General features: G+C 40.9%; 1 protein-coding gene and 1 long non-coding RNA gene across 3 annotated transcripts; one reads left to right on the forward strand and one right to left on the reverse strand.

Annotated features, from left to right (window-relative positions):
- Positions 1–1,989: 1,989 nt before the first annotated feature.
- LOC142660524 (uncharacterized) lies at positions 1,990–32,574 on the forward strand. Of its 2 annotated transcripts, XR_012850509.1 has the most exons (4): positions 1,990–2,078; positions 28,192–28,236; positions 28,404–28,585; positions 32,237–32,574. It is a non-coding gene; the product is annotated as an uncharacterized LOC142660524 (long non-coding RNA). The 2 variants fall into 2 exon arrangements; XR_012850508.1 differs by lacking the exon at positions 1,990–2,078 and having other exon boundaries at positions 27,782–28,236.
- A 9,612-nt stretch (positions 32,575–42,186) lies between these two features.
- Positions 42,187–110,443, reverse strand: ADAMTS18 (ADAM metallopeptidase with thrombospondin type 1 motif 18). Its single transcript, XM_075837141.1, has 23 exons — positions 110,270–110,443; positions 110,094–110,172; positions 101,124–101,440; positions 71,731–71,959; positions 71,023–71,213; positions 70,751–70,834; positions 68,897–69,056; positions 67,972–68,077; positions 66,138–66,275; positions 64,221–64,374; positions 62,600–62,695; positions 62,204–62,352; positions 61,932–62,104; positions 60,634–60,764; positions 59,331–59,454; positions 58,791–59,035; positions 50,544–50,682; positions 49,908–50,034; positions 49,111–49,315; positions 47,735–47,926; positions 46,554–46,766; positions 46,270–46,417; positions 42,187–42,329 (listed from the first exon to the last, which is right to left on the reverse strand). Exons 1-23 carry the CDS (start codon positions 110,441–110,443, stop codon positions 42,196–42,198), a joined length of 3,708 nt encoding a protein of 1,235 aa, XP_075693256.1. The 3' UTR covers positions 42,187–42,195.
- Between the last annotated feature and the right edge of the window lie 33,736 nt (positions 110,444–144,179).

Below are 144,179 nucleotides of genomic sequence, written 5' to 3' on the forward strand. Positions count from 1 at the left end.
ACCCCAGATCAGATCCCTAAATTGATCCAAACCCCAGACCCTTAAATTAATCCAGACCCCTTAATTAATCCAGACCCCTATATTAATCTAGACCCCAGACCAGACCTCTAAATTCATCCAGGACCCTTATTAAAATCAGACCCAGACCAGACCCCTAAATTAGTCCAGAGCCCAGACCCCTAAATTAGTTTATACGCAAGACCAGACCCCTAAATCCAGACCAGACAAGAAAAAATATTCAGGCCCCAGACCGGACTCCATAAACTTACCCTTCTGGCTCCACGGCTCCTCTACAGGTCGAGACGCCACCTCACATAGAGTCCATCGCCAACAGTGGCGTCTGGAGATGAAGAGGAACCCAGGAGCATGGAGGGTATGTATTATCAGCCGTCATCTGTTAGATTAATCCAATGGATAACATCTGATAGAAAAAATGCAGTGGCGGTTTATAATATAGGCACTTTGAGTGGCCATGGGTCCCCCGGGAGACTCGGGCCCCGGTAGCCACCTAAAAAGTTTTTATAATAGTCCGCCCTTGCTTTTTAGCAGGTCACTTATACTGTATATTCAAGTATTTGCCAGAACATAACCTACATTTTAAATTTTATGTCCTAAAGCAACAATTACTAAAGATTTGAACTTGGTTTATTCTTTTATTTCTGTTTCTATCAGCCTTTTGTAACAATCAATTTGGTCATTTGAAATATGGCTCGCTATGTGAGGTAGACATAACTAGCTCTGTACTATCAATGAGCTAGATTTGTGCCTCGCACATTTCAGCCATTTCTGCGTTATTTTAGTAAACAAAACTGGAAACTGATGCAGGACCATAAGTCTCACCCATTGCCTTACCGTAGGTGTTGTCAGTCAACTTTCTTCAAACCCTAAATGGAATATGTATCATGATCAATTACATTCCTCCTCAACCTCTCTCATATTGTTTTTCCTGGTGTCAGTCTTTACTACACTTCTGGCATTCTATTCATGGAGTTGAAGCCTTATAACATAAATAGAATTTACATGGTGAGGTGAATGTTTATCATGAGCAGACAATGCTGCACAGAATGGGAACTGCAAACTACGGGGTCTCCTGAAATAGTAATAATAAGTGTCTCCTGCAAGAGTCTATGGATTATACTACAAGCCAGGTCCTGGATTAGAATTACGAAGAACCTGTCACTGCATATACATATTTGTGGTATGCCAAAGAAATTATTACTAGGCAAATGTTATGATAATTTTTGTGATCCTGGGGGCCGCGAATATCTGCAGTGGTCTATACATGATGATAAGAACAAAAAAGGAGAATATATTGCTGTGGAAATGAATGATCATGGAGAAAAAGACCTTGGAAGGAACGTCTCCCCCTCCAAAAAAGAAGCACATTGAATATACCAAGTTTAGTTATATGGAATATTTCACATAATAAGAGTATATAGTAGTAAAACTTCAGCTCAAACTAATAGGACAGTCGCTGCCATTAAAAATTTTTATTACATTAATGATTTCTCCAGTTTAATATTATGTTGTAATAGGGTTCTCAGTTTTATTTGTTTGATAGTTTTTATGCCCATAATAATCATTTACCACCTATCCACAGGATTAGGGGAAAAAAAATGTTTTTTATTATATCCTTCGATCACTTTTTTACATCCAAACAAAATCAAAGACAAGCAAAAATATTATAAAGCCCCAGTTAATACTTAAAAGAAACAAAGAACATAAGACTTGCCTAATATTCCCTATTTGTCTACCTTTTAAATGTGTATTAATGAATGAGCGGGATACGAGGACCCTCTAAATAAGGGTCAAGCAAATCCCCAGCAAATGCAGGTATGAAAAGTTCATTATTTCCTTAATAAAGTCTCCTAATTGAGCTTCTTCCGGAACGAAATCCAAAAGACTCTCTATAAAGCTGATAGTTTAATAGCACGGCTGACCTCTCCCTTCAGGATGCGCTGACCCAGATGTCGTGTACTGTCCGCTCTACTGATGAGCCTTTGAAAATATGAAGCCTGTAAGCAAAGATGAAAAACACTAATAGAAAAGTATTTTACTTCTCCAAGATCAGAGGTGACGTAAGTAATGAACATTTATACCCACTCCTGCATATTATCACTTCAAAGGGAGGCTGTGTATTTGCCTTGAAAATGTTTGACAACAGGACATTAAAAAAAAGTATAAATGAGCAGAAGTATTTATACAATAGATACAACATTCAAGTACTAAGGGAGTAGTATACACATCTATGTACCAACATATAATACTTATACTCAGTGGTGTGAAGTTTTGAGTTAAAGTTGCCTAGCAACCAACTGTCTTCCTCTCTGGGTGACCACTATTCCAGTTCATGTACCTACAGGAAGTTTTTATTTTTTGCTGTACAAGTGACTGCCTCTCCATGCTACACAGACTTGTTGTTGGTTCCTCAGGTAGCAAGGAGTATAGCACAAAAAAATGGTGCAATGTGTGCAATGTGCAGGAATATGAAGTGTTACAGTATGTGTTGACTGAGAGGGAGGTCTAGGGGGGGACATTGTATAGAAATGGATACGGCTTTAATGTACACACTAAGCTCATAAACATGTGTGTCTATGTACTGCTTTTCCTCACATACAGCTATGATTAAGGTAGGACCCCAGGGGTTCAAAACGCGCAAGCCTGGTCCCGAGATTTTCATTTTAACCGTTCTGTTTTTAAAATGACTGAATAAAACCATAGGTTTTTTTTACCAGAGTGCTGGATACACCAATTTTTTTTTGTCCACTTCCATTGTACTGTATGATAATGTTTTATATCAGAGGTGGACTGATACTGGCATGGCCTTTGGCTGGAGCTAGTGACATCACTGAACAGGGAGCGATGACATCATTGCAGCATATGTATTTACCTACTCCCTGGCAGCTCCTAATAATCACAATGAACCATTGAAGACCTATTGTGTGTCCATCAAGTGCCAGACTATCAGGAATATTTCTAAACCGGCATGAGACTAGTGACACGCCAGATTATCAGGATTTATGAAAAGCCCAGAAGAAATCATGGTAACATTGGGATTTGAACTCAGGACCCCAGCGCTACAAGGCAACATTGTGAACTACACAGTGACCACATCTTACATAATAACCACTGAGAACAAAAACTTGACTTTCTCTTTTATGTAACCCTTACTAAACCGTCTCTTTAGAAGAAAGACTTTTACCACGGTTCATATTTTTCAATACCTTTACACATTATTATAATAGATGGTAAAATATAAACACACTTCTTCCATACAGCAAACAAATCAGTCTCCCAGTGCCCCCAACAGGTCACATTTAAAAACGATCATTAACCACTTTTGTATTCTCCATTGCTATCTACACAGCACCAGCTTCGGACTAGGATTCCTTGGGCCCACCAGAGAAGATGATTCTGAGGGCCCACCCTCCATCTATATAGAACATATACATGTCCACTTCAATTCATCATGATCCTTGTTGTTATCATTGAACACATAGGAAATATAATCAATAAGATCTTATAGGTCATTTGTGAATCATCCCATATGAAATAGAAACTAGTAGTAAGTGATTGGCCCCAAAGAGCTCCAAACGGGCTTGTTTTCTGCTGGACCTTTAAGGACCATTATTGTGTTAGAGCCTGGAGCCATCGGAGAATCCTCTGGTTCAATGGTGGGCCAGTCCAACCCTGCACAGCACCCAATAAGCGAGGTGTAAGTGACAGAGGATATGGCAGTATTAATAATTGCTTGATGTCTCAAATAAACTTATGCCAACTGCCTTTAAACTAATGTGCCCCATAATGGCGGAATTGGAACTGTTAACTATTGTCTAAATGATTATTCAGCCGACTGCTGTGACTGCCTTCAAAGGGTGTCCTGAGGATAACCCCTTTTTTAGTTGAAGGTGGTCCAAAATCAGCTTATCGCTGCAGGTCCTACTTTAGAAACCCACCCCCGGTTATCCACTATTATAGCTAGGGGAAGCTGTAGTTGTTCATACCTTTCTCCTGGTAGGAAATATCCGACCATGGGATACATGGACTGGCTGTATAGGAAGAGCCACCGCTCTAACTAATAGGGTACCAAGTGGGCAACGCCGTACCATGACATTCATATACCCTAACAAGGCATATGGAAATGGGTTGTCTACATGAGACAACCCCCTATATGTGTCCCTTTAAATACATGTGCAATCTGGCAGTAAATAGATGTTCTTATCAATGTCCTGGGGCACACTGTTTTTAGACATATGATGTATTAAATAGTCAAGATGGCAACCATACTAGTTCCTATACTGACATGCTACTGTATCTCATACTGTGCAACATTCATACTCCCTTAAAGTGTCCCTCCACTTGTATTCTCCCGCTAAATCGGACATTGAGGGTAGGCTTGCAATGGCAATCATATGACGCCCGGAGGGTATTGTGCCCGAGTATCAACCAGAATTGGACGCATTCGCAATGCTCTCTGAGCATCAAAAGGTTGATCTCTAAATGTCCAAAGTCAGTTCGGTGGCAGAGTATGACTGGATGGACACTTTAACTGTTTCGGTATGCCCACATTTCGGTGAGACAACTCCCCTCCCAAGGAGGCTCCACCTGGTCCTACAAAAGTTATTACATTTGTCAGTCCTGATCCTGATGCAGTGTACACGTTCCAATATTCCTCTTAAAACACATAAAATAAATATTTTTAAATATATTTTCCGTGTAAATTTATGTTTAGAAAAATCTGATTAATAAAACCACGACATACAATTGATAGGATATTACTGTGTTCAATCTGCTTTTCCGCTTTAATGTTCTTAGCACAGACTAAGGCTACATTCACACGAACGTGGCCAACCTCGGACGTGAAAAACTGCAGGTGCACATGTTTGGGACGCGTTATCACACGTCCCCCATAGACTAGAGTCTATGGAAGGATGCGTGAAGCGCAAAAAAATAGGACATGTCCTATTTTTCCAGGGACCCTTCACACGCTCCATTGAAACAACGGTTGTGTGAATGGTGCCATTAAAATACATGAGCCCATGTGACAACCGTTGTTTTAATGGCCGTCACACAGACATGATACACGCACGTCTGAATGAGCCCTAAAGAAGTTTGAACAGCTTGTTTGCTAGGGATACTCTTCCTAAGGGCTCATTCGGACGAGCGTGTTCCGCCAGATAGTCACTGACTGTAAAAAATTGACAAGAAGTCTTATAAGCACCAATATAAAAATTTTCTGTCTCTTACTGTTTTTTAATCAGATTTTTGTAAGGATAACGTTAGGTGGAGAAACTGATATGTGAGAAATAGTCATGTGACCATCACACACTTACAGGACAAAATGACAAATATTCGCGTATTTCACATTTACAATGTATTTCTATTGGAGCGTGACACTAAGGGAAGCAGATTTGTGGCTAGGGGCAGGATTGACCATGTAGGAATGAGGGCAGTGACCGACGACCCAGCTCTTTAGACAGTTGCAGCACTTCTTAAAGGGATATTCCAAGAGTAGAACTTTATGACATATCCTTAGGATATGTCCTATATGTAGGCGGGGTCTCATGGCTGGGTATTTTACCTATGGGGTGCCTTGGAGCCCTTCAGACCCCAGATGTAAAGGAGTGGAGAGATTTCTCCATTATCCGTTATAATGCGTTTAATTAACCCAACCCAAGTGTATCATGACTCTATTATATGAAGGTGTAAGAGTGACGTACATAGGCAGTGAGGCCCCTATGGGACAACTGGAGTATGGCGGCCTAGCCAAGTAGGCCTCATTCCCTTATTTAATAGGTAGTGACCGCCGGTGCAGATTTCCCTTCTCTAAGGTCCCATGCACACGACCGTAAAAAACCTCCGTTATTGCGGACCGCAATTGCGGTCCGCAAAAACGGAGCCATTCACTTTCATTGAACACTGACACCTTTCCGTAGCACTGCGGAAGGGTGTCCGTGCCGTGGAAATGTTGCGGGAATTATGGAATATGTCCGTTCTTTCGCATTTTGCGGGACGTGCTCCCATACTTTGTATGGGAGCACGGCCCGAAAATGCGGCTGTCAGTCAGCGGCCGGCCGTGCCCGCAATCGCAGGCCGTGATTGCGGGCACGGTTGTGTGCATGGGGCCTAAGGCTTTATTCAGCAGAACGTAGAATACGTCCGTGTAACGGTTGTTAAAACAACGGCCGTCACATGGACGCATGTATCTCAATGGGGCTGTTCACTCGGCCGTTGTTTCAACGGACCGTGTGAAGGGTCCGTTGAAAAATAGAACACGTCCTATTTTGTTCTGTTTTCACTGATCCCTCCATAGTCGCAAGTCTATGGGGATCCGTGAAGACGGGACCCGCACGGGGGGCAACACGGATGTGAAAAACTGAAGTTTTTCACCTCCAAGTTTCCCCACAGTCGTCTGAATTTGGCCTATGCATGTGAAAAGCGAATCCAAGGATCATAGAAAGGAGATGGGTGGGGGGACAAGCATCAACTCTTCCTATCTCAGGTGATTGGGGGTGTCAACCAGCACCAGAAGGGGGCCTCATTTTTATTTCTGCTATGCCCCTGGTGATAAGCTTATAAAATGTAAAGACTGGGTGCCAAGACCACTCTCATTCTGCCCCTATTTGCGGCAGAAATTTACCCAAATTCCCCACCGTCATATTAATTACACAAAATTTACGTGGAGCTCCCCTTTAAGACACACAAACCCAATACTTCCCCACTAAATGGAATATTTCCGGCGCACACAAAGAATAGAAGTCGTTTTGCTTATCTTTTCCGCATATGTAAAAAACATTCACAATTGAATTCTACGGAAAGCCGTGCGTCGAATGATTAAAATCTGCGCATAGTTAACCCTCTAGTTACCACTGTGCCCCCAGGCATTGATAAACAGTGTCAAGCATTCCAGCCCCAAAGAGGTTAATCCTTCAGCTCGCTCCATAGGAGCCGGATTATAGAGCGTCTAAGAACTCCGCACTTCAGGAAATGTGGATAAAGTCCCCCTCATTGTCCAGCCGCAGATTTTACCGATGATTAATAACAATACGCAAGAGATTTTTTTCCCTAAAGAAAAGCTAATACATTTTGTTAGAGAGATGGAGAATCAAAAGGATGGAGGAAAAAAAGGGACACAACGGCAGCTACTGCAATTTATGGATTTTCTGGCTTAAAAGCTTATATTTATATCTGTCGCTTTGGCACCTAACGACAAGTAAATCCCTTTCTTTGCAGCTCCTTTCGCTTCCACAAAGAGGTAAAAGCTTGGAGTCACACCAGTTCACCGTATGAGTTTATTACTTTGTATTTCATTCCTTGAAATAGTAACTTAGCCTGCGTTGTGCTGATCAGAGCGGCTCAATACCCGGCTCCTAAAAATGGTTCTATCAGGCGTTTTTCATATTGAAATGTATCATATGCAAATCACCTGCCGACTTAACCCCTTCACTTCAAAGCAATCAAAACAGGGCAGGGGGGGTAATAATCACAGTTATTAGAACAAGTGACGCAGTAAGATGACGTTAATGATTGACGCCATCGCTTTAACCCTATATATTGTCGTAAAGTATATCTTATGAAGTATAATTATAGTGCTATATTAAGTATATCCTTTGTTTGGCTTCATTCTTATGCTCTTACATGAGGAATATATAATTTTGCATTATAATAACACATGTCTTAATGTTTTAGATGACAATTTTCAAGCTTGAGGTTTTTAGCATGTACAATATTGCCCCCTCCTGGACAGTTTTGTCACTGCGGCCAATTGTTCTTCAATGCGGTATGTTTGAATAAAGGGCTTTGTTATGGAGGGACATGTAAACTTTGTTGTCGACCTATGAGTTCCCTGTGAAAATACAGCCTTTTATTGAACAATACTTGTGTTTGAACTCGCAAGTAAACGTATTTTGACTTCTATTAGCCATGCACTATATGCCAATGAGGCTGGTCCTACAGTGTCACCTTAGGGATAGCAGGGTAAGGTAGAAAATTAACCAATTTAGAAGCTTAAGTTTGGTGCTAGGTAAGTATACTGTGATGACGGGTGGATCAAATTGGCAATGATATGACAATTGGGTCACCAGTGGCCCTGAGGGTTTAACATCATAAATAGGGCCTGACATAATAGGCAGTGGCGTAACTACCGCCGTAGCAGCAGTAGCGGCTGCTACGGGGCCCGCGGCATGAGGGGGCCCGTGTCGCCCGCCGGCACGGGCCCCCACCATGGCCGGAGGCTCCGCTAGCAGCCGCTATGGCTGCTACAGCGGGACGCCACTGAACAGTACGGCAGAGCAGGGAGGTATCTCCCTGCTCTGCCATTAAGCAAAAGACATGTATCCCCTATCCACAGGACAGGGGATACATGTGTGATCGCTGGCAGCGATAGGGAGAACAGGGGACTGAAAGTCCCCTGAAGTTCTCCATCACAAACCTCGGACATCCGGGGTCTGTGTCGGCAGCTCCGTAGAAATGAATGGAACGCCGGTGCCGCTTGTGCGCATGCGTGACCAGCGCTCCATTCATTTCTACAGAGCTGCGCAGACGCCGGAAGTCAGAGGTTAGTCATGGAGAACTTCAGGGGGACTTTCGGTCCCCCGTTCTCCCTATCGCTGCCAGCGATCACACATGTATCCCCTCTCCTGTGGATAGGGGATACATGTCTTTTATTAGGACACACTGTAGGTCGCATTTTTTTAGGAGGGGGGATGCTGTATGGCGTTCCCTACAGGGGGGGGAACGCTGTATGGCATTCCCTACAGGGGGGGGGGACGCTGTATGGCGTTCCCTACAGGGGGGACGACGCTGTATGGCGTTCCCTACAGGGGGGGGACGCTGTATGGCGTTCCCTACAGGGGGGGGGGACGCTGTATGGCGTTCCCTCCAGGGGGGGGACGCTGTATGGCGTTCCCTACAGGGGGGGGACGCTGTATGGCGTTCCCTACAGGGGGGCTGTATGGCGTTCCCTACAGGGGGGCTGTATGGCGTTCCCTACAGACCCCCCCTGTAGGGAACGCCATACAGACTCCCTGTAGGTAACGCCATACAGTCCCCCCTGTAGATAACGCCAGACAGCCCCCTCTGTAGGGAACGACATACAGCCCCCCCGTAGATAACGCCATACAGTCCCCCCTCTAGATAACGCCATACAGCCCCCTCTGTAGATAGCGCCATAGAGTTCCCCCTGTAGATAGCGCCTTTCAGTCCCCCTGTAGATAGCGCCATACAGCCCCCCTGTAGATAGTGCCATACAGCCCCCCTGTAGATAGCGCCATACAGCCCCCCCTGTAGATAGCGCCATACAGCCCCCCCATGTAGATAGCGCCATACAGCCCCCCCTGTAGATAGCGCCATACAGCCCCCCTGTAGATAGCGCCATACAGCCCCCCCCTGTAGATAATGCCATACAGCCCCCCTGTAGGGAACGCCATACAGTCCCCCCTGTAGGGAACGCCATACAGTCCCCCCTGTAGGGAACGCCATACAGTCCCCCCGTAGATAACGCCATACAGTCCCCCCGTGGATAACGCCATACAGCCCCCTCTGTAGATATCTACAAAGGGCTGTATGGCGTTATCTACAGAGGGGGCTGTATGGCGTTATCTACAGAGAGGGCTGTATGGCGTTATCTACAGGGGGGCTGTATGGCGTTATCTACAGGGGGGCTGTATGGCGTTATCTACAGGGGGGCTGTATGGCGTTCTCTGCGGGGGGCTGTATGGCGTTGTCTACAGGGGGTCAGTATGGCGTTATCAAAAGGGGGGGGGTTTGTAAAAAAGGCACTATCTACAAGGGGGGGGGTTGTGTGACACCCAGGGGAGGGGGGGCCCCAGTCAAAAGTTTGCTATGGGGCCCAGTCTTTCCTAGTTACGCCCCTGATAATAGGGTTCATAAGGTCAAGAGAGACACAACCCAGTCTGAAGCTAGGTTTGGAGAAGATCATTTACATCTGGGTAACTTTCATTTTAAAGAGGCTCTGTCACCAGATTTTGCAGCCCCTATCTGCTATTGCAGCAGATCGGCGCTGCAATGTAGATTACAGTAACGTTTTTATTTTTAAAAAACGAGCATTTTTGGCCAAGTTATGACCATTTTTGTATTTATGCAAATGAGGCTTGTAAAAGTACAACTGGGCGTGTTGAAAAGTAAAAGTACAACTGGGCGTGTATTATGTGCGTACATCGGGGCGTGTTTACTACTTTTACTAGCTGGGCGTTCTGACGAGATGTATCATCCACTTCTCTTCAGAACGCCCAGCTTCTGGCAGTGCAGACAGCGTGTTCTCGAGAGATCACGCTGTGTCGTCACTCACAGGTCCTGCATCGTGTCAGACGAGCGAGGACACATCGGCACCAGAGGCTACAGTTGATTCTGCAGCAGCATCGGCGTTTGCAGGTAAGTAGCTACATCGACTTACCAGCTAACGCCGATGCTGCTGCAGAATCAACTGTAGCCTCTGGTGTCGATGTGTCCTCGCTCGTCTGACACGATGCAGGACCTGTGAGTGACGTCATAGCGTGATCTCTGGAGAACACGGCTGTGTCTGCACTGCCAGAAGCTGGGCGTTCTGAAGAGAAGTGGATGATACTTCTATACACAACGCCCAGCTAGTAAAAGAAGTAAACACGCCCCGATGTACGCACATAATACACGCCCAGTTGGACTTTTACTTTTCAACACGCCCAGTTGTACTTTTGCAAGCCTCATTTGCATAAATACAAAAATGGTCATAACTTGGCCAAAAATGCTCGTTTTTTAAAAATAAAAACGTTACTGTAATCTACATTGCAGCACCGATCTACTGCAATAGCAGATAGGGGTTGCAAAATCTGGTGACAGAGCCTCTTTAAGTGAATGTCTATCTTTTAACGCCTTGTTATTTTCAGGTCCAACATTCTGTGCTGATGAATTTCTTAATATGTAATTCCAGAGGTCAGAGCTGTGTTTTTATAATATAGAGCTCCAAATCTGACGCATGAACATGAAGTAAAGTGATAAAATTATGGATGCTTGCAGCCACCACTTGAGGGAGATAAGAAAGTTACTGCATATTGGTCATACTTTGTAAACCCCTATGCTCCCCCTAGTGGTGACTGCAGGCTGCTAGAATTCCATCAATGAGCTCTATATTTGGGGGATTTGATCTCTATATAAGAAAAATGGGATTCTAACTTAAAGAAATATAAAATTCTGTGCTGATATCTGTTTGGAATTTAACAAAAACGGTGTTCGAGGGTAAATATTCATTTTAACTCACAAACAACTTATTAGTTCATGTATGATATAACTTGTGTGTAGTAATAATAATAGCAGATTAAGGCTGGGTTCACACTGAGTTTTTTTTACGAGTTTTCTGGCGCGGAAACCGCTCCGCAAAACTGGCCAAAAAACGTCCGAAAATGCCTCCCATTGATTTCAATGGGAGGCGGGGGCGGTTTTCTCCTGCGAGCGGTAAAACCGGCTCGCAAGAGAAAGAAGGGACATGCCCTATCTTCACGCGATTACACCTCTGACCTCCCATTGACATCAATGGGAGGCAGAGAAAGCGTATTTCGCGGCGTTTTATGCCTGCGGTGCTCAATGGCCGTGGGCAAAAAAGCCACCAAAAACGCAGCGAAATTCGGTGTGCAGGCAGAGGAAAATCTGCCTCAAACTTCCAAATGGAATTTTGAGGCAGATTTTCCGCCTGCAAAAAACTCTGTGTGAACCCAGACTAAATGTTGCATTGAAAAATGCCCTTGATCTTTTTAGCTGGAGGTTAAACATTCAGTGATTTCTTCTGGTGGACCCGAGGTATCTGAGACAAACACTGGAGCCAAGTCTAGGGAGACAATGATCAAATCTTGGGAAATACGTTGGAAAATCTCCTTGCCATGACTAATCCATGACTTTTTCATAACAATGGAAATTGTAGTGCATGGGACGTCTGTTAAACTTCTCTCAATATCTTATCACAGAAGAAGAAAGCAACAAGTGTCGGAGCTTCTTTTAAAATATTTCAGTAGAAGATGAAAAAAAGTTATTTTTCTTTTAAAGGGTTGGGTTCACCTTAAAAGATCATTTTAGGTGTCACTGAAAAGAGGTCATAAGCAAGTGACCCAGTTTCCTAAGGATTCATTCATGTCTCACCTCTCCAGAAGAAATCTGACGGTGCACTGGAACAACACTTTGTTCACGGTCCTGTAAGGATCGGCCTGGGTGGTGTGCCGCCCCAGTCAATTTCCCCACCTGCCACAGTCCTCAGAGTTTGCCCTTCTGCTCAACGGGAGGTTTATGTCCTCCATGAGCTCGTCTTAGGAAACCTCTGTTACGGTTTGACAGGTGTACCGCCCTAGTCAAATTCCCCGATACCTGCCTGTCACCCGCAACATACTCCAAGTGCCCGCCATATTACAGCGGCTCCAGCAGCTCTTCCACAATGACTCGATCACAGCAGATCTCTCTATCTCTCTCTATCTCTCTCTCTCTCTCTCTCTATCTGCAATCGCCAGGTTCCTCCTCTCTTCTACCCGAACTGAACACTTACTGGCAGGAACAGCAGCATAGTGACGTTCTGGCGCTGTTATGGAACGGTAATACAGACCTATGGCGTCTGGGCTGTACATCCCGAAGCCGAACAATTTAGAGCAGCCAGCGAGCCCTGTCATAAAATGTCAAAACATTACAGTGTAATAACATCAGCACAACATAACATGTCTTAAAGTGATATCACCACCAGGGTGGGGGGGACACAGTCAAAGTCATATCATATATACAAGCGCCATTATTGGCCACCTAAGTAAGTACACAGGCCGGGCTGATCACTCTTCCTGTGGAATGCCAGCTTGCGGAATAAAAACAGCAGCAGTAACAGCACATGTTAAAGGCACAGTGCACCCATAAAAAAATCCGAACTGGCATATACAGTATACGAACTAGGCAGCAGAGTCCCCTTTAAGGGACAGGGAATTTCCCTCACTCCCTTACAGCCCTAGACCTCCAGGAACTTTACCATTAACCCCTTCACTGCCCTACATCACCAGGTAATATCATAACTATTTAGGCATCATATGGCAGTTTTATTTGGACATAGAATGGCACCATTATATGGGAAATAAATAGCAGTATTATTTGGGCACTATATGGTAGTATTTTTTGGATACCATATGGTGGAATTATTTGGGAGCTAAATGGCTGTATTCTGTTCGGGCATTGTATGTCAGTTTTATTTGGCATTGTATGGCAGTCTTGTTTAGCATTGTATGATAGTATTATTTTTCATTGTATTTTAGTATTATTTAGCCTTGTATTTTAGTATTATTTAGCCTTGTGTTTTAGTATTATTTGGCATTGGATGATAGTATTATTTGGCATTGTATTATAGTATTATTTGGCATTGGATGGCAGTATTATTTGGCATTGTATTATAGTATTATTTGGCATTGTATGGTATTATTATTTGACATTATTCACAGTACTTGTATTATTTGGCATTGTATGGTATTATTCAGTGAGTGCTACATTGCTTGTTGCTCAGGGCCTCATTTCCTATCAAATTAACCCCCAGTCATAGGTGGGGGTCTGTACCATGTGATACCCCATCAATCTCTAGAAGACGTTTTGAGGTGCACCTTCGCTTAAAATGACGCATTTCAGATGATAGTCCAATATCATCATTTCTCTTTATGTCATGATAAAGTTCTCACCCTAAAAAACTTCATTTAAGAAAGAAAATAACTACTATAAGATGGATATATTCTCAGTTTGTAAGAAAAAACATCAAATCCCATTTCTTCTGTGATACTATTGTATCGTCTATGGGATTACCTGACCTGGTCCAAGTAACAAACAGGAAACGGGCGGCAGTCACTACATATAAAGATATATTGGTTGTGTCTACACTTCTACTTCTGAAAGGTGTGCTAGGTGCTTGTTATAGAGATTGGTACATATCAGAAGCGACCGGGCGGTGGTCACAAAAAATAAAAAATAAATCCCGTTGCAAGTGGGCAAATGATACTTTTTTAAATGATTGATCTGGGTTTGTTGGGCATATGGGCATCAGAGAGGGGATCGCCCGCTTATCATTGTGATAAATGTTAAAAATTAGAAAGCATCTGACTTATTTTCTTACACTTTACATGATAGTTTTCTGTAAGAGACAATGCACTTTTAAGTCAAGGTGTCGGCAGAAATAACCAGAACAGCTGCAGGTGTTATTGGAAATCCAAATCCCCTCTAACTGGTTAAATTGGTCCTCAGGTTCATGATTATTTGCATTGGACATACCGAAAGGAGGCCTTAAAATATGAGCAGATGGCACCTCCATTGTACACTATTCATTGTACTCCACAATCTGCTGCTGTTCAGTCTTACAAATCATCAAGCACTAATATGAATTGTGTATGGTATTAGCACCTATATTTAGTGCAGCTGTTGTGCCTTAATAATGTATTGCCAACTCTTTAATGTGGTCTTACTGGCACAGATGCCCAATCGGAGGACATTGAAATATCACCAAGTTACCAGACATAGCACTTCTACCTAGCAAAGCATTCAGAATGAGAACATAGAGCAATGCTGACATCTAGTGGTCAAATAAGGAAAGTATAGGTTCAAACCATGCAGGTAAAGCCTCATATTCATACATGCCTACTATTTTCTGCCTCTCCAATCCAGGGGCAAGCACAGGATTCCTGAAGAGGGATTTCTAATTTAATGCTTTTTAAACCAAGCTAAATTTGCTGCGTTCCCGCTACCCTCTGTTTTTTACACTACGAGTATTGGTCTGCATGTATCCACCACCCTTCTTATTACAAGCTCTTATATAAAGACCTAAGCTAGTGGATATGTGCAGACTACTAGTTGTAACCTAAAAATCATCATAGATAGTGCCACTCACAGTGCCCTCTGTAGATAGTGCCACAGTACACATATAGATAGTGCCACAGTGCCCGCTGTAGATAGTGCCACAGTACACATATAGATAGTGCCACAGTGCCCCCTGTAGATAGTGCCACAGTACGCATATAGATAGTGCCACAGTGCCCCCTGTAGATAGTGCCACAGTACACATATAGATAGTGCCACAGTGCCCCCTGTAGATAGTGCCACTGTACATATATAGATAGTGCCACAGTGCCTCCTGTAGATAGTGCCACAGATGTAGATAGTACCCCAGTGCCCCCTGTAGATAGTGCCACAGTACACATATAGATAGTGCCACAGTGCCCTCTGTAGATAGTGCCACAGTACACATATAGATAGTGCCACAGTGCCCCCTGTAGATAGTGCCACTGTACATATATAGATAGTGCCACAGTGCCTCCTGTAGATAGTGCCACAGATGTAGATAGTACCCCAGTGCCCCCTGTAGATTGTGCCACAGTACACATATAAATAGTACCCCAGTGCCCCCTGTAGATAGTGCCACAGTACACATATAGATAGTGCCACAGTGCCCCCTGTGGATAGTGCCACAGTACACATATAGATAGTGCCACAGTGCCCCCTGTAGATAGTGCCACAGTACACATATAGATAGTGCCACAGTGCCTCCTGTAGATAGTGCCACAGATGTAGATAGTACCCCAGTGCCCCCTGTAGATTGTGTTCCACGCCACAACAAGCACACTCACCTGTCCCCGCTCCCACGTCATTCTCCAGACTCAGGCGGCGTGATGAAATCATCACCTGCTTCACAGCGCCGGAAACCTTAAGAACGCTGATACATTTGATTCCAAGGGAGATAGTGGAGCTTGAGCTCTGAGAACTCTAGTGACAAGCTAGGCCCTGGTCACATGGGTTTTCCCAGGCACCTGGACCCCCCTCCCCCGCCTAAGCCCCACACCCCTACACAAATACTAGTCATTTGCCAGCTAGACTACATCCTCTGTGCCCATGGCTGGTTTAGAGAGAGGGCATAAGGGGCAAATACTTAGGAGTCTCCACCAGACTCTCTAGAATGGTTCACAGCTGGGGTAACTACTAGTATCTGGTGCTCTCTTATCTGGGCGTTCTATGGCACTAGTTTGTAGGCATTGTGAGCTGGTATTATTGGGGCACTATATTGCATTATTATTTAGGCATTACTGTATATCATTCTGAATTTTTCAGTCTGGTTTTCCTAAACTAGTTGTACTTTCCAAAATGATTGAGAGGCCCCCATGCAATGTTTTAACCAGGGGCCTTCACATACCTTATAAAATGACCTATGACACCCCTTTCCTCGTAACTGTTGTTCCCTCTAAACGCCTCCTCCCAACATTTACATCTTGTATCCACCTATTTTTCCTTGTAGATTTAGGGTATGTTCACATGGGTCGGATTTGCAGCGTAAAATTCTGCCTTAAATCTGACCAAAATTATGCAAGGAATTGTTGCCAAAATTTCGCACCAAATCGTTCTTGATTTGGTGCAAATTTGCTATTGGATCTTCCACTGTGGAAAAGAACAGGGGAGAAGAGAGAATTTAAAAAAAAAAAACATTCTCACATCCCCTAGCGTTACCATAGTGACCCATCCCTGCTCCCCCGTCTGGTTTGTGCTGAGCCGGCCTACTGAGATGACATTGGGTCCCATGTAATCACTGCAACCTGCGATCGATCACTTGGGATGAATCGTCATACCAAGAGGTCGGCAGCACTGGGACCAGACGGGGGAGCAGGGACTGGTCGCCATGGTGACACTAGGGGAGGTGAGAATGGGCTTTTTTATTTTCCTTCTTGCGATTTTGCTGCGGATTCACAGCTCCGCAGCCAAAATTCCAACAGTTGGTTTTTGCTTCCCCATCTAACTCAATAGGGAAAATTTGCAACAAACACGCAACGCATCCATGCAGAAATTGACCTGCAGTGTGGATTTTTTTAATCCGCAGCATGCAAATTAATGTTGCAGATTAAAAAATCTGCACTGTGGTCAATTTCTGCATGAACATTTTCTGCAGTGCCGTACGTTGGTAAAAAAATAACACTTTCCTGTGGATAGCTCATCAGTTCTCCGTGCCTGGACAACCTCTTTAATATATTAGGCACATTTCTGGCCGTCCGTGCTCCAGAAAGTCAAATCTACTCTGGAGTAGATTTGCCCTATAATTTAAAATTTTTGGTGTAAATTATTGTCAATTTTTCTGGCCGTGGAAGGCCACGCCCCTTCCCCTATGCCCTGCTCACTTTTTGGAAGGTGGCATGAGTGGTGCAACGGCCTCAAAAGTTTAAATTTTAAGGCATTTGTGACTTTTTTACACCATAAAACTGACATAAAACTAATAATAAATTCCCCCCATAGTGTTTTTTTTTTGCATCAATATTTTTACAGCTCCTATTGAGTTCAATAGTATCTGTATAAATCTAAATGCAGTGAGCTCCCCCTAGTGGTGGTTACAGGCAGCCAAATTATCATTCAGTTCTATGACTAGGAGCAGGGGATTTGTAACTTTTTGGGCATGACCACACGTGGCGGATTTCCTCCGCAACTGTCCGCATCAATGCCGCACAGAATCTGCGTTGCAGATTCTGCTGCGGATCTGCACAAAATGTGCAGTAAATTGATGCGGACTAGCTGCTGCGGACTGCGGGAAAAGTGCTTCCCTTCTCCCTATTCAGTGCAGGATAGAGAGAAGGGACAGCACTTTCCCTAGTGAAAGTAAACAAATTTTATACTTACCGGCCGTTGTCTTGGTGACGCGTCCCTCTTTCGGCATCCAGCCCGACCTCCCTGGATGACGCGCCAGTCCATGTGACCGCTGCAGCCTGTGCTTGGCCTGTGATTGGCTGCAGCCGTCACTTAGACTGAAACGTCATCCTGGGAGGCCGGACTGGAGACAGAAGCAGGGAGTTCTCGGTAAGTATGAACTTATATTTTTTTACAGGTTGCTGTATATTGGGATCGGTAGTCACTGTCCAGGGTGCAGAAACAGTTACTGCCGATCACTTAACTCTTTCAGCACCCTGGACAGTGACTATTTACAGACGTCTCCTAGCAACGCTCCCGTCATTACGGGAGCCCCATTGACTTCCTCAGTCTGGCTGTAGACCTAGAAATACATAGGTCCAGCCAGAATGAAGAAATGTCATGTCAAAAAAGCAAGACGCATCCGCAGCACACATAACATGTGCATGACAGCTGCGGACTTCATTGCGGAATTTAGAATCTCCATTGAAGTCAATGGAGAAATTCCGCCATGAGTCCGCCACTGCTCCGCAACAGACAGAGCATGCTGCGGACACCAAATTCCGCTCCGCAGCCTATGCTCCGCAGCGGAATGTTACGCATCGTCTAAACGAACACTTCTAAATAGAAGTGGAAGTCAATGCAGAAACGGCTCCGCTGCGGATTAACGCTGCGGAGTGTCCGCAGCGGAATTTAAGTGAAATTCCGCCACGTGTGAACCCAGCCTTTGAGTGATCAATTACGATAGTCCACTTGTTGGAGCTCCCAGCGGGGTGCGGCAAACTCAGATTTTTTGCTATGAGCCCTATTTCTGTGCTCCTGCCTTTAGTAAGCAATTTTTTGCTCCTATGAGTCAAGCCCTATTCTAAGGATTAAACTTGTCTGGTTGCCATGGGCAACAGTACAGACTAATATTTGTTTTTTGGAGTCTCTCCCTATTTTCCTATTTTTAAGATGCTGGAAGGAACCAATATCAGACCTGTACTCAGTCATTTCATTGTTACAATTGAAAGCAAAGCCAGATCTTAAGGTACTGAGAGGAGGAATGTGCAGTTGTACAAATAGGAGGAAACAGAGCATGAAACGAAACAAAATAAAGTTGTGTTTACCAATGTCGTTTTGCTTTATCTCTGAACAAAAAATCACTTCAATGCACCATAAAACTGGACTCTCACGGGGACTTCATCAGTATATTCCCCCCCCCCCCCCCCCCCGGCTAATGGACTTCAAAAAAAAATCAAGGCAAGGGCCATTAATTGCATGTGAATTATTGAGCAGCGGCTATTGTGAAGCATCGCAGCATTACACAGTTCTGATAAACCAATTATTTTAACGGTGAACTTTTCTTAATTAGAATATCACAGAAAGAAGAAGAGAGAATACGAGGTCCACAAACTGTTCCCTAAGAAAATACCAACTTATTCTATATGTTATCTTCCGCCAGATAGTGAAATATATCTACTTCTTATGATTGGCACATGGTTGGTGGGGCCATCTTATGAATTACGCCTCTGTTGTAACCTACATATTTGGGGTCTATTCTCTTCCGCTGGTTTCTTTAACCCCTTCCCGCCGCAGCCCTTTTTCAGATTTTAATTTTAGTTTTTTCCTCCCCACCTTCCAAAAGCCATAACTTCTTTATTTCTCCGTCGATATAGTCCTATGAGGGCTTGATTTTTGCAGGACGGGTTGTAGTTTTTCGTAGCACCATTTAAAAAAATTAAGAAAATGAAAAAAACTGCGATTCCTCCATGGTTTTTTGCGCGCTGTTTTTACAGAATACATTGTGCAATTAAAACAACGTGTTAACTTTATTCTGTTGGTCAATACGATTACGGCGATACCAAATATATATCGTTTTTTCTATATTTTACTACTTTTACAAGTAAAAACCTAAGTGTAAAAAATAAAATTTATTTTGTGTCACCAAATTCCGAGAGCCATAAGGGTATGTGCACACACACTAATTACGTCCGTAATTGACGGACGTATTTCGGCCGCAAGTCCCGGACCGAACACAGTGCAGGGAGCCGGGCTCCTAGCATCATAGTTATGTACGATGCTAGGAGTCCCTGCCTCGCTGCAGGACCACTGTCACGTACTGAAAACATGATTACAGTACGAGACAGTTGTCCTGCAGAGAGGCAGGGACTCCTAGCGTCGTACATAAGTATGATGCTAGGAGCCCGGCTCCCTGCACTGTGTTCGGTCCGGGACTTGCGGCCGAAATACGTCCGTCTATTACGGACGTAATTAGTGTGTGTGCACATACCCTAACTTTCTTATTTTTCTGTCGATTAAGTGGTATGAGGGCTTATGTTTTGCGGGAAAAGCTGTAGATTTTAATAATACCATTATGGGGTACATGCGACATTTTGATCACTTTTTATTTCATTTTTTGTGGGAGATGAGGTGACCAAAAAATAGAGATTCTGGTGTTTACAATTTTTATTTTTTTGCGGCGTTCACCGTGCGGGTTAAATAATGATATATTGTAATAGTTCAGACTTTTACGGACGCGGCGATACCAATTATATTTATTTATTTTTGTTCTATGCTCTAGGAGGAAATGGGAAAAGGGGGGTTTTTTGAACTTTTAAAAAAAAAAACCTCTATTTAACTAATTTTAACTTTTTTTATTAGTCCCCCTAGGGGACTTCAACCAGCGATCGTTAGATCGCTTGCACGATATACTGCAATACTAAGGGCTTGTTCACATCACCTTTCGCTTTCCGTTCCGGGGTTCCGTCTGAGGTTTCCATCGGGTGAACCGCGCAACCGAAAGTGAAAGTGAAAGCACAACTTCCATTTCAGTCACCATTGATTTCAATGGTGACGGAAACATCACTAATGGTTTCCGTTCGTCACCATTCTGGCAGGTTTCTGTTTTAACGACCGTCCGTGTGTGACGGAGCCGTTGCCTAGCAACGGCTGGGCGGGCAGAGGTACACATAGAGACCGATATTGCACTGCACTAATCGGCAGCCCCTTCTCTTTATCAGCACTGATAGAGAGAAGAGGCTGCTAATCAGTGCTGGAACGCAGCGATAGAAAGAAAAATAAGTTCATACGTACCCCGGCCGTTATCTTGGTGACGTGTCCCTCTTCTGACATCCAGTCCGACCTCCCTGTGATTGGCTGCAGCGGTCACATGGTCTGAAACGTCATCTCAGGAGGCTGGACTTGAGGAAGAAGCAGGGAAGCAGGGAGTTCTGGGTAAGTAGTAACTTTTTTTTGTTGCTGGTCTTTTTTAAAGAAACATTAATAATCTATATTGTGAGCGCCGCGCATGATACTCACTGTCCAGGGTTAGTCTCGGTCCAGGAGCTGCACTGATCGGCAGTAACTCATTCAGCACCCTGGACAGTGAGTACCGCTGGACAGTGAATACCATATGCGGCTCTCACAATATCGTGTACATAGTGTGAATGGGAACAGTTTCCTCTCGGAAACTGAAACACAGAAGTGATCCAATCAAGGACACACGGATCTGTGAAAAACGGCCGTAAAAACGGTGATGGAAGTTTACACGAGGCCTTAAGGGAGGCCATGCTGCCGTTCTCTGCACAGTGGGTGGCCGGGAAGCTGCGCTGTGCAGGGAAAACTATAAAAAGGGGATGCAGCACTAAACCATCAATGCAGTCCCTTCATTTTTAGGATCGTTGGAGGTCTACTTTTTTAAAAAAAACACATATATTTTTAGTAAACATTGAAAAAATACACATTGGAGTAGCGGACCATAAGGTCATACATTGGATCATACAAAATAGAAATGTAAGATGTGCAGCAAGAAATAACAATTGCGAGATAAAGCTTTACATCCAAACACATCAGAAAGCATTCATACACAGGCCACATTTTATATTCCTATGCACATGGAAATGTGCAAACAACAACTAAAACATTGCTTACATATATTATAGAAATAAAATGAAACACGAAAATAAATCAAACAGAACAGAAGCTACTGTAGATGATACAAGAAAAAATCAAGTAATAAAATCAAAGAAGGTCAAGTATGAAGAGAATCCATAGAATACTTAGAAGATTGCCATTCGTCCCAAATCAAGTTTTGAGAGAATCGATTAACCCTGAACAAAAGAAATAGTTCTTTCCATAATGCAGTTCTTATTAACATATTGAATTACTTCAGATAAAGGAGGAGTGGAAGTTTTTTTCTAATACTAAGGCCTCATGCACACGAACGTGCTTTTGCGGCCGCAATTCCCCCGAAAATCCACTGGAGAATTGCTGCCCCATTCATTTTTATGGGGCCATGCACACGACTGTGGTTTTCATTGAAAATAATAGCCGCGGCCATGTGCACGGTCCGCGATTTGTGGACGGCTCGCAGCTGTCACTCCGTGGCCGGACGACCCGGAAATCACGGCCATGCACATGGCTACGGTCGTGTGCATGAAGCTTTAGCTACTAGAATTTTTGGAGAAGTTAAAATATCAAAAATAATTGTTTAATCATGAAAGTGAAAATCTGCAACACCCACATCAAGTAAGGCCAGTTCTGGACTGCAAGTGAATGGATGTTGTAGCACAGTAGTCAATAGTTTGTCTATTTTATACCAAAAAAGCTTCATGAGAAAGCAATCCCAAAATATATGTCTGAGAGTACCCACAGAAATAGAACATCTCCAACATATATTGGGAGAATTTGGGAATATCAAAGACAAATGATGAGGTGTGAAATACAATCTATACAACTATTTCCTAGTAGCTTCCAAGTGTTGAGTGGATCTAGACAACTTAGGTGCCAGAAGGAAAGTCCCAATCTATAGAGCCTGGGGTCAGGTTTAAATCTTTTTCCCAATGGGATAGGCATGATATAACTTTATTCTGCAGAATCTCCGAAATGGCTAAATACGCCTTAGAAACTCCCTCTGCAGTTCTGCAATAATGATGAAAATACAATTCATAAGGCGTTTTAGGAGGATTAGCACCAATATTAGTATTAAGCAAAAAGTGTCGAATTCTCAGATATGTATAAAAATCTACTTGTGTTATGGAGTATTTACTTGTGATCTCTGCAAAGGCAGACAACAAACCTCCACTCCGAATATCAGCCAGATTTCCAATACCTTGCTTTTCCAAATTAGATAGGTCGAAATCAGGAATCAAATGCATAATGGTTTTTATCGACATGTCAAACACTCTCATTGGAAAGAGAACTTTTTTGACCACTATCAATTTCCAAGCCAACAAAGCAGCTTTAATGGTCAATAAAGAGGGGGAAGGGGTCTGCAACTTAAGGGCAGAAGCCCAGAAAACTATAGTGTCCACAATAGCGTTCTATATTCACCCAATGTTTTGAATGCCGAGGATTTAACCATTGCCTAATTTGGTCCAAAATGGAAGCATGATGGTACGCTACAATATTAGGGAAACCCAGTCCGCCTTTCGCTATAGGAAGGTATAAAATGTGATTAGCAACCCTGGCTCTATTCTTTTTCCAAACATATTTCGCTAGTGTGCTTTGTAATCTAGTCATATAAGAGACCGGTATCGGATAGGAAGATTTCTTAAAGCATACAGAATCTTAGGCAAGATTAACATTTTTATAGCTGCGATACGGCCAACCCAAGCAACCTCAAATCTAAGATAGTCATCAAGTTCTCGTACCAATTGAGTAAGTCACGGGGGATAATTAAAGGTATATAAACACGACACAGGGTACATCAATTTAATTCCCAAATAAGAGAGGCCCTAGGAAGACCACGTGAATGAATATTTATTCTGCAAAGTTTGTACAGTTTCCGGTATCAAGCCCATGTTCATAATCTGAGATTTATTAACATTGATTTGTAATAAGATATAGCACTAACATGGTCTAAAAATTTTATAGCTTGAGGAAGGGATTCACTTGGGTCAGATACCATTATAAGCACATCATCCGCAAATAATCCTATTTTATGTATGGTGGTACCAATAGTAATTCCCGTATTTGTGGTGAAGAATGAATAGCCTCTGCTAAGGGCTCCATAATAAGAGTCAAAATTAACGGCAAGAGAGGGCAACCCTGGCGAGTACCATTGGATATTGTAAAAGGTGTAAAAGGTGTAGATTGATACCCTGAAGTCAATACAGTAGCCGAGGTTTTAGTACATAACGCCATAATTGGAGGTCTCCATTTAATGGAGTTGGGCTATGGAGGGGAAATGAAAACCACTGAGGTGGGCCTGAGAGACCATTAGGAGAATACAGACCACCATTTCTGGAGCCTATATTCTGACTATAGTAAAGAAGGCTGTTTCTGATGGGTAACAGAGAAGCTGAGCAATTCCAACAACAGGGGTATATTAGGGAATTGTCCTATATGCAATTCCCCAACCATTGAACGTAAATATATTAATATATATAGGGAATATTCAGAATGGTCAACATAATATAAAGCATTGAGGTTATGTAATACATTGATGCTTCGGACTTCGTCTTATTCAGAAATGTTTTGCATTACAAGGCAAAGACCCTGCCAAAACAATTACCAATGAATAAAATGATAGCTGCAAGAATGAATCCTCATCATGATATGAAGGTGTCTCCTCCGCAGCACCGCGAGGAACCGCAGCGAATATTCATGTCACTGAAATAATACTGGTTCAAAGTACCGCAGATTTTAGGGTCCATTTCACAGACAAGAAATGCTAAAACGGCATTTTAACCTATATATGGCCCCCGTGTGCCTACTTCTTATGGAATTCATTCTTTTTTAGTGCTCATATGCGTTCCCCACATGAGCTTCACATTAACTGCTCACTGATCAGCATTAAATTTGATGGTTAAGCAGGAAAGATAATTTAGCTCTGCTGTAAGTGTGTCTGACATCCTTCAGTGTCTACAAAACCCAAGGCAACGTGCCAACTATTCTCTTTTACTGTATAAAAAAATACTGTAATGCAAAATATGAACCTGCCTAATGCGATAAGCGTTAATAGAATATTTTTTACAAATATTTCTATTGAGAATTAAAAGAAAAAAGATTTAAGATGGGAGAATCGACGTGTCCAATCTGCTAAATCACCCATTCTAATAATTTGTCTGCTTATGGTATACATTGACCAAATACTTGGCTGCTTATTATCTTTGACTTACCTTGAGAATCACAACCATCTAATGTATCCTTATGGATGGTGAATAATGAATCACTAATTGGCGAAACTGAAAAGTTATGTACACCTTTGAAACCTTGTTTTATTTGTTTGTTTTTAATAAAAATGTCAGTCAGTGTTATTGGTGCAACTTTCAAAATACTTTTTATTAAAAATTATTTTTACTTTTTCGCATACAGCTGCTTTGTATCCTGTATACAGAGCAGCTGTATCATGCACTAAGACCTCAATCCGTCAGATCCGCAGTTATGAACTTAGATGTGATCGGTAACAACTCGATCTTGCGTGTCAGAGACACGCAGGACCGGCTGTCACTAAACCCGTCAGTCCCACTGACCTAACGGATACAGGTTTCAGCGCACGATACAGCTGCTCTGTATACAGAATACAAAGCAGCTGTATCTCAGAAAGTAAAAATTATTTTGAATAAAAATTGTTTTGAAAGTTGCACCAATCACACTGACAAACATTTATGTATGTGTATATATATATATATATATATATATATATATATATATATAAACTATTTGAAAGGTGTACATACATTTTAAGTTGAAAAGATCAATTTGCTCTTCTCTATAACTGATCTGTATTAGCAGTGTGAAATGTGCATATATGTTGAAATACACACGTGTGTATAAGCGACAGTTCTGGACAGCCACTATGGACACTTCTGTTCTGGCTATTTGAGGTGGATCCAGAATGGTGATCCACTCTCTGAAATGCTATTCCCATTTTATAAAGTACTGGTATATCGCTAGGATATCCAACCCCTAGGACCCCCATGATCCCTGTGTTTGCTCAAATGGGGCTGTGCTGGAGTGACCGGGCCGCTGCTGTGAAGGGTTTGCAGCGCTAAATCAGAGCTGCGGTACCTTGATTCTCAGCTCGGTGAGAGTCCCAGTGGTCTGACCCCCACCGATCATAAAGTGATAGCATATCCTAGTGAAATGTTATCACTTCATAAGATAGGAATACCCCTTCAATTCAGAACCTCCAAGTGACCTTATTCCCTAAACCAGGCAACCCCTATAATACAACCTCCTGTTAAATTATATGCAGATAATCCTATACTGAGTGGTTTTCCAAATTACACATCTACTTCCAGAACCTTTTGTTTTCTTCTGAACCTACTGATCATACTTTACATTGATATGTTATCAATCCTTATAGTGTGGAAACCCCTTTAGGCCTATATCTGGCCATACACATGAGATAGCAATGCAATACTTATTGCTGTATTGCTATAAAGCTGTGTATACAGTGCCAAGAACGGGATCCTTTTAGATCGGGAAATACTTTCCCAAAGCAGTCCTTGGAGATTTATATATAATTCCTGTGCAATGTCTTAAAGCAACAGTGCAATAAGTATGGCATGACTATTCATTAACGTTTTTTTGTGGGGAAAAAATGTACACTTATTAGCATATCCATGTGCACTTGTATTATCATATTGTTTCGTTGCTATTCTACCTTATAGCTAAAGATAATCATTTATAAGATCAATAAACATTGAGATGCTATTCCCATTAAAGCCAGCAGATGTCAGCATAGAGACACAATAAAAGCCATTTTCTCCATATAAAGCCATTCACTCGCTGCACTGCTGGAAACTTTGCTTGCCCTTTGATACTTTGGCAATATTATTAGTTCTAGAGTTGCAAACATTTGAATGATAAATAATTGTTAAATACCTGAAGCTGATGATGATATCCATGTGATTTTTTTTTAATGTATTATTAGCAGTAATAATAACACTATTTTATTCAGAAGATCCTTCACCAGACACAATGTTGATGGTAAAGCTTTCAATTTGTTTTTGCTTGAACATGCTGGAGGAATGATACTTTTTCCATTCATTTCTTAGCATCTAATTAAAAAATTGCAACCAACATTACTGCACTTCTATTGTCACTTTTACAAAAATGGTGGCCACAACTGAATAGAACAAATGAATATCTCTTTAGGTAAAACAGATAAATTCATCAAACTTTGGCTTTCGTTCTGACTTGGAGTTTACTGACAATATAGTCATTTTTACATTTAAGGTGGAAATCTTTAATTTAATTTTTCAAAGATCTGATTAACAAAACATCAAGAATAGTGAATTGCGCAGTTTAAGTCATCCCAGGCCTCCTTGTTTCTTCTATGTCCACAGCTCAATGATAGTTCAAGCTGTAGCTGAATTCTTGAGTAATCGGAGAATAACTGGCTAATAGGGATATGTTGCCTGACAACACATATACAAGACTTTAGTTGTCAGTCAGTGTATTCCTAGCAACCAGTCTGTCCCAAATAACTCAACTGTTCAGCTAAAAGCTGGACTGGCACTGTAGGGGGTGCAGAGACTTTGCAGTCGCACCCAAGTACCGATGCCTGAGGGGCCCAGCGGAGTCTCTGCCACAAAAGACGACACCAGTATTATAAATGGCACATGATAGGTGGGGCCCTATTACAAATTTGCTGTGGGGCCAAGGAGCTTCAAGGGCACCTCTGGGCACTGAGCTGACAGTAGAAAAGGTGAGGGGCACTTTGGCAGCAGTCAGGCGATGGCATTCGTCATCCCAGCCTGTGTCATTAACCCCAATTTTTCTCCAATTAAATCTAGGAGGAGAAACTCTTTATAGATTTGAAAAGGTTAGCAAAGCCCCATAACAAAGCCAGCCTGCAACAGTGCCCCAAAAACAGAACCAGACTTGCATCAGGGCTCTCAAAAAATGAACCAAACTCGCAACATTTCCCCATAACAGAACCAGCCTAAAGCATTCCCCCTATAACAGAGCCAGCCTGCACGAGTGCCCGTAAAGTAGAAGCAGGCATGCAATAGTACCCCCATAACAAAGCCAGCGTGAAAAAGTGCACCTGTAACAGAGCAAGCCCGAAACATTACCCCTATAACAAAGACAGCCTATAATAGTGCCCTTAAAGCAGAAACAAGCATGCAACAGTACCCCCATAACAGAGCCAGCCTGAAACTGTGCCCAGATAACAGTGTGAGCCTGAAACATTGTACCAATTACAGAGCCAGCCTTGCAAGAGTGCCTCTAAAGCAAAATCAGGTATGCCACAGTGCCTCCTTAATAGAGCCAGCTTGAAACATTGGACCTATACCAAATCCAGCCTGGACTATACCTATAGCAGTCCATAGTGTGCAACAGTGACCCCATAACGGCAGCATGATGCAACAATTGAAGAGGAAGGAATACGTCTGTGACAGAAGCACGCCAGGGGTCTGTACATGGACCCCCTACAGCTGTGCTGCCTTATCCCCTAGGGTACATGTACTACAAGTTGAGAAACTAGATACTACTACTACTGTAACATTCCTTTGCTGCTATGAATAAACACTACTAATTGTAGCAAGTGTCTTATCTACTAACATTTTCTTAAATTTGATCTTATTTCTACTCGGATACCAAACCAAGCGAGGCAAGATGAACGAGAGCATCCAGTACATAAATAATCTACAGGTACGTGAAGACTGCGGATATGTAAAAACTCGCTTGTATTACAGAATAGAACATTACAGCTGAGAGATAGAAGACTCTGAGATTAATGTGAGCAACACCAAAGAGCCGCAGCAAAGAAATATTGACCTCAATTTCTTAATATGTTCACATTATTCTCCTCCATTCAGTATAAAAGTGAACTGTCTCCACTCAGTGACGAAAACAAATCTGACCCCAGCAAAGTTTCCATAGCTTGTGCCTAGAGATGTAGAAGTGGAACAATTACTGTATTGATGAGATGTCTGGTGAGGACTAGAGAAGAAGACACATCATTACCTCCAAGACGTAACGGTGCCCACAGGTAGCCCAGGTGTGCACCATCAATAGAGATCTTTCTGTTTTATACTGAGGATTATTGCTACCGCTGCTTTTTATAATCATTAAGCATGACAATACAAATATGCCGGGAACGACCTAAGAGTAACCACATAGTCCTACCACATCCTTTCTGGGCCTACAATGCTTGTTGTGAATGGGCGGTGGGGCTGATGAGCTAAAGAAGACTCTTCTTTATTAATTTGCTTAACCTCTCCTATCCCACTGAAAGAGAGGGGGACCCATAGCAAAGATCAAATAAGGCCCCCCTTTTATGCTGCCGGGTTTTTCCCACTTAGGACCAAAGGGCTTGGCCTTTTTTTTTTCCCAAGTCCTTTTTTATGACCCTTGGGCCCATTTCCACTCCTTTTTGTTTGCTTTTAATGCAGTTTGGAAATGGGAGTCCTGCACAGGTTCTTGCCACCCAATAGCAAAGGGATGGAAATAACTAATATAAGGCCATATTTAAAGGATTTTTCCTTCCAGATTTATGTAATTAAAGCATAGTCATTGTATAATACAAAGTCCACAACTTTCTAATATTTATTGGTTCAGTTACTCACTATTTTTAAATTATCTTCTTACTGTCAGTGAATGAAAGCATTCTTGTGAACATCCAGAGGCTGAAAACCTTCCAAATGATACAGGTACAGGACTTTCTACAGGAAAGAGCGTGGATATACTGTAACAAGCCTTCATCTGTGTCAGTTGGACAATAGCGATAGCGAGATATTGAACATAAAGTACATTAGAAAGTTGCAAAACTTTTCATTATACAGTAAATAAGATTTAGTTACATAAATCCCCTCTTTAAGTAGAAGCTGCTCCTGCTCTTGCTGACCTGGCTCATTCATGTATTTCATGGTCAGTCATTAATTTTAGTAGCCAGCTTGAAATACTTCTACATAATGTATGTCTAAAGAAATCCTCCAGGAGCCGGACCTGCCGTTATCAGCTATTGTCCAGTGCATCTGTCTTTAGAGAAGACGTTGTCTTCAGGGTTGACCTTAGGTCGGATGGTGCCCTGTCGACTGTCACCTCCATTATTATTGTACCACATAGTGTCCAAATAATACATTTATACAGTGTACAAATAATGCCATAATGTGTACAAATAATACATTCATACAGTGTACAAATAATGCCATAATGTGTCCAAATAATACAGTCATACAGTGTACAAATAATGCCATAATGTGTACAAATAATACAGTCATACAGTGTACAAATAATGCCATAATGTGTACAAATAATACAGTCATACAGTGCACAAATAATGCCATAATGTGTACAAATAATACAGTCATACAGTGTACAAATAATGCCATAATGTGTACAAATAACACAGTTATACAGTGTACAAATAATGCCATAATGTGTACAAATAATACAGTCATACAGTGTACAAATAATGCCATAATGTGTACAAATAACAGTCATACAGTATACAAATAATGCCATAATGTGTACAAATAATACAGTCATACAGTGTACAAATAATACCATAATGTGTCCAAATAATACAGTCATACAGTGCACAAATAATGCCATAATGTGTCCAAATAATACAGTCATACAGTGTACAAATAATGTCATAATGTGTACAAATAACACAGTTATACAGTGTACAAATAATACCATAATGTGTACAAATAATACATTCATACAGTGTACAAATAATGCCATAATGTGTACAAATAACACAGTTATACAGTGTACAAATAATGCCATAATGTGTACAAATAATACAGTCATACAGTGTACAAATAATGCCATAATGTGTACAAATATCACAGTCATACAGTGTACAAATAATACCATAATGTGTACAAATAATACATTCATACAGTGTACAAATAATACCATAATGTGTCCAAATAATACAGTCATACAGTGCACAAATAATGCCATAATGTGTACAAATAACACAGTTATACAGTGTACAAATAATACCATAATGTGTACAAATAATACAGTCATACAGTGTACAAATAATGCCATAATGTGTACAAATAACACAGTTATACAGTGTACAAATAATGCCATAATGTGTACAAATAATACAGTCATACAGTGTACAAATAATGCCATAATGTGTACAAATATCACAGTCATACAGTGTACAAATAATACCATAATGTGTACAAATAATACATTCATACCGTGTACAAATAATACCATAAAGTGTACAAATAACACAGTCATACAGTGCACAAATAATACCATAATGTGTCCAAATAATACAGTCATACAGTGTACAAATAATGCCATAATGTGTACAAATAACACAGTTATACAGTGTACAAATAATACCATAATGTGTACAAATAATACAGTCATACAGTGTACAAATAATGCCATAATGTGTACAAATAACACAGTTATACAGTGTACAAATAATGCCATAATGTGTACAAATAATACAGTCATACAGTGTACAAATAATGCCATAATGTGTACAAATATCACAGTCATACAGTGTACAAATAATACCATAATGTGTACAAATAATACATTCATACCGTGTACAAATAATACCATAAAGTGTACAAATAACACAGTCATACAGTGCACAAATAATACCATAATGTGTCCAAATAATACAGTCATACAGTGTACAAATAATGCCATAATGTGTACAAATAACACAGTTATACAGTGTACAAATAATGCCATAATGTGTACAAATAACACAGTTATACAGTGTACAAATAATGCCATAATGTGTACAAATAATACAGTCATACAGTGTACAAATAATGCCATAATGTGTACAAATATCACAGTCATACAGTGTACAAATAATACCATAATGTGTACAAATAATACATTCATACCGTGTACAAATAATACCATAAAGTGTACAAATAACACAGTCATACAGTGCACAAATAATGCCATAATGTGTCCAAATAATACAGTCATACAGTGCACAAATAATACCATAATGTGTCCAAATAATAGTCATACAGTGTACAAATAATACCATAATATGTCCAAATTATTACAGTCATACAGTGTACAAATAATACCATATCGTTTCAAAATTATACGGTCATACAATGTACAGATAATACCATAATGTGTCCAAATAATACAGTTATATAGTGTGAAAATAATGCCATAATGTGTACAAATAATATCATAAAAAAACAAATAATACAGTAATACAGTGTACAAATAATACCATATAGTGTGCAAATGACATTGCCAGATTGACTTAATAACTTTGCCCAATCACTTAAATAGGGCATAAAGCTATATCCTCTCCTGCTGCCTTTCCATAATTTTGGGCACAAAGTGTCAGATCGGTGTTGCATAATCCAGGTGCTCAGGCCATCAATGGTCTGTAGCGCCACTTTCAGTAAGTAAATGTAATGTGCCCTGTGCAACCTCATAGGTTGCCCACCCCTAAGGCCAGCCCTGGTCTTCTTCATGACACAATCCCTTTAAAGGATCCAAATTGTTTCCTTATTCAAGGACAGAATAAAGTTTTGCCACTTAAAGCGACTTTCTGGGTTTATATAAATCAAGTCAGATGAAGTATGCACTATATATATAGAAGTACAGTGTAACAATATGTAACTATATCAGTATCTATGAATTTTAGAATATACTGTCTAGATTCTTCTATTTACCCCCTTAGGTGTGCAATAATCTGTAACCACAGAGGAAACTACGCAGGAGAGCCACAACAAAAAGACCATTAAGAAGATATCAGATCGGAGCCAGCAATGTGGGGAATGTTCTGTAATTATTATAAAGACCCTCAAGGAATCCAGTCTAATAAATAAACCTTTAACTGTTGCTATATAAGCCCAAAATAAAAAGTGTAAACTATACCCCAATAGGGAACTAGAGAGACTCATCGTGTCGTTTTGGTTGTAGCCGGTAATTGTTCATCATCATCCAGAAACAGATATAACTAGGAAACAGCTGAATAGGGTTTTTAACAGGTTCAATGGTAGAGGACATGTGGTAGACATAGAAGTTATATGCTGGCACTTGGTTTTTATATAAAAAAATAATGTGTTTTTACAATGGCCAGTAAGGGGCACTGCATATATGGGCCCTACTGAACTGCTATTTACCACCTACCTTCACCAGGGGTGGACTCAGAATGTTCTTGGCTTTTTACCAACAACCAAAGCTACAGTTAGGTCCAGAATGATTTGGACAGTGACACAATCGTCATGGTTTGGGCTCTGCTGCCACCACATTGGATTTGAAATGAAACAACTGAGATGCAATTGAAGTGAAGACTTTCAGGTTTAATTCAAGGGGTGAACAAAAATAACCTGTGAAACGTTTAGGAATTGCCACCATTTTTCTACACAGCCGCCTCATTTCAGGGGCTCAAAAGTAATTGGAGAAATTAATATTACCATAAATAAAATGTTTATTTTTAATACTTTGTAGAGAATCCTTTGCAGGCAATGACGGCCTGAAGTCTGGAACCCATGGACATCACCAAACGCTGGGTTTCCTCCTTTGTGATGTTTGCCCGGCCTTTACTGCCGCTGTCTTCAATTGTTGCTTGATTGCGGCTCTTTCTGCCTTAAAGAGACTCTGTCACCACATTATAAGTGCCCTATCTCCTATATAAGGAGATCAGCGCTGTAATGTAGGTGACAGTAATGCTTTTTATTTCGAAAAACGATCTATTTGAAACCACTTTATGAGCGATTTTTCGCTTTCTGCTAATGAGTTTATTAATGCCCAAGTGGGCGTGTTTTACTTTAGATCAAGTGGGCGTTGTACAGAGGAGTGTATGACGCTGACCAATCAGTGACCAATCAGCGTCATGTACTTCCCTCCATTCATTTACACTTCACTAGCGATATAGTTATATCGCTAGTGCAGTCACTTCAGAGGCGTAGCTAGGTTCTCCAGCACCTGGGGCAAAGATTCAGTTTGGCGCCCCCCCCCCCCCAACCTCTTTCCCGACATCTCCTTCCCCCTCGCCGTGTTTGTTTTCTCTACCAATCGACGTGTCATTTCTTTTTATGTAACGCGAGCATAAAATTATTTGTACATTTCACAAGCAATGTGGTTCTATACACAACACCAGAACCAAGCTCAGTACATATATACAGCCCCAGCACAAATACAGCTCAATTTAGTGCAACCCCTGCCGTATAGGTGTGTACGGCGCAAAACTACAGCTCCCAGCATGGCCCGAACAATGGTAAAGATATGCTGGGAGATGCCGTTTCACAAAAAATAAATCCTATCATAATCATACCACCCATCATCTCGCTGCAGATCATACAGTGACTACAGTGCTGATTAGAGGCAGAATGAACATTTACATTAAGTGACTCACCGGTGACATCTCAGATTCTAGTTCTTTTTCTCCATCCGGTCCAGACCTCTATGATGACTTCTTCCGGTCCATTTCTGCAGTTTGCCGCTCACACGTCTTCAGCTTCTCACTTTTCCAACATTTCTGCACCTATAAATAAATATAAAGTTATCATTATACCACACACTACGCCCCTAAATATAATAGCGCCATACACTGCACCTCTAATTATAATAGCACCATACACCGTGTCCCACACACACTGTGCCCCCTGTAGATAGTGCCTGCCATAGAGCCCCTGTAGATAGTGCTCCCATATAGCCCACCCCTGTATATAGTGTCCCACAAATAACTCCCCTTATAGTGCTCTACAGATAGCCCACCCCTGTATATAGCCCCCTGTAGATATAGCCCACCCCTGTATATAGAGCTCTACAGATAGCCCAACCATGTATGTAGCCCCCCTGTAGATATAGCCCACCCCTGTATATAGTGCTCCACATATAGTCCACCCCTGTATATAGTGTTTCACAGATAGCCCACCCCTGTATATAGGCCCCCCCTTGTACATATAGTCCACCCCTGTATATAGTGCTCCACTAGATAGTCCACCCCTGTATATAGTGCTCCACAGATAGCCCACCCCTGTATATACTATATACAAGGGTGGGCTATCTGTGGAGCACTATATACAGGGGTGGACTATATGTACAAGGGGGCTATATACAGGGGTGGTCTTTCTGTGGAGCACTATAGGGGGAGCTATTTGTGGGATACTATATACAGGGGTGGGCTATATCTACAGGGGGACTATATACAGGGGTGGGCTATCTACAGGGGGACCATATCTACAGGGCTGGGATATACACAGGGGGGCTATATCTACAGGGGTGGGCTATACACAGGGGGCTATATCTACAGAGGGGGGCTATATACAGGGGTGGGCTATACACAGGGGGGCTATATCTACAGGGGTGGGCTATACATAGGGGGGCTATATACAGGGGTGGGCTATATACAGGGGGAATATATCTACAGGGGGCTATATCTACAGGGCTGGGCTATATACAGGGCGACTATATCTACAGGGGGGGCTATATACTGGGGTGGGCTATCTATGGAGCACCATATACAGGGGTGGGCTATATCTACAGGGGGCTATATACTATATAGCCCACCCCTGTATATGGTGCTCTATAGACAGGCCACTCCAGTATATAGCCCCCCTGTAGATATAGTCCCCCTGTATATAGCCCCCCTGTAGATATAGTCCCCCTGTAGATATAGTCCCCCTGTATATAGCCCAGCAGATATAGTCCCCCTGTATATAGCCCAGCCCTGTAGATATAGTCCCCCGGTATATAGCACCCCTGTAGATATAGTCCCCCTGTATATAGCCCCCCTGTATATAGCCCATCAGATATAGTCCCCCTGTATATAGCCCACCCCTATAGATATAGTCCCCCTGTATATAGCCCCCCTGTATAGTCCCCCTGTATATAGCCCCCCTGTAGATATAGTCCCCCTGTATATAGCCCAGCAGATATAGTCCCCCTGTATATAGCCCCCCTGTAGATATAGTCCCCCTGTATATAGCCCACCCCTGTAGATATAGCCCCCCTGTAGATATAGTCCCCCTGTATATAGCCCAGCCCTGTAGATATAGTCCCCCTGTATATAGCCCATCCTGTAGATATAGTCCCTCTGTATATAGCCCAGCCCTGTAGATATAGTCCCCCTGTAGATAGACACCCACCCGTAGATAAAGTCCCCCGTGTAGATATAGTCCCCCCGCAGATACAGCCACACGTCTATGACAATTAAAAAAAATAATAATAATTTTCAAACTCACCTTATTCCCGCTCCCACGCCGTCCGGCAGCCATGGAGACCTGCTCTCCTCTGTGCAGGTCTCCAGGGGGTTGAACGCAGCGTCTATGAAAGGCGCTGATTGGCTGGGCAGGATGACTTTCCCTGCCAGTCAGTCAGCGCCTTTCATCGACGGAAGCGTCACGTCGCTTCATTGGTGGAGAGGCGCTGAATGGCCGGGCACGGAACGTGCCCGGTCATTCATTGCTTCTAATTGTACCTGTGTCCTTGCGACACAGGTACAATTATAGTGCAGGAGGAGGGGGCGCTGGCGCCCCCCTCTGAACTGCGCCCGGGGCACATGCCCCGTTTGCCCCCCCCCCTAGCTACGCCCCTGGTCACTTACACAAACACTAACATTACTGCAGTGTCCTGATAATGAATATACATCACTACCAGCCAGGACGTGATGTTTATTCAGAATCATGACACTTCTGAATCTTTTCTGTGAGATTCCAGCAAGGCAAGCGTAATCTCGCAAGATTACGATGTAACCTGTCATTTCAAACGAGATTACGCTTGCCTTGCTGGAATCTCACAGATAAGATTCAGAAGTGTCAGGATTCTGAATAAACATCACGTCCTGGCTGGTAGTGATGTATATTCATTATCAGGACACTGCAGTAATGTTAGTGTTTGTGTAAGTGACTGCACTAGCGATATAACTATATCGCTAGTGCAGTGTAAATGAATGGAGAGGTGTATAACGCTGATTGGTCACTGATTGGTCAGCGTCATACACTCCTCTGTACAACGTCCACTTGGTCTAAAGCATAACACGCCCACTTGGGCATTAAGAAACTCATTAGTATAAAGCTAAAAATCGCTCATAAAGTGGTTTAAAATAGATCGTTTTTCGAAATAAAAAGCATTACTGTCACCTACATTACAGCACCGATCTCCTTATATAGGAGATAGGGCACTTATAATGTGGTGACAGAGCCTCTTTAAGTTTTGTCTTAAGCAAGTGAAATGCAGCTCGATCGGGTTGAGATCTGGTGATTGACTTGGCCATTGCAGAATATTCCACTTCTTTGCCTTTATAAACTCCTGGGTTGCTTTCGCAGTATGTTTTGGGTCATTGTCCATCTGTCCTGTGAAGCGACGTCCAATCAACCTGCTGCATTTGGTTGAATCTGAGCAGAAAGTAAATCCCTGAACACTTCAGAATTCATCCGGCTGCTTCTGTCTTCAGTTCCATCATCAATAAACACTGGTGACCCAGTGCCTTTGACAGCCATGCATGCCCATGCCATCACACTGCCCCCACCATGCCATCACACTGCCATCACCCTGCCATCACACTGCCTCCACCATGCCATCACACTGCCCCCACCATGCCATCACACTGCCCCCCCCCCACCATGTTTTACAGAGGATGTGGTGTGCTTTATATCATGAGCCGTTCCAAGCCTTCTCTTTACTTTCTTCCTTCCATCATTCTGGTACAGGTTGATCTTAGTTTCATGCTGTTCCAGAACTCGGGGGCTTCTTTACATGTTGTTTGGCAAAGTCTAATCCGGCCTTTCTATTTTTGAGGCTGATTAATGGTTTGCACCTTGTGGTGAACACTCTGTATTTGCTCTCATGAAGTCTTCTCTTTATGGTAGACTTAGATACTGATCCACCTACTTCCAGGAGAATGTTCTTCACTTAGGTAGAAGTTGTGAAGGGGTTTTTCTTCACCATGGAAAGGATTCTGTGATCATCCACCACTGTTGCCTTCTGTGGACGTCCGGGCCTTTTGGAGTTCACGAGATGACCAATGCGCTCTTTTTTTTTTTTCAAGAATGTACCAAACTGTTGATTTGGCCGCTCCTAACATTTGTGCTATCTCTCTGATGGATTTCTTCATTTTGTTTCAGCCTAACGTTGGTCTGTTTCACTTGCATTGAGAGCTCCTTTGACCTCATGTTGTTGGTTCACAGCAACAGCTTCCAAATGCAAATGCCACACCTGGAATCAACTCCAGAGCTGTAATTCCTAAACCCTTCCTCAAATTATGATGTGAATACCCTCAAATTAAAGCTAAGAATCTGCACTTTAAGCCCATGTTGATTATATAACTGTATATTCAATATGTTTTGGTAAACAGCTAAAATGCCAAAACTTGTGTCACTGTCCAAATAATTCTGCACCTAACTGTATAATATACATGCGCCAGTTAACACCATGCCTTTAAATTAAGCACCATTTATCTGAAATGTTTTGTTGTTTTTTTTGTTTCTTGTTATTTTTTTATTTTTTTTCAGGCTCTGCATTTAATTTAAAGGGGTTACACAGGTTTCTTCTAAAAACAGCGTCACATTTGCCCACATTTGCCCACTATTGCAGCTCAGTCTGATTCACTTGAATGGAGCCGTGCTTCAATACCAGACACAACCCATGGACAGAGGTGGCACAGTTTCTGGAAGAAAGTAGTTATACTTTTCAAATCCCTGTACAGCCCCTTTAAAGCGGTCAGATTTCAGCGGTCTGTGACTCATTCGTTACAGTACAGTAGTTTAGGAGAACTTACTTCTTATCTTTGCTGCAGGCGGTTAGCACTACAGACGATGAGTCCAATGATTTTTAGACTCCCTCTGCCCTCCAGCTGCTGATTGATTGATTTCTACCTATTACTGTGTATAGTAAGAAATCTGTCAACCAACAGCTGGAGAACAGAGGGAGTGTGAAAATGATAGGACTCATCGCCTGTAGTGCTAACCGCCTGCAGCAAAGATAAGAAGTAAGTTCTCCTAAACTACTGTACTGTAACGAATATGTGACATATCGCTAAAATCAGCGTGTCTGTCACTACTTTATGCTGCCCTCAGACATGGCAGCAACAGCAGGTGACAGATACACTTTAAACTGAATGTATATGATTTAGGGGCTATGGGCCACCTCTGGCCTTCAGCCCTAATGCCGGTATGTTGAGTCCGCCCCTGGTTTTCACAAATATTTTTCACAAAGCTGAAAGTGCAGAAATTTTGCCATATATAAGTTCACTAGCACAACCCTCTAAGGTTAGTAGTATTTCTACCACTGCCAGTGTTCATTTATCCTATCGTGCACCCTATGTTGCACCTAGTGGACTTTGCCTCTACATCTTTTTTTAGAAAATAAAATAATTTTGAATAAAAATAATAACAATACAAAATATATTAAGCATTTCAAATATTTTATTGTGACATTTACATATGATAAAAAAAGTTTTTATATCAAAACATAAAATAAATATTCCAAAATTTTTTGCTATTGTCCATCATAAGTTTGAAAAAAAATTCTCCTTAACAAACATTCAAAGTACCGGCTTCCTTTAGTGGTAAAGGAGTTAAACATACATTCTTATATAAAATTAATAATAAAACAAAAACATTTTTCTTTTCTTTTTTTCACACTCAAGTTTAATAAACACAGACCTGTCTGTATGTTGTTGTTGTTTTTTTTTTGTTTTTTTTACTATTTATATAAATCTTGTTTTCTTATTATGTGTCATGTGTTTTTATTTAATATGTTTTGTAAAATAAATATAATGAAATATTATTGCATTTGATATATTTCAATATCCATTATTGTCCTTGGTGGAATTTTATATTTGGTTAATATGTTTTCTGACCTGTTATTGTATCAGTCGCAGCCATGGCGGCCAAAAGGGGCAATTCTCCAAGGGCCCCCACCTCTAAGTTCCCTCCAGTCCTGCCCAGAGAAGACATGGAGGTTTTCTTCTGTGCCTCAGTGAAAAGTCTGTCACAGGGCTCCCCACCTACCATGTGCCATTTATAATACTGGTGTCTTCTTAAATGACATTGGGACCTTTGGGCACCATAAGGCACTTGTATCCGAGTGTGACTGCTACCTCTGCACCTCCCATACATACATTCCTGGCAGTTTGAGAAGTCTCCATTGAGCTAAATAAAAGTTTAAATAAGTGTCAGAAGCAGGTTTTACTAAATCTATAAATCTAGTGGCCATGTATGTCACCATGACAGAGTTACTGGTCACCGCTGTAAACACAAAGGAGGAGACTCCGGCCGGGAACTAAAGAAGAAGTATCAGTTAGTTAAATATATTGGAAAGTTTTTTATGTTTGAAAATTTTCCCCCCAAAATTTATTTTTAATCCCTTTTTGAACTCCCTGTAAAATCGCTTTGATATAGTCACTGTTACTCAAGAGGGACACCGCAACTCTTTTGCCCAGGGGCCTCCTCCAACCTTGATCTAAGCCTGTGTGCAATACATGAAGAAGCAGCTGATTACTCAATTTTCAACAACCAGAGGAAGATGACAACAATAAATGACAAAACCTAAGTATTATTACAATAATACATTTTTCTATGTAATAAATTATGTTTTGCATCATATTTCATTTTACGTAACATTTAAAAAATAAATTGCTCATTAAGATCTCTAGTAAGTTGCCTCATATGTGTCCATTAGAATTATTTTTTTAATGAATTTAAAAAATCAACTTTTTTTTAAATGTATTTTTCATTTTTCAAGATGTTCACTAAAAAAAAAACCTCTTTCTAAAATTAGTGCGGAGTTAAGTAATCATCGAAATTAAACGTTACATTTACTGCCTCAGCTAAACTAAACTTCATTCATCAACGATAACTTGTGGGATTTAGCGGAATGCCATAAATATACTCTTTATTGCCACTCCTCATAAAATTATAGTAGGATACAACCATGTCTGAGCCCTTCTGGTTTTGGCAATTGAATTGACTGTTTTATTCTTTTTTTTTTCTTTTTTTTTTGTTCTCTTCAAGGAATTACGATTTTAAAGGGGCACAGACCGATCTTTAAATTTGGAAGAGACTGACTCAAATTGTAAGAAAAAGTTCCTAAACCAAAATTTTCAGGTGACGTCTACATATCCAAGTGACTTTTTTTTTTTTCTTCCTATGGGCTGTGACTGATATTGCAGCTTACCTTTGTTCAAGTGAATACATGAAGCTGCAATCTTAGTGCTGTTTTTGAAAAAAAAATAAAGAAATCCTCTTCCCCAATCTCATACAACTGCATTGATAGAGATTCCATAACTTATCAATGCGCTTGAAGCAAAAGTATACAAAGATAAGACGTGCCCCATATGAGAAATCAATTTATGGTCATTGCATTTAGTGGTTATGCCACCACACCCTATTCCTATTCTATTTCAGCTTCCCATCCCTTATGATAAGTGTGAGGGTCTGAATTACCCTTGGCAATTGCCACTTCTATTTGTAAGGTTGTGGAGACGAAGAGCCCTACACAGGTTTCAAAGGTGCTGGAAGATTGGGCATGGGACCAGAAAACTGAGATTGAGCCACCATTCCTTCCAAAAACTCAAAACAGCCTTAAGGCTACAGAGTCTATTGTATATTCACTCTTGCCTGAACATTCAGCCTTCAAGAATAAGATGCAAAATATAATAAACATATTAGTGGACCCTTCAAAAAGTTGGAGCTTAGAGATAGGAGGTTTATCATGAGTACAAGTCATCGTACAACTTGAATTTATTTAATATATTCAATGGCCAGGTGATGTAACTCATGTAGTGTATGTAGCCGTGTTTTGAAACCCACCAGAGGTGGTTACAGCTAAATTAACCATGGTTGAGGGCAAGCACAAGCAGATGACATCTGAAGTGTTCCTTGGTATAGTCATATCTCCTCATGAGTCATGACATCTGAGTTTCGATTTTCTATTAAGATAAATTCAAAGTAAAAGTTCACAAGATATCCACCCTGCTTCTCCAGCAGCAAGGTGAAGAGCGCCATCTGTTTATAATATTACTATTTTTTACATTGCTCAGGCAGTATGAATGTTGACCAAATAGTAATAGCACCAACATGCAAGCACCAAAGCAGGACCATCTTATAGTCCAGATCCAGGTTGAAGGATGAGATGTACTGTAAATATTTGCAATACAAAGTCCATCATTACAGATCTTGAAATCTATTATTTAGATTTTTCCGACCACCTTGTGACCTCTACGTTGCCCAATTGTTGGACTATTCACTGCAGTTGAGTGAATTATTCCATGCATGGCTCATGAAAAGAACAATCTAAAGATTGTGAAATAGTCCACCAAAACATGTGCCACACAAGACTTGCAAACTTGGACTTCTTCTTAGCAGTTGTCATAGACTTCCAATGGAACGTAGACCTTGTATCTGCTCGAAAGCAATGGATCTTGTTCATGGACACATTCTATCTTGAAGCTCTTGCTGGTGACCACAACACAGGATCTCAGAATTGAATTTCCTTCTAGTATAAGTTCAGTATTGTGCTTTCAGCATGAATGCACCTAGGAACTTTTAATCTAAATGTCTGGAACTTGTCTGTGACTTTCCAGCCTTAAGATCAAACAATATTCCAGAGATGATTAACATTTGATTGCACAAAACTCTGTTTCAGAGGAAATTTCTGCTGTGAAGACAAGTAATGGCCAATACTGAGAAGTCATCCAGTGTCACTGTAGTGTTTCTTTCTCGTGCATGACTTACAACATTGTTTCCCATAGAACTTATGGTTGCAGACTCCATGTTGAGGGACAAGGGAGCACCAGCTGAAGTAGTCCACACACGTTGGATCTTCTGTAAAGCAAGATGGGGAGACATAATTATACTGTATTTTAGTTACACAAACCCTCAAGAAAACTAGGTCCAAGATAACTACTGCTCATGGGCATAACTACCAGGGTAGCAGCCATAGTAAATTCTCTGGGGCACATTAACCAAGATGGGGCACTTCAACTCGTAGGTGATGTGAAGTTAATGATCACAGTGGAGAGTGGGAAACCAGTAGAAAAGTGTATGCAGATGAAAAGAAACAGGGACTAAGTGGCATGTCCTGGACTCTATAGCTATTAAAGGTGGTTGTGGTGGAGTGGCAATCAATTCCAAATTTTGCTATGGGGCCTCATGATTTCTTCTTATTCCCCTGCTACTGTTGTTATTATTATTATTATTATTATTATTATTATTATTATTATTACTACCCATATTTCATTAAAAAAGAAAGAAAAATATCTGTTTCATGTTGAGTTAAACAATATTTTTACCTCACTTAGGCCCCCTGCACACGGCTGTAGCCATAATCTTGGTCCGTAATTATGGCTATGGCTGGCCGCGGTCACTCACTCACATTTTTCTGGCCGTGCTCCCATTACAAAGTATAGGAGCACGGTCCGTAGCACCATTTTTCGTGGAGCCTTTCTACGGCCCGGACACCTTTCCGTCAATATACGGGAGGGTGTCCGTAGGCAATAGAAACAAATGGGTCCGTATTTTGATCCGCAATTACGGTCCGAATTATGGTCAAAATTATGGCTGTGTGCATGGGGCTTTGCACACTTCGCTATTATGAAGAGTATTACAATGTTATTTGTAAATTGTTACATTTATATGTGCCTTCAGGTAAACTTTCCTTTCTTGAAAACGCAAGTTCTGATCCGCTGAAATAATTAGGGCTCAGCTGTAATACCACACATAACACATGGTGACAGATGTGGCACTGTTTTTGTAAGAAAGCAGCCATGTTTTGTTTTTTTTAAATCCTGTACAATCCCTTTAATTGGGATAAGGAGGTGATAGCATTCAGTTTCACTGTAGGCTGTAAAATGAGATGCTATTTTTCCGTTGTACATGTAGCCTGTTGTGTTGACATCTAGTGATCAATGTGAAAACTGCAATATATCATCATGTATTTTACATGTTTTTTCAAACCAATGCGAGGTGTGGATTGTAAATGGTTTTTTTAATCCACTCCTAGATGCCGATTCAAAGACTGCATAAAAAAACTGCATCGAAACGGCATGTGAGAAAGCACCCTTAGTTAATGCCTGTATCATTGAAATGAAAAAATCATTACTATTAATGTATTTAGCAGTGCCCCAGCTTTGTGTCTCCTGCTATTTAGGAAATCTGTCATTCATATTTATCAGGAGCTGGGCCAAGAAGTTGTAATTATCTAAGTCATGGTTCGATAGGCGGCAGATTTCATAATTATGTATACTAATTTGAGCTTAATTACACCATAATAAGATTGTAGACCTATATGGAAAAAATCAAAAGCCTCATTATATTATGTAAGATGTACATTAGTTCCGTATTTCAGTTATTATACCATTAACAATGCAATAAAATACACAGACTAGGCCAAACCATTATGTAACTGTTTAATTTTACCATGGTGGTGTACCCCATGGATTCCACCAGGGCAATGCCTGACCAACACTTATTACTTTAAAGTGTGTAGATGGCTCTTTTAATATTATTATATATTATAATCTGCAAAATAAAACTGTTTATGCCAGGAATGCAGATACAGTCAAGTCTTGCGTGCAGCTGAACAATCTTACTGAACACTCAGCATTTCTGACAGGCACTGTGTATGGGGGAACTCTCTGGCTGGCACAATGTATGGGGGTACTTTGGAAGGCACTAGCAGACAAAATGTATGGGGGCATACAGGTAAGCACTCTGTATCATATCACTATCTCTCTCATTTTTATAGGAACATTGTTTTTAGCAGGCAGTCTAGCTGGGGGTTTGTTACCAAATGGAGGAATTGTAAGTGCAGCAGAAGAGAGAAGATAAGGATTTCTATGCAGCAAGCGGTAGCTGGATGGAAAGTGAATGGCTACAATCAACAAGACCTCAACCGCAAACCAATTCATTTAATGATTGTTTGAATATTGTGTCTTTGCATCTGATTAGTATTGTATTCCTGCAGCATGATAAACCCTAGTAGACTATCTGTATGGTACTGATATTTGGGCACGGTATGGTAATATTATTCAGACACTGTATGGTGCCATTATTTGATCACTGTATGGTGGTATTATTCAGACACTGCATGGTGGTATTATTCAGACACAGTATGGTGGTATTATTCAGACATTGTATGGTGGTATTATTCAGTCACTGTATGGTGGTATTACTCAGTCAGTGTATGGTGGTATTATTCAGTCAGTGTATGGTGGTATTATTCAGTCAGTATATGGTGGTATTATTCAGTCAGTGTATGGTGGTATTATTCAGAGTTTGTATGGTTGTAATATTCTGACACTGTATGGTGGTATTATTCAGACATTGTATTGTGGTATTACAGTCACTGTATGGTGGTATTATTCAGTCAGTGTATGGTGGCATTATTCAGTCTGTGTATGGTGGTATTATTCAGAGATTGGATGGTGGTAATATTCTGACACTGTATGGTGGTATTATTCAGACATTGTATTGTGGTATTACTCAGACACTGTATGGTGGCATTATTTGATCACTGTATGGTGGCATTATTCAGACACTGTATGGTGGTATTATTCAGACACTGCATGGTGGTATTATTCAGACACTGTATGGTGGTATTATTCAGACATTGTATGGTGGTATTATTCAGTCAGTGTATGGTGGTATTATTCAGTCAGTGTATGGTGGTATTATTGTATTATTCAGTCAGTGTATGGTGGTATTATTCAGTCAGTTTATGGTGGTATTATTCACACATTGTATGGTGGTATTATTCAGACACTGTATGGTGGTAGTATTCAGACATTGTATGGTGGTTTTATTCAGTCAGTGTATGGTGGTATTGTATTGTTCAGTAAATGTATGGTGGTATTATTCAGTCAGTTTATGGTGGTATTATTCACACATTGTATGGTGGTATTATTCAGACACTGTATGGTGGCATTATTTAATCACTGTATGGTGGTATTATTCAAAAACTGTATGGTGGTATTATTCAGACAATATATTGTGATATTATCTAGACACTGTATAGTAGTATTATTCAGACATTGTATGGAGATGTTATTCAGATGCTATATGGTGGCATTACTTGATCACTTTATGGTGGTATTTTTCAGTCACTGTATGGTGGTATTATTCAGTCATTGTATGGTGGTATTATTCAGTCACTGTATGGTAGTATTATTTGGACACTGTATAGTAGTATTATTCAGACATTGTATGGTTGTATTATTCAGTCACTGTATGGTGGTATTATTCAGTCACTGTATGGTGGTATTATTCAGTCACTGTATGGTAGTATTATTATAAAACACCGTATGGTGGTATTATTCAGGGACTGTATAGTGGTATTGGTCAGTCACTGTATAACATTATGATTTGGTTACTGTATGACAGTTTTATTATAATTTGTATGGTGCTATCATTCTGTAGCTACACAACTGTATTATTCAGTTCCTGTTTGGGGGTAATGTTCAGTCATTGTATGTCATTATTATTAAGTCACTGTATTATAGTATTATACATTTTACTTTTGACAGAAAAGCAAGAATTGGTCCTTAGCAGCACATACTTGTTGTCCTTTGATAATGCAGCTGAAGTTCAGGACGTTACTACTCCAAAACATAACATTGACTTAAAAAAAAAAAATGATAGAGCGCTGCATTCACTTTCACATCGGTCCTTTCATAATCCTATTGGTTTGATGCTGGAATGCGTTTTGGATATGTCAACTATACCAGAACTCCATGAAAATAATTCCATAGATCTTTACATTTAATACCTTGTATTCCTGAAGAAGGACAGAAGTTCATGTTGCAGGCTTGGGAGGTTGAAGGCTTCTGATGAGGCAAACATCCCACTGCCGGTCTACCTTGATGAAGACACTGGACATTTCGCATCTGCACGCCTCCACCACATGTAACTGTACACTGATCAGAATGGACACGTGTTCTGGTTACATTCATTGTATACATTTAACTTGATTATTTTATGGTTAGTATTTATTTATCATATAAAATTTTCAGCAACTATTTTTTTTTTGTGGCATAAGGATTAAGGATTTACCGGTTGCCATGGAGATGTATGCCATCCATGAAATGCATTGTAGGGCGAGTTTACATTGCATGGCTTGTTATTACATGGTTGCTCCAGAGGTACATTCACTTTTCTGACACTACGACATCTTCTCTGAGGAACAGTGACAAGTTTGCCATGACTATCTTTCTCTCCACACTTCAGTTCACGCTTTCTTACACCAGGACCACATGTTGCTGAACACTGTGCAGAAGTAAATGGAAATATGGTAATAACAAAACTGACAATAAGCAATTGTCCACTAAATAAGTACATAACCCCTTTTGGACAAAAAAACTTGGCTAAATAATGTTGCCAGGGGGAATCTTTCAATATTCAAAAATTATAAACAGGTAGACAAATTTTTTAGTCCTTGGGCAACCCAAGTAAAACAGTCCTACGTGACCTTCCCACACGTACGGTATCTATGATATATGGAAAGGTTTTTTTTTTACTGAATTTACCCTTTAAAATGGGACTCCATGCAAAGCTAAAAACTCTCCAACATCTTAGACCCTGTTCACATCTGCGTTGGAAGCTCTGTTGCAAGTGTCTGCAGATTTGAAGGGAAAAAAAAGAGCTGCATCCCTCCCTATTCTTCCCATCAAAACTACGTACACCAAGATAGAACCTGAGAGACCCTAGTGTAATTCAATGGGATCTGTCGTGCATCGGTGGAATCAACCACGACGTGTGTGAACATAGCCTTACATACTCAAAGACCTGCTTTATATGAATTTTTGGTAGTTCTGCTGGTCTAGTCTCTCCAAATCATGACACCCTTCAGTATCCAGTATTTATTTGCACATAGTGGCTCCTAACCCTACTGTGTGCAAATATCTATGGTGACCTCATGTGAAGGAAGCAGAACCCATGATATCTCAACATTGTGGGGCCCAAGCTAAATAAGTTTACAAGGCGTGGGATTTTCAATTCTTCAGTTTGCCTAGAATTTCACTTTATATAGAGGAATTGGGGAAGCTCGAATATTTTGCCCTTCTAATACTCTCATTGTCTGCATGTTGTTCTAGTAGCGTCCAGTTCTCTTCCTTATAATTTATATGCTACTATTGTAGAAATTGTGACAAGTGTTCTGACTCTAAACAAAGACCAAACACGGAAAATAAGATTAATGTATTCTAATGTATTTACATAGGTTTTATGTAGGTTACCTCAGTCCATGCAGATATCACCCATTGCAGTTTGTCATTTTTCTGGCAGCGTGCTAACATACAGCTCTCAGTGGACTCTGGCTTGGAGTTGGCTGCACACAGGTTTTCTGGAAGTATTTTATATTTCTCCGAGCTGACACTTTTGCAATAAACTTCTTGTTTCTTAATTCCCTTTCCACAAGATCGGGAGCACTGGAATTGATGAGGAATGCAAGCTGTCAGACATTAAGATGCATAGCTCATGGACAAAGATTATATTAACATGATATTAGCAGGACTTACTTACACGGATATATACCAGAGGTGAACACCTTAGGTCCTTAGGGTTAGTATGGAGCCAAATTAAAATTTTTCTAAGCTTAATATTTCCCCAAATAAATCTATACATTGAGTGTCTCAGTCATCAAACCAGACATCTTGGCTGATCCACCTCTACTTAACTCGTGACAGCTATAAGACCTGGCTTATTACAAGACCATGGAGAGAGTCATTTGTGCGGCTCTTGAGAACAATATTAATTCTGAAAAATGTATTATCTAAAAAAATTGTTTTTGGTGCTTTAATTGGGCCGGGGTGTATCCTCAGTGTTATTAATCAAGTATGTGGCATGTGTATACCTTTAACCATTTACCATGTACCATTTCACAGATTTTCTTGTCTGTACATATAGACAAGTTCTTTGCACATTGGATTAGGGATACCCCTTGAAAAGCCTGCTTTAGATAACCAAATACCATTTGAAAAGATTTGTCTGCTTTAGATAGCACTGGCCTTAAAAGAGTTGGCCCACGAAAAACATTTATCACCTATCCACAGTATAGTCCCGCTGTTAGGACCCCCACCAATCACGAGACCAATGGTCGAGTGTACTTCGTTTGAATGGGAAGGTGATCACACGTGCGCACTACCGCTTCATTCAATGTCTATGGGGAGTACCGAAGCCGAGTATAGCCGCTGTACTCGAATATCTTTGGCAGTCTCCTAGACATTGAATAGAGGGGTAGTGTTAGGGGTTCCTGGTTGTACCCCCATTTTTTAGCTAGACCAAAGAGCACAGTCAAGAACCATTTCAGCTCTTGGGGGACCTCAGTGGATGTTAATAGGAACCACATAATGCTACAGAACACTATGAAGAATAGAAAACACGTAGCAGGTCTCTAGGTGATCCACAATCTGTCCCACAAATCCCCTTTACGAGAGAAGATTGGGACTGTTTATAAAGCAGTAGTCTAAAGGCAGATCTTTTCAAGTAAGGAATACATCAAAACCTACAAAAATACTGTGTAACCTATCAAAAATAACTGGGCTTTTGAAATAAATCAAGCTCTACTCATACATACAACCATTTTTTCTGCAGGATTATTTTCTGCTAATACCTGAGACCATGGTCCTGTGCTCCATTCTGCTGGACAGTCCTGGGTGCTGCACTTTTGTACTTGGATTGGAGTACTCACTGGGCAGTTAAAGTGTCCAACCAATTCCTCACCCTGTATAGTCTTTTTCTGGAGACATTGAATAGTCCGGGTCTGTTGGCCACCACCGCAGGAAGCACTACATGAACTCCACTGACCAGTTGACCAACTACAAGCAACAATACTACATTGTTAGGAAATATAATGTCAGAGAGACACATAGAGAGAAAAGTCACATATCAAAAGCCTCATGTTACTTTAATTACCTTGTTCACTGTGTTACACTTGGCATGGCTAGGCATGGGTCTAGTGCAAAGCTTCAGGTAAGATAATATAGGGCTTCAAAGAATACTAAAGAGAGGTACCCTGTGTCAGGCACTTCCCCCTTAGGTCCTGCCTTAAACATAACACGGCGTACAAGTTATGATTGGAGTGTTCCTTTAAGTATATCCATACATAATGCTCCGAATTATTCCTGGATTCGTAATGAAGGACTCCAAATGCAGACATCTCACAGGCATAGATGTACCCACTATATTGAAAGGTGACATCTTTTTTAGAGCTAGACACCATTTTTTTTAAATAAAAAAACAAAACTTTCCATCCCTGACTACTGTATAATGTTATAAGCGAAGAAAAATCATGAATTCCCTCTATAGTTACTACTCAACCATGTAGCATCAAACTTTCCCATTGAGTAACAAATAATCCTAACAATAAACTATTCACTTTCAGCGAATCCATCATTAAAGCATACTTACTAGGCTGGACATGGTTGGGTATTGCATAGTTTTGGCTCCAGAAGAGGTTTGCTCAACAGGCCACAAATGCTTGAATTGACTTGAATACGAAGATCTTGTAAACACACAAATTTCACATTCATTTGACCTTAAAAATATAGAAATGATAATTAATGCAAAATACATATTGATATACAACTAAATATATTATATATTAGTGAATATTATTAAATGAATAACCATTAAATGTCTGCCTTTGTGTATATGACCTGTCCTATATATACATTACTTCCGAGCCAGGCGATCAGATGATGTCTTTCGGATAAATGAATGTCCATGTAATACATCGACAGCTTGTGTCCACCAGAGCAGAAGCCACTCTTTCAGAGCGGTTCTTTGCTCTGGCTCATAGAAGGGGGCCCTAATGAGGTCCATATGTCATAATAGAGCATATGGAGAGAAGTTGTCTTGAGATAACCTCTTTAAGATATTATTGTGGGGGGGGGGTTGTCAAATCTTCATCATTCCTCTCACAGAACGCTACAAATGAAAGGGAATTTACACCAACACCAATGACAATATAACTAGACACACAAGCCCTTACGTAGTCAAAAATATTTAATAACATGCATTAAAAAAACAAAAAATTCTGCTTACCACCACCACATGTCACCGTGCATTCTGTATACATAGGGACCCACACAAAATTAGATTTTTTCATAGGTGTTTCTTCATTTGCAGAAAAGGGTAAAGTATACTCCCAGGAAAACCCCCCATTCTTTCCTTGATAAAGTACCTAGAAAGAATGTTCCAATAAAAAAAATATTGGTATCCAGTTTAGTCATTATTGTCACCATTATACATTGGTATTTTTTACATGCAAAAAAAACCACAAAAATAAAGAGTTGAACAGTTTTAATCAGCCATTTTTATGTTTTATTTGTTTATAGGAAAACTTAGAGAAATCCAATATGGCCACTATAAATAATCCGTAAGTCAAGACTGGATCAAAGTCTGTGTTGGCCCATGGGCAAAACACTGTGTGAGGGCCCCTTACATTTTTCTAGAAAAAAGAGAAAACCGACTGCAAATCACAAACTTTTACTAAGTGCAGTGTCCAAACAGTACCAGCATTCAGTGCCCAAATAAAATTTGATCAAGGAAGGTGGTGTAGGGCTCTAGACAGAGGAGACCCAGTGACGGATGCCCATCGGTCCATTATGGGCGGCCGCCCAGGGCTCCCGGGTGGGCACATGGCCCCCCAAAGACCACATCTGAGGTTTTGTCACAACAAAACTGAAGGCCCTTGGAATCAATTGTATCCACGTCCAAAGGATGACGTCATCACGCCACTTGCGTCGTTATGCTGGATTTGACCTGATCAGAAGAGAAGAGGATGGCGCTGGAACGGGGACTGGTTAGTGTGGCACTAACTACAGGGCGGTGCCACATCTACAGGGGGCTGTTGAGATTTCTACAGGGGGGCTGTGTGGCATTTTCAACAGGCGCTGTGTGATGCTATTTACAAGGAGGGTGGTGCTATCTACAGGGGGTGGCGCTATCTACAGGGGGTATATGCCGCTATCTACAGGGGGCTGTGTGGTGCTATCTACAGGGGGTCTGTTTGGTGCTATCTACAAGGGGGTGTGTGTGGCACTATCTACAGGGGGCTGTGTTTGTCACTATCTACAGGGGGCAGTGTGTTGCTGTCTATAGGGGGTTGTGTGGTGCTATCTCCAGGGGGTCTATGTAGCGCTCTCTCCAGGGGGGCTGTGTGTGGCGCTATCTACAGGGGGGCTGTGTGGCACTATCTATAGGGGGGCTGTGTGTGATGCTATCTTCTGGGGGGGTATGTGGGGCACTATCTACAGGGGGTCTGTGTGGCGCTATGTATAGGTTGGGCTGTGTGGGATGCTATCTACAGGGATGTGTGGGTGGAACTTTCTACAGAAGTGTGTGTGTGGCACTATTGACGAGTGGGTGTGTGTGATACTATCTACAGGGGGTGTGTGGCAATATCTATAGGGGGTGTGTGTGATGCTATCTTCAGATGCTGTATGTGGCATTATCCACAGGGGCTGCGTGTGGCGCTATCTACAGGGGGGGAACTGTGTATGTGGTGCTTTACTTTACAGTGTTTGACACATTTATATTCAGAGGCACAGTGTTTGGTACTATTTTATTCAGGGAAGCAGTGTATGGTGCTATTATATTTAGGGGGACAGTGTGTGGCCCCATGAGATTTTATCTTTGTTTATAGGTGTGGAAATGTTGGACAGTGAGGAGCCAAAGACATCTGAGTGGCAAATTCTGCAGAAATGGGTTATGGCCAGGAAAAGTCGTCATGAGGTCTGGCCTGGATGGAGAAGAAAAGAGGTAAAAAAGCTACTAGAATCTGAGAAGAAGTCACCTGTGAGTTACTGGATTTATAGAGAATCTGTCATCTCTTCTGACATGTTTATTATAGGAAATCCTTGTATTTCACAAAAGGTCTTTGTGCAGTCCAGGACTGATAGACAAATGGGTGTTACCATTGCCCTTGTCAGGAGGATGTGTCCCTGCACAGTGTGATACAGTCAGCGATTGTTGGAGACTGTCAGTAAGTAGGGACACAGCCCTTTGACAAGGGGAATTGTAACACCCATTTGTTAATGATTGCACAAAAAAGATAGTGTTAACAATAGTTACCGCGCGGCAGGGCGGCGATGGAGAAGGGGAGCCCAAGTTTGGGTAACAGCCCATGGTATACTTAATCCGCCATTGAGTAGACCCTGTGGCATTTGCCTCTTTTGCCCCCCCCCCCCCTATCATTTAAAGATAGATTTTATAGAATCTGTAGTGTGTCATCCAGGATTCATGACCTGCTTTATATGGACAATGTTTTTGGTAGAGAAGTTTATTTACTCTTGATTCACATAGTAAAATAAATCTCACCAGACTTATAAATCTTACTGCTATTAATCCTCGACTGAGCCCTTAAATAATTCTAAACTTAAAAGAAAAAAATATCTGAAAAATTTATAAATACTGTAAATTATTATGGAAGTCTTTTTGAAATATATACACTTTGGGTTTTCCATGATAACGCAATGGTCTCTACATTAACATCTCTTTCTGTAGACTATGAATTATAAGAACCTTAATGTGAATTATCTTATACATTCTCCTCTTTGTATTGTGGCCATAAATTTGATTGTAGACCATGTGTAGCCCTTGGACAGATATTTTGTTTAGTTTCATTCCTTCGGAAATAATATAAATCCCATTGCTGGCAATTGAGACATCCTAAGGCTTCAACACTGGCCAGAATAGAGTGCTTGATTATTTTATCATTGAGAAAATAGAATATAACTTTTTAATTAACGCAAGTGGGAATGCAAAAATGTGAACATGTTCCAGATGAATAATAAAAGGCCTTAATAAGCAACACTACAGGAAGAATCATCATTTTTAACTCAGTGTTTATGTCAAGGTCAATACCATTGAATTTAATGGCTTGTAGTTAACAATTTTAACTACCTCAAAATAGTTTTGTTTTCTTTTGGGTCACTTTAAGATGATTGTTACTCAGGATTTTTTTTTTTAAGAACGCACACCCTATGGTAAGTACTTTACCAACTCCACAGAGAGAGATAGAATAATCTGTGATTTGGGGAAATTACACTATCTTAATGATGTATCAAAAATGACAGGCCTAGTACGCCCTGTACACACAGGTATTACAATAAAATCATGCGAGGTGTGATTATAGATATTTTACTCTATTATGTTCTATATTATTACCTGTCTATAGATAACTAATAAATCGAATAGTTACAGCGGCTCAGTGGTTAACACTCTTGCCTTGCAATACGTCTGGAAATCAATTCCAACCAAGGACAACATCTGCATGGAATCTGTTACCAGAAGACCTGAAGCCAAGGGGGCCCAAAAAATAATAGTGGTTCCTCTATTCTATCCTATTTTCTGGAGAGTCATGAATGAGGTGGTCTATGGCTACCACTACTAGTTGGAAATAATGAAGTTCATGTACTGGTGGTTTACTGGTTAGCACTGTTCCTTGCAGTACTGAAGTCTTGGGCTCAAATTCAACCAGGGACAGCATCTGTATGGAGTTTGTATGTTCTCCCCATGTTTGCATGGGTTTCCTCCAAAAACAAACAGATAGGGTATTTAGATCGTTAGCCCCACTGGGGACAACTTCTGTACAGCACTGCATAATATGTTGGCGCTATGTAAGTAACAGAAATAATAATATACTGCTCATGCATAGTTGCCCTTTGTTGTTAGTGCCTGCCCCTAGATAAGCTACTGTGATTTCATAAATTTCAGTCAAATGTGTTTCCATTAGATAAACTGCTCTAACGTGACACGTGGGTTTCATTCAGGTAAGCTACTGTGACATCACAAATGGATTTCAGGCAAGAAAACTGTTGTGACACCAAAAATCTCTGTCAGGTTAGCTGCTGTGACATCACAACTGTGTTTGACATATGTGTTATGAGTAACTCAGTTAAGTAAGCTACTGTAACATCACAAGTGGGTTTTCGGCGGGTAAACTGTTGTGACATCACAAATCTCTTTCATTCAGGCACGCTATTGGGACATAAAAGGTTAGTTAAAGTAAGGTAAACCGCTGTGACATCACAAGTGGGTTTCAGACCGTTAACATTCTGTGACATCACAAATTTGTTTCCATCAGGTTAAGGGCTGTGACATCACAAGTAAGTTTCTTTCAGGAAAGCGATTGTGACATCACAAGTGGGTTTTAGACAGGTAAGCTCCTATGACATCACAAATCTCTTTCTTTCAGGTAAGCTGCTGTGATATCTCAACTGGGTTTCTGTCAGGCAAGCTGCTGTGACATCACAAGTGGGTTTAAGTGAGGTAAAGCACTGTAACATCAAGTTGGTTTCAAACAAGTAATAAGCTGTGATGTCACAAATGTGACATAATGAATGTGTTTCTGTCAGGTAAAAAGTTGTTTCAGACATGTAACATACTGTGAAATCACAAATGGATTTTCATCAGGTAATAACACAACTTGTTTCATTTAGATAAGCTCTGGGGTGGACATACCATATGAACCACTGATTTAGTTGGAAATCAAGGGGCCTCATATACTGTTCTTGGCCAGGGACTCTGTTGTTGGTGCCCATACCTTCCTTGGCCTCAATGCAAAATCTGTACAATCAGGGCACCCCATTTACTATGTGCCATTTATAATACTTGTGTCTTTTGGCCTCTTCAGGCACTAGGGCCCAGGTGAAATTGCTACCTCTGCACCCCCTAAAGCTACGCTGCTGCCTTGTGATCTCTGACTGAGTGTGTGTTTTGCTCGTGTGGATCCCTCCGGAAAAACAAATCCTGCATAACCCGATGATTTCTTACCAAACATATCTATCAAAATGATACAAAATGAGTCATTCATTGTAAAGAGACAAATAAAAGATGTTCTTTTGCAGGGGTGCTAAGATCCCACTGATCATGTACTGTATTTCCAATTATCTAAAATCTACCAGTGGAGTAGTGAAAGCTGTAACAGTCTCTACTGTAATACTTAGGTTCCTAAAATTGTGAATTACGTCCAACAGTAATTAAAAGTTTTCCAAAATATTAAATGAAGCAATTTTCTAACAACTCCACATTAAAAGTCTGGATATAGAAACAGTAACGTAAACCCTTTATGTTGGAAGGACCTCCAGTGCTACAACCTACTTAACTGGCCGGCATCCAGAACCTACTTAGGCAAGTGGAAATAACTTCTACATTTAAAGTTGGTGATCGAGGTCTTAATGTACGGACAGGCTCGGAACAATGTTTTTAGGTCTACCACTGACACATAAGCCACCTGACTTCAGACACAGCACTCAGCAAGCTTGACCACAGAGCGAAGATTTATACAATTTACAGTTTCTTCATTTTAAAACCACAGATTCCAAGACTGGGACTTGCCAGATTTGTTGAAATCAAACAAAAAATTGTTAAATTCTCTAGATAGCCAAGCTAATTCTTTCTATTTTGTTATTGTTTCTGAGTAATAGCATATCAGTATGTATGTGTTGGTTACTTTATTACAACATTTTTATTAGCTTTATTTTTTTTGAATCCAAATCTGACAACCTCTATTGATATATAACCCTTTAACAACTTAGACGGTTTTGGATAAGTCACTATTTCTAAAAACAGTGGCAGGAAAGTTTCTTGTTGGTTTTTTTCTGCAGCTCCCCCACAGGGCAAATGTAGAATTACAGCTCACAAAAGAACATTATCAAAGCATTATAAATTGACAGTACTTGCTGAGCCAGTTTTAAAAATTGAGTTAAATAGGAAATAAATTAGTTGGAATTCCCTACAGAGAAATCTTTAGATCTCATGCCAATGGCCGTATTATGGCTCTGTTCCAAATTATACAGAGCAATCAAGTTCTCATAAAATCTATATATCCTATGTATAATTCCGATTTTATACTAAGTCATATGTGTTGTTTCCTCTAGGATTCTATATGAATTGTACCATTTTCCATAGGTTGTTGGATCACAGAGGTATTCTCCCCGCAAAAATTGCTTTTAGGGGAAAAGATCTCTCGAATACTTCACCCTACGATGGCAGGGTACAGAGCCACAGGGACTTTTCTGAGACCTGCAGAATTGGCCCCAGTGTGTACTTGTGTAAAATGTGGCCTCTGTACCACAGTACCTGGAAGAACTATTTGGATAGTTTCTGGCAAGGAACAGGGGACAAAGAACTTGCAAATAAGATGATAATTGGCCACTAGCAAAGCAAAATGCTGCGACACAGCAAAGTTTTATTGAAACTTACAGACATCACCAGAAACCTGTTAACAACTAATTCATTAAACATTTCCCTGGTGGGACCCAGTCTGCTGAGATTACCATTACGCGTTTATATTAGGTGAGATATGTCTGGTTAGAGCTTTGATCTCGAGCAAACCACAGCTTGACTAAAGATACCTTGTAGCCGAATCCGTGAGCCACATCTTCAACATCCATAGGTCACCGGGAAAGCATCTCTAAACCTATATAGTGTTGACCTCAAATTAATAGTTGGGATCGCTTGGCCGGATTAGGGCTAAGTATATTTTAAATTTCACACATGCTGATAATGTTGGCTCACATGCTGAGTTTTAACTCAAATAATACAATTTAGATGAGGTATAGTCTGGTTCTATTTTATACTGCTTAGTTTAGTGTAGTACTGTAAACTTTTAAAATAGACCAGAGACTTAAAGGCTATGTACACCTTTGGAAGAATTTTTTATTTTATTTAATAAATAGGTCAGTCAGTCTGATTAGTGCAACTTTATAAATAGTTTTTATTCAAAATTACTTTTACTTTTTGACATACAGCTGTTCTGTATTCGCTATACAAAGCAGCTATATCGTTCGCTATGACCTGAATCCGTCAGTCCCGCAGATCTGATGGGTTCAGTGTCAGTGGGTCCTGCGTGTCTCTGACACACAGGATCCATCTGTAATCTATCACATCTAAATTAGATGTGATAGATTACAGGTGGATCCTGCGTGTCAGAGACACGCAGACCCGCTTTCACTGAGACTGTCAGTCCCATGGACCTGACGGGTAGAGGATTTAGTGCTAGATACAGCTGAATACATAGAATACAAAGCAGCTGTATCTCAGAAAGGAAAAATAATTTTTAATAAAAAACTATCCATAAACTTGCACTAATCACACTGACTGACCTTTTTATTAATAAAAATTGCCTTTCAAAGGTTTACATAGCCTTTAAAACCTTAGAGCAGTTTCCTTAAGGAAGACTCCGGACAAAGCTCATACACTATTATATACCTGGTTCAGAGCCAGAGCTGGTGGGGCACAACACATAAAATCAAATAACACAAAATAGAAAATCCATGTGACATGCACCGTTCTCTCTGGTGCTGCATTAGACATGTGTCTAAATGTCTTTAGAAATAAATAATTTCCACTCCAAATTTACAACTCGTTGTCCCTAATATGCATAGACATTGCCAGTTTTCAAATGAGTTTACCAGTCGTGTTTTCCCCTGCAATGCCACTTAAAGGAGACATGATAGAAAATAAGATTGTGGGGGTCTTGAAACTAGTGTCCCCATCAATGTCCCCTACGAAGGATTCCATTAAAATATATCCTTAAAAAAAATCAGAAGTGTACGATATGCGTGAAAACCGATCAATGGGGGCTTCCGATCCACTAATCAATGTAATTCCCGACACAACACATCCATACATGTGGCTGTGCCTGGTCCTGCAGCTTAGCCCCATTTTATTTGCAGCCCCTTCATTCTGCTAACTACAAGGGTTCAACCCCCACTTATCACGCATTGATGTTCTGTCCTAAGTATAGACTATCAATGGTAAATTTCTATAAAAAAATCTTTAAAGAAGACCTGTCACCTCTCCTAACATGTTTATTTTAGTAAACACTTGTATTCCCTATGAATTAACAATTCTGGAACTTATTTTCTTAGAGTTCTGCGTTATGCCGTTCCTCTATTTTTCCTCCTAGAAATATGAATAAATAACAACTGGGTGTTACCATTCCCCTTGTCAAAGGGGTGTGTCCATACACAGTCTCACTCTGTCAGCCCTGATTGGACAGTGTCAGTCTGTGTAGGGACACACCCCTAACTGTTAACACCCAGCTGTCAATTTATTCATAAATTTTCTAGGAGGAATAACAGAAAAACTGCCCAACGTAGAGTTCCAAGAAAAGCTGCTCCAGAATTGTTATTTCATGGGGAATACAAGTATTTACTAAAAACAGAAATGTTAGAAAAGGTGACAGGTCCTCTTTAATACTCCATAAAGGAAAGGAATTCTGTGTTTTGAAACACCTGCCTACTTTTATAAATTATAAAATAAAAGTGAATAGATTCTTACTTCCAAAACCAGAGTTTCATTGGTTGGTCCAGTTGCATAGAGATTTTCCGGTTGCTGTGTTGATCTTTGATAATTAAATGTGGTCCCAGCAAATAAGAACTTTCCAGGCCAGTCAATGGTCCATTCTCCTGTCAAGTAGTAATTTCTATTGAGGTTTCTTACAGCAAGGTAACTGGTGGAATACTGGACCTCTCGGAAATGAATACTTCTTGCACCCGCCGGAACAGTGACAATAGAATAGTAGTCTATAGAAGAGAGGAGGAGAAGGATCTTTCAGTTTTGAATTGCAATCTCATATAGCCTACAGTTAGATAGGAACTTATATTATTACTATGTGCTGTTGGAGGACCCTATGTATTTCAATATAACTTATAACAACTGATGGTGATATGGTTCATAGTGTGGGGCCACTATTATTTCATGATTGTATCTAGAGCTTCCAACAGCTAGGTAGACCCAGAAAGGGGTCCAAGAGTTACTTGTGGCTCTCGAGTCACTAGTCGAGTGCTACTGCTCTAGACCATTTGAAGAAGTTCTTACCATTAGTTTTGTGATTGCTCAGATACTGTCCTTTGTAAAACTTGCATGTTGAATTATCACCTTTACAGACCCCGCAGGCATCCAAAGTAGCTTTTGATCCAAGAATATAATCACACCCTACAAGCTGGCACCAGAATTTACAGAAATGAAATGTGTGTTAGGAGACTGTAAAGTGTCGGAACGTATCATATCACAGGATGCAGAGAGATAATTTCTTCATGCTGTCTCTGAGCCAAAGTGAAATTAAACTCCGTTCACTTCCTCGCACGGTACATTTAGTAAGATGATATTTTACACCACAACAGATAATAGAAATCTGAATGCAACCAATTAATTAAGTACTTAGTTATAGGCCATTCTGCGGTTAATATGAATTACACATTATTTTATCTGACATTTTACAGTCGTTTTATGTTTCAAAGTCAAGTAAAATTTCTGGTTATGTGAACTTGTGCTCTGATGTTATTGCATGGTTAAAGAATACCCAGTAGCTTCTACATATATGTAGAACCATAGGCATTGCAGATATTGGAAATTATATCATCAAATATAAATTAGATTTTCAGTTTAGGATTTCAGTGGTCCAGAATTTCTATAAAGAGATTATCTCATCAAGAGAACCTTATTTTAAAACTAAAGCCGCTCCAGTGATCAGATGAACTCCATTGGTCCAGCTTCAAATAATGGAGCCCCTTTAGGATGTCTATATGCCGTAACAGAGCAATAGGACTTCAAGAGACAACCCCCTTAATTATTTATTTTTGCAAAACCATGGGTACCCTTTATGAACTGGGTGATCATTTTTAATTTACTAAAAAAAAAATCCATTATTAAGACACCAACCTGATCCCAAGTGTACCAACTTATTGAACCACCTTACTAAAAAAAAGTCATTTTATCCATTATTTAGTGTAAGTAAAAGGTATGATATATGGTTTTAACCAATATATGATAAGCTGCATTACTGTGCTGGTAAAGGTATTTTATGGTTTGGTCAGCCCTTCTAAATGCTGGGTCAAGCTCCTGGTATCTCCTCATTGAGCTGTTTGCAGCATCGAAATCCATCTATGTTCCACAGCCCTTCAGAGATGAGAGCTGTGTTAGTCATGGATCTTTGCTTAACTAACAGAAAGGCATATATAATGGGAAATCTTCCACTGGCAGTTGAGCATAACCTAAAAAAGTACTGGAATAGAGTTTGATGAAACCTATTGAAGGAAAATGTTCACAGTAAAGTCTGGGAAACAGCTTAGTATAACCAAAATTCACAAAAAGACTGATAATTGAATCACAAAGGTTTTACCTCACAACTGCCATCAATACAAATGTCAAGTCCATTAGGAGAGCATGGCGTCCCATCTTTCACTTTGTTGGATAACGCAAAGAAAAAGTCAAAATCTTCAGCCGTACAATACAGCTTGCAGATATTTTCCTCTGAAACACACAAGAGATTTAGATTTCCACCAAGACTTGAGTAATATAATTCTCATTTCACCAGAAGTACAGTAATCGTTCTCTTGGCTTAAGCCAGAGAGCCTTGTTCCATCCTAGGACTTTTGATGCTCCTTCTATAAATGTAACATGTTTGAAAGAAAAATCAAGAAAAAAGAGATGGGAAAACACTAACATAACTCTTCCATGAATAGGGATTTTTCCCTTGTAAAACATTACTTGGGCCCATACTGGCACAATAATGGGCCTAAAGGTCCGGCAAAAACAATACTTTGGAGCCAATCACTTGCCACTAGAGTTTATTTCTTATGAGTTAATTCATAAATCCATTTATGTGACCTGTATGTGTAATTCTAACAGCAAAATGTATATTTCAATTAAAAGTAGACATGCACACGTTCTGTATAGATGGTGTAATCACCTCCTCTGTTTGGACCATGGAAACCCAGTCAGACAATATCCAAAATGGTATAATTTGACTAAGCTTGAGAGTACGGGATTATAGGATATACTAGAAAGCTGCATGTAGCCACTTGCCCCTGAGGAAGCTAGGTTTCTCCTGGCAATACGCGTGGGGCTGGTCTGTGTTTTTAAGTGTGCGCCCCTCTGCTGGGCTTGTATCTATTGTCTTATTCTTATGATGTTTTAGGTATGTGCCTTTTTGCATTGTATGTCACATTTATTCATGACCTTATTCAATTTTAGAAATTACCGCATGCAATGAAGTGGGATCCTTATTAGGGCCATTCATGCGTTCGGCAGGTCTGATCTGGTTTAGGGCTTTTGCTCACTTTACGGTGTATCTTATTATGGATCGCTGTTTGAATTTTTGTATACAACATTTTTTAACGTGTTTGCCCTCTCCTTTTTGGTGTGAATAACAATTTTGTTACTGTTTTGATACAATTTTGGCAGTGCATGGCATTTTTTTGCCCTACTTTCTCTGGCAGTTTTACTTGCAGCAGTGTTGGCACCAGTGGGACAAAAAAAAGTCATAATAATTTCAATAATTCAATTATTAACTAACTTAAGGTCAAAATAATAAAATTACTTATAATTCGATGGATCACTAACCAGAATTTAGCATGATGATATCTTGTCAATTTAATAAGAATACTAATTCAACTTTTTGCTGCTATTGCCACTCACCTTCCACTTTTGTGTAGGGCTTCCACTTGTAGTACCACCCTCTGAATGGCTTGCTGTTGTATTCGGCACACTGTTGTGTTCGAAAGTCCAGAGTGTTAGGAGGACAAGCATCAGTGTTACAAATCTGATAGATTCGGCTTGAGCCCTGGCAGAATTTCCCTCCATGTTGAGGTCTATGACACAAAGAACATTGTATCAATAAACAATTGCACAACTTATTGCTGCAATTATTCAAAAAATTCAACAGGGACAAAAGAAAACTAGGGTCTTACACTGGGTTATTGCAGAACCTCTCCTGATATTTCACTCCGGCACCACATTCTCTGGAACACTGGGCCCAATCTGACCAGTCTGACCACCCTCCATTAACTGGTCTTGGTCCATGGTCTCCAAATCTCACACACTGTCCTCTTCGGCACCACTGTGTTCAGTCAAGTGTAAGAAAATATTTTAGTATTGCCTATAAAGTGTTTAATAAAATTTAGTAAAGACTAAACCGAAATCAACGCATTGAGGGTAATATTGCAGAACTTTTTTTTATAATTATTCATCAAACCATAGCCTAGAACAGAGGTACCCAACCATGCAAGCCACTTATATGACCGGGGATGCTGTACCATACATGAATACGTGGATGTTGTAGAACCATGCATACGGAAAAATCTTACCATATTTAGACCACAGACGGTGCCCTCTGCAGCTGGCATAAATTTTGTCTCACATCTGTGTCCAGATTTGTGGCACCACAACGACTTACATATATCCTATAGAGAATAGAAGTATGTACTTAAGTAAGGCTTACAAGTTGTATGTTTCCCTTCTTCAAGTTATCCTGATTGTACATAAATATACTGCATATTCCCCCATTAATCCCTAAAAGTTAACTCCACCCAAAATTTATAATACCACTATTTCTTTGTTTTATTAATAAGATAGTTACATTTTTATTACAGGATATTTGGGAATTACTTTATGATTAGACGCTAATGGTAGGTTGTAACAGCGCCAGCCTTGTTATTGGCATCATCTTCAGTGTTGTATTTACTTAAAGAGGATCTGTCACCAGTTTATGAATTCCCTATCTCCTAACTAATCTAGTATGCGCTATGATGGAGATCACTACAGTGCGTTTTTTATTTTTAAAAAAACGTTTATTATTTACAAAGTTATGAGCATTTTTCTAGATATGCTAATTTGGCTTTACTTGCCAAATAGAAGGTGACTCTTTCTTTTCACTCTGGGCGGTGTAATGTTTTCTGTATGACGCTGTCCAATCGTCATACAGCTTCTCCCCCTTCCCTGCCCAGCAACACAGTGTGATCATATAGTATACAGCTTCAATTCCCGACTGTGCTTTCAACTGGTAATATCTCTGGTTATTTCACAGCTAGAACTGCAATATGAAATATAAGAATCTCATCTTTTATATGCCACCAGAACCGTTGCTCTAGATGGTCCATAGCCCGAGATATGGGTGTTGTAATTGATCCCCCTTCCCTCCAGCCTCAGTCTCTCACACTGTGTGAAGTAGCTTCATGCCCAACATAGCAAGAAAAGGGCATATCATAAAAATGAATTCCACTATAATGTATATTCTGACATACTGTAATTCCTATGATCAATGACGATTTATTATTATTTATAAGGACCGTGTTTGAAATCTCCAAGTAGCACCAAAAATACATGAGGATTGGGCAATTTACACCTTTCTTCTGGGAAATGCCCAACAGATTCTCTTTAATGTAACAGATTCTCTTTATTGCTACTCGGGTCATCAACTGGACTAAAATGCAATGTCTTCAGTGCCACCTCCAATAAAAGGTTTGACAAGATTTTGGATAAATTGGCGCTGGGATTAGAGGAGGGACAGATTGGTTGTACTTAAAATAAAATGCAACAATATATGTATGATTAAATTTTTCCCTCAATTTATTCTCCAATTATTATTCAGTTTTCAATGTCCTCTGACAAGGTGTCCATAAAAATGGTAATCAGGGGATAGAAGTGAGTAATATTCCAGTCTATTGATAGTCTTCTCATAAAACTACTTTTTGTTTTGTTTTTTTACTGTGAATAAGCTAATATGAGCACAAGAGTAAAATAAAAAACATAGTTAATTCCACCTTGTATATACTTTTTGAGTGTCGAGAACAATAGTTGACATAGTTGCAATATATAGTATCATAAGGCCAAATTTTATTTTTTTATGATCAAACTTTGGAAATATTGAATTATCTGAAAAACCCATTAGCTTTGGCTGTAGAAAAGAAATGATAAGAGCTCACGTACCTTTACAAAACTCAGGCTGCACTGCTTTGCTTTTGGTCCAAATTGCCATTTACACTGAGTGTCAGCGTCGTAGATCTGTCCGGGCAGCTTCTCCGGATACTGGAAATGTCCTAATTGTTTTGGCTCGTCAACAAGACAGGAGGATTGAGTTGTGCTGTGATGGAATTCAGTGTGAATAATTTCCTCATAGACAACTGTTAACGGCTTTACATTCAGTTGAGTCGTGCTTTATCAAATTACAATTTGGTGTAATTGATCCAGTTTTAACCAAAGCAGATGGGTTTGCAATATAAATGCTGTATATCACTGAGACTTTTACTAAATATAACGTGCTTTTAACATCCAGTTGAAAGTGCATTTATTTACTGTTACTATAGGAATGTCGAAAAAATACAGAAAACCAATATTTAATACAAATTGTTCTTCTAATACAAAATGTTCTTCATAAAAAGGTATGTGATTAAGGCTATAGATTATAGGTTAAAGGCATATTACAGCCATTAATATTAATCACCTATCCACGGGATAGATTTGTTGGGCTTTGAACAATAAGACCCCTAACGATCGCTACAACAGGAAACCCTTGTACGTCCTCACGGACACGGTGAGAAGGACATGTATGGAATGCAGTGGCTGATTACAAGTCTATGGTAGGTTCAGTAAAAGCATGGTGAGCATGAGCTTTTTCCTTGCCTCCTATAGAGTTAGTGCTCAGACATCGTTCCATGCACCTTCTCCCCACCGTAACCGTATGGGTGTGAAGGGTAGAAGAACCGGGACCCCTGTTCTAGCAGTTAGTGTCGGTCTCAGTGGTTGGACCACAACTAATCTCAGATTTAACAACTATTGCGTGAATGGGTGATTACAGCTAATGGATGGAATATTATAAGGTCACTTCGATATCCATAATTCTTAGAGGAAAGGGGCTATGATTTCCGTTAACATGACCAAACCCCTCTGACACCAAAGAGATTTCTGCTAATAGCTGAAACACACCTTAGCCTAAACAACCATATCCATTTGTCTTTAAAACGTATGACAATTAGAACATATAAAAAATAAGGACCAATCAGATTACAATTATCATACGTCACCAGTTCCGGACCCCTCTCTATTAAAAGGTCTCTTACTTTGGAGGACCTGGCATGTCCATACTTTACATGGACATCCCACTGATTGAACTGTGTAATGGTTTATTTCCCATTTGATGGCCCTGCAGGGATATTAAAAACTGCTTTATGGTCCCCCAACAGATTACAGCTGATCGCTGGGGGTACCTGCAGCAGGAGACTATGGGATCAGCTTATCATTGTGGGTACCTACTAACAAAATTGGACTGATCAAAGTGGATAACTCATTTCAATAAAACAGAAGTGGTCAATAACAAAAGCAAGGGAAGATGTACCATTATCAAACTGATAAATCCATCTGGAGCTCGATTTTAAGGTCATACAAGATGCATTATGTTACTACGCAAGCCGGGAAATTTACAATAAAAGAAAACATATGGTTGCATGGGCTTTGGGAATTTTTAGATACATGCCATCATGTACAGAGCCCAGTCTTCCAAGATGTTCCAACATGCACAAAAAAATCTGCTAAGTCGTTAAAAGGAAACAGGAGTGAAAAGGAAGGGTGTTGGTTAACCAACACCTGGAGAACGAAGCGAAAGGTCATTTTTTCTGAATTGTAAAAATTTTTGAAAACAAGGCGAACATCTGGTTTGCTCTTCTTCAGCAGTAACATGATGCAGACTTGGGACCGACTTTGACAGAAGTGACAAATATAAGAACTAATAAAGTTGTCAGTTACAATCCTACTGGAATTCTTGGGAGCTTTATCACATGTAGAACTTAGAAACACAACACACTAATTGAAAAAATATACAGACTATATTTGTCGGTTAGTTGTCCTCACCTGAGGAACTCCTTCAGATACTGTCTACTGCAAGCTGACCAAGAAAACACACCATTGTTTCCAGACAAAGTAGGGGACATGATGTTACCCTCAGCCTTTCTGCAAGGATTCCCTTCTCCATCATGAACCATTCCAAAACTATTTAAAATTAAAAAAAATGAAATCTGAGTTATGCATATATCGAGTCAAAAGTGGAAAAACCGGACAAGTATCTTTTTTAGGTTGTACTTAAGATGGCTACTACAGTATGACAAAGGGGGTAGGGTAAACAATGTTATATAGATCAAGACATCGCTTTTTTTTTTTTCTTGGTACCTCACCAGTGTGAATATAGTGTTAACTGGGTCTCGCTATTGGTCATAGTGTAGACGAAAATTGAGACAAATTATTTTAATTTATCTTTAAAATTTGTCTCAGAGATGGGCAGAGCCCGAGAAAGGCCTTTGCAGCATATGATCAATTCTTTCAAAACGACCTCCCCAGTTGTGTCTCACCAACAACTAGGGGGCGCCTCACCAACAACTAGGGGGCACTTCAACAATGAGAAGCACAAGTGTAGATAAAAGTAATGGATAAAATTAAGGTATTTACAGATCATTTGGTGATTTCTGACTTTCGATGGTAGAGTATGGAAGGCCATGATAGCAAATATCTTATTGGTTACTATGGAAAATTTGCATCTTGGACAGTGTTAGTAAATGACACTTGATATGTGTTCCACATACTGTTAAAAACTAATAACATGAAATAGTGAACCTTTTTAAATTACAGGGGTTTTCTCAACAAGACAACCCATACTGTGAAGAAATCCACCGGGGTTATCAGGTGAACGCTACGGATCCACAACATATTTCTGCTGGAGGGGGATGTATTATTACATGCACCCATTAAAATGAATGGGCATCCATGTAATACAGAATTGCCAACCAGATTTATTTTTTTTCAGGACAATTTATCCAAAAAATAAGGACAGCCAACATTTTTTTAAGGACAAATTGGAAAACCATAATGAATCATAAAGATTATATGTAATATATGTCTATAGCTTAGAATATTGATGTATTGTGACCTCTAAAATGAAGATAATTACAATCTCAATAATCTGTACAAGCTCCTCCAAATTCAAACAAATCAATGACAAATACCCTATTTGTACCGATTTCCAGGAATTTACAGATGGTTGGCCACCCTGATGTAATACATGGCGGGGTTAGAGCTGCTCTTTTTTTATCGGACCTCTGCTCTGACAAATAAGGGGAAATTCCAAGCAGGGGAGCCCCCACAATGACCTCCATATGCCCTAATAGCGCATATGGACATGGGTTGTTATCATGAGACAAACCTTTTAACCATTGTAAAAAAGGGTGGGATAACCTTCAGGCAGAACCCTTGTCCTTTGCTTATTTATCGGCTGATTGTATTGTTTATGATGCAAGACATATTGTCATTGTCAGCAGTACATCGCCCTGTGTAAACAGGGAGATGTGCTGCTGACATGATAGAAATGTATGGGGACAAGCGATTGTAGTAGCGAGCGCTGGTCTTCATACATAGCTCCTTGTGAAAGGAGCAAATGAGCGCCGATCAGTGAGCTGTCCCGTTGATCGGCGCTCGTTTACACGTTTAAAACTGAAATTGTGACCCTACTCATGTGACTGAACCACACTTATAATGTGAGAGCCACTACTGGACACTATGCCACACGTAATGCTTTTGCATTTAAAAAAAGATTAGGATAACAGTTGTTACTACACAAAATATATTAAAATATAATGCAATAATGTATAATATGGTTATTATCATTATATGTATGCACAATAACTAATGTACTTACTTGTGACCAGACTCATGAGCAATAGTAAATGCCAGGCCTAAACCTGTGTCTTCATTAATGGTACAACTGCGGTGTTGGCTACACATGCCATTAATTGGTGCAAAACCTGATAGAATAGATACAAATACAGAAACTGGATCAATCTTAATCACAAGCTGTTATCTTAAAAAAAAATATCGTTTTAAGTACTAAAACATACAGCACCTTCGCAACCACGTTATTACGTTATAGTCAAAATGCTTCTATAGCTCCTAAGCAGACCTATGTGTCTCCATGGTAACAGACTACAAACAAACCCTGTGTAGTCTGATCCTACAGTCACCTGTACCCTACTTACAAGAAGTAGGGGACAGATAGAAGTGAGTATGACTGCAGGATCAGGCTGCACAGGGTTTGTCTGTAGTCTGTTACCACGGAGACACATAGGTGTGCATTAAGCTGTATAAACAAAACGGTAGGTGATTTTTAATTAAGACTAATTGCAAAGTTGTCTTTTTCATTTTGGCCTCTTTCTGATGAGCGTATTTGTAAACATCCATAATACGGATGTAATACGGATTATATTGCTTCAATATGTCACCAGTTTTATATCAGTATTAAAGATCCGTTTTACTGATGGGTTGTCTTCTAAGGAGATAATTTAATTATATAACACAGCGCTTTTGAAAAACGGATGCAATATGAACCAAAACTGGATGCATCCCTATTTTTATCACTCTCCATAGACTTTAATGGGTGTTTTCCATCTGCAATACGGATACTGCACTTTTAAAATTAATGCGTATTTCATACGAATAGCTTTATTGATGGAATACTAATGTAAAATACGCTCTTCTGAAAGAGGCCCTTAAGTGCATTGGGACAATATAAGTTAACATGTTATATTTGTTCCTTTTCTTTCCCTGGTTCATAAAGGAGCATTCACCTAAAGTATCACAGGGTTCATTTTTCCAAGAACAAATATCCAGCCCTGTCAACAAGATGGCGTGATCATGTCTTTTTCCATTCTTTCCAATGATAGCAGATTGCCATTGACAGAAATTATTTAAGGATTGATCGGCGTGGTGAGTGATCTTAAGTCCAGTCTGCAAAGAAATGGGGGTGGGAGGGTTAGAAATTATACATCGAATATGGAAAGACAAAAACAGCAGGAATAAATGTAAACAGCAAAAATGTATCAATCCAACGTACACTGTGTTATGCTTAGTGCCAGTGTATCAGAGCCGTGCATGCGTCTGGAGGTTACGAATCAGCACATAAACAGTGCTATCCAGTGCTGCAAAATTGTTATCATTTCACTACTTTTGAATTTAACGAGATTTGAAATAAATCTACTTCTATCAATCCCTGAGGAAGCATCACCGTGTATGTGATGATGAAACGCGTAGGATTTAGATAGACAGTTATCAATGGCAAAGATATAGCGTTATTTATACTACAAGCAGATAGGTGGTGTTTTGGGTGGAAAGGAGACATCAATCACTCTATACCACCTTTCTTGTCGCTAATCACTTGCTTAAGCCTGGTCTGGTATCAACGGCTGGTAGAGCCACTATTTTATGAAATTAACTAATAAACTACTTTTTAATCGTTCTTCCAGGCGGTGAAACACATTTATTACTGAACGACATTCATTACCTATTTTTCAGTGAATCTTGGCTCTGTAGTTCCTAGCTTTTATAAAGGGGTTCTCCATTTTGGAAACTTGTTAGGGAGGTCCTTTGACAATAAGCTAATCACAAAGTGTCCCCGTGCTGAGACCCCCAGGGATCAGTTGCAACTCGTGGCGAAACCTGGAAGTAAGGGTCTTCTTATATATAGGACGTGTAAACGAGCGCCGATCAATGAGACAGCTCGATGAACGGCGCACGTTTTCTCCTTTGACAAGGAGCTATGTATGGAGACGAGCGATTGTACGATCTCATGTGCCCATACATTTCTATCATGTCGGCAGCACAGGGAGATGTGCTGTTTACAACGATAATATTTTGTGCTGCATAAATGATACGAACAGCTAATGAACGAGCGTTTGCTCGTTCATCGGCTGATTGTTGCCCTGTTTACATAGAGCAATGATCGGGAATGAGCATTCTATGAACGCACGTTTGCCCAATAATTGGCCTGCGTAAAAGGGCCTTAAGTGTTCAATTTCCCTAAAGCGCCACCACAGGAGAAATTAAGCATTACACAGTGCCAATTCATATCAATGCGTTGCCTGTGTAATGCTGGACAGGGCAGGTTCACCAGAGCGAGAGGCAATCTATGTAACTGCTCTCCAGTCAGGCCAAGAGCAAAGGATCCTAAACAGGAGACCCCTCTCTATTAACTTCCATAATAGGGTATATGTAAATGTTTTCTAAACTAGACAACTCTTTTAAGTAACCCATGTACGGTATTTCCTGTCAACGTCTTAAAATTTTGATTGATATTTTCGGAAATACTGACGGTTGGTTGTCTCTGTTTGTCACTGGTCTCTTTACATCTGACTTTACTGTCTTTATCTCCGTGTATGGATCTATCATTTTTATTCCGTATTATGTTATTGTACGTTATATCTAATAAAGATTTTCTACTTTTGCATACACTGCTGCATATCATTTTTTTAGGAGCTATGTTCCCTTATGGTTCACGTTTAGGTTGTCTACTTGTATAATAGGGACCCCTGTTTACACCATTGGTTTGGTTAGAGGTGCTTGTAGGTTGTTCATACCTTATATAACTACTATAACTTGTTTTGGCCAAAAAAGATGAGTCGTGATATATTGTACGGTGAACTTACTGGTTCCTCTTCCAAAAGTAGTAGACTCACAACAACAATGTTTATGTCGCTTCCAATGGTCCCATCCCTGAATAGACTAGATACCTAAACAGTTATAGGAAAAAAGATACTTATATTTATCAGGATATACTCTTCCTTTGTATACATTCGTACTTTTAAAAATATGAGTAGGTTTTATGGTTAAGTAATTAGTTGAAAAAAAATTCACATATAACAAGTATAGAAAATGTAGAGTTTTTGAAATCCGAAAAGAAAGCGCTAGTGTCTCTTACCATGTTCATCACTGTCAGTATGTAAGTGGTCACTGCTTCCTTGCCATGTTTCTCCACCATTTTTTTATCCGCCACAACAAGGGTTTCTACAATCAAACTTCCACCATGCTGAGATTTTGATGCAGAGCGCTTAGATCGGGATAGAGGGACAGAATCATCAGGCTTTAATTTAGTGTTGTTTCTATTCAAATCTAGAAATAAAGGAAGGGAAGTATAGTCATGTTCTCCAACAAACACAGACTGAACAATCTACTTTTTATATCACTTTGACCAATTTTAAGCATCATATTGATAATAATCCAGAGAAAAATGGGCAAGACTTACTGACAATCTTTTTAAACCCTTTAAGTGTTGGGATTGATGGCATATGTACCTATACGTGAAGCTTGCCATACACTGGAGATTTCAGACGGCTACTTTCTGAACATCTTGTAATTCACAGTTCGTTCATGATATTCTTGACAATAATGGCATAGGTTAAATCGATAGATAGATAGATAGATAGATAGATAGATAGATAGATAGATAGATAGATAGATAGATAGATAGATAGATAGATAGATAGATAGATAGATAGATAGATAGATAGATAGATAGATATGAGATAGATAGATAGATAGATAGATAGATAGATAGATAGATAGATAGATAGATAGATAGATAGATAGATAGATAGATAGATAGATAGATAGATAGATTTTTGCTTACATTTTTTACGTCTTCCACAAAAATGTTGTTTCTGCGTATTACCGTGTGACTGATTTGCAGAGCTGTAATACGACTTTCCTGAGTGACGATTTACTTTGCTTTCCGCTGACCGTTTATATAGTACATGGGGGTGATGTCCTTCAGGAGAAGTGAAGTTGTGCTTTTCTGCAAGATGCTGTGGTATTGGTGATATAAAATATTCACTTGAAAGTGTCCTTAAGAAACCTGACTGAAAACAATAGATTTTATTAGCGCAGTTCAATATATGGTACAGAATCTAAGATAAATTATGTGTATATTTTAGCCTGCACAGAATGGGTTGTTGGAACAGGCCAAGGTCTCACTAACAGCCGGCGTCATTGAAATATTTCATGTTTGGCCGGATTTTGTCCAATGACCAATAACGTGTTCATCCCAACCAGTAGGCTATCACTGTCCACACTCAAACCAGTATTGTGCGACTGGTACCTGAGATTCCAGTGCTTCTATTTCTCATGAGAAAATTGAAAAATGTGCTAATTGCACAAAGATTATTCAACATGTTGAACATTCTGCTTGTGCAATATCCAGCGCTTATGATGTATGTAAGGGCACCAGGCACTGAGCATATGAGATGGCAGCTATTCGACCAGTTGTGCCCCCAAAGAAATGTTGTGCCTTTAAAGAAATGTTTAGTAGGTCAACTAGCACTGGCAGCCCAACAATAATGACATCAAAATAGGACTGACTGCCCCATTGTGCCCACTACACATAATTACCCATATAACAATGTGTTCTGTTCATAAGAGAGTTCAACTAAGGCTGGCCAAACACATTTTATGTATGTTGACAGAACCAGCAGATTTCGGCGGGACTGGCCGACCATCTAATGTATATGGTGGCCTCCGACTCCATACATCTAATGTGTATGGTGGCCTCCGACTCCATACATCTAATGTGTATGGTGGCCTCCGACTCCATACATCTAATGTGTACGATGGCCTCCGACTTTCATGTTAAATTTCAACATGCCGGATCCTTTTGTTTGCAAATGGATAAGTCGCTGCCAGAGGTGGCGACTTTCTCCTTTCTCCCTGTTGAAACACATGCACGCTCAGCCGAGCATGCATGGATATGGGGAAGATGGGAGGTCAGCTATCACAAGTATAAAGTCAGCTTTACACCGCATTGCTCACCGACAACAATGCCCTTACAAATGTACCACCCAGAGAATTTTCCCCAAAAAATGTGCAAGCAAAATTTCTCCTCTATGGTCATGAGCTATTCCCCTAACAGGAAGTTACATGCTAGCAGCCAATCAGCAGCCACTTAAATGTAGCGCTCTCTGCCAGTCTGAGTCTTTGCAGTTAAGTCCTATTTACATGGAAAAAAAATTCACACCCTGACAAACAATTGGTGGTTTGAAAAATAATTTTGACTGTCTGATGGGCATTTTCCATCAATACTATCATTGTGGAGGTTTCCCTACCCAACCGGCAGCGTCATCGTTGGGTAACAATGGCTCTTCCAAGAAAAATATGCTAGGCACTGTAAATGTCGAGACAGGTGGCATTTATTGATACCGCTGCTGACAACAACCATATGTATGCATGTACAAATGATTTTTACCATTTATCATTGATCTTTTTGTATTTACACTGGGAAATTATAGTTACAATCATTCGGAAATGATAATTTCCCAGTATAAACTGGTCTTTACAGATCAGCAATGGAGAAGACAAGTGTGGCAGAAAGGATATAGAGCAGGGGTCAGGATCTATAGACAGGTCTCTCTATCTATTTCATATCTATCTATCTATCTATCTATCTATCTATCTATCTATCTATCTATCTATCTATCTATCTATCTATCTATCTATCTATCTATCTATCTATCTATCTATCTATCTATCTCATATCTATCTATCTATTTCATATGTCTCCATCTATCTATCTATCTATCTATCTATCTATCTATCTATCTATCTATCTATCTATCTATCTATCTATCTATCTGTCTGTATGTCTTTCTATGAAATAACATATTTTTTACTTTGAAAATTAAATTGCATTTTCTATGTATTTGTCAGTTTACAGCACTGAATTATTTGGCATGAAATCAAAACGTAACACTACACCAAATGTCACCTCTTAGATCTATATAACTATTTGCTTAAGGATGTATCATCAAAAGGGACCTGTCACTCCCAAGTATTCAGTCAGAATGAGAGCACTTGACTGCTGCAAGATTTTTTTTCAGAATCTTTCACTGATAACTACTGTATACTAATTTATGTATAGCTTTAGGTAAGCAAATTTCAGAATTTTAGAGCAAGGGTTCACACAGCTGTCACGACCACTACTTCTGAACTCCTGGCAGTTCTATTGAAAAAAACTTAGAGCAGTTTGGTGATCAAAGTTCGGTACAGGAGAACTGTAGCTGATCTGTGGGGGTGCCGGGAGTTGGACCCCCACCGATCTAATATTCATGACCTATCCTAAGGAAAGGCCATCAGTATAAACATCCTAAACTACCCCTTTAAGGATAGGCAATTCTATCAGCTATTAGAAAAGGCACTGATGAGTCCAGAGAATTCTCCAGTCGGCCCAGGTTCTGACACAATGAGCCAAAATATCCAGCATAAGACAACCCCATTTAGAGGTGACTTTGGAGTTAATCACTTGCCACTAGGGTCTATTTCTGATGAGTTGATTCACAAATAACCTATTAGACCTTATGGATGATATATCCTGTGTGTAAAATGATATCACATTGTTGTAGCTAGACTTTTCTTTACTTGGGGCAAAGATTCAGTTTGCTGCCCTAGCCCTGTATTATATTATCCTGGCCATGTTCGGTAGCTTGTTTGCGCCCCCTCTGGCACTCAGTTTGTGATGCAATTAAAGGTGGACTTGCATATGTTCCGTATAGATGGAGGAGGGACCCAAAAAAATGCACTCTTTCCCTCGTGCCATGGCAACCAGAGCAAGCGCAATATTTTGTTTCAGTTGCTCTGGGAAATCCCAATGTTATTACAGTGCGTCCATCAGTTTTTGGGAAATGTCCTCTGTTAAATAGTAACTCATTTTTGTTTATTGTATAGCAAAACCCTACTGTTTGCACTGCCCTTACGATAATCATTCCTCCTTTGTTAAACTTCAGTCCTGCCACGGTTGTGCTCTGTGAATTACATTTAAATAGTTTATCTTCCAGTCAAGCAGTGATGAATGTATAGGTTATTTCCTCCATGTGCTTTTGTACTTTTTAAGCATTTTGTATATGCCATTACTATATGTACACTGACATTCGGCACTGTAAAGAGCACTCGGTTCTTTTAAACATGCACAATGGTGCAGAAAATGAGTCTTGTAAAAACACCATCTCAGCGCGAACAGTAATTGTACGGATAAATGGTAAATACGGTGCAGTTAACTTGTCAAAACAGCTCTTTCATGGTCCTATATCAAACACACTTTTCATTGTGTAGGGTCAGTGTTGTCACCGTGCCTCAACCTGCTTGTTCGACATTGGCAATTTTATCACTTTGTTCTGTAACTTGAGTACAAAATGTCTCCTGTTATGCCAAGCAAATCTGGATCTCTGTGCAGAGTTCTCAGCTAAAACAGCAGGATGAGGAAGGGCTGGGGGTTACTAGTGAAACGGGGTAATTTCGAGGATGAACATAGTGAACGTTGTTTCAACTTGTCTAAGGTAATTTAAAGTCCAGGTGGTGTCAGATTCATTCACAAGACTTGCACTGCATCTCTCCCGACTTTCACTCCAAAATAGGATTTTCCTCTTATTTGACTAAATTATTTCCTGTTCTTACCAAGACTCTTTCTTAATTTAGGTTCTATAGGGTTTACAAATATGATTTGACAAAGCACTAAAGCTTTATGGGAAAGAAGGTCGTATGGATGTAGTTGATCCACACCTGTACAAAAAATAAAAAAGGAAAAATGAAAATTTAATTTTTTTAAATTGCTCAGTTCATACAACCATCATGGTTTCAGTCCATAAAGAGGGACTATAAAAATGATGGGCTATCCTTGGATTAAGTGATCAATATCAAATCGGTGGGTGTCCGACTACCGGCAGCTGATTGACTGAGCGAGCACCACGACCCTTGTTTACTAGGCACATCACCAACATTTGGTAATGGCTGTGCCTGGTACTGCAGATCACTGCTGTGCCTGGTAAACAATAAACGGGAAGAAACCCTTGCTGGTGAGCCGCAACATTTTCAGAAAGCTACCGGGAGTTGTACCCACACCGATCTGATATTAATTATACCATCAATATATTTGTAGTCCTGGAAAACATCTTTAACAGAGCCATGACAGCTGTAACAAATCTGTCTTTATATGGACAACATGTATATCGCATTGACTTACAATAGGTCTGTTGGGTTTTTGTCAGAGTACCAGTGTTTTTAATGGCAAGAATAGTACTATACTATTCTTGCGTCATTAACACCAGAACTATGATAGAACGGAGTCTAAGGAAATGTTTTTAGAACTGCTTTACGTACTTCAATTAAAACTATTTTAATAAAAATAATAAATTATTTTTTATTTTGAAGCAATGGATTCAAAAATGTTTTACAGTTGGGGGTATGTCAGCATTTTTTTTTTTTTTAAAGTTAAAAAAATATGTACGGACTTATCTGAAATCACTATCAAACTGTATTTCTAAATGATGCAATTAGAGCTGAGTAATGAATAAAAAATTCCCCTTTTTAGAATTTGCCAAAACTAGCCCCCCGGACAGTTTCACACAGTCGTGATACGGCACAGGCATCAACTTACTGTAGGCCGAAACATAGAGATCTAATTGTTATCCATTTATTGGTCACCATTGATTTGCAAATCTGATGGTCTGTTTGTTTTGGGTCGTCCATGTGGCCAGTTTCCATCCCATGTCTATGACCAGTTTATTTCCGTATGTTGAACGGACAGTCCCACCTTACTCAGTCATGCTAATAGAAGTTCAGTAAGCTGCGACTGATGGTCCTGTTAGGCAGGATCCTGACAATGGGAGGTTTTCTTGCCGGTCACTGTGATTGCAGAGCTGACTTGGAGGGAACAAAGTAGTCACTGGTGAGTGTCTTTCCGTAACTAACGAAGGAAGGAAAAAATCCCAATGACCTACGTGTTTCTTCCATGGCAGAGACAAGCACAGGAACGGAAAAGACAGTACAGCCGCAATGACCTCAGCTTTATTTGCCTGGGCGCAATTTTAAAAAAAAAACAACTTTTCTTAATATTTTGAAAAACATTTTTCTACCTTTAGTTTTTTATTTATACAATATCAGCAGATTTGGACAAGAATAGAACATAAAGAAGCTTAATTTTTGTTCTCAACATCTGGCCGAACACACTCTGATCTCTTAAATACATTTTAATGGGGTTATTTATGAAGACTGGCAGCACAATGCACCTGGGAAAGAAACTCAGCATGTTCAAAGCCTTGTCAATCAGGAGAGAGAAGATTGGGGAAAAAAGTAATAAATCTGCAGCAAAAAAATATCAGTTGAAGAGAAGAGATGATTTATATATTAAATATCAAAAAGACTTGACATACAAATTCTATAAAAAGTTATAACATCTGTCAAAAAGAGCATGCACATATCAATTTTCAAAATGCATGAGGCAATAACAAGCTGTGAACTGTTTTACAGTGCTGTGAAAAAAGTATTTGCCCCCTTCCAGGTGTCTTCTATTATTGTATATTTCTCACACTGAAGGGTTTTCTGATCTCAAAACAAAATATATTATAATATTACAGAAAAGAAACCGGACTAATCATGTAACATAGTTGTAAAGGATCTGCCAGGCACAGCTTCGGGGTTAACTCCCAGAACTAATCAGTCAGCACCTGAGAATACATCCCTGAGACTGACTCCTGCTTCCACCATTCAGGCTGGCAGGCTTAGGAGTGGGAGAGCCTATCGTAACCTGGCCAGACTCAGCTAGCTCCCGCCCTCGGTCTATTTAAGCCTGCACTTACTGTCCCTCGGTGCTTGTGATTCTTTCCTTGTGGTTTCCTGGCCCAGCTACAGCTCCTGCTATTTTTGATCCTGCTCCATACAGACCCTGGCTTACCGACTACTCTTCTGCTTTTCGTTTCGTACCTCGCACACTCCTGGCTTGACTCGGCTCGTTCACCACTCTGGTTGCTCACGGTGTTGCCGTGGGCAACGGCCCCTTTTCCTTGCTTGTGTTCCTTTGTATGTTTGTCGTGTTTGTCGTGCACTTACTGAGCGCAGGGACCGCCCCCAGTTGTACCCCGTCGCCTAGGGCGGGTCGTTGCAAGTAGGCAGGGACAGAGTGGCGGGTAGATTAGGGCTCACTTGTCCGTCTCCCTACCCCCTGCCATTACATAATCACAAGCCCATACCTAGTCTACCTCTGGTCCCTGACACCACTATGGATCCCCGTGAGACCCTGGCTCAGCAAATGCAGGGTCTCTCCCTACAGGTCCAGGCCCTGGCTCAGAGGGTCAACCAGCCTGATGCTACCCTGGTAGTTCCCCTCACCGCATCTCTTGAACCCCACCTCAAGTTGCCCGACCGGTTCTCAGGGGACCGGAGGGCTTTTCTCTCCTTTCGGGAGAGTTGTAGGCTTTACTTTCGTTTAAAGCCTCATTCCTCAGGTTCTGAGAGCCAGCGGGTGGGTATAATTATGTCCCGGCTCCAGGAAGGGCCCCAAGAGTGGGCCTTCTCCTTGGCTCCTGACGCCCCTGAACTTTCCTCCGTTGATTGTTTCTTTTCTGCTCTCGGACTTATTTATGACGAGACTGACAGGACTGCCTTTGCCGAGAGTCAGCTGGTGACCTTAAGTCAGGGAGAGACCTGTTGAGGAGTATTGCTCTGACTTTCGGAAGTGGTGCGTAGCTTCTCGGTGGAATGACCCTGCCTTAAGGTGCCAGTTTAGGTTGGGTCTGTCGAATGCCCTGAAAGACCTGCTAGTTAGCTATCCCTCTTCTGACTCCCTAGACCAGGTTATGGCTTTAGCGGTATGACTTTACCGACGTCTCAGGGAACGACAACGTGAACGTTTATGTGTTTTCTCCTCCGACTCCCCCATGATGCCTCCCCAAGCTCCGTTGCTTCGTTCCTCCCCGAAAGATTCAGAGATACCTATGCAACTCGGGGCCTCCGTGTCCCCCCAACAACGTAGAGAATTCCGCAGGAAGAATGGTCTCTGCTTCTACTGTGGGGACGACAAGCATCAAGTGAACAACTGTCCTAAGCGTAAGATTGCAGCCAGAGAACTTCCGCGTCTAAGTGATCATCGGGGAGGTCACTTGGGCGCACAGGTATTTCCCGTAAATATGAAACGTACTAAGATCTTGCTTCCCTTTCAGGTCTCTTTTGGTGGTAGGTCTGCTACCGGCAGTGCCTTCGTGGATTCAGGGTCCTCTACTAATATCATGTCTGTGGAATTTGCTATGTCCCTTGCTATGCGTCTGATTGATTTGCCTAAACCTGTCCCGGTAGTGGGTATCGACTCCACTCCTCTTGCTAATCGTTATTTTACACAGCATACCCCTGTTTTTGAACTCCTTGTTGGCTCCATGCATTTGGAGCAATGCTCTGTACTGTTGATGCAGGGATTATCGTACGATTTGGTTCTAGGTCTTCCCTGGTTGCAGTTGCATAATCCTACGTTTGACTGGAATACTGGGGAGCTAACCAAATGGGGTAATGAATGTTGTACGTCATGTTTTTCTGTTAATTCTATTTCTCCCCCTAAGGAGGCGAATACGCTACCCGAGTTTGTTCAGGACTTCGCTGATGTTTTCTCTAGGGAGGCCTCCGAAGTGTTACCTCCTCATAGAGAATACGATTGCGCTATCGAATTGGTACCAGGAGCTAAGCTTCCTAAGGGTAGGATATTTAATCTTTCTTGTCCAGAACGTGAAGCTATGAGAGTGTATATCCAGGAATCCCTGGCCAAGGGTTACATTCGTCCCTCTTCTTCTTCGGTAGGTGCTGGCTTCTTCTTCGTTGGGAAGAAGGATGGTGGTCTTAGGCTATGCATTGACTACCGTAGCCTGAATAAGGTCACGGTAAGGAACCAGTATCCCCTTCCTTTGATTCCTGATCTCTTTAATCAGGTTCAGGGGGCCCAATGGTTTTCTAAATTGGATCTACGGGGGGCGTATAACCTTATTCGCATCAAAGAGGGGGATGAGTGGAAGACTGCGTTTAACACGCCCGAAGGCCATTTTGAATACCTCGTCATGCCCTTTGGGTTGTGTAATGCCCCTGCGGTCTTCCAGAATTTCATAAATGAGATTTTGAGAAATTACCTGGGGATTTTTCTGGTAGTGTACCTTGATGACATACTGGTGTTTTCCAAGGACTGGTCCTCCCACATTGAGCATGTCAGGAAGGTGCTCCAGGTCCTTCGGGAAAACAAACTGTTTGCCAAAACCGAAAAATGTGTGTTTGGGGTACAGGAGATTCCATTTTTGGGTCAAATCCTCACTCCTCATGAATTCCGCATGGACCCCGCCAAGGTTCAGGCTGTGGCGGAATGGGTCCAACCTGCCTCCCTGAAGGCGTTACAGTGTTTTTTGGGGTTCGCTAATTATTACAGGAGATTTATTGCTAACTTCTCGGTCATCGCTAAGCCCCTTACGGACCTCACTCGCAAAGGTGCTGATCTCCTCCACTGGCCTCCTGAGGCTGTCCAGGCTTTTGAGGTCCTTAAGAAGTGCTTTGTCTCTGCCCCGGTGCTGGTTCAGCCCAACCAAATGGAGCCATTTATCGTGGAAGTTGACGCATCTGAGGTGGGAGTGGGGGCTGTCTTGTCCCAGGGTACCAGGTCCCTCACCCATCTCCGCCCCTGTGCCTACTTCTCCAGGAAGTTTTCGCCAACTGAAAGTAACTATGATATTGGCAACCGCGAACTCTTAGCCATTAAATGGGCATTTGAAGAGTGGCGCCACTTCCTGGAGGGGGCTAGGCACCAGGTAACGGTCCTTACCGACCACAAGAATCTGGTTTTCCTAGAATCTGCCCAGAGGCTAAACCCGAGACAAGCTCGATGGGCGTTATTTTTTACCAGATTCAATTTTTTGGTTACCTATAGGGCTAGGTCTAAAAATATTAAGGCTGATGCACTGTCGCGTAGCTTCATGGCCAGCCCTCCTTCGGAGGAAGATCCGGCTTGTATTTTGCCTCCAGGTATAATCATTTCCTCGATCGACTCTGATTTAGTCTCTGATATTGCTGCTGATCAAGGTGCAGCTCCCGGGAACCTTCCTGAGAACAAGCTGTTTGTTCCCCTGCAATTCCGGCTAAGGGTACTTAGGGAAAATCATGACTCCGCACTATCTGGCCATCCAGGCATCCTGGGTACCAAACACCTCATTACCAGAAATTATTGGTGGCCTGGGTTGCCTAAAGACGTTAAGGCCTACGTCGCCGCTTGTGAGGTTTGTGCTAGGTCCAAGACTCCCAGGTCCCGACCAGCGGGCTTACTGCGTTCGTTGCCCATTCCCCAGAGACCTTGGACACATATCTCCATGGATTTTATCACCGATTTGCCTCCATCCCAAGGCAAGTCAGTGGTGTGGGTGGTGGTGGACCGCTTCAGTAAGATGTGCCACTTTGTGCCCCTCAAGAAACTACCCAACGCCAAAACGTTGGCTACCTTGTTTGTCAAACACATCCTGCGTCTCCATGGGGTCCCTGTCAATATAATTTCGGACAGAGGGGTACAATTTGTTTCATTGTTTTGGAGAGCCTTCTGTATCAAGTTGGGGATTGATCTGTCCTTCTCCTCTGCCTTCCATCCTGAAACCAATGGCCAAACGGAGAGGACTAATCAATCTCTAGAACAATACTTAAGGTGTTTTGTCTCTGACTGTCAATTTGATTGGGTCTCTTTCATTCCCCTCGCCGAATTTTCCCTCAATAACCGGGTCAGTAACTCGTCAGGGGTCTCTCCTTTTTTTTGTAATTTTGGGTTTAATCCACGGTTCTCCTCCGTTTCACCTGGTAGTTCCAACAATCCCGAGGTAGAGGTCGTTCATCGGGAACTGTGCACAGTCTGGGCCCAGGTTCAGAAAAACCTAGAGGTGTCCCAGAGCGTACAAAAAACTCAGGCTGATAAAAAACGTTCTGCTAACCCCCTGTTTATGGTCGGGGATCTGGTGTGGTTGTCGTCTAGGAACTTGCGTCTCAAGGTTCCGTCCAAGAAGTTTGCTCCCCGGTTTATTGGGCCGTATAAGGTCATTGAGGTCCTCAATCCTGTCTCCTTCCGGCTGGAGTTACCCCCGTCTTTTCGGATACACGACGTGTTTCATGCCTCCCTCCTCAAACGCTGCTCCCCATCCTTGGCTCCCTCGAGGAGACCTCCTGTTCCCATCCTCACCCCGGAGGGGGTGGAATTCGAGGTGGCCAGGATTGTGGACAGCAAGATGGTCCAAGGCTCCCTCCAGTACCTGGTCCATTGGAGAGGATACGGGCCCGAGGAGAGGACTTGGGTACCCGCCCGGGATGTTCACGCTGGGGTATTGGTCAGGAGGTTCCAGCTGCGTTTCCCCAGTAAGGCAGGTCCACTTAGAAAGGGTCCGGTGGCCCCTCATAAAAGGGGGGGTACTGTAAAGGATCTGCCAGGCACAGCTTCGGGGTTAACTCCCAGAACTAATCAGTCAGCACCTGAGAATACATCCCTGAGACTGACTCCTGCTTCCACCATTCAGGCTGGCAGGCTTAGGAGTGGGAGAGCCTATCGTAACCTGGCCAGACTCAGCTAGCTCCCGCCCTCGGTCTATTTAAGCCTGCACTTCCTGTCCCTCGGTGCTTGTGATTCTTTCCTTGTGGTTTCCTGGCCCAGCTACAGCTCCTGCTATTTTTGATCCTGCTCCATACAGACCCTGGCTTACCGACTACTCTTCTGCTTTTCGTTTCGTACCTCGCACACTCCTGGCTTGACTCGGCTCGTTCACCACTCTGGTTGCTCACGGTGTTGCCGTGGACAACGGCCCCTTTTCCTTGCTTGTGTTCCTTTGTATGTTTGTCATGTTTGTCGTGCACTTACTGAGCGCAGGGACCGCCGCCCAGTTGTACCCCGTCGCCTAGGGCGGGTCGTTGCAAGTAGGCAGGGACAGAGTGGCGGGTAGATTAGGGCTCACTTGTCCGTCTCCCTACCCCCTGCCATTACAATAGTTTTTGAATTATTATTGCATTTATAAATGGATTGTTGGCTTAAAAAAAAATAAAAAAAATTCAAATGTACTATTAGGGCAATGTGAGGTAATAGGGGGTGGTCCGCCCTTTGGGAGCCTTATTTCTTAGCCAGAAAGAAAAGCAGCTACAAAGGGCATGTCTTGCTATGGAGGACCAAAAACGTCTATGAATTACATGGGAAGCCTATTGATCATGTAATGCTTCATTTCCCCTGTGATGGCACTGCAGAGAAAATAAATACTTGCTGCTGGGTTCCCTTGCAGATTACATCTGATTGGTGTGATCACCCTATATTTGGGGATCTTTTTATCAAAAAGTAATTGTGAAAAAGAGACAAATACTTTAAGTTAATGCGGGACACCTAGTAATCAACTTATCGTCGGGTAGCCCTTTTAAAGTGGTTTTTCTATAATCAATATTTAGCACTTATTTACAGGATAGGTGATAAACATCTGATCAGTGGGGGTCCGACCACTGGATACCTTAATGAGAACGGGCTTACTTTGACGCTCCTGTGAGCCTCATTCGAATGGAGCGATACATGCTCGGCCACTGCTCTATTCATTTCTATGGGGCTACCAAAGATAGCACTCAACAGCCCCAAAAATATAAATGGGGCGGTGGCCGAGCATGCACAGTAATGCTCCATTCAAATGAGGCTCACAGGAACAGATTCCCGTGATCGGTGGGCTTCCCAGGAGTTGGACCCCCACCGATCAGATATTTATCACCTATCCTGTGGATAGGTAATACATATTGATTATGGGAAACCCCCTCTAAAACAAGTCTTTATTAAAAAAGGTTGCAAAATTAGAAAAAGGATCTGTATCACTGTTGTACATGGGTTGTGTCTGGCATTAAAGCTCAGACCCATTCCATTTAAAGAGATATTTCCATCTTAGAATGCAATGGCATATTACTAGGATATGCCATAACATTGCGATCGGTGGGAGTCCAACCTCTGGGACAGCCGCTGATACCGAATAAAGGGATTGAGGTCAACTCACCTTTTTCCATGAAATAGCTATTCGGTCCCCCTTCATCCATACAGAATATGTCCATGTCCACTTTTAATTGCATTGTAATTGTTATTGCTATCATTGCACTCACAACATATATCAATAAGGTCTAATTGATTATTTATGAATCATCCTATAAGAAAGGGACCCTAGTGACAAGTAAATGGCTCCAAAGTCAGCTCCAAATGGGGTTGTCTTCTGGTTGATAATAGGGCCCATTATTGTGTTCAAGCCAAGGCCCATCAGGGAATTCCCTGGTTCCTTGGTGGGCCAGAATGACCCTGTATCCACACAACTCATATAGTAGAATAAATTCACACATCTATCCTGTTTAATGGAGATCCCTTTATAGATCAAACCCGTGTCTATAAAAACACATACAACACCCTTCACAATACTGACTGAATAGTCTGAAATGTGATGATGTAATTTGTCATTTTGTCAGATCATTAAATCATAAAATGTTTTTTATTTAGTTTGGCAACTTCTTAAAACATGTTGTATACCGAAACATCAAAGGAACTGGTATCAATACATATTATAAGAGCACTCGTCTTAACCACAAGCCATTAGTTCAACCTTAAAAAGCGATCTGAACATCTAGAATCTCACCAAGATCAGACAAGACCAGGTGCAGTTTGTATATCGAGGGATGCACCAAGAACTTTCTGAATACTTTGCAAATACGGATTCAGGTTAAAAAACGACTCAGAATTTCACATTTGGATTTACGCTCTCCTCACACACTGGAGGAAATTTCATACTCCAGTCTTAATATAAGGAGCGCTGGAGTAAAATGCACCTAATTAATTAAGAAGTGCAAGCAGTGCCCCAGAAAGGGAAATCTACACCAGCTTTGAGCTGGCGTAGATTTCTGCTATAATTTATGCCAGTTTCTAGTATAAATTATAGTAAATTTGTTGGGCCGCGGGTGCTCCCACCCTCTTTTACTTAGCCTTACCCCCTGTTTTTAAGAGCCGGAGGTGGCATAAAACAGCAAAAAGTCACAAATTATGCGCTATACTTTGCAACTTTTTTCTTAATACTTTTAGGGGGGAATTTAACAACAATTCTACGTGTAGAAATGTAGCAAAAACAAAATTGCGACTGGGCCGTTTCCACCGCTCTCTCCACTGTTCAATAAGGTGGGCAGAGCTTAGCAGCAGTTGGCGCAGCCACCAGCGGCCTGATGCATTTACTATAATTTATGCCAGAAACTGGGGTAAATTATTGCAGACATCTACACCAGCTCCTGACTGGCACAGATTTCATTCAGTGGCGCACAGACAGCCGAGGATGTGACACATTTATTAATAGGCGTGTGCGTCTTAATAAATTTGTTGCATCTTATTCCAGGTTCATTCTTATTAACACTCTCCCATAGGATAGATTCACACGAGCGTTTCCGTTCTGCGCGTGTAAAAAACGCAGCATGTTTCTTTCGATGCAGTTCCGTGTGGTATCCGTGTGTGTTCCGTGTGGCATCAGTTGTTGATGTCTTTATGTGCGCATTTCTTTTTTTTTTCCTCTTCATTTCTATGAACTTGTGCGTGGATCACAGACCGTGATTTTGACCAACCATTGACTTTACGCTGCTTCAAAAACACTGCATGTCCGAATGGCCCCATTGAATTGCATAGGTCCGTGTGACAGCCGTTGTTTTAACGGCCGTCACACAGACGTATTACATGTTAGTCTCTACCCAAGTTTTTTCCATTTCACAGGATCTACATGTCTAAGCTCACCATTGTGCCCACTCTAACCAGGTTCTTCTAACTATTAATTCTTTTGCAATATTAAAGTTATTCACATAACCTAATAAACATATAAAGTACACAAACAGTCTACACATACACTGTTGTGCTCTGCCAGCACCATTTCCCCTAGAATACTTAGATACTAAGTGTAAACTCTATGAACTGCCCTGCAGAATAGACTGGCGTATTATGAATAGATGGTAATAATAATACACTGCCAACTTATAAAACCCCTAATAAGAAAAATCTGCCACCAAAATATTCAAACTGGCCTCTTCACCTATAATTATTTCCTATTGTATTACACTGCTTGGATATGCTGTTCACTTTAATGCCCTAGATCTTTATATAATTGTGCCATATGGTATTAAGCAGTATTCACGTTGTCCTTATAATGGATAAAAGCAACAGTCATGGAAAGTTTATTGGTCTGATTCTAACTTAGCATTAGTCATTCCCCACTGTGAAAAGTTTATTTAATGCACATGTTGTAATCCTATTTAACGAACCACGCAATCCTTTGTATTATCCTTTGCATTATCCTTTGTTTTCTTTTGCTTTACATATACGCTACTTAGATTATTTTAGCGCTTACTACATATGTGTGGTTTATCTCCTTACGCTGAGGCAAGTCATCAAACAGCTTAATACATAATTCAATCTATCTCAAGGAATGGAAAAACAGAACAAAACTAAAAGTATGATATTCTACTGACAATTATAATTCCACTACATAATTGCTGGACAACATCAATCCTTGGAAACTTGACTAGAATTGCAATCTATATGGCCACCCAGAAAAGCCAAGCAGACTTTCCTAGACCCACTGCCACCTTGTTCTAGCAATCTGTTAGAATCCTAACTATATGCCACCAACGTGTCACAATCTAGGAGTAGCGGAGCGGAGGGGCAGCTGACCAACTCAGAGTCTATGCAAAAGTCTATGGAAGGAGTGTAGCACAAGGCTACCTGGGATAGTCCAGACAGCGGCAAGGGCTCTGGCACAGATGGGGCTAGATGTGGCGGGTGGTATCCGGGATAGCAGATGATACCAGGCGTGGTGTATTCCGGCAGGCGAGGCAAGGCACAGCTCAGATACTAAACAGGCTCGGGAACAAGACACAGCATGGGATACAGGAGAACGGATGCAGGGCACGGGAACACCGAGATCAGGAGAACACTAAGGGACCATTTGCAATACAAACATGGGAAAACTACAACAACGCTCAGGCAGAGAGTGGAAGGGTGGAGCCCTTCTTATAGTCCAGGATGATCAGGGGTTAATTAGGGAACTTTAACATGTGCGCACTGGCCCTTTAAGGCCGGGGCTGAGCGTGCGCGCGCACTTTAATAGACAGAGCAGGGCCGGACGGCCACGAGTGCTGGCGTCTCCTAGCATGGAGACGCTGGCGGGATGCGAACGGTCTATGGTCGTGGCCGTCGAAAAGTAAGGAATGGCGGCAGTCTGCGACCACGGCTGTGACACAATGTCTTTGATGAGACAACCCCTTTAGTGTGCAGATAAACTTTAGCAGCATCTATAAATATTCATTATAATATAGCTAGGGCACCCGACAGTAGCAATTCATACCGAGCAAAATAAATCTCAGGAGACATGATACTTCTTGCCCCCTAAAACAAATTCAACATCTGTAACTACTAAAAGGACATATTTGTGGTTTCTAACGCTGTCATTGTAAACTGTTTTTGCCAGCCTCGTGATCAGCTTAATGTCACATACTCTTCTCTTACCCTTGAAATCAGCTGTTATCTGCAGGAAAAGCTGTGGCGGCGACTTATTTCCCTTGCAGCAACCGTTGCAGTGGAAGTGTACTGTAGTGTTGCATGTCACCCATTCAAATAGTAACGCTGGTCGCCGGTACCTGCCGCGCTATCCACCTTGGCCGCAGGCACTCTGATCCTGCTGTTGTTTCGGCGGTCCATGCCTGTTGGCATACTGCCTCCTTCGGCCGATGCCAGTGTGCCTATGCTCCCTGTCACCGCGCTCCTCCTCTCCCTTCTGCTGCGCCCACTGATATGTCTCCTAGGGCACTTGCTCCCTTGCTGATCCTTCAAGGGCCAGCATATGTGCACTTAAAATCATCCCCAACCAATCCCAGATGCCCAGTGCATACTTAAAGCAGGTTCACTGGTCTAAAGAGAAACTTTGGTGCAGCTTTAGTTTATTCCTACAAAGGTTCCTGTCTGTATTCAGCTACCTGCTACCAGTTACTGGCCTTCGACCTGTTGCCAACTTGTTTTCTGCTGTGAGCCTGAGATCTGCTACCAGCTACGTATGTGTGACCTCTAACCTGTACCAGTCTGTTATGGTATCAACTGACAGTGCCCGACCCTACAGTGTACTTCACCGTTGTTTCCTGGTCCATTGGACCAGCTGCTACTCACACCAGGACCACCTCAGGAGGTAGCAATCTAGTAGTCTCCCCGCTGCAAAGTCCAGAACCCCTTACGGTGGTTAAAGGGTGAATACCGGGGAGGCTACTTAGACAACACCCTTAGAGGTGGCCCAAAGTCATACCAATTAAGTAGCACAGTGGGTTCCCAACCATCTGGTTATTACACAAATGAACAAGCAAACATTTAGTCCAATAGAGCATTGGATCCTCTTTGGAATGGCTCTCTACTCTGGCCCTCCTCTATGACGTCTATTTGCCCAAACAGAGCATATGGAAAGGGTTTGCTCAGATGGATTGTGGCATGAATTTGGGTGATATTTAAGGTTTTAGGTTTTTAGCCCGCAAGACGCCAGTGTCTTCATGGAAGTAGGCATTTATAACCTTTGGAAAAAGTCAGTCCAAATGTATTTTTACAAAATAGTAGCTATGGCAGCAGCAAGAGTTGGAGATAGTTGAGGTTTATTTTCTGACAAGACACCTACTTTGTGAACATGGTAGTCAGTCCTCTGAGCTATAGTAGGATTGGTGCAGGCAAGACTGAGGGGGGGGGTTGTTATAAAGGGGGTATAGTAAAAAAAAATTTGAATATTGCACTTCAAAATGAACTGAGTGATGATGATATGGTATATGGACATCACAGGAACATGTTGCAACAAACTCTTCTTACCTTTACAAAAGCTTATGTCACTTTAAACCATAACTCGATCTGATTAGTAACACTAAAACACAAGTTACTATCAGTAAAAGCGATCTTTAAGTGGTGCATTAGAGTGGAAGATTTGCTTTTTCCGAGACAATTACCATGAAAATGGGCATTAAACAGAATGATGTAACTTGTGACATCATTGTCTTGTCAGTTCTGTAAACTTCAATAAGATTTTGGGAGGTGGGAAAATTTAAGGACATGAAGAAACAAGAACTGGAGACAGTAGGACGTACCTGTTCAATGAAAGGAGACAAATAGTAAAAACATTTCTATATGAAGCCATCCTTCACTTAATCTGTCATAAACCCATTGATAATACAACATCTTATACTGTTATATTACTGCCTTGACATTGGCAGGACATACTGTAGATAGCATTAGTCCTTATAGTCCTTATAGCTACGTGTATAGATAATATACAACTTGGATCAAAAAATATATCTGATCAATCTCTGGCTGCTAAATATTCTATTTTCCGGAAACCCGATGTATCGGAGTACAGGCTCGTAGACTTTCTATTGAATCCGTACACTGATACATTTATTTCCGGAAAAAGCCGAACAGACACGAAGTGGCTGAGCGCCCACACGAGCGCTTCAGCTGCTTCGTTCTAGCGATTGGTGGGGGTCTCAGTGCTCGGACCCCCACCAATCCAAACTCCTGACATGCCACTATGACATGTCAGAAGTTTGTCAAACGTTTAGCTACACTTTAAAGTTTAAGAATGCTTAGGAAGTGGAATCCATTGGTAACAATTCCATAGTTTAAAGGTGGCCAGACACATTAGATAGCTACCAGCAATCTCTCATAACTACCCCCATAAACATATAAACATGCACACTTGGTTTGAATAAATGTAGATGTTTATTACAATGGGGAGAAAGTAATAAGCCGATTGCAGACACTTTGGCAGTAGCTTATATCCCATGAGAATAAAGGATCGGACATGTTGAAATCCAATATGACCGACTCTTATTTCCTCCAACATTTGCTATCAGGGACTTACAGACTGTCCCCATACATAATAGATTGTTGCCCGACTCGGAACCAATGTGTATGGAAAGCTTAAGTCCAGGGCAATAAAGCAGTTGGTGCTATGCAATATCCAGCTGAAGCAGGTCATATGTCTCATGATGCAAGTTTGAATCACAAAAATTTTCCTTAAGTCCTATAGAATAAAAGGATGTTTCATTTTTAACATTAATTTCTATGGGACAGGTACAGCCATGCAATAATGTTATGCCATGCTAAAGTTGTAGTCAACTGCAACTTTTGGCAACCATGATGGCCCCATTAGATGCAACATAGATCTTTAAAGGGTATGGAAAATCAAACTCTCTTTTGATATGTGAGTAGCCTCGTAATGTATGGACTTCAGCAAAAATGTTGAACTTCTTTTCAATGTACAATTTAAGAGACCTGTGTCTCTTAAAAGTTGTTAGTGGACAAGATTTCTTCCGGTATTTTATCTAAGCACAAAACAAAGCAAAAACACAAAAACATTGCTGCATTAATGCAGAAGAAAATACAGATTTAATCCCCTCTTAGAAAACAGAGTAGTACTTAATTGTGTGTAATCTGAGTAAAGTGATTGCTAATTTATGTCCCAGGGCTATGCTCTCCAGCTTGTCATTCAAATGGCATTGTCCTTTGTCATCAGTGATTGATGGCATTTGGCACAATCCAGTTTATTTTTTTTTAAGGGAATGTTTCTTTAGAAATGACCTATTGATTAAATCAAGTTTTTATGTTAAACATTTTTTTAAAGGTTTTTTTTACATTTTTGGTGGTTTTTTTCATTCTCCACATCATTATTTATATAAAAAAATTGTCCTGAAATCTTGCAGTTTTCACTCTGGCCACTGAGACTCACAATAGACTGACCCTTCCTGTTCTGTAGAGATCACTTGTCAGCAGTCATCTCATTATCATCACAGGCAGGATTACAACAACAGGTAACACCTATATAAAGATAACAGGATCCACCATTGACAATAGGTGACGAACACAGCTCCCTCCTCCCTGTCCCTACACAATGACATTTGCACAGGTCACTGAGCATTTCTAGAAAGCACTCCTGTAGAAGTCAATAAATATCTTCAGATTATTGTTTCCTATGTTCCACATGGCTGCTGTAAAGCATATTTCTAAATGCTGTTAACAGCCGCTCAGGCAAGATGGCTGCCTCCGTAATCATGTACAGAAAATAATCAACATAAAAATCTACAATCAAAAAAATCAAGAGAGATTGGAATTTTTTTTTTAACCATCTAGTTTTAATTGGGAAAATAAAATATAGGTGATACATTCCCTTTAAAGGTGGTCAGTGGTCATAGACGCTAGATCTTGACAATTTTGGCAGCATCTTCTGATACTCCATTACCTAAAACAGACATTGGATTAAGGGCAAATAACACCAAAATTAGCTAGATATGCATAAAGATAACTACCGGTAATTAATATATCTTGGCCATACACAAATATGATAGCTGTAAGGAAAACAGCTACCTCCTCAGATCCCCCTCTTCTGAGCAGAAATCAATAAGAAATCTACCACCGTACTTGCATTCTACCCTATGCAGTGCATATTGCACACCCATAGCCTGTACCTTAATAGTGCGCAAGCAGTCATTATCTAAAATATTATATGTTAGGCCTACTAAAAGATGTCATGACCACTCTGTAGTATACCCGTCTTCTTTGTATAATGCATAGGGGACATGGTTTATTTTCTTAAACAGTGCAAGTGACCACTTGGCTGGCTTTTTACTATTAGGTTACAGGAGGTACAGAGTGTATAAAAACCACAAGGGGCCTGCAATATTAAAGAAGTTGTTTACTTTGGGCAATTCCTGGGTCCAATGATAAGTTGATCACAAGGGACCCCAGCGATCAACAGGGCAGCAAGTGTTCAATTCTCCTTTAGCGCCACCACAGGGGACATTAAGTAATACACAGTGCACATTTAAATCAATAGACTGCTAATATAATGTACAGATGTCAAAGTCCTCTAGAGGGTGAAATGCTCTGTTAGCTGCTCTCTGCTCTGGCTAATTGAGGAGGGTCCCGGAAAAGGGTACCCTCCTCTATTAACTCAGAATTCCCTTATGGAGTATTTGAAAGTCGGTTTTCTAAACCAGACAACCCCTTTAAGAAGTAAAATGTAGTCTGTGTTTTCTAGTGACCTTAATTTGACCGTGGAACCTCTCTAAACTGTCTTCCTTCAGCTTCCTTAGAATTTCACCTTCTTCTATGCCTTCTTTTTTTCTTCAAAAATTATGTTTTCCGGAACAATTAACATATTTAAGCTGATGTATGCATTTTGTCTATGTAAATGTTGCACACAGACAGCTCCCTGCATGTAAATTAATATAGTTAGGTGAAATTCATCCCAACACAAGCACTCACAGACACGTCCATGCAGAATTTAGATACTGACATTACAGTGTCCAAAGTTTTTACAACTTTATAAATGTACCATTAAATTAAACAAATGAACTTGTTCAGTTTCGTAGATCTATTTGGGATACTCATGGTTTAGGAGTTTACCCATTAACTTTATCTCTCGGAGAAAGAGCATTAAAGGTTTATATGTTGGACAAGCAGTCACTTGATTGTACATTATCTCTGTGCACTGGAGCATTATACAGGTCTAGATAAACATGACATGAAAACCTTCTTTGCAGTTCTACATCTAGGAAAAATCAAGGGGCAACTGACAGATGACGTTGATACACCTGCGTTCAAGTGTTTCATGTACATTAAGAATGATGAAAACGTTCCTATAATTCTCTCCTTTGTGGCTTTATTGTGCTTTGATGTTGGATTGAAGATGCTAAGGGTATGTTCACACGCAGTAGCAAAATACGTCTGAAATTACGGAGCTGTTTTCGCCTGAAAACAGTTCCTGACTTTCAGATGCTTTTGTAACTACTGGAGTCAATGAAAAATGGCTCCAAAACCGTCCCAAGAAGTGTCCTGCACTTCTTTGACGCGGGTGTCTTTTTACGCGCTGTCTTTTGACAGCAACGCGTAAAATTACACCTCGTGGGAACAGAACATCGTAAAACCCATTGAAAGCAATGGGCAGATGTTTGTAGGCATAATGGAGCCGTTTTTTCAGGCGTAATTCAAGGCGTAAAACTCCAGAATTACGTCTGAAAACAGTGCGTGTGAACATACCCTTAAAGGTGATCAATTTCAGAATTGCTATTTAAGCTTTGTTTTATCAGGTTTTGTAAGCCTTGGTGGACTTTTTGCTTCTTTATAGCATGGACACAATGTGTTATTGATATCCAAGTCAAAGAACTTTTTAACGTGAATCTTTTTGAATGTTTCTGTTAAGGAGGAGGGCTATAGGACTGTCCTTGGTATCCATTTTGGTCTAGCTTTGGATTTCCATGAGTCAGTTTTCCAATGTTATGGTTATTGATTTGTTTTTGTCCAACCAAGTGAAGATTCCATTAAAATATGACTGAATACTTGCAATGTGTTTCCAATTAACCAAAGTATCGGTTAAAATGGTTTTGGTAAATAATTTCATCAGAAATTAAATTTTTGGTGTCTTCAATAGTGTTCTGTTGCTTATATAGCGCTAACATATTTTGCAGCATTGTGCCATTCCCATCAGTCCCTGTCTTGAGGGCCTTTTACACAAACCAATTAAACAATTAATTCACAGAAAGCTCGCTCCCGATCATTGCCCAGTGAGCACAGGGCAACAATCAGCTGTCGGTGCGGCCGACATGATAGAAATGTATGAGGACGAGCAATCATAGTAACGATCGCTCATCCCCATACATAGCTCCTTGTGAAAGGAGCAAACGAGCGCCGATCAAGGAGCTGTCTCGTTGATCGGCGCTCGTTTACACAGCCCACATCAGGCCGTGTAAGAGGACCCTTAGACACACGTACAAGGCTGATTTTGAATATAGAGAAAAGCGCACACGGCTGCCTGACCAATAAGAGAAGAGAACGCTATGAAAAAAACCTAATCTGGACTGCTGTCATTGCCAGGTATAGTGATTTTACCCTTTACCTTGCTGGTATCTTGTTTTTGCCTGTTCATGGTTTACTTCATGTTTGTTGCTTGCTTGACTGCGCTATTTGTTGGTGACCCTTGCCATACCTTATCTGCATTGCTGGCCTTCTATGTTTCCTGGCCTCATCTAATTTGACTTTGTTTATCAGTTTATACCCCCTTGTTCTTCTCCATTCCAACCCATACTAGATTTTTACCACATTTTTGCTGTATTCTATGGTGCAGTTTATCTGATTTATCCTCGCCCATCTAGACAATTATGAGACTTTTGTTGCTACAGTACCAGCAGCCACTCTCTCCACTCCTTTTTTTTCTGCCATGGTTCTTTTAATGTCACCCAAAAAATTAGTTACTGGTGAACCTCCTTGCAGTTAAGTTCTAGGGCCAGAAGAGTAGCAAGAACCTACTCAAAATCTCTGGAAAATGGCGAAACGCGCAAACAGTTTACACGGTATCACCCATGTTTAACCAAGCTTAACAAGCGCCGAATGACAATATAGCTCATCGATCGCCGCTCATTTGGCCCAATCACAAGGAGCAATGATTGCTAAATATAGGGACGAGTAATCATTACAATGATCATTCATCCCCATGCATTTGCATTATGTCGTCATGCAAACAGGGCGAAGATCAACCAATCAGAGTCTGATTGCATTATGCGGCCAAAAAACTGATCGTTAGTCGGCCGTACGTCTCCCTGTGTACATAGTGGGTGTTCTGCCGACATGATGCAAATGCATGGAGACGAACGATCGTAGTAACAATTGTTCCTCCCCATACTTAACGATCGTTGCTGCTTATGAATGGAGCAAAATAGCACCAATCGACAAGCTGTATTGTCGATCTGTGCTCACAATAGGTGGTAGGTGGATAAAATTAGCAAAATCTGCCCGTGTAAAATCACCTTAAAGGATGCAATCACATCGGCTGAGCTTTGCCCTGTTTACACAGGGCAATGATCAGGAACGAGTGTTCGTGCAAACGCTCGTTCAACCGATCATTGGCTTGTGTAAAAGGATTGGCCTGTGTTAAAGGGCCCCTGAGGTCCTTTTAGACGGCCCGATATTGGTTATGAAACCACAATGATTGGGAACAAGTGTTCATACAAACGTTCAATCAACAGATCATTAGCCCGTGTAAAAGGGCCTTAACTCTTTGTCTAAGTATCATGGAACCAGGCTTTGTACAGAAATATTTTAAAATAATAGGCTTACCCTCTTTAGGAGCTATTTTACTGATAGATTACAGAGAACAGAAGATGCATTGATATAGTAAGTGTCTCATGGTGATGGAATATTTACAGATATTTGTGAATATTTCCATTTCATATAAACTATCTTGTATCTTGCATGATTGGTCTGGGACATTGTTCCATTATATCCCATTATATTGTATGCATATGTGAATAACTTTGATTTTTGAACCTTAAAGACATTACAAGAAAAAAAATGCAAGGAGACGTGAATGTCCCTTTAATGTCCTGCTCAGTGATATTGCAGAACGAATTTTATTCATCCCCAGTGCAGTCTGGAAGGGAAGCTGAAATTAGTAGAGGGGAAAAAATTTCATTATTTATGGCTCGTGAATTGAGCTATCGAGGAATAGAGAAAAAGTGACATTTCAAGGGGGACTAAAGACACAATGAGTTTCCTTGATGCCACATATCGTAAATCTGCACCGTTCCCAAGCTCTTTTATGGGTCAGGGCTTGTAAAACAGCCATAGAGAATCTGTAAACTTGCACTTAAAGTACTTTCTCATATTCACAACAGTTGTGACATTGGCTTGTCACTTGTCATTAGACCCATAAACTGCTTCCTACAAGTGCAAAGTGTAACCTCCCATCACCACGATAAGATGAAAAGGAGAAAAGTACAAAATTCAAAGCAAGAATTTAGTTTGACTGGACCTTTATAATCAGGTAAATCCGTAGGTTTTCTATGATCATATGATTGGGTCACAAAGACATGATCAACACCTTTTTTATGGGATAGCTTAGTTTTATTTGGAAACATCTTCCAAAGGTATAGGGTCTAAACCTCAAATTGTCTAAGTAACTTCTACTGTATTTCGGATTTGACCTCTTCATGTGATTCAGTAGAAAATCTGCATTTGCGGAGGGGGGCACTGGGAACTGTGGGAGGATTAAATCACAGTATGTAACAAATCCAGACGAAGGAGCAGACAACTGAGATGTTACAGAACGTCTGGCACAATTGTCTGTAGAGGATTTCACCCAAATCAATGATGGAGGAACATTTTGATGTCAATTGACTTGAGATCTAACAATGCATCCACAAATTAAAATTAAGCTGGGTTTACATGGGCTGTTGTGTTTCCATAAAGAGCACCGATCGCCGATCATTTCTGATCATTCTGCGCTCGTTTAAAGGCCCTTTTGATCGAGAACAAATTTTCATTTGCCCAATCATTGCCAAGTGTAAATGGGCCCTTACAAGTATGGAAGCCTCCAAACAATTTAAACATTAAACATGCTGGTAAATCTTCATTATTTGAGAGACTTTGAGCCTTAAGGTGGCCATACACATTAGATGAATGTTGACCGAACCCAACGGTTATTGGCTCCAATTGTTTCATGCTTTGATTACTACTAATTGTCCCATCTGTAGGGATATTGCAAAATTAATTTCTGCCAGGTGACTTGGTACAATTAAAGATCTGCGCTAATATCAAGTTAAACAATCAAAGCCCAGGTAAAAACTATATCTAGCGATGGGTAATGGCAAGAACACAGGGAAAAGTCAAGACAAACAAAAGGACTATACACCACCATCTGGTCAATTTTCCAATTTGTTCTTTTCGTACTCATGGGCTGGTCTTGCCTGTACCTACTGCACACCTCTCATCTGCACCCTAGGTGTTGTCCCTTTTATCTATCCCTAGTTTAACCTGTGAGGTGAGAAGTAGGAGGTAAGCTTACGAAAGGTCAAACAATAGAATATTACAGTGGACCTTTCTAATAAAAAGTGTCTCCTGTGCCATTGTCTTATATATATATATATATATATATATATATATATATATATATATATATATATACCTATATACTGTAGGTGACCATCTGCAATACTGTGTACGTTTTCTGTCAACATCGATACTAATTGTCACGCTTATGTATTTGTATCAATGATAATATGATACCTCTAATAAAATAATTTGATCTTTCTATTCAATTTGTTATGCATGTACATTCAAGGGAATGGGAAAATAAAATGCTCACATAGATAACCATATATACTTCGAGTATTTGCCACTTTTTATGATGGATCGAGTTTCTAAGTGACCTAGCATAAAGCAGCCTACCATGCTTATCAATGGGAAAAAAAACTTGCTATAGCAAGCCATTGATCAATGTGCAGATATATACGTGTGTGATTCTGTGTGGTTCCTCGTAAGCTCACTCAGCCTAGCAACCTCTTCTAAATGAGTTCATTCACCACACAGTATTCAATACAAGTATTAGAAGACAGGAGTGAACTGAATGACTGAATCAGTTGGGTCATCCAAAAATTAGATCAAAGAGACTCTTGCAGTCTATTGAAATGCAATTTCTTCCAAGTCCCATTGTGGAGACTAGAGGCTCGAAAGAACGGGGGTCGTTGCAGTTTTATTGTTGTGAAGCTACTGCTAATGAAAAGCACAAAGAAAAGATAAGAGCTGCCAACTGTATAAAAGAACCACCACTTCCACTTTAATTGCATTGAACAAAGAAAGCTGGAAAGAGGGGCATCCAAGTGACAAAAGTAATTGGTGTAAAAAGGATATTGAAGCCATTCATTCTTGGAGATATTGTTCAGACTGACAGTGTGATGGCTAAACTTGGCCTCCGACGGGATAGTCTACTGCACTGATCATTTTCCAAATGCTAAACAGACACTTTAACTATTGACTCCCTAGCTTTGTCGGAAGGAAACCCACAGGCAGAATTCTGATAGAGGAAGAGTAACTTGCTACAAGGTGAGAACACAGGATGCTTTTAATTACACTCGTCCATCAACATCCAAATTACCAGGAAAGCTGAAACACATCACATCATTAGGTAATTAACAGATCTGCTTTGTTGTGCCCTGTGGAGAGAATCCCATGATTCAATGGGCTGACAGCTTCTTGCCAGAAGGTACCTGCTAAGGCGAAAGAATCTTCCAAAGACCGTTGGACATTCAAGGCCCCAAATCAAATACGTCACATCAAGGTTTAGCCTAGAGGAGCAATAGCTGCCTCAAAAGGATGATGACACTCTTTTTCTTAAATCATGGTCCACAGAACTCACTAAAACAAAATTAACATTTAGTTTGATTGGTCTGCCACAGTGAAATTGACTTTTTGTCATGCCTACATTTGGAGGTCCTATGACCTCAACCACTGTATGACCATTCAAGATCATCATGTCCTGAGTCATCATTCCTTTGAAGAGTTGACCCTAAACAAATAATTAGTAGCAGGGTTTTTTCAATCCCTGAGTACTGTCTTTTATAACCCAAAAATTTACCTACTATTCCTAACGGGATCATTCGATGTTAGTTAAGTAGGATTTATCACTAGGTCATATAAGTTTAACTGGATTACTGACATGAATAGCGCTGTCTCCCTGATACCAGCATTTTTTTCTTCATTTTAGAGATATGGCCCAGTGTTCTGTTGGCTCCCTATATTCTAATTTGCTGTATTTAGCCAACGGGGTGGAGCTAGCATCCCTGCCTCTGAGCTTACCAATCAAGGCAAGGCAGCTTGAGGGTAGTTCCCTCCCTGTTGGCTAACTACAGCAAATTACCATAGAGGGAGCCAACACAACAGTGGACCATATCTCTGGAATGGGGTGGTCCAGAAAAAAAGGAAAACAGCACTGGAATCAGGGAGACAGCGCTGTTCAGGTCAGTTAACCAGTTCAACTTATATGACATAGTGACAGGTGAAATATAAGCTGACCATAGAGAGACCTTTACGGACAATTAAGTGCTTTCCTAACGTATATAAAATTAGAAAATCAAAAACTTTAGACTACAGTCTTTTTTAACTGTGGTGACATTGTTTGGTCTTTCTTTATATGTGAATCTACTAGAATAAAGTGAGTTTGTGGCAAGTATCACCAACACATAGTCAAATTCTACTGGTTTATGTATATTAGAGAGGTTCCCCAATTCCTAAAGCTGGACACACACATGAGATAGCTATTGGCCACAAAAACTTTTGACCGATAGCTGTGTGACCTTACTCCACCATAAACATGCATCTCTGGCAGTGGCTAATCTCAACAGGGACATAGGGCCAGGCATGTTGAAATACAGAGTAAGGAAGCCCTTATACACATAAGTGGGTTCGGATAGATTTTTTTTTTCTTATGCGTTAGGCCATTTTGACTCTCTACTGCAGAAAAACTTAGTAAGATAGGTTTAAATCAATTACAAAATACACTGTGGAGCATCAAGTAAACCCCCTATTTACATATATTCAAATTTGGAGGTGAATGTTACTATGTTATTGTAAGTCATTAGTATTATCTCTCTACACACATAATCATTTGTATTAGTCTTCTATTTCTTGCGGGAATATGTTATTAATAACGTATACAGCCTGGTGGCTACCATACACCACTACATCACATGTTATGATGTACAATAACTTCAGCATCCCCAACTAATAATTAGTCATTATGTAAAATGAACATAACCAAAGTGGCTTTTTGCCTTCTTGGCCCCATGATAGCCCCATGGCTCTCTAACACCTAACAGTATTGTTTCCTGTTCGAGGGCAAGTAAATAGATAAGTTCTGTTTGTTGATATATAAACTCAGTCATAAGGCAAGAAAGGAGCCTAGAGACAAAGTGCTTCTTTGGAATGCATGCATAAGATAAAAGTAAAGGCTCTTCTTTTAAAATAAGCAAACAAGAAGCAATCCCTTTACAATGAACTACCATTTTCGGTTCCACACCACAGCATATCTGAGAGCCGTGATAATACCACACTCCAGGGTCAGTAAGATTCTAAAGCTGTGGAATGATGGATTACCAGTTCAGCAGTAGGAGCACATCACCTTTAGGGCTTTTTATTTTTGCTTTAGAAAACCCATTTTTGATCTTTTAGGGAATTTTCAGTTAATAGAGGGGGTGCCCCATTCAGATACCTTATAAATAGCTACAAAAGAGAGTCTCTTGCTCTGGAATAGTCCATAAAACACATGAAAAGGTGATTATTTTTAATGGGTAGTGCGTAATGCTTCCTTTTACCTGTAGTGGCGCTTCTTGGAAATTGAACTCTTGCTGCTGAGTTTCCCTGCAGATTAGAGCTGATCGCTGAGGTTACCTACAGCAAGATATCTGGGTATCAGCTTATCTTTGGGGAACTCTTCTAACTAAAAGGGACTGTTTATAGGGGAAAACCCTTTTAATAAAAACTGTATTTTTTTTATATAACTACCTGACTCCTTACATATATAGATATGGGGTGAGCTGCAGTCCCAGACACGACCACTGGATTAGAGTGGAGCTGTTTAGGGAAAAAAGTAGACCCTTTCTACTAAACTACAAATATTAGTAAATAAATTGCTAACCCTCACTATGTAAATCTGTGTGTGCATGCACTAAAAGTGAAAAATCCAAACATGATATTTATATTTGCCACAATATAAAATGATGATTAGTTAGCGTCCCATTCCTACAGCCCTCATCATTTTAATAATTATAAAGCCTTCAGTTATGCTCAGAGTTTTCATGCCTGGATAAATGTATAATCTAGCCTATCAGCATTCTCCAGTAGAAACGGCCCATGATATGATTATAGACACAGAGTTCATATTGCAATTCATGCACCTGTTCTGTATAGTTGGATCATAGACATCTGCTTTGGTGGGCTCAAGGCTGTTCGACCCTTAGCTCCACAACTCTATACTTCATACACGAGTCCATACACAATAAGTTTGCCATGAAGTTGGCCATGTGAACCGTATTAGAAAATCAACCAATAGAATCAAGCTGTACATAACGTGATGGCTGTCCCACAGCTTCATGATTAAGAATTTGTGGGGCCATTAGCGTACAGCTTATAGAGAATCCAATGGATATACTAATTTAAAGAAAATATCTTATGACATGGAAGACGGGAGGTTCCAATATTCCTTTGAAATTGGTCATGATTATCCCTTTTAGCGAATTGGCTAAGTAAGAAAAGATATTCATAATACAGTGCACACTTTCTTACAGAATCCCAATCAAGAGGTTAGGGATATTTTAAGATGTTTAAAAATGACTTACCATGCCCACACAGGTAGATAAGGCCACTGAGGAGTTCTCATAGTTCCTGATAAATCCCTGATAAAAACATGGCTCCACAGTCTGTTCTAGGTCTGTTAAGGATCCATCCTTACCTAGAACATTCACGGCAAACTGGCTTGACAGAAGAGGAGAGGGCTGGAGCTCCAAGTGTAGTTCCTGTCCAAATGCTGAAAACCTGTAGTGCAAGGAAGTCTTTAAACTTCGTGTAGATCTCTTCTTCCTACTATTGTGCAAGATATCATGTGAGATGTAGGCTCCATTGGAGTCCACTTCCACTGGCGTAACAAAGACATAATCTGAGGATAGAGAAAGTAAAATGTTAGACACGAAACAAAATACACTGGCTGAAGTATCTCTTTTTATATGATAATATATTATTAACTCTCCATATATACGGCTTTGTCGTGTGCACAGAACATGTACTATAGCCTACAGGTCTATTTTATGGACCCATAGACACTGCCACGTGAAGCCGTATGGTGCCTTTGAGAGGCAATGTATTCTCTTTTAGAAGAAATACATCTAGGGAAGAATACCTGTGTAATATGGCATTCATTGGAGATGTAAAATCATAGGCTTGCTAAAGGTACAATAATGAACCACAGCAGGCTATAGGCATCAAATCAGGATCTTTATGACACGTGATAAAGGGGAACCCAAGATAAATTCCTAGTTCTTGTGTATTGACAGGCCAACCACTATATTTTGGCACCGTTTCATCTGCCCTACAGGTATAAAGTGGACTCTTTGGTGCTCTTCACAATACTGGTGCACTAGTGAAGTAGGGTCCTATTACACTGATACGGGCCTGATACGGGCCGTGAAAATGAACCATGATCACCGATAAAGCTCGCTGATCGACGCTCGTTTGCGCTCGGTTTCTATTATCAGTAATGTATGGGGATGAGCGATTGTTACTACGTTCGTTCGTCCCCATACATTTCCATCATGTCGGCAGCACATCTCCCTGTTTGCTCATTTATTGGCTGTTTGTTGCCCTGTTTACACATCAGGAGATGAGCATTCATATAAACGCTCATTTACCGGATCATGGCTTGCGTAAAGGGCCTTAAGAATTTTTTTCTAATCAGTATTAATGGATGGCTAACAGAGATAAGGGGTTATTACTTTAACTCTTACCATAAAGTGATGGAAGATCCTAGTGATATGCCATCATTTTAATAGATGGAAATAACCCTTCAATGTTTGAAAATGAGTTGTGTTGTGTTGGCGGGAAAATATCCTGAATGAATACACAAGTAGCATCAGATATGGTAACTGGAGAAGGTTGAAGGGTTACCATTTCCTGAGACCATATTGTTCATTATCATTGGAAAGGAGATTTGAGATAAGAAGAGTTAAATGGAAAAAAGGAGGCGGATGAACAAGTAACACAATGGATAGATGATTCTACAGTCCAAGGAGAAGACAAGACATTCTGGAGTAAGGCTTTGTTCACATCTGCGTTGGGGTCCCGTTCTGATGTTCCGTCTGAGCTTTCCGTCAGAACGGGAGCCTGAACAGACACAAACTGACACAAACGGAAACCAGAGGTTGCGGATCCGGTGCCCATGCTTTCCGTTTGTCTCTGTGTTGCACCGGAACCATCGTTTTGCCGGAAGCAATAGCGTAGTTCGTTCTGACGGAAAGCTCAGACGGAAACGTCAGAACAGGACCCCAACGCAGATGTGAACGAAGCCTTACACTATGGATATGGTTCTTCGGATAATGACTTCTAATACAAATTTCTATTTCAATCTTTTTTTTAATTTTTATATATAAGATGCAAAAGTACAAAATAGTAATACATTTTATAAAATGACATTTGAAGAAAATTACAATTGAACCAACTTATTTTGAAAGTTGGAAAAACATAGAAGAAAATTAAAATAACATAATAAAAAAATGAAATAGGTCTAAAAGATTAAAAGTGATATTTATGCATATTCACTTCATTGGGTTTTGTCCATAACATTTCCCATGATGGTGCACGGCACAGAGTTCTGATAACAGTTCTGATAACTGTACCGTTTTTTTATCCATTGAAAGTAAACAATGAAGGTTGCTAATGAATGACTGCTAGCAAAGATCTTGAAAACCATAAGGAATTGATACAAAAAGTGAATAGGCTTCATTTGCTGAAACATAATACTTTTATAAAAAGGATAAAGAAGAAATATTATGTTAAAATGTTATAATGTTATACTACTGGTAATGCTACAGTTAATTATTCCCAACAAAAGCAGCTCAGGCTGTTCTGATGTTTCTTGAAATGCACATTTGACACTTCAATCAAAACAATGGAGGTCAACAAGGGATTCCACTATTATGTTTTTGTACTTGCATAAAAAGAGGATTAGTCAAACTTAGACTTTAGAAAGAAAGATCACAATAAGTCCTTTAGAAAAAAAACATTTGTCACCACCAGGGGGTTCTACTGATTACCCATTCAGCACAATACGAGTCAGCAAATAAATGATTTAAAGGGTCTGCTCTGTTCATGCTCTGGCTATCAAATATATTAGCCCTTCTCATAATAATCCTCTGAAACAGACGTCAACTATGACAGGTCAGACAATGTTAATTGGCTGGTAACTATGCCAACTGGGTGATTCTTTCATCAAAACTCAACTCAAGAAAATTCACAAATTCCACAAAGTATTCCCATCAATTGCATGACTTTTTTGGTTGGTTAACCTTAAGAAAATGTTTCCAACAATTTTAAGACTTCTGTGACACCAATATCCTTATAGAAGTACTTGGGGTCTATTAAACATAACGGTATGATCCTTAGAGGTGTCCATGCAGGCTGTCGTCTTACACCCACAAGGTCTAACTTTCCAGGGTCAGAATCAATGACCAACTTGACCTCAAACAGTGGTAATTGCAAAAGATTCTCCATTCAGGTCAAGTTTCCACATCTGCTCCGATTTTTAATGCCAGAACAAGTCTACGTCATTCCCTCACCATATTTACCATATTGTCCAGTATCAATGTGATTGCTTTGGAATGGAGTCATGAACAATGGGCTTAATTTAAGAGCTCATTCAGACGAGCAAAAAAACTCGTCTGTGTGCTTTGCGTGGAAATCACTCACAGCACCCGGACCCATTGATTTCAGTGGGGCTATTCACACATGAAGGAGTTTTCACGCAGCGAGAGTCCGTTGCGTGAAACTCACTGCATGTCCTATATTAGTGCGTTTTCACGCACCTACGCGCCCATTGAAGTCAATGGGTGCGTGAAAACCAGGCACAGCACACGGATGAACATCCGTGTGCTGTGCGTGATTTGCGCAACAATTCAATGGGGGAAAAAAAAGATGTGCTTTGCGAGTGCGTGAACAACACATGCCACTCGCAAAGCACACTGATGCAAAAGCACAACACACACGGACAGATTTGCACACGTTTTTTACGCGCGTGAATCTGTCACGCTCGTGTGAATGCAGCCTAAGGAGCATGCGGTATAATGTCAATGGCACACATTAGTACAATGGTTCAGATATTTTATGCTTCCTACGCCTCAGTTCTGTCTAGTCCTGCGCATGCTTGTCCAAAGTGTCCAAAGATGTGCCAGAGTTATCATACAGCGTGAGCCACTGTGATCAATTTGGCTCATTTAGACTTGTCTAACTATTAGATAGCATTAATAAATCTGTCCCATTATACCCAGTGCTGCCATGGATACCGCAAGAGAGTGAGTCCTGGCTGCTCATTCCTGGAGGTCCAATAATTTTACAATTAAAAGTCATCACACCCACTTGACCTTAGGTTTGCTTAGGTCAGAAAGTTCAAGCCATACTTCATTCTAGACCACAAATAAGGGAACAGTTATGGTAAAATAAGTTTCGCCAATTATAGACTTGGTTGGAAAGATGGATGAGGTGGCTTAAGAGGGAAAAAGTTGCAGTTGACACACTTATAGAACATAATGATATATGATGCACTGCTATAGCAATCATACAACATTTATCCTTAAGATCTATTTCAGTAGGATAGAATGGGTGAAAAAGTAATCTGCGAGAGCATTTAGCAGAAGAGATTACCCTGCGAAGGTACTTTTACACCAGCCAATTTTGGCCGGTGCAACAAGCGTCGATCAACGAGACAGCTCGTTGACCGGCGCTGGTTTTCTTCTTTCACAAGGAGCTAGTATGGGGACGAGCGCTCGTTACTTTGAACGCTCATTTGCCCAATAATTGGCAGGTGTATAAGGGCCTTAATATTGGCCTAGGTCATATCGCTTGCTGGACTATATGGTAAACAAACCAATATGGCAGCACCCTCTGTATCCACTCATCCAGTCATAGTTACTCACATCTACTGTATAATTGGGGGCATGACAATCTTCAGTCCCTACTAGAAATGAGCGAATACATTTTACCTAAAGTTACCAAAAGTTTTGGAATTTGCAAATTCCGTAACTTTTTGGTTTTAAGACGCACATGTTGCAGAAAAATGGCATCACATAATGTCGAGTGGGTCTCCCAATAATGCCTTGCAGGAAGCCTTCCTGAAATGCACTGTGGTTATTCCTTCTTCTACTCATGTATAATGCTGTCACTTTTACATTACAGGCTGGCTTGACGTTCAAGAGCTTGAAAGGGGTTGGATATAGTCCTAGTAGACATCAGAGAGTTAAAGCCCTATTAGATGGAGCGATTATCATATACATTTTTGTAAAACCGTTCGAATGTAAGAGATAATAGCCACATGTAATAGCGTGCATTAATCAAACGACAACGATAAATCGTTGGGTTTCCGTGGATCGCCACATCTACCTGAGTGAAAGATTATAATTCATAGTTGCCACATCCCCTCATCACGACAGGAATCTTCCAGTCATTAGCAGTTCAGAGATGAAGTGTGGGCGAACGAGCAACGATCGCAGTAACGACTGAACAGCGTGAAACGTAAGCAATTAACATTACATGTAATAGACCGTCTTTCGAACTTCGTCTTTCCAAATGACTCTCTAAATCATCACTCTTCGCTTGTCCAAGAAAAAATATCTGCCCGTCTAATAGGATCCTTAGACACAAGTCTTCAGGGCAAACGGGGCTCTTTCGATTGATGCCAAATTTATTGGGACCAAATCGGGAAATTCACCCATCTCTAGTCTCTACCAATCTTTGCCATCTACATAACTCTCAACTTTTCTGTAGGCAAAAGATAGTATATTTTTATACAGGCACATGCGGTCTATATATATATATACAGTGAAGGAAATAAGTATTTGATCCCTTGCTGATTTTGTACGTTTGCCCACTGTCAAAGTCATGAACAGTCTAGAATTTTTAGGCTAGGTTAATTTTACCAGTGAGAGATAGATTATATTTAAAAAAAAACAGAAAATCACATTGTCAAAATTATATATATTTATTTGCATTGTGCACAGAGAAATAAGTATTTGATCCCTTTGGCAAACAAGACTTAATACTTGGTGGCAAAACCCTTGTTGGCAAGCACAGCAGTGAGATGTTTTTTGTAGTTGATGATGAGGTTTGCACACATGTTAGATGGAATTTTGGCCTACTCCTCTTTGCAGATCATCTGTAAATCATTGAGATTTCGAGGCTTTCTCTTGGCAACTCGGATCTTCAGCTCCCTCCATAAGTTTTCTATGGGATTAAGGTCTGGAGACTGGCTAGGCCACTCCATGACCTTAATGTGCTTCTTTTTGAGCCACTCCTTTGTTGCCTTGGCTGTATGTTTCGGGTCACTGTCGTGCTGGAAGACCCATCCATGAGCCATTTTTAATGTTCTGGTGGAGGGAAGGAGGTTGTCACTCAGGATTTGACAGTACATGGCTCCATCCATTCTCCCATTGATGCGGTGAAGTAGTCCTGTGCCCTTAGCAGAGAAACACCCCCAAAACATAATGTTTCCACCTCCATGCTTGACAGTGGGGACGGTGTTCTTTGGGTCATAGGCAGCATTTCTCTTCCTCCAAACACGGCGAGTTGAGTTAATGCCAAAGAGCTCAATTTTAGTCTCATCTGACCACAGCACCTTCTCCCAATCACTCTCAGAATCATCCAGATGTTCATTTGCAAACTTCAGACGGGCCTGTACATGTGCCTTCTTGAGCAGGGGGACCTTGCAGGCACTGCAGGATTTTAATCCATTACGGCGTAATGTGTTACCAATGGTTTTCTTGGTGACTGTGGTCCCAGCTGCCTTGAGATCATTAGCAAGTTCCCCCCGTGTAGTTTTCGTCTGAGCTCTCACCTTCCTCAGGATCAAGGATACCCCACGAGGTGGGATTTTGCATGGAGCCCCAGATCGATGTCGATTGACAGTCATTTTGTATGTCTTCCATTTTCTTACTATTGCACCAACAGTTGTCTCCTTCTCACCCAGCGTCTTACTTATGGTTTTGTAGCCCATTCCAGCCTTGTGCAGGTCTATGATCTTGTGCCTGACATCCTTAGAAAGCTCTTTGGTCTTGCCCATGTTATAGAGGTTAGAGTCAGACTGATTCATTTAGTCTGTGGACAGGAGTCTTTTATACAGGTGACCATGTAAAACAGCTGTCTTTAATGCAGGCACCAAGTTGATTTGGAGCGTGTAACTGGTCTGGAGGAGGATGAACTCCTAATGGTTGGTAGGGGATCAAATACTTATTTCTCTGTGCAAAATGCAAATAAATATATATATTTTTGACTATGTGAATTTCATTTTTTTTTAAATATAATCTATCTCTCACTGGTAAAATTAACCTAGCCTAAAAATTCTAGACTGTTCATGTCTTTGCGAGTGGGCAAACTTACAAAATCAGCAAGGGATCAAATACTTATTTCCTTCACTGTATATATATATATATATATATATATATACATGTATGTATGTGTATATATATACATGTATATATATATATATATACATATATATATATATATATAAATAAATATATATATATATATATATATATATATATATATATATAGAAAGAAATCCCACAGCACTCCGGGAATAGCAAATAAAGGTTATACCGTACCGGAGTGCTGCAGGATTTATTTCTATATACATTCATTATCCTTGGATCATGATTACCTGCTGGGCACCCATATCCATTTTGGAATTGATCTTTGAGTGCTGCTTCTTTCTACTAATATATATATATATATATATATATATATATTTATATTTAGTGGTTTAGGTGGCATTAGTGTCGCAGGGTGCTGTCACCATTCTATGTTTGCTGTATATCTGCAGTCATGGGTGTTCTTGCACCTGCATACATTTTGTATCATTTAGTTGGAATGTGCTGTTCAACTTTTTGTTGTGTTTATGGTATCCATATATGTGGGGTTAGTGACTGCCTCCACTTGTTGTTCTTGCACTCCTCCCACTCTGCCCTGGGTGATTTTAATCAGTTCAATGCTGGATCCTACCATCCCCAGGTATATATGTAGGCTTAGTCCCAGTTCTGGGTGTATATCCAGCGTAGGTTCCCACCTTACAGAGGTCGCCTTGTCGTGGCAGGTGGGCTAACACTTTTTGATCAAAATGTGCACTAAGAACCTCCCTATTTGTAAGTAGATTTAGCTTTAGTGCATATTTATTTATATTTAGTGGTTTAGGTGGCATTAGTGTCGCAGGGTGCTGTCGCCATTCTATGTTTGCTGTATATATATATATATATATATATATATATATATATATATATATACTGTTTATATACATATATACTGCTGAAATAGATAAATAGCAGAGTTTCCCAGACCAGGTCTGCAGGAAGTAACATCTGCAGGAGAAGGGAATTCCTTAGCAGTCCTGAAAGGCAATGCTCATAGTATGTACAAGACCTGTCATTAATTCATTATATCACAGAGAGAGCAGGACTTTACAGCCCCACTGTGAGGCCTAGTCATTAAACTTGACAGTAAATTAATCCTGTCAGTACAAGGCAGGCATGAAATGCCCTGAAAGGGTTACACGAGAAAACATGTTTCTGTTTCTCCAAACTAAAACTCCTCTAAAACTTTAACTCTTTCCTATGAACCTTTAAATACATTTGTCATTATACAGACAATACATAATAGGAGTGCAGTAAGTTACAGCAGCTTCCATGTAGCAACCTACAAAAAAGTATAGGAAAAAAAATGACTCAAATTCTTTTAATCTAGAATCTAACAGTCTGAAACATTTGTTTCCAAGACTTTCACATAAACAAAATTTCTTTGATAAAAAACGAAAAACTCCATATTTTATTTTGGACAGTTTTCCTGGAGATTCTCAGTTTATTTGTTAATTTGGTTTTGGATTTTGTTAACGCCAAATTAAGGGAATTTTTATATAATATACAATTTAACTGTAGCAAAAAATGAATAAATGAATAATACAAAAAAGTCTGAACAATAGAAAAAGTATAACAAAAGAACACAAACACCAAATGGAAAAATAAAATCAACTAATACATAGACACATAAATAAATGAAGAAAATAAATTAAATTAAAAAAAAAAAATAATAATAATATATATATGTATATATATATATATATATATATATATATATATATATATATATATATATATATATATATATAACTCAGTAGATTTGTAGTTTTATGTCCAACCATGAATACATTGTGATAAAATGTTGAGTTGTGCTAAATTAGACTCCTAACCAGGCTGCAATAATAGACTTAGCCCACTTGCATCAGAATACATATATTTATTTATATATATATATATATATATATATATATATATATATATATATATATATATATATATATATATATATATTTTATTTTATTTTTAATTATTATTATTATTTTTTTATTATATTTTTTTTTATTTTTCTTATTTTTTTATATATTTTTTTAAATGTGCATGTTTTGGCAACTTTAGCATAAAATAAATACAATAACAGTAATATAGGCTGTGATGACAGAAAAAATAAGTTAATGTCATTATACCCAATGGGTTGGTACAAACCGTGATTAATTCCTGGCAATCCACTGTCACTAGCTAAGGAGGCAGCAAATGATACACATAAGCAGTAGAGTTGAAGTGTCTGAAAGATAAGAACAGATGATATAAGTGACAGATGTGTATGGAAGGATTATAAATAGTTTAAATATCTGAAGCATAAAAATAAAAAAAAAACCTGCCTTGTCCAAGCTTCCAATCCATAGGATTGTCAAGAAAGGCATAGAGGTGCATTTCAGGATAGTGACAGGTAGTGTCCACAGGAGGAGTACAAAATAATCCATCTTCTGCACAGCATGCAAGCCTGTATCTGCTCCAAGAAGCACGCAGAGCAATAGACAGGATGTCCTCATCATCTTGAAGTAGGTGGCATTTTTGCATCCAGGGCATGTAAGGTGCCTCTGCTTGTTAATGTTCTCAGGTGGTGGCAGGAAGACTCAATGATGGCACTGATCATCTTAACCCTAGACTCAGCTTCATGCAGCAGCATTCCCACTAATACAATGCACTCTAAAGCCGGCATAGGATTCCTTCTCCTGCCCCCTCCCCGGTTCACGCCTCCTTGTGTCACTCAAGTACATTCCATGAAATGTGGAATATTCTGTAGGTTTAGCTTGTCCTGTGAACTTGTTCTGTCAATGTAATATCACATCTGAAAAATTTTCTTTTCTATTTAGATTTTTTTTTTTTTTTTTTTTGCTGGCAAAGCTGATTAAATTGCACAGTCAGTAATAATGGATTTCATTAACATAAGAGATGCAAGTTTTATAAAACAGGAAAGGGATGAACAGTGGAACATATAACTACTATTACACAAAAACATGGTGTGCATTTCCTTGCTGCGGCTATGAACCATTTTATTCACATTTCTTTTCTTTAAAAAAAAATTAAAAAATCAAAAGCAAATCCACAATGCAAAAAAAAAAAAAATGGCTACAATATATATATATATATATATATATATATATATATGTATATAGATATATATATATATGTATATAGATATATATATATATATATATATATACGCACTACCGTTCAAAAGTTTAGGGTCACTTAGAAATTTCCTTATTTTTGAAAGAAAAGCACAGTTTTTTTCAATGAAGATAACATTATATTCATCAGAAATACACTCTATACAATGTTAATGTGCTAAATGACTATTCTAGCTGCAAACGTCTGGTTTTTAATGCAATATCTACATAGGTGTATAGAGGCCCATTTCCAGCAACCATCACTCCAGTGTTCTAATGGTACATTGTGTTTGCTAACTGTGTTAGAAGGCTAATGGATGATTAGAAAACACTTGAAAACCCTTGTGCAATTATGTTAGCACCGCTGTAAACAGTTTTGCTGTTTAGAGGACCTATAAATCTGACCTTCCTTTGAGCTAGTTGAGAATCTGGAGAATTACATTTGTGGGTTCGATTAAACTCTCAAAATGGCTAGAAAAAGAGAGCTTTCATGTGAAACTCGACAGTCTATTCTTGTTCTTAGAAATTAAGGCTATTCCATGCGAGAAATTGCCAAGAAACTGAAGATTTCCTACAAACGGTGTGTACTACTCCCTTCAGAGGACAGCACAAACAGGCTCTAACCAGAGTAGAAAGAGAAGTGGGAGGCCCCGCTGCACAACTGAGCAACAAGACAAGTACATTAGAGTCTCTAGTTTGAGAAATAGACGCCTCACAGGTCCTCAACTGGCAGCTTCATTAAATAGTACCTGCAAAACGACAGTGTCAACATCTACAGTGAAGAGGCGACTCCGGGATGCTGGCCTTCAGGGCAGAGTGGCAAAGAAAAAGCCATATCTGAGACTGGCTAATAAAAGGAAAAGATTAATATGGGCAAAAGCACACAGACATTGGACAGAGGAAGATTAGAAAAAAGTGTTATGGACAGACGAATCGAAGTTTGAGGTGTTTGGAAAACACAGAAGAACATTTGTGAGACGCAGAACTACTGAAAAGATGCTGGAAGAGTGCCTGACGCCATCTGTCAAGCATGGTGGAGGTAATGTGATGGTCTGGGGTTGCTTTGGTGCTGGTAAAGTGGGAGATTTGTACAAGGTAAAAGGGATTTTTAATAAGGAAGGCTATCACTCCATTTTGCACCGCCATGCCATACCCTGTGGACAGCGCTTGATTGGAGCCAATTTCATCCTACAACAGGACAATGACCCAAAGCACACCTCCAAATTATGGAAGAACTATTTAGGGAAGAAGCAGGCAGCTGGTATTCTATGTGTAATGGAGTGGCCAGCGCAGTCACCAGATCTCAACCCCATAGAGCTGTTGTGGGAGCAGCTTGACCGTATGGTACGCAAGAAGTGCCCATCTAGCCAATCCAACTTGTGGGAGGGCCTTCTGGAAACATGGGGTGAAATTTCTCCTGATTACCTCAGCAAATTAACAGCTAGAATGCAAAAGGTCTGCAATGCTGTAATTGCTGCAAATGGAGCATTCCAAGACCAAAGCAAAGTTTGAAGGAGAAAATTATTATTTCAAATAAAAATCATTATTTCTAACCTTGTCAATGTCTTGACTACATTTTCTAGTCATTTTGCAACTCATTTGATAAATATAAGTGAGAGTTTTCATGGAAAACACAAAATTGTCTGGGTGACCCCAAACTTTTGAACGGTAGTGTGTATATATATATATATATATATATATATGGCTCTATTCACCTGAAGTTGTTTGCTTTAAGTCAGGGTTTCGAGTGTTTTTGATAGTAAGAATAGTGTAGTCTGCAGGGCTATTATTGCTGTCAAAATACTGGAATCTCGATGGAAACCTGACGGACCCCATTATAAGTTATAGGGATGTCAGGATTTATAAGGATCCATTTGAAAATGGATCCATTATTGCTCTCATGGCTTCGTAATGAAGGGAAGCTATGACGGTGGGAACAGAGGCCAGACAAAGGCAAAGAACTTGATAATACATTGTGTAGGGAGAGGGGATATATCAACGGCTAATAACTTCCATCTCCATGCCATGCTCTTTACCACATTGCTGGGTAGTACTGGGTGTGTTTGAAAACCAGGGTGAGAAAGAACAACTTCATCATAGCTCATAGATAATGTTGAAAATTCTTTTGTCACCTGCTTAGCCTCTGAAGCTGCCCAGTAAAGTTTTGGAGAGGGAAACAGGCCACCCCACTAATGCAGCAGTATTACATAAAATAGCAGAGCTGATACCAGCAGAGAGAGATAGTATGATGTAGTATGGGACTATATAAATGCTGGCACCACTATAACTTGTTCCTTGCCCTTACTGAGGTTTTTTTGGGAAGTTGTGTCCCTTTATAACTTTCTTTTTTCCATGAATAAGCAGGAACTATCAGAACAATTTCAGGCAAAAGCCATGGAGATCCACTAGATATCCAGGAGACTAAAGTCACGCAGGTAAACTTTTTTTGGCCAGATTTATTTTGGAGATTCTACCAAAGCTGGAATGCAAGTTAACCAGATCTACATAGAGGGTTAACTAAGTCCTGACAAAGAGTGGACTGATTATACCACTGGCAGGTCATATTACCCCCTATCCATAGCTCACTGAGCATTTACTCTAAACTGGTATTGCTTCAATTAGGAATCATTGACCTGCATTCATCAGTCCATGTGGCTAATATGTGGCCCTTGGAAAGAGAGAACCCAGCTCGGGCTGGTCCTATACTTTTTGCTATTGGGTAGTGAGAACCTATGTAGAGCTCCCCTCTACAGAGGAACAGCAAACAATGTGGTGGGCAATTGGCCCAACGGTCATGAAAAATTGAGGTGGGAAAACACGAAACCCTTCTGTCCTAGGTCACAAAATATTGCACCAAGATGGGGTGCCATGTTTTATTTTTGCCATGTGGTCCGTTCTTTTCTATGTATGGCACTGACTATGGGTACCTCTCAGATGCACATGTGTACAGAAACAAAGAGTCACATACTGTAAGCATCACGATAGCAGTGTTCACAAGGCATCGCCACATTTCTATTTGCAGTTTTGAATCTATAATAAGTTTATAATTTTCAGTTGATGATAATTTTTGTTATATATTTTTTTGTATATATCATATTATAATAAGACTTTAAAACTTCTACAACGTGCTGGTGTGAATCCATTGCTATAAGGACATTGCTGCTGGTCATATGGAGAATCTGACTCACTGTGGAGGTTGATGATTCGTATTCCCCAAAAAGCAAGGGATTGGCACAGATAACTGACACATCTACTGGTCAGGTTGGTGGGGAAGTCTTTTATCTCCTTAAATCCATTCTGCCCACGTCTAGCCTGTGGTAAGGAGATGATCCATAACCGTTTATGTTCCTCTAACTACTAAGTACGAATGGCCGCAGTAGGGAAGCGTACACTTTGTGTGAATGTGCCAGGAGATAATAATATCTTTATTCTTTTACCCAAGAACATCAATTTTCTTTCATGTGTACTTAAGCACCTTATCCAGACCATAACTTATTCTAGAAATATCATTTGTCCTAAAAGTCAAATGTATAATATGAGATGTACTGCTCATGTCTACTGTATATTTCTCCAGAATCCCCTTGAACACTAAAGACTACATTGCAAGTATATACATTTGATTTTCTGTGAAGGTCATGTTTTTGTGAGTCACTTAATATTGTATATTCTAATCCAGTTTCAACAATGACTTTCTGTTTATAGAGTCCCCCAGTCATAAACTGTCCACAGTCATGATCTTCAAATGATCAGCTATAATCCGTGGGGCTATAACTATTCAATTCTCCTGCAGCACCACCGCAGGGGAAATTAAGCATTACACAGTTCCAATTTAAACGATGGGCCATCCATATAATTCAAAGATATCACAAGTCCTCCAGTGAATGCCTCCTATATCAACTCAAAATTCCCTAATAAAGTATTTAAAAATTGGTTTCGGGAACCAGACAACTTCTTTAAGCTCAGGCTAAACATGTGATCCAAAGTTCAATAAGACATACAATCCATACAATACATACAATCCATCTAACATGTTTAAATTCTCCATAATATTTTAGGCAAATAGTGCTGAGTACTCCTATTTACATTGGTAACAGAAAGAATAATACATTAGAAGGATTGTCCTCTATTGACATTTTCTTCTAGTTAGAAGAGTTTCCTTTTTATAAGCTGATATCACAGTGTTCCAATTACAGAGCCCCCAGCGATCAACTTTGATCTGTGGCGGAACACGGCAGCAAGTGTTCGATCTTCCTGTACCACCACAGGAGAAATTAAACATTGCACCTTAAAATCAATGGGCTGTCCAAATATTTTACCGACATGCTGAGTCCCCCATAGTGAGAAACAATATTTGTCCCCTTTCTCTATTCTGATTTATAGAAGAGGGTAGTGAACCTGGGATTACACCGCGTTCCAAATTATTATGCAAATGTTATTTTTCGCTGATTTTCCTAAATAGTCGATGCAAATGACAGTCAGTATAATCTTCAAGCCATCAACCATTGGAGTATAATGCAAATTTTATTGAACAAATCTCCTAATGATAACAGATTTTTTTTTTAGAAGTAAAAAACTCAAAATGCACTGTTTCAAATTATTATGCACAACAGAGATCAAAACATTTTAAAGGACGAGTGTCGCAAAATTATTTTTTTTTATATCAATTTGCTTTTAGTGTTTTATTAAAAAATGTTTTATTTATTTGTGTGTTTGTGTTTTACTTTTTTTTATTTTTTAACTTTTTCTTGTCTATGGGGGCTGCCATTTTTTTTTCCATCTCTGTATGTGTCGATTAACGACACATACAGACATGGAATACGGCACATACAGCCCCATAGTGAATGCGAACGGGGCCCGTTCCATCCACTATGCTGTACGCCGTCTGTGTGGGAACGGCGCATGCGTCGCTCCCACACAGTCCAAATTGAAGTTCTTCGGCCGAGCGACGTCCGGCGCCATTTTCTTGTGGAACGGAAGCCGCGGCCGGACAGTAAGATTACTACTTCCGGTCGCAGCTTCCGGACTTGTGCACTTGGAGCGGAGGGAGCAGACGGAGCGGACGGACCGGAGGGAGCGGCGGCAGCAGGAGCAGGTAAGTTAGGTCTGTGTATGTACGTGTTTTAGTGTGTGATTGCTACTGTATGTAAGCCTACTACACTGTGTGTTAGCTCAAAAAATGGCGACACACAGTGTAGGAGGTTTGACCGTTCAATCCCCTCCTTTCTCCTGGCACTAGCCAGGATAAAGGAGGGGGGATTCTGTGAGCTCACTAGAGCGAATGTGTCTTCTCAAATTTTGCAGCATAAAGCAATGTGGTTGCTTTACCACATGCCAATGCTGCAATTTTGGGAATTGCTCCATCTAGTGACCAGCACTGGGAAATGTTATAAATTAGAATCTAATTTATAATATTTCCTGACTCGTGAAAAAAATAAAAAAATTAGAACAATGTTTAATCACTTATACACTAACTGTTTAACTAAAAAAAAATTAAAAAAAAAATTCTAGCGACACATTCCCTTTAAAGGTTGTAAAGAGAACAAAAATGTTAATTTGTTGAATTTGCAGCATCAGGAGGTCATATTTACAGAAATCAAAAGCTCTTTCAATCAAAAAAAACGTAACAGGCCAAGTTACATGTTAACATAGTACCCCTTCTTTGATATCACCTTCACAATTCTTGCATCCATTGAATTTGTGAGTATTTGGACAGTTTCTGCTTGAATATCTTTGCAGGATGTCAGAATAGCCTCCCAGAGCTTCTGTTTTTATGTGAACTGCCTCCCACCCTCATAGATATTTTGCTTGAGGATGCTCCAAAGGTTCTCAATAGGGTTGAGGTCAGGGGAACATGGGGGCCACACCATGAGTTTCTCTCTTTTTATGCCCATAGCAGCCAATGACACAGAGGTATTCTTTGCAGCATGAGATGGTGCATTGTCATGCATGAAGATAATTTTGCTACGGAAGGCACGGTTCTTCTTTTTGTACCACGGAAGAAAGTGGTCAGTCATAAACTCTACGTACTTTGCAGAGGTCATTTTTTCACACCGTCAGGGACCCTAAAAGGGCCAACCAGCTCTCTCCCCATGATTCCAGCCCAAAACATGACTCCGCCACCTCCTTGCTGACGTCGCAGCCTTGTTGGGACATGGTGGCCATTCACCAACCATCCACTACTCCATCCATCTGGACCATCCAGGGTTGCACGGCACTCATCAGTAAACAACACGGTTTGAAAATTAGTCTTCATGTATTTCTGAGCCCACTGCAACTGTTTCTGCTTGTGAGCATTGTTTAGGGGTGGCCGAATAATAGCTTTATGCACACTTGCAAACCTCTGGAGGATCCTAGACCTTGAGGTTCACGGGACTCCAGAGGCACCAGCGGCTTCAAATACCTGTTTGCTGCTTTGCAATGACATTTTAGCAGCTGCTCTCCTAATCCTATTTATTTGTCTGGCAGAAACCTTCCTCATTATGCCTTTATCTGAACTAACCCGTCTGTGCTCTGAATCAGCCACAAATCTTTTCACAGTACGATGATCACGCCTAAGTTTTCTTGAAATAGCCAATGTTTTCATACCTTGTCCATGATATTGTACTATTTCACGCTTTTCGGCAGCAGAGAGATCCTTTTTCTTTCCCATATTGCTTGAAACCTGTGGCCTGCTTAATAATGTGGAACGTCCTTCTTAGGGGAGATTCACACGAACGTTGCGTTTTTGCGCGCGCAAACAACGCAGCGTTTTGCGAGCGCAAAAACCATTTGACAGCTGCGTGTGTCATGCGTGTCTGATGCGCGGCTGCGTGATTTTCGCGCAGCCGGCATCATAGAGATGAGGCTTGTCAACGCCCGTCACTGTCCAAGGTGCTGAAAGAGCTAAATCTTTCAGCACCCTCGACAGTGAATGCCGAACACAACAGCGAAAAACCTGTAAAAAAAAAAGATAAAGTTCCTACTTACCGAGAACTTCCCGGCCGTTGCCTTGGTGACGCGTCCTTGGTGACGCGTCCTTGGTGACGCGCCTCTCTTGACATCGGGCCCCACCTCCCTGGATGACGCAGCAGTCCAAGTGACCGCTGCAGCCTGTGATTGGCTGCAGCCTGTGCTTGGCCTGTGATTGGCTGGAGCTGTCACTTGAACTGAAGTGTCATCCCGGGAGGTCGGACTGCAGGAAGGAGACAGGAGTAATCGGTAAGTTAGAACTTCGTTTTTTTTTTACAGGTTAATGTATTTTGGGATCGCAAGTCACTGTCCATGGTGCTGAAACAGTTTAACTCTTTCAGCACCATGGACAGTGACTATCTCCTGACGTCGCGTACCGATAATTTTTTTGCCGGGATCGGCCAAAACGAGTTTGGCCGAACCCGGTGAAGTTCGGTACGCTTGTCCGGCTTCGCTCATCGCAAAGACACTCCGTTTGGATGTTCGGAAACAGAAAAGCACGTGGTGCTTTTCGGTTTTCATTCATCCTTTTCACTGCTGTTGCGCGAATCACGCTCGTCCCACGGAAGTGCTTCCGTGTGGTGCGCGTGATTTTCACGCACCCATTGACTTCAATGGGTGCGTGATGCGCGAAATACGCAGAGTTATTGAACCTGTCGCGCATTTTGCGCAGCAGACAAACGCTGCGCAAAAAGCACGGACTGTCTGTACTGCCCCATAGACTTGTATTGTCCATGCGTGCCGCGTGAAAACCACGCGGCCCGCACGGACCGAATACACGCTCGTGTGAATCCCCCCTTAAGTAGTTTTCCTTTGATTGGGCACACCTGGCAAACTAATTATCACAGGTGTCTGAGATTGATTACAATGATCCAAAGAGCCCTAAGACACAATACCATCCATGAGTTTCATTGAAAAACTAATAATTAAATGTTTATGACACTTAAATCCAATGTGCATAATTATTTGGAACACGGTGTATTACTTCAGAATTCACTAGTATGGCATATAAAAGTGGATTTTTCAAACCAGAAACAACTTTAAAGAATACAAGGGTACAACGAGAATGTCAAAATACTGGACACATAAAAGACTTAAAGGGAACCTGTCACCAGCATTTCACCTATTAAAAGAGCAATTCCTGGTGGTAGTGGGTGAAAAATAATTTCTATATAACCTATAATTGTCTTCTTAGTCGGCTCTGTAGCTTTAGTATTCAGCTTTTTAGTGTTCCCGCACCGTATGCTAATGAGCATAAGAGTCAAATCTTCGTTTGAAAAGAGTCACATCTTCATTTCTCAAGTCTTTCCGAGTTCACCCCGCCTCCTTACTTTTGATTGACAGCTCCTCGCCATCCCCCAGCACACTAAATCCTGCGCTTGTGCATTGATGTCCTATTCTGGACAACGGATTATTACGATAAAAGGCGCGAAATGTTTGCAGGCCGTTATTTACAGTCGGAGGAGGAGTTTAGGAGAGCGGATAACGGCAATGAACTTTTGATAGCAGCGGCCAGTGAGGTATAAGTGAAGCTCAATAGGTGAAATGCTGGTGACAGGTTCCCTTTAACTATGCGCTTACTGAATAATAGTCAAATTTCCAAGGGTTACATCTTTTCTAATTATCTGAACCTTCTACAACCAATATCAATCAATATTAAATATTTTAATATAATTGCTTTTCATATCTATTGCAATGTAAAAGTCGACATTTCACGTCTTCTTGGGTTCACTAGAGGTAACTTTACCTTCATTAACATAGGACACTTATGAAACATATGAAACAACTGAGTAAGTAAGATCGGCTTATTGAGTGCACCCCGAAGACAGACACATTTGAATGCAAAGGATCACTCTTGCCCTTAGCAAAATGCAGCTAAGAGAGAGGAATTCACTGTAAACATTTGTCAACATAGTTTTCACAGCCTCATCACAGCTACATAATAGCAGCCTCCAATACATCAGTGGCAATCAATACATTTCAGTACGGATTCACATCATCCCACAGTGTGATCTCCAATGATCAAAGTGCAAAGTGTCTTTTAACAGCTTGATCCATGTTTATATTGACCCCAGGGCAATTTGCAAATAAAACCATAATTACAACCTAACATACCTTGTTTTTTTAGTCCGGGTGCCTGTATTTTTCACAATTTACTGCCAAATGTTATAGTATGGCCAACTATATTGGAACAAATTTATAAAAAAAAATTATACAACAGGAAAAATGTCTAGCAAGAATGAAGACCTCTACTTACTTCAATACAGTCAATATTATGGACCTTTCACTTATTATAAAAGTCACCAAATATCAAAGACACTTACTCTAAGGCCTCATGCACATGCCATATTATGGTTCCATACAACCTCTGAGTTGTACAAAGTCGTAATACAGCACACATAGAAGTGTATGAGGCCTTACTGTACCATGGTATGCCTCCAATTTCATACGTACTGTATGAATCCGACAGAAAATAAATTATGCCATGTTATATCGAATGCCATAATATATTGCTTGGCACACCATACAGTGCCACACACCATGCCTATGGCTCCATTGTAGTCGTGAGCAAAAGACCTATATGTATTTATCCACACAACATTGATCATTCTACTACTATATATCTATCAAACTGCCTTGAAATATTGGAACTTCCTTAAATTCACTTTTTCTGGGAAATTTTTAATACCCGAGCAGCTATGGACCCAGGACTTCTTCTCCAATGCATTTAATACATTTCAGTAACAGTTATAGTATTTGTCTATAATATGTCCCCCTCGTAATCAGATTAATCCCACATTATCCTATTTTTTTTTCCTTTTTGGACAGGTAAATAAATAAAATCTTATGGGTTTCAAAACAATTTGGCTCTGGTTTAATATCATCTTTGGATTTATACAATTACTTCAGATGCTCAAATACACATGATTAAATGGTCCTTAATAAATTGATCACTAATATTCTGGCAACCTAATATCTACGACCCTTGTCTGCAGGTAACATTTGGATGTCAATGTGGCAACAGAGCTTCTGGGTTGGCCAACTAACCAGTGATCCCACCAATATATTGTTTAGGATCTATACCCACCTTTGCAGAGACGTACATAGCAAACATTAAAATTAGGCCCCTTCTGGTGATACGACACCCCTGCGAAAGAAGGGCTTAGTGCTTGTTTGTTCCCATATCTACTTTCCATGATCAGTGGGTTAATTCCCCAGACTCTTTTTGCTTATGTTGTAGAACCTATAGCGATTGGATCCTCCATACAGAAATGCAGTCAACCTGTGCTGGGGTTTGCTTATGTTGTAGAACCTATGGCGAGGGGATCCTCCATACAAAAATGCAGTCAACCTGGGCTGGGCCCATCATCTCTATAGCCCCACTGCAGCCCCACGGGTGGCCTCTATATCACACACACCCTGGACTAGGGGTGAGTAAAAGGTCAACCTATTGCTCCAGAACTTTTGAGATCCCACCTAAATTGTGACGTAATAATTGTATGATTTTTTTATTTTTGTTGTTTGGGTCATGTGTCAATAGTAATTTTTTGTAACAATTTACCACCCAAAACAAGCTTTAAAAAAAGTAACAGATGTTTCATACCGGATCCAACAAGTCATAAGAACGAATAGAGCTGTTGAGAGAATTATTTTATTTTTTTTATTCGTTTTATCAAACATGATAACATTTTTTTTTTATACCAAGACATTAAATTGCAATAGCAACAAAATGCCCCCAAATATTCCCCTTAAACCCACCCACATATCCCCCAGGGCATAGACAGTACAAAATGACGTACAAAAAGAAAAGGAAACAACTAGAAAAAAAGAGAGAAATTAGAATATAATTTTATAGCAGCCACTTTTAAAGAAATGTAACTAGTTGGTCACACGTGTCATAAGACCTTCTACACTAAAACAAATATCTGGATTTAGCGCTAATACCCGGCAATGGTAATGTCCAAAGGTACTTTTCACGTCATATCTTTCAAGCCAATTCCACTTCAGAAGGATGAAGTGATGCGATGTAATAATAATATTTGAAGAGGTGCCAGCCATCTGGAAAAACTTCACAAGTACCTGAAACTCATCTACATCACAGCATATTGAGGTGAACAGGATCCAGATTCTACCTGAAATCTCTGTAGGTGGCCTAAGGCTACTTGAACATTATCCAGCAGAGGCACCTGGCTCCCTTGGAACGCTGCCAAGATTGCAACGCTAAAATATTCTGAATATCACAAAAATTGCAGAGTGTGTTCATAAGAATGATGAGGAGGGGTTGTAAAAACCAGAAGGTCTCTACAACGCTCTGCTGTGCCGTGTTTAATTACTGCACACTGCTATATGCTACATTTTACATCTTGTCAGCACGGCACAGTGCACAGAAAAGTTACGACACCTTGGAGAAATGTCAAAGCAAAGAAAGCTTCAATATTTGCTCCACATAAGATCTTTTTCAGTGCTATTTTTTGTATACAATAACAATACAGTATGTTGATATTGAGTGTAGGCGTAGGTACTGAAGGTGTTCAGAATCTTATATGGTATCTTAAGTTGAATTAAAGTTTATGTTTTATATGTTCACTTTAAAGAGCATCAGTCAGGGACTTAATAAGTAACTAGGTTCAGGGCTTTGTAAGGGATGTGCCCCTGGTGCTGGATGCAAGGGGTGTCCCAACAAGCCACTATGACAGGGTTAGGACAGCGAACTCTGGGAGAAATTTATTAAGACTGGCGTTTCACACGCCAGTTTTATTAGGAAAAATGCTGGAGTAAGATGCAAAAAATGTATAAAGAGCGCAGGCCTCTTAATAAATTTGTTGCATCTCAGGCTGTCCATGCGCCACCGAGTGAAAACTACACCAGCCAGGAGCTTCTGGAGTAAATTGTAGGAAATGCATCGAGCTGGGGGAGGTCCTGTCCTCTTTTGCTAAGCTCTGCCCACTTTTTAAAAAGTGGCGAGAGCGGCGGAAAAAGCTCAAAAGCCGCAATTTTTTCGTCAAAAAAACGCTTATATCCCCCCCCCCCCCCCCTCTGTATCTTTGGCCCAGGTGATGGAAAACTAAGCTGTAACTTTGACAATGGGGCCCTAGAGCAAAATTTAAAATAGGGTCTAGCTCCACCTTAACAGACTTCAGCAGTAAGTGACTTCAGGACTGAACAATTTACAAATTTGGTCTCCATGTGACTGTATCTTTTCCTTCTTTCCTTGATTTTAAACTGATCTACCTTAATTATTTTTTACTGCCCATTACATCATCCATAGTGGGTGCTAAAAGTACCTGACCTTGCTACTGCTATACCTTCTACCAAGATAGTTGCGTCCCATGGGATCAGTCTTGAGAGGAAGTATCAGGAAGGAGTGCTAGCTTCCACCACTGGTGCCAGTGTAGGTCTGGAGATATGCAACATTGACGGCACATGAGAAAGTTTTAAGGGACCTTATCAGTGTCATGCCTCTTACAGTCAGACCATCCAACTTCTATGGGGCCCAGAAGGGGCAAGAGCCCAAACAGAACGGTGCAGCCAATATGCACAAATTTTTAGGTTCCAAACTTGGTGTTGGGCCCCCATCTTTTTCTTCGGTCCCAATATTTATAACATCATTGCCAATCTTGGTACAAATTAAAAAAACAAAACAAAAAAAAGGGCCCTGACAGGGATTTCAGATTCTAGGCATGAAACGATCAACTGAGGGGATATCCAGATAAGATTACACCATTAAAACACCTTTCCCTACGTCTTAAATAACGTTATTGTGTCATATCGTAATATCATTCGGCCGACAGTTTTTCCTCCCGACTCTCCCATAAAAATACATGATCGGTTGAGCGTAATTCGGGCGTTTTAGGGTATGTGCACACGACCTCTTTTCAGACGTAATGGAGGCGTTTTACGCCTCGAATTACGCCTGAAAAGACAGCTCCAATACGTCGGCAAACATCTGCCCATTGCTTGTGATGTTCTGTCCAGACAAGCTGCCATTTTACGCGTTACTGTCAAAATACAGCGTGTAAAATGACGGCTCATCAAAAGAAGTGCAGGACACTTCTTGGGACGTTTTTGGAGCCGTTTTCTCATAGACTCTATTGAAAACAGCTCCAAAAACGGCCGTAAAAAACGCAGCGAAAAACGCGAGTTGCTCAAAAAACATCTGAAAATCAGGAACTGTTTTCCCTTGAAAACAGCTCCGTATTTTCAGACGTATTTTGTTAAGCGTGTGAACATACCCTTATGCCTCGAATTACGCCTGAACAACCGGCTCCATTACGCCTACAAACATCTGTCCATTGCTTTCAATGGGAATTACGATGTTCTGTTACCACGAGCCTTTATTTTACGCGTCGCTGTCAAAATACAACACGTAAAATGACGGCTCATTAAAAGAAGTGCATGTCACTTCTTGGGACGTTTTTGGAGGCATTTTTCATTGACTCCATTGAAAAACAGCTCCAAAAATGACCGTAAATAACGCAGCGAAAAACGCGAGTTGCTACAAAAACGTCTCAACATCAGGAGCTGTTTTCGCCTGAAAACACCTCCGTATTTTCAGACGTTTTTGGTCAATACTGTTGGTAGTATTTTCCATGTAAAACCTTCTGTTTTTGGCATTGAAAAATATTTTTTTAGAAATGCATGTGTAATCTTTCAGCACCAGACTAATTTTCGTTTTTATGCTTTTGTTTTTCCCTCCCTGCTTTCAAAATGTCATAACTTTTTTATTTTTTCGTTACCATATGAGGGCTTAATTTTTACGGGACAAGTTGTACTTTCTAATGATACTATTTAATATTATGTGTGATGTACTGGGAAGCTAGAATAAAATTCAGAATGGGGTGGAATTGGGAAAAAAAAGCAGTTCCTCCATATTCTTATGGATTTAGTTTTTACAGTGTTCACTGTACGGTGAAAATTACACGTTATCTTTATTCTGTGGGTCAGTACGATCACGGTGATACCAAATTTATATTCTTTTTGTTATGTTTTAGTACCTTTAACCCCTTCAGGACGCAGCCCTTTTTCAAATTTTCACTTTTGTTTTTTTCTCCCCACCTTTCAAAAGCTATAATTTTTTTATTTTTCCGTCTATATAGCCATACGAGGGCTTGTTTTTTCCAGGACAGGATGTAGTTTTTCATGGCACCATTTACTGCATAATGTACTGGAAATTATTTGTGGGGTGAAATGGGCAAAAAACAGCGATTACGTCATATTTTGGGGGGTTTTGTTTTTACGGCGTCCATCAGGCGGTAAAAACTACATATTCACCTTATTCTACAGGTTAATACGATTACGGCAATACCAAATTTATACGTTTTATTTTATGTTTTACCACTTTTAAAAAAATAAAACTATTTGCTAAATTAATTTAGCGATGTGAGGGCTTACGTTTTGCGGGGCGAGCTGTAGTTTTCACTGATACCATTTTGTGGTATATGCGACTTTTTGATCATTTTCTATTTAATTTTTTTGGAGCGCTAAGGTGACCATAAAACAGCAATTTGGGTGTTTTATATATATATATATTTTTACAGCATTCACCGAGCGGGTTAAACAACACTATATTGTGATAGTTCGGACTTTTACGGACGCGGCGATACCAGTTATGTTAATTTTTACTTTTTTTAACCCTTTCAAGACCGAGCTCATTTTGACCTTCATGACCAGCCCCATTTTCTCAAATCTGACATGTGTCAATTTATGTGTTAATAACTCTGGAATGCTTTTGCCTATCCAAGCGATTCTGAGATTGTTTTCTCGTGACATATTGTACTTTATGTTAGTGGAAAAATTTGGTCAATAAATGCATTGCTTATTTGTGAAAAACACCAAAATTTAGAGAAAATTTGCAAAAATTATGATTTTTCCCATTTTAAATGTATCTGCTTGTAAAACAGATAGTAATACCACACAAAATAGTTACTATTTTATATATTCCATATGTCTACTTTATATTTGCATAGTTTTTTGAACATTATTTTATTTTTCTAGGACGTTACAACGTTTAGAACTTTAGCAGCAATTTCTCACATTTTCAAGAAAATTTCAAAAGGCTATTTTTACAGGGACCAGTTCAGTTCTGAAGTGGCTTTGAGGGCCTTATGTACTAGATAGACCCCATAAATCACCCCATATTAAAAACTGCACCCCTCAAAGTATTAAAAATAGCATTCAGAAAGTTTCTTAACCCATTAGGCGCTTCACAGGAATTAAAGCAAAGTAGAGGTAAAATTTACAAATTTTATTTTTTTTGCTGAAATTCATTTGTAATAAAAAAAAATCTGTAACACAGAAGGTTTTACCCGAGAAATGCAACTCAATATTTATTGCCCAGATTCTGCAGTTTTTAGAAATATCCCACACGTGGCTCTAGTGTGATAATGGACTGAAACACAGGCCTCAGAAGCAAAGGAGCACCTAGTGGATTTTGGGGCCTCCTTTTTTTAGAATATATTTTAGGCACCATGTCAGGTTTGAAGAGGTCTTGTGGTACCAAAACAGTGGAAATCCCCCAAAAGTGAGACGGTTTTGGAAACTACACACCTCAAGGAATTTATCTAGGGGTATAGTTAGCATCTTGACCCCACAGGTCTTCTGCTATATTTATTGGAGTTTGTCTGTGAAAGTGAAAATCGACTTTTTTTCTGAAAAAATATTTTAAAAAAATAATCTTTGCAAGGAATAAAGATTAAAAAGCACCCCAGAACTTGTAAAGCTACTTCTCCCGATTACGCCAATACCCCATATGTGGTACTAAACTGCTGTTTGGACCCACAGCAGAGCTCAGAAGGGAAGGAGCGCCATTTGGATTTTGAAGCGCAGATTTTGCTGGATTGGTTTTCAGTGCCATGTCGCGTTTGCAACGCCCTGGAGTAAGCAAAACAGTGGAATCCCCCCAAAACGGACCCCATTTTGAAGACTACACCCCACAAGGAATTTTTCTAGGGGTATAGTTAGCATTTTGACCCCACAGTTTTTTTGCTGAATTTAGTGGAATTAGGCCGTGAAAATGAAAATCTACTTTTTTCTAAAAAAACATAGAGATGTTTAATTTTTACAATGAATAAAGGAGAAAAATTACCCCAAAATTTGTAAAGCAATTTGTCCTGATTACAGCAATACGCCATATGTGGAAATAAACTGCTGTTTGGACCCACGGCAGGACTCAGGAGGGAAGGAACAATATTTGGCTTTTGGAGCTCAAATTTAGCTGGACTGGTTTTCGGGTGTCATGTCGCATATGCAAAGCCCCTGAGGTACCAAAACAGTGGGAACCTCCCAAAAGTCCCTTTAGGGGACTGGAACGAGCGATCATTAGGTCGCTGGTACAATACACTGCAGTACTAATGTATTGCAGTATAATATCATTTTACAGGCTCCTGTAACAGCGCGATCGCTGTTCCTGTCCGTTAGTCCCGGGTGTCAGCTGTAATACACAGCTAACAGCTGCAGAATATGGAGCGTGAGCCCGCTCCATATATAACCCCTCGCACCACGACATTCTATTAAGTCGTGGTGCGCCAAGGCGTTAATGCGCAGCGGATGGTGCAAAGTGAAAATTAAAATTTTCCACTGATATGCCATTTCAATGCACAATACGTTGTGCCCAGTTTGTGCCACTGAAGACAAATACCTCATACAATGTTGAGCGGCTTCTCCCGGATATAAAATGTCATATATGTGGACGTAAGCTGGTGTTTGGGCACGCTGTGGGGCTCAGAAGGGAGGGAACACCATTTGGCTTTTGGAGCGCAGATTTTGCTCGGTAACTGTTCTGTTTGGGGTTTTGCTGGTATTTCAGTTTATGATGTGGGGGTATATGTAAGCTGTGCGGGGTACATCAGGGCATAATAAGAGAGTATAATAATGGGGTACATAAATAATAATTCGCAGATATGTGGTAGGTGTCGCACTGATAAATGGCGCCTGATCCTATCCGCTTTTGGAACACTCTGCACATTTTGCATCGCCATATTCTGAGAGCCAGAACTTTTTTATTTTTTCTCCAACGGAGCCGTGTGAGGGCTTATTTGTTGCGGGACAATCTGTACTTTTCATTAGTATCATTTTAGGGTACATGTGATTTTTTTTTATCACTTTTTATTAGATTTTTTTGGAAGCAAAGTGACAAAGAAACATAAATTCTGACAATGTTTTTTGTATTTTTTTTTTTACGGTATTTACCGTGCGGTATAAATGACATTTTACTTTATTCTGCGGGTCGGTACGATTACGGTGATACCATATGTATATAGGTTTTTTATGTTTTGTGGCGATTGCGCAATAAAATCACTTTGATTAAATTATTTATTTTTTGTGTCACCATATTCTGAGAGCCATAATTTTATATTTTTCCGTCAAAAAAGCGGTGTAAGGGCTTGTTTTTTGCGGGACGGGTTGTAGTTTTTATTGGTACTATTTTGGGGTACATGCGACTTTTTGATCACTTTTTATTCTATATTTTGGGAGGGTTGATGACCAAAAAAAAGTGATTCTGACATTGTTTTTTAATTATTTTTTTTGTGATGTTCACCGTGCGGGAAAAATAATATTATAGTTTTATAGTTTGGGTCGTTACGAACGCGGTAATACCAAATATGTGTACTTTTTTTTAACATTTTCATTTTTTTCCTATAATAAAAGACTTATTATAGGAAAAAAAGCATTAATTTTTTTTGTAACTTTTATAACTTGTTTTTACACTTTTATAAAACTTTTTTATGACTTTATTTTTTACTTTTTACTTGTTTTACTTGAAGCCTGGCAGCACTGATCGCTGCTATAATACATTACACTACCTATGTAGTGTAACGTATTATAAACTGTCAGTGTGACGCTGAGAGTCACACTGACAGGAAGCTTATGAGAACCAGCATCCGGCTGGTTCTCATAGGCTGCTGTGCATGGCAGACCCGGGGGCCGTTATATTTCCCCCGGTTCTGCCTTGTAACCGACTGCAGCACCAGCAATCGGTCCCCGGGAAAGTTTGTTGTAGCAACAAACTTTCCAGTTTGTTATAGCAACAAACTTTCCAGTTCGTTGCTACAACACACTTTCCCTGCGATCACATGACCGGGACCTGAACTAATCAGGTCCCGATCATATCTCCGGGAACAGAGGTAGGTGATAACAGCGCGATCCGGGTGTCAGCGCTACTCTGAGACACCCGGATCGCGCTTTTAACACCCACCGTGAATTCACGTCGGCACTGCACAGAGCCCAGCAAATGCCGACGTGAATATACAGTGGGCGGTCGGGAAGCGGTTAACATTTATTTAGGGGAAAAATGTGAAAAGGTTTTTTTTTAACTTTTAATACTTTATTGTTTTTGGAACATAACAAAAATCTTCATTTAACTGTTTTTTACTTTTTTTATTAGTCCCCCTAGGAGACTTGAAGCAGCAATCGTTGGATCGCTTGCATGATATACTGCAATACTAATGTACTGCAGTATATCGTGATTCTGACAGTCTCCCTGGAAGCCCTGCCGGAGGCAGAGCTTCAAAGGAGTACAAAGATGGTGGACCTGGGGGCTTTTGTTCGGCCCCCCAGGGTGCCATAGCAACTATTGTAACCAGCGGAACGTGCCGCGGGGAGGCGCGATCTCGTGTTTGAGGGGGTGCCCCCTGATTCTAACACTTTAAATGCCCCGGTCGCGATTGATCGTGGCATTTAAGGTGTTAAACGAGCGGAATCAAAGTGAACTTTGATTCCGCTCATTGCAGGGAGGTGTCGACTGCGTGTTACGGCCGTCACCCGCTGTGTATGAAGTGAGCTCAGCCCGTGAGCTCGCTCCATACTTCCCCTTAACCCTCATCACGTACAGTTAAGTGATTTTGCGTGAAGGGGTTAAAAAAAAAATTACGTTTGAAAGAAAAATATTTTTTTACATCTACATATTGTGACCCTTATAACTATTTTATATTTCTGTGTACAGAGCTGTATAATGCTTCTTTTTGTACGTGGAAAGATGTCGTTTTTATTAATACCATTTAGGGGAATGTTGGGCATTTTCATCGCTTTTTATATCATTTTTGTGGGTGTTTAAGTGGCAAAAAAACCTGTGATTTGGCCATTTTTACCTGTTTTCCCGCTATTACGTTCACCATACTGGATAATTGTTTTAAATATTTTTTATAGTTTGGGTATTTTCAGACATGGGGATACCTAATGTGTTTATTTTTATTTTTGTTTAATTATTTTTATATGTGATCTAGGGTAACTTTCTTTTAGATTTTTACTTTTTTTTAGCCCCCCTATGGGGCTTGAACCTGCAATAATTAGATCACTTATGCCAAAGACTGCAAAATCACAATATTGCAGTCTATGGCAAAATTAGTGCATTGCTATAGCAGGGCTGGGAGCGTTCACAAGGCTCGCTAGAGAAATACACCGGCTCCCACAATCTCGCCGCGCGGGAGCCGGTGACCGGCCCCCGAAGTGAAAGGGGACGTAAAAACCCATCAGATGCCGGTGGTCACATCTGAAGGGTTAAAAGCTTGTGAGCGGGCGAGATATTTAAATACCCTTTCACGACGTAGATTTACATATCTGCGGTCGTGAAAGGAGAGACCAGCTGCAAAGGCTTCTGGGCATTTTTTTTTCTCCAAAAAAGCTTCCTCTCCAGCTTGGCATCTTCTAGTTTGTGATTCATTAAAGTGAACCTGCTTTCAACACCTCCAGTCAGCGTCAAGGCAGTACAAAGCCCTCCAGTTATCAGCCTTATCCAAGCAGAGGTTACATTCAGCAGGATGTCCTTTTGGTCAAAATTATTATGGTGATATAAAATGTATATGTTTTTTTTTATGTTTTCCTTCTTTTATAAGGAAATAATAATTGTTAAAAATAAAATTTGTTTTGTGTCGCCATATTCTGAGGCCCATAACTTTTTTCTTTTTCTGTCGATTGAGTGGTGTGGGGGCTTGTTTGCAGGACGAGCAGTAGTTTTATTGGTACTGTTTTGGGGTACATATGATTTTTTTATTACATTTTTTTCATATATAGCTTTTGAGGGGAAATGGAAAGTGTGCTTTTTTACCATTTAATATTTTTATATATAAAATAACTTTATTTAATTTATTTTTATTCGCCCTCGTAGGCGACTTGAACCAGTGATCGTTGGATTGTTTGCACAATACACTGCAATGCTAATGTATTGCAGTATATTGTGATATGTACAGGCTCCTATTAAGCCCTACCTCTGGTCTCTGGCAGGGCTTAATAGTATAACAGAGATGGCAGACCTGGGGGACTTCATTAGGCACCCAGGCTGCCATGACAACCATTGGCACCGCGCTATCGGGTCATGGAAGGGCTGATGGAACGTCGGAGGGGTTGATCCCCCGATTTCTAACGGCTTAGATCAAACGGTCGCCATTGACCACGGCATCCAAGGGGTTAAACGAGCGAAAGCCCACTTGTTGCAGTGAAGTGTCAGCTGTAACATACAGCTGACACACACAAGTTATGCAGTGGGCTCAGGCTGTGAGCCCACTCCATTCTTTCCCTCCTGGTCCCCACTGTATATTTAGGTCAGGAAGGGGTTAAAAAAATCAATCACTTCCTGACGTCATTTAGATAGCACGTCTTGACCTTCCATATAAATTACTTACATTTGTTGATCACTTTGGACAATCCCTGTTTCTTAGAAGGCTTCCCCTAAAATAAGCTGATCACAGGTTGTCTCAGTGCTAGGACCTCCAGCGATCATCTATAATCTTCTGAGGAATAAGGCAGCAAGTGTTGAATTCCCCTGCAGTGCCTCCACAGGCGTAAATGAGGCATTACATAATCAGAGGCGTAGCTAGGTTCTCCAGCACCCGGGGCAAAGATTCAGTTTGGCGCCCCCCCCCCCCCCAACCTCTTTCCCGACATCTCCTTCCCCCTCGCCGTGTTTGTTTTCTCTACCAATCGACGTGTCATTTATTATTATGTAACGCGAGCATAAAATTATTTGTACATTTCACAAGCAATATGGTTCTATATACAACACCAGAACCAAGCTCAGTACATATATACAGCGCCAGCACAAATACAGCTCAATTTAGTGCAACCCCTGCCGTATAGGTTTGTACCGCGTAAAACTACAGCTCCCAGCACGGCCCGAACAATGGTGAGGATATGCTGGGAGATGCCGTTTCACAAAAAATAAATCCTATCATAATCATACCACCCATCATCTCGCTGCAGATCATACAGTGACTACAGTGCTGATTAGAGGCAGAGTGAACATTTACATTAAGTGACTCACCGGTGACGTCTCAGATTCTAGTTATTTTTCTCCATTTGGTACAGACCTCTATGATGACTTCTCCCGGTTCATTTCTGCAGTTTGCCGCTCACATGTCTTCAGCTTCTCACTTTTCCAACATTTCTGCACCTATAAATAAATATAAAGTTATCATTATACCACACACTATGCCCCTAAATATAATAGCGCCATACACTGCACCTCTAATTATAATAGCACCATACACCGTGTCACACACACACACACACACACTGTGCCCCCTGTAGATAGTGCCTGCCATAGACCCCCCTGTAGATAGTGCCTGCCATAGAGCCCCCTGTAGATAGTGCCTGCCATAGAGCCCCCTGTAGATAGTGCCCCCATATAGACCACCCCTGTATATAGTGTCCCACAAATAACTCCCCCTATAGTGCTCTACAGATAGCCCACCCCTGTATATAGAGCTCTACAGATAGCCCAACCATGTATGTAGCCCCCCTGTAGATATAGCCCACCCCTGTATATAGTGCTCCACATATAGTGTTTCACAGATAGCTCACTCCTGTATATAGCCCCCCCTTGTACATATAGTCCACCCCTGTATATAGTGCTCCACTAGATAGTCCACCCCTGTATATAGTGCTCCACAGATAGCCCACCCCTGTATATACTATATACAAGGGTGGGCTATCTGTGGAGCACTATATACAGGGGTGGACTATATGTACAAGGGGGCTATATACAGGGGTGGGCTTTCTGTGGAGCACTATAGAGGGAGCTATTTGTGGGATACTATATACAGGGGTGGGCTATATCTACAGGGGGACTTTATCTACAGGGGGACTATATCTACAGGGGGACTATATCTACAGGGGGACCATATCTACAGGGGGACCATATCTACAGGGCTGGGCTATACACAGGGGGCTATATCTACAGGGGTGGGCTATACACAGGGGGGCTATATCTACAGGGGTGGGCTATACATAGGGGGGCTATATACAGGGGGAATATATCTACAGGGGGCTATATTTACAGGGCTGGGCTATATCTACAGGGCGACTATATCTACAGGGGGGCTATATACTGGGGTGGGCTATATATGGAGCACCATATACTATATAGCCCACCCCTGTATATGGTGATCTATAGACAGCCCACTCCAGTATATAGCCCCCCTGTAGATATAGTCCCCCTGTATATAGCCCCCCTGTAGATATAGTCCCCCTGTATATAGCCCCCCTGTAGATATAGTCCCCCTGTATATAGCCCCCCTGTAGATATAGTCCCCCTGTATATAGCCCCCCTATAGATATAGTCCCCCTGTATATAGCCCAGCAGATATAGTCCCCCTGTATATAGCCCAGCCCTGTAGATATAGTCCCCCTGTATATAGCCCAGCAGATATAGTCCCCCTGTATATAGCCCAGCCCTGTAGATATAGTCCCCCTGTATATAGCCCAGCAGATATAGTCCCCCTGTATATATAGTCCCCCTGTATATATAGTCCCCCTGTATATAGCCCAGCAGATATAGTCCCCCTGTATATAGCCCAGCCCTGTAGATATAGTCCCCCTGTATATAGCCCAGCCCTGTAGATATAGTCCCCTGTATATAGCCCAGCCCTGTAGATATAGTCCCCCTGTATATAGCCCAGCCCTGTAAATATAGTCCCCCTGTATATAGCCCAGCCCTGTAGATATAGTCCCCCTGTAGATATAGTCCCCCTGTAGATAGACACCCCCCCCCCCCGTAGACAAAGTCCCCCCCGCAGATACAGCCACACGTCTATTACAATTTAAAAAAATAAAATTCAAACTCACCTTATTCCCGCTCCCACGCCGTCCGGCAGCCATGGAGACCTGCTCTCTTCTGCGCAGGTCTCCAAGGGGTTGAACGCAGCGTCTATGAAAGGTGCTGATTGGCTGGGCAGGATGACTTTCCCTGTCAGTCAGTCAGCGCCTTTCATCGACGGAAGCGTCACTGGTACAAAAGGTACCAGTCGCTTCATTCGTGGAGAGGCGCTGAATGGCCGGGCACGGAACGTGCCCGGTCATTCATTGCTTCTAATTGTACCTGTGTCCTTGTGACACAGGTACAATTATAGTGCAGGAGGAGGTGGCGCTGGCGCCCCCCTCTGAACTGCGCCCGGGGCATATGCCCCGCTTGCCCCCCCGTAGCTACGCCCCTGACATAATGCCCATTTAAAATAAATGTGCTGTCTGCGTAATGAACAGATGTGCTAGACCCTCCAGAGAGAGACGCTCTTTGTAGCTTTGGCTAATTGATGGAGGTCCCTTTATGAGGGGATCCCCTCTATTTGCTCAGAATCCCCTAATAGGGTATATGAATGTGGATAAAGATCATATTCATCCATTACACATTTATATGCAAATACCATCGTTAATAATATTTAAAAAAAGTCGTAGAAAAAGATTAAAAAGAAAAATCATTCCAAACTGCGTGACAATGAATTTAAGCACATTGGTTGTCATCCAGCTTTTCCAGAAATAAATGTATCTAAGAAACAGTTAAGTCACATTTTGAGGATAACACAAACCGTTATCTATACTTTGCAAGAAACATATGACATCTGACGTACAAAGAGTACAGGGGAACCATAGCAAACATAAAAAAGCGATGCCCTTTTCAGGTGCTACTTGACACCAACACACTCCTAACCAACCGGGACTGGAGGACCCGGTGCTCCTATCCCATTATCGTTACTTAAGTACATTTTCCACTGCCTTGTTTGCTAACATTGAAACATTTGTTTCGACTCTGTGCAGGTTCTCATGACCCATTTAAACGGGACAAGACTAATCTGAAAAGGTTCCCTCTCTCCAGGGGCCCCATTGCATCTGTGTGAGCTGCCTCCATGGTACCTTATGCACTTGCCTAAAACCATTGGCCTCCCACCAGGGAACTTAGGTGTGATACTGATCTAGATATCTTGAAAACATATCAGGTTATAAAAAGTCACATGCTGTAATTCCAAATATGAAAATACCATTAATTTACTGCGCACCGTCCAAAACAAATATGCATAGTTTAAAATAAGCGATTGCTCGAGTTCGGAAGTCTGGCTCTGAAATGATTCTGTTGGGGGATATTTATAGTATTTCATATTAGTAAAACCCGTATCTTTATAGTAAAAGCATATGTATAAAAACAGAAGCCAATATGTAAGGTAAAAGAATAAATACAATCTCAACGTAGTAAAACTGTAAATGCAAGACTAAAAAAAATCACAAGCGATAAAATGATACATTTTTGGAAACAAATATCATCGATATAACCAGAAAATGGAATCCAAACACAGATGGGGATTACAGTGCAACGTAACAACATAAATCACCACTGTAACTGTGTAGTTGTATTATTCTTTTATTAACAAAGACCCAAGTTTTCCTCTATCCACAAAGATATTCCACAAAGATATATTAAAGCACATATTGTACAAAAAGCCAGAATGTGCGGTTTCATTTTTATTTATTTGGCTTAGCCAGGTAAAAGGAGTTTCCAGTCTCTGCTTGCTGTCAGTGAATATAAATATTATTTCTTACAACCAGAGGCTAAAAGTCTTTATAGAGCTCATAATTCTCATAGATGTAGGTTTGCTACAATATATTTAGCCTAGGTAGGGCCCAGGGGCGTAACTAGGAAAGACTGGGCCCCATAGCAAACTTTTGACTGGGGCCCCCCCTCCCCTGGGTGTCACACAACCCCCCCCCCCCTTGTAGATAGTGCCTTTTTTACAAACCCCCCCCCTTTTGATAACGCCATACTGACCCCCTGTAGACAACGCCATACAGCCCCCCGCAGAGAACGCCATACAGCCCCCCTGTAGATAACGCCATACAGCCCCCCTGTAGATAACGCCATACAGCCCCCCTGTAGATAACGCCATACAGCCCTCTCTGTAGATAACGCCATACAGCCCCCTCTGTAGATAACGCCATACAGCCCTTTGTAGATATCTACAGAGGGGGCTGTATGGCGTTATCCACGGGGGGACTGTATGGCATTATCTACGGGGGGACTGTATGGCGTTCCCTACAGGGGGGACTGTATGGCGTTCCCTACAGGGGGGACTGTATGGCGTTCCCTACAGGGGGGCTGTATGGCATTATCTACAGGGGGGGCTGTATGGCGCTATCTACAGGGGGGCTGTATGGCATTATCTACAGGGGGGGGCTGTATGGCGCTATCTACAGGGGGGCTGTATGGCGCTATCTACAGGGGGGGCTGTATGGCGCTATCTACATGGGGGGGCTGTATGGCGCTATCTACAGGGGGGGCTGTATGGCGCTATCTACAGGGGGGCTGTATGGCGCTATCTACAGGGGGGCTGTATGGCGCTATCTACAGGGGGACTGAAAGGCGCTATCTACAGGGGGAACTCTATGGCGCTATCTACAGAGGGGGCTGTATGGCGTTATCTAGAGGGGGGACTGTATGGCGTTATCTACGGGGGGGCTGTATGTCGTTCCCTACAGAGGGGGCTGTCTGGCGTTATCTACAGGGGGGACTGTATGGCGTTACCTACAGGGAGTCTGTATGGCGTTCCCTACAGGGGGGGTCTGTAGGGAACGCCATACAGCCCCCCTGTAGGGAACGCCATACAGCCCCCCTGTAGGGAACGCCATACAGCGTCCCCCCCCTGTAGGGAACGCCATACAGCGTCCCCCCCCTGGAGGGAACGCCATACAGCGTCCCCCCCCCTGTAGGGAACGCCATACAGCGTCCCCCCCCTGTAGGGAACGCCATACAGCGTCCCCCCCCTGTAGGGAACGCCATACAGCGTCCCCCCCCCCCTGTAGGGAATGCCATACAGCGTTCCCCCCCCTGTAGGGAACGCCATACAGCATCCCCCCTCCTAAAAAAATGCGACCTACAGTGTGTCCTAATAAAAGACATGTATCCCCTATCCACAGGAGAGGGGATACATGTGTGATCGCTGGCAGCGATAGGGAGAACGGGGGACCGAAAGTCCCCCTGAAGTTCTCCATGACTAACCTCTGACTTCCGGCGTCTGCGCAGCTCTGTAGAAATGAATGGAGCGCTGGTCACGCATGCGCACAAGCGGCACCGGCGTTCCATTCATTTCTACGGAGCTGCCGACACAGACCCCGGATGTCCGAGGTTTGTGATGGAGAACTTCAGGGGACTTTTAGTCCCCTGTTCTCCCTATCGCTGCCAGCGATCACACATGTATCCCCTGTCCTGTGGATAGGGGATACATGTCTTTTGCTTAATGGCAGAGCAGGGAGATACCTCCCTGCTCTGCCGTACTGTTCAGTGGCGTCCCGCTGTAGCAGCCATAGCAGCTGCTAGCGGAGCCTCCGGCCATGGTGGGGGCCCGTGCCGGCGGGCGACACGGGCCCCCTCATGCCGCGGGCCCCGTAGCAGCCGCTACTGCTGCTACGGCGGTAGTTACGCCACTGGTAGGGCCGCACCGTCTATGAGGCGAGATGAGCAAGTCGTCGCAGGCGGTGACCGCGCCACTGAAACCAACCGCCGCCACCTCCACCTGCACTATAACTGTATCTGCGACTATAGGACGCAGATACAATTATTAGCGCTGGCAGGGCAAGGAACATTAGTTCCTTACCCTGCCAATCAGCGACTTTCAATGACTCAAGTGGTGCGATGACATCATCGCGCTGCTTGTGTCATTGAAGGGCCCTGCCATTCAGCTCCTTTCATTTCGTCGTTCAGCTCCAGCAGACTTGGTCAGAAGAGACCAGGCCTGCGTTGCTAGAGGATGGCATGGGAATGGGATCAGGTGAGTATGTAGAGTTTATTTATTTTTTTAGTTACCAGTGTGAGGGGCATTATCTACAGGGGGCTCATTCTACAGGGGGGCTTTATTTACAGGGGGCTCCATAAACAGGGGACTCTGGGGGGAGGAACCTACAGGGGGCTGTATATGGGGCCCTATCTACAGGGTGCTCTATGGGAGGCACTGTTTATAGGGGGCTCTATGGGGAGCAGTATCTACAAGATGCTCTATGGGGCACTATCTACAGGAGGCTCTATAGGGGCACTATGTATGGGGGGGTGCTGTCTACAGGGGGCTCTATGTGGGGCACTGTCTATCGGGGCTATATGTGGGGCACTGTCTACAGAGGGCTCTATGAGGGGCACTATCTAGAGGAGGCTCTATGAGGGGCACTTTCTACAGAGAGCTCTATGAGGGGCACTATCTACAGATCTACAGGGGGCTCTATGAGGGTACTATCTATATGGGGCTCTATGAGGGGACTCTATATACAAGGGGCTCTATGAGGGGGCGCTATATACAGGGGGCACTATTTACATGGGTCACTGTCTGTGTGTGTGTGGGGGGAGGGGAGAGAGTATATGGTGCTTTCATAATAAGGGACACAGTGTTTGGTGCTATTATATTTAGGGGCATGGTGTGTGGCACCATGAGAGTTTTATCCTCGTTTATAGGTGTGGAAATGTTTGAAAAGTGAGAAGCTGCAGACATCTGAGCAGCAAACAGCAGAAATGGGTCATAGCTGGGAGAAGTCGTAATGAGGTCTGGACCGGATGGAGAAGAAAAGAGAAAAAAAATGGCTCCAATCTGAGAAGACGTCACCTGGGAGTCACTCATTGTAAATGTTAATTCTGCCTCTAATCAGTACAGTAGTCATTGTATGATCTGTAGTGAGATGATGGGTGGTATGAGGTTTTTTTTTGTGAAACCGCAACTCCCAGCATATCCTTACCATTGTTCAGGCCATACTGGGTGCCGTAGTTTTACGCTATACAAACCTATACGGCAGGGGTTACACTGAATTTGCAAATTATCTCTGAACTGAGCTATATTTGTGATGGTACTGTATTTATGTACGAAGCACAGATTTCATACATGAGACTTTAAATGAGAATTTAAAGTCAATCATGTTGTTGTATGGGTTAAGCCTCTAATGTTCTTTGATTACTAATGATGTTGTGTTAATGTGTCTTCATTTTTCATGATCTCGCCCACTGTCACTGCTTCGTGATTTAGAGCCCATAGTACAAGTCTAAAAAACAAAAAAGGCATATATTATAATATTTTGGAGAATGATTTACATCTATACTATGAAGGTGTAAGCAAGTTGGTCTGATCAACATTCAAACTATCTGCCAACAGTAGCCATGTTGTAGCCCTGAGTGGTGAATTTATTAAATAAATATCTGATCTCAATGTTGGCTGCAATTCAAATTTTTATCTGTTTTGTAATTAACTTAAAAAAGAAAAAAAACAATGTCAAATAAGTTTGTCCTCATTGTAAAAGTATTCAACATACCATAAGCCTATGTGCTTCCAAATGTGTTTTTTTTCCCCTGATTAGATTAAGATTAATGAAAGTAGAGTAAAACTACAGATGATATGTTAGTCCTACTAGGGGCATTAAACATACTAGAGTGGTTATTTCTATCACTCTAGTCTCTCAAATGCAAGTTTATAATGTGTTATGTAGATGTCCATATTGCTGGGATATACAGCAGCAATAACCAAAACAAAGCCCCCTTCTCTGACATCACAGCATGCAGGGGGCGGGCAGAGCAGGAAGTCGGTATGGTGCAGCTTCAGCCAATAGCTGCACAGCACTGACTGATGTCAGAGAGGAGGCGTTGTTTCGGCTGCTGCTGAAGTACAGCCCAGTAACGTGAAGTAAGAGTTGTTATTAGCTGTGGTGTTACAGACCTATAGTGTACAATGCACCTTGGAAACTTGTATTTTGGGGACAAGAGTGAATGAAGGTATGTAATATCTCCCAAATGGGTCCATTTTACTAATTAAGAAAGTTTGCCTGGACTTTTATTATTGCTTACCCAGGTCTACCACAGTATATCAGTGACTGCAATCAAACTTACAATGCAAACCATTTTAACACCATGAGCTGCTATATACCAGGTGCTTTACTTCAGGATTCAGTTTTATTGGCTGATGTGGTATTTTCCTTACGGTCTCTCCTTACAAACATGAGCAAGAGAGAATAGAGGGGATGACGGGGAAGAGAACAGGGGCTATGCATTTCTATATAGCCTGTGTGACTCTGTGATAAAACTATAGCTCCAAAGCTTCCAAAAATTATTGCTATCTCCTGGACTCAATACTTGGATGATATAGGAAGAAAATACAGCACACAATAGGAAGACTTCTTAATAGAGATGAGAAAATCGATCGCATATGATTAGAATTCGGTACGAATATAACCAAATTTTCGAATTCAGTGAATACAGAAACTTTCAGGATTCGCAGCTCACGAGTTGTGGCACAGTGACATCCGCTGGCGAGCACCAGCTGACACTTTACAGATTATAAAAAGGATCACATGACCTTGGGCAGGCTTCCCCATAATGCCTTGCAGACAGCCTTGCCAAAATGCACTGTGGTTATTCCTCCATTTTAAAAAGCTTCGAAAGGGGTTGGATACAGTCCTAGAAGACATCAGAGTGTCAGAGATGGGTTTTCAGGGCAATCGGTGCAATTGCAGTTTGTGGTGAATATATTTGGACCGAATTGGACCCAAACCAAATTTCGGGAAATTCACTGATCTCTACTTCTCAGCACAGCTAGATTTTGAGCTTTACTGTTTAAATATTTCCATTGATTTGCATGAGCCTAGTTACAATGATCTATTTTCTGCCACCAATAGAGATGACAAACAGAACAGTCCTCATCTTTAAAGGGAATGTGTCGGTAGAAAAAATTTTGTTTTTTTTTCTTAGTTAAACAATTAGTGTATAGGTGATTAAACATTGTTCTAATTTTTTTAATTTTTTTCACGAGTCAGGAAATATTATAAATTAGATTCTAATTTATAATATTTCCCAGCGCTGGTCACTAGATGGAGCAATTCCCAAAATTGCAGCATTGCATGTGGTAAAGCAACCACATTGCTTTATGCTGCAAAATTTGAGAAAACTCACTCGCTCTAGTGAGCTCTCAGAATCCCCCCCACCTCCTTTATCCTGGCTAGTGCCGGGAGAGACGAGGGGATTGAACGGTCAAACCTCCTACACTGTGTGTCACCATTTTTTGAGCTAACACACAGTGTAGTAGGTTAACATACAGTAGTAAACACACACTGAAACACGAACATACATAGAAATCACTTACCTGCTCCTGCCGCCGCCACTCCCTCCGGTCCGTCCGCTCCATCTGCTACCGCCGCTCCAAGTGCACAAGTCCGGAAGCCGCGACCGGAAGTAGTAATCTTACTGTCCGGACGCGACTTCCGGTCCACAGGAAAATGGCGCCGGACGTCACACAGTTCAACTTGAACTGTGTGGGAGCGGCGCATGCGCCGTTCCCACACAGACGGCGTACAGCATAGTGGATGGAACGGGCCCCGTTCGCATTCACTATGGGACTGTATGTGCCGTATTCCATGTCTGTATGTGTCGTTAATCGACACATACAGAAATGGAAAAAAAAATGGCAGCCCCCATAGAGAAGAAAAAGTGAAAAAATAAAAACAAGTAAAGCACAAACACACAAATAAATAAAAAAAATGTTTAATAACACACTAAAGTCAAATTGATCTAAAAAACATTTTTTCCGGGACACTGGTCCTTTAAGCACAAACATTTAGGAATGTCAGAAAGTGCATCATCTTAGTTAGATCTCTTTGTGGTTACAGCTTTGTACTATCAGGCTTACTGCTTTCATGTTTGACAGTCAGGATGAGATAATGTGACTTAGTTCATATGAGATATAATTATTTCAGGCTGGAGAGATCTTTTTTTTTTTTTTTGAGATTTACTAATTGTCTCTCTGTGACAAATGACTGGAAAGAAAAAGTAATCATGAGAAAAGTCATTTCATCTGTTAGATTTCACTACATATTCCGGAGGTATGAATTGAATATTATATAAACGTACAAGAATAAATTTTTTGTTTAATGAAGATTTTTGAATTTCCATTTACACACTGTTTGCACTTGCAAACACATGCACCATGGAATTTCATGGCTCGGCAAAGCATCAAATGCAATGAGTTAAAGGGAATGTCCATTTTGGAAATCTCTTTTTGTTAGAAGGTTCTCACAAAAGTAAGGTGATCACAGGTTATCCCATTGCTTGGACCCCCAGCAGTGAGCTGTAATCTTCCAGCAACAAGAGCCACCACGATCTTATGTATATAAAGACCTCGCGACTCCCCCTGACGGCAGATTTAGAAGGGAAGGCGTATCAGGCATGTTGGATTTCAACATGTCCGATCGTTTGTTCTTGTGGGAAATAAACCACTGCCAGAAGGGGTCTCTCCATTGCATTAAAACTGCACATTCAGCCAAGCCAAGCATGCATAAGAAATGTGCATGTGCTGGATTATCACATTTCCCAAATTAGCAGACTGAGGTCTGCCAACATCTTCCCAGGGTAAGACTTTTCATATTGAAAGTCTTGAGCTAGTCATCTGACCAGCCAGTGTGGTTTACTCTCCTTCTCATTGCTCTGACAATGGCGCTTACTACTGCTTGTACCTACTAAAACCACTGGGGCCATTTGTGATGAGTGCTGCAGGGGCGTAGCTATTGGTGGCTGGTGGGCCATGTTCCCTGGATGCTGGATGCCACAGGGAGTGCCAACAAGTCACTCTGCCATGGTCAGGGAATTTAGATTATTATGACCAGCAGGTGTGTGGACCCACTGGCTTAGGGCCACCTCTAAGGGAATTATCTAAATCTGGATCTGATCTTCGCTGCGGGGAGGCTACCAGGTCGCTACCCTTTGAGGTGGTCCTGGCAGAGTATCTGCTGACCAAGCAGGCTAGAAACAGGCATTGGCAGGTGGCACCTTGATGGGTGGAAAATTCAGGCTTGACACCAGCGTGGTACAGGCTGGTAGCAGATGACTGGATACTGGAAGACAACAAGCAGCAATAGCGGACTGGATAGCAGACAACATATAGCTATAGAGGAGTGGAATCCAATGCACATAGGAACATTTTCAGGATACAACTAGGTAGTTCAATGTTGCTCAGGCACCAGGTGGATAGTGAAGGTGCTTTAAATAGTTCTGGGGGCAACAGGGCTTGGTGAGTGATTTTTTTTTAATTTTGTGTGCAGCAACCCTTTAACAGACGGGACAGTGTGGCCGCGAGCTGTGGACAACAGAAGACACTGGTAGCCTGGGAGAGAGGCAGGCCGCAGGAGGAGCTACGAGACCCAGCGACGGGTACCGCCGGCAGGAGCAGGGCCCGCCGCCGGCGTTACATAGATACAGGGCTATGGCAGCGAACTGAATCTTTGCCCCATGCGAAGTAAAGCCTAGCTATGGCACTTGTATGTTTGACAATACTATGGGGGACTATAAGATCTTTACAGTATGATAACTCATTAAACTAATCCATGGTTGCCAACATAAACACGCACGCACCATCTTTCTCATCTCTTCCATTAAATAATATGCATGAATTCTTCTTTTCAGGTAAATGTTGCTCTGACATCATCTATTAGTCTAATTCAATCAGGTGTGGAACGGTAGGAGATCATTTCAGTTACATCGTATGTAAAGGGGTAAATGTGAGCAGACCTGCCATTCGGCAGTACAGGTTACAGCATGACCCAGGGAAGTGTAAAATGAGCGCTATCAGATTAAGCTGTAATTCGTCTGTAAATAAAACTTCAAAAGAGATAAGGAAATCGCGTCTAGTGCACTCAAGAAGAATAATGTGGTCTACATCCAAATGTTTATCTTACATAAAAGACAAGAGCCTTGTCATCTTTCTTCCTTCTCTTAATTGCATCAAAATGCATAAAACAGTACAATACCTCTCTAATCTATAAGGACAAAACCAAAGTGTTTGATGCCGAGAATTAAACGTTCGCATAAGTAAATAGGTGTATACACAAAATGTAAGGGTGACCGTTCATCTATTAAATACTAGGAGATAAAGCACATAATTACTCTGAACTTTGACTTTATATT

This window comes from Rhinoderma darwinii, chromosome 9, assembly GCF_050947455.1.
Source record: "Rhinoderma darwinii isolate aRhiDar2 chromosome 9, aRhiDar2.hap1, whole genome shotgun sequence".
Lineage (NCBI taxonomy): Eukaryota > Metazoa > Chordata > Amphibia > Anura > Rhinodermatidae > Rhinoderma > Rhinoderma darwinii.

What these genes read in the sequence shown, in the direction of transcription:
- ADAMTS18 (XM_075837141.1), bottom strand. Translation starts at nt 110,443, where the DNA reads ATGATGAGGACATCCTGTCTATTGCTCTGCGTGCTTCTTGGAGCAGAT. An exon ending in TTGTGGAAGACGTAAAAAAT is followed by an intron (nt 71,214 to 71,730) that starts GTAAGCAAAAAT and finishes CTTTATTTCTAG; the next exon opens with ATTTGAATAGAAACAACACT. An exon ending in GAGCAATCACAAAACTAATG is followed by an intron (nt 59,036 to 59,330) that starts GTAAGAACTTCT and finishes TCTCTTCTATAG; the next exon opens with ACTACTATTCTATTGTCACT.